The sequence below is a fragment of the Lepisma saccharinum genome, chromosome 16, assembly GCF_977018435.1.
Source record: "Lepisma saccharinum chromosome 16, izLepSacc3.1, whole genome shotgun sequence".
NCBI lineage: Eukaryota > Metazoa > Arthropoda > Insecta > Zygentoma > Lepismatidae > Lepisma > Lepisma saccharinum.
The window spans coordinates 6,675,470-6,819,648 of NC_139244.1; the positions used below are offsets into that span (position 1 = coordinate 6,675,470).

The 144,179-nt window shown below is 38.8% G+C and overlaps 2 protein-coding genes and 3 non-coding genes across 5 annotated transcripts in view; all 5 read right to left on the bottom strand.

Annotated features, from left to right (window-relative positions):
• Positions 1-11,148: 11,148 nt before the first annotated feature.
• LOC146000227 (ATP-binding cassette sub-family G member 4) lies at positions 11,149-112,350 on the bottom strand. Its single transcript, XM_083137632.1, has 11 exons — positions 112,033-112,350; positions 67,769-67,886; positions 29,705-29,894; positions 27,887-28,032; positions 23,067-23,305; positions 22,046-22,393; positions 20,366-20,565; positions 19,411-19,579; positions 18,270-18,370; positions 15,603-15,758; positions 11,149-14,571 (listed from the first exon to the last, which is right to left on the bottom strand). Exons 1-11 carry the CDS (start codon positions 112,229-112,231, stop codon positions 14,227-14,229), a joined length of 2,211 nt encoding a protein of 736 aa, XP_082993758.1. The 5' UTR covers positions 112,232-112,350; the 3' UTR covers positions 11,149-14,226.
• A 19,197-nt stretch (positions 112,351-131,547) lies between these two features.
• RpL40 (ribosomal protein L40) overlaps positions 131,548-144,179 on the bottom strand; it is a 17,615-nt gene continuing 4,983 nt past the window's right edge. Inside the window, exons 2-3 of the mRNA XM_083137136.1 lie at positions 141,686-141,894; positions 131,548-131,829 (exon numbers count right to left, since the gene is read on the bottom strand). Of these exons, the coding sequence (XP_082993262.1) occupies positions 131,633-131,829; positions 141,686-141,875 (387 nt within the window). The 5' untranslated portion in view covers positions 141,876-141,894 and the 3' untranslated portion in view covers positions 131,548-131,632. The remainder of the gene's footprint in view (positions 131,830-141,685; positions 141,895-144,179) is intronic.
• LOC146000636 (small nucleolar RNA SNORA79) lies at positions 132,387-132,536 on the bottom strand. Its single transcript, XR_014443510.1, has one exon. It is a non-coding gene; the product is annotated as a small nucleolar RNA SNORA79 (small nucleolar RNA).
• Positions 133,276-133,425, bottom strand: LOC146000637 (small nucleolar RNA SNORA79). Its single transcript, XR_014443511.1, has one exon. It is a non-coding gene; the product is annotated as a small nucleolar RNA SNORA79 (small nucleolar RNA).
• LOC146000635 (small nucleolar RNA SNORA79) lies at positions 135,065-135,202 on the bottom strand. Its single transcript, XR_014443509.1, has one exon. It is a non-coding gene; the product is annotated as a small nucleolar RNA SNORA79 (small nucleolar RNA).

Sequence of the window (144,179 nt, forward strand, 5' to 3'; positions counted from 1 at the left end):
TCTAAAACACACCAACTACGTTCTTAAATCTTCTGTAATAACAACACAATTTTAAAGGAAAACATTCACATGTAACCTGCCTGCCTGCTAAATATCCAACAATGAACCCGCATCGTCCATTGTTGTCAGGAGTGAATTTATTTCAGTTTCTATGTTTGATCTAGTTCATTGTTGTCCATTGCGCTGATATTGGTGTCCATTGTTGACATGCACAAAAATATTTGAGTTTTTTCTTTCAAATGTCACCAATTTCATTTAAATACGATTATCCAAAGCGACGTAATACCACTTTAAAGTATGACAGTATATTTATGGAGATGGTGTATTTTTAAAGGTTTCACAGGATTTTTATGTCACACAGAGGCATTTGTTTTGTTTTATCACAAAAAAAAAATTAATGACCGAACGTGTTTGAAACGTACTTTCTGTCGATTTCCCTTCCTCCAAGTTCATGATGATTTTTCAATGCTAGGGCCTCCCCGATGGCGTAATGATAACGTCTTCACCTTGTAAACACGGGGTCCCGGGTTCTATACCCGGTGCAGGCACATTGTGGTTCAGATCCCACTTTAAACTGTAGGTCCAATCCCTATTAGCTTTTCTCTGCATGAAGTGGACTTAAAACAACAATTCAAATCAAATTTTTCAAAGCTCTAAACAAAGCAACATGTCTGGTGCCACTGTTATCTGAACAATACAAAGTGGTCTGATCTGTGTGGTCTTGCTCACTTTCGCGTCACTTTGGTGCTTTGTGGCATTCACGCCTTGCAAACTAACATTTCAGCATTGAAGTTTGCACCAGTGACTATGTTTTTGTCGAAATATTATTTTCAGCATACAAGATGATCCTCACGGACAAAATTGCGGAGTTTGACTGTGAATAAGATGAAAATCGATTGTTGTCTAACCAGGGGTGCCCACAGGGGTGGTTCAATTCTTTTGTGGGGGGGGGACAAAATTGTATACCAATTCTATATATATTCACACAAAAATGGGGGGGATCGTTTCGTTTGATTTACTTGTTATTGATTTTTAGTTTTGGTTATTATGTATAGTTTTTCTGCCTACCTGTGGGTGATCGCGACGATATGGTTGAAATGAAACACCACCTCTTATGCCTTTAGAATCGTTTTGGATGGAGTGGGGGGAGGGGGGATGTGCTATTCGCACAAGGTTAGTCGAACAGACAAACTGTGAAGAATAAGGTTCAGTACACTAGCAATGACAGACAGTGAGCCTGAGCAGTTTTGTACGTTTTATGTTAGCAAACAGGAAAGTGAGCCTACAGTATCTAAAGTAAACATATATTTCTTAAATATGTCTATTATACAGTGGTGCAACCACAAGGTGCAGAGGTACAGTGGGATCCATGAGTGTTACCGTGCAAATTGTCCATGACTTATTTTAATTAATTTCTCTCTTACATCCTATGTATTTTTAAGCGATAGATTTTTATTTATGTTGGTGCAGAAGTTCTCAACAACTTGTTTCGAGTTTTCTTTTAATTCTTGAAGCTCTTATTGGGTCAAATAAAGTGCAAGAACATGGTGATGGACAATTTGCACGATAATACTCATGGATCCCACTGTACATTGCCTCTCCCCCAACCTTCAACGGAAGTCAATTCTAGGGGGCAAACATTGACGGTCAAGGGCACCTGCAGGGGGGAGCACAGAGGAGCAATTACCCCTTCGATTTCAAGTTTTATGCAAATAAAAATACATTTGTAAAAGTTACTTGCTCGCTACGCTCGTAATATGTGCATTCCTCATTTTCGTCAAGTTCAGAGCTGTAGCTAAGAGGGGTGGGAGTAGGCCATGGGCGCCGGATGATCTAAATGAAAAAAAGTTGTAAAAGAGATAATGCCATGGCGTCCAGTGAAAATATTTCCGCTCTGTTAAATCAATAATGTTTTCAATTGCAAAAATTGGATCTAAAAATTTTCTTGCTCGCTTCGCTCGCAGTATGGTTGTTTTCTGTAATGTATATTTAAATAATATGTGTTGTATATTTGTATTGAATAAGCTTTGAATATGTACACAATTTAGTGTTAACATGTTGCATATGTATTTTCTTATTTTGTGTTGCTCCATGTTGCATATGTGTAAAACATACGTTGTACATCAAAGTTACACATGTAACTTCGAAATGCATTTATCATTCACTTTATGCCTTTCAAAAATACAGTTTGTGTGCTTGTTGTCCATTATTAGCTAATGTGAAATTGACGATGTTGAAAACATATTTCAATCGTTTGTTCGAAACAAATGTTTTAGCACAGAATTCTACACCTTTTAGTAATTTATGAGGATAATAACGTCCTTGACGTAGTAGTAATAAAGTCAATATTGATGTTGTTATTATTACTATTATTGGTACGTTTATCCTGGTACTTCCCCCCACCCACCGACAAAAATTCGTGGTTACACCTCTGGTATTGTTCCGCAAATTTTCTCTGACGAAAATAATTTGAGTAATTAATTTCGGCATAAACGAGGGGTAGTATGTTCTACCTTTTGGGGGGGGGAGTGCGTCATGAGCTTGGGCGGATGGGCATCCCTGTGTCTAACTATACGGCGAAGAGTGGATTTTAATAGCAAATTTCCAATGGTAAGTTCTGCCATCGCCGTAGGGTTAGGCAACACACATAACGTTATGGAAGATAGTGCGTATTTCAGGACATAGGTGTCCCATTTTCATTGCCGGTGACTATACCTAATCAGCATTTTTCAGGAATTTTGAACTATTTTAAGCTTCTTTGAACCTACTTCAGGATTTTTCGAGCCTAACTTAAGATTTTTAGAGTTTTTCGAGCCTATTTTAGGATTTTTAGAGCCTATATTTTAGGAACCTAAATGCACACGTTTTAGAACCTAAAGATCTGAGATCTACTCTTTAGTTCGTTTCAATACGCAGGAATATAAATTCTTGTTGCAGGTTCATATTGAAATTACATGTACGCTGAGAGCCATGCTTATTCACTGCTCAGCGGTAGCGTCGTCGCCTTGTAATCAAGGGGTCCCGGGTTCGATACCCGATAGAGGCACATGATGGTTCGGATCCCATCCCACTTTAAACCGTAGGTCCAGTTCCGATTAGCCTTACCGTGCATAAAGTGGACTTAAAATACCAAATCAAACAATTATTCACTGCTCTACAAATAACGGAATACACACAGAACAATATAATCCACGACGACTTCAACAGTACACTACTGTCTGCTCGAGCCTTCTCGACTACAATGATTGATTGATTTTATTTATATTAGATCGTTTTTTGTGCCACTTTTGGCTAATTTGCGAAGGGGGCCGGCTCGACTACAATGAAATGTCTCAAATTTAGACTTGGTTTTTAACCTAGGCTATAAAACGGGACAAATAGTGGGTTTTTAATAATATCGACGGGGCGACCGGGACAAGCCCCTGGAACGGGATGTACGGCCACCCTGCGATGCAGTCGAAGTGCATTTTCAAAGACTTTCACTTCCAGTCCACGACTTCAAGACCGAACTGCGAGACTGCTTCAAGTACGGTGTTGCATCTTTTGGACATGGACTTTGAATGAGATAGTACAGTTCCTGTAAATTTATTTATTTCAGAGTATGGATAATTATTATAATCGCATATTAAACATGATTATATTCTGAGCAATAACACATAAATTTATGCATTTGTATGTGATACAAAACTCAATTGGCTTCATGTTAGTGCAAACAGTAGCTTAAGCAGTATTTCAAGGAGGGGGGGGGGGGGTATTTCTAAAACTGTTTATCCAAATTCACATTTCCAGTGTTTTATTATAGACTTATTGCTATGAGTATTACTACTAATACCACAACCACCACTACTACTATTAAGTAGTCGAGATCTACATAAATATATTTGTGAAAACAATAGAACGAAATTACTTTCTAGTCATTCGATATTAACGAATTCTAGAAGCATCTCAACTTTTTTATGAAATGATTCTCTAGTCAACTGTCATTTGTATAAGAGAGGAAATGCATTTTTAGTGTGAAGAAAATACAAGAGAACAAGAAAATAAATTGAAATATTCTATGTGTGGAACTCACCCAGGATGATGATAAAGGCACGATGTAGAATTCACACTCTCTCTATGCATGTTGCTCAGTTCCACAGGGTCTATTTTTGCGCGCAAACGTTTTGAGTTTAAATTGATGTTTTAAGTCCACTTTATGCACAGATAGGTTAATCAGGACTGGACCTACAGTTTAAAATGGGAACTACTGTGCAATATGCCTCTACCAGATATCGAGCCTGGAACCCCTTGATTACAAGGGGGACGACGATACCTCTAGGCCATCCAGGAAGCTCTCGTTCAAGCAACATGTTGATCGCTTCTAGGTGATTCACAAAGCACTTCAACATTATTTAGTGATGTGGATGTAGATTCAGCATCACTTCAGAGTTCACAAGGGGATGCAAAATCACTACTGGGAAGAACGTTCGCAATAACATTGCCACACTGCGACGAAGCACTTTCCAATGGCGTGGAATTTTCACAAATCTCGCTGGAGTCACCACGTAAGTTTTTGCAAAAAAAAAAAAAAAAAAATTGGAAAATTGAACTGTAGTCGCTTAGATTGTTTAGATACATCGACGGACCCAAATGACACTACAAAGATTCATATTAAAATCAGAAACACACCAATACCACTCTCAAAATCTACTATGGTCTATGCACATGCATGATAATTCACATATGGATTGTCTCACTGTTCTTACCAACAAAAAAATTCATAATAGTTAAGTTTATTGTTCGAATTCAGAAATTCAAACGTGCCCTGGTAAACAATGGGTGGTGAACTGGTAACTGTGTATTCTTGTCAGCCTAGCCTTTGCCTTCATTAGCTGCTTACAATGAACCAAGAACTGTCTTTACAGCCCATTGTTCACAGAAAAAAAACAACTTTATTTTGAAGGCCATTCTCTCTCAAAGATGCATGTTCGGAATGCTGTGCTTTACTTCGTGCTGCATAAGAATATAATTTAAATATTTATTATTATTGTTTTTGTCACAAATTTTTGACTTTGATAAATTGTCGATTTTTAAAAAATATCCACAGCATTTGCCATATTATTTCAAAAGCTAAAGGAGGACCCGGTACCCCATGCCCCTCCCTTTGCATATACCACTGAGTGTAAAAAAATGTTAGTGTCCAACCAGCTCAAAGTTCGACATTCAAGAATTTGCGAACTAGCTGATTAATGTTTATTATATTGATGTCGAACTTGGAACTACTAATATTACTCATTTAAAATGCAAAAATTATGATTGTGATTTGTATGTTTGTTTGTGCATATGTTGTGGTAAAGTGTGCACTTCAAATTGATACTTCACAAATATATTGTGCATAATTTTATACCTTTGTACTCACGATTGATGTTACAGTCCCTCTTTGTATAACATTTCTGTCAAAAATATCTAGATCTTTAATGATTACTGCGGTGTATGTATAATAAATGATACATGTGAATAAGGTAGTTTTTATAAGTTGTAGCAACTAAGATGCATCTGGAAATGTACATGGAAAATCTGTAGAAAAGGCCTAGAATGGAAGTTACTATTTATTGAATAACGATTCATACTCTTGCAGTCAGACATTGCAATAATATGCGATTTCATGCTAGCGTTTTCATTTATGTTCCGTATAGAATAGGAGAGAGAAAGATATTAGTATCTCAGCCTGTTCTAAATGTGTCATAAGTGCAAATGGAAAAAAGATAGGTGTTAGTGAATTTAAAGTTGTTACCCAACGATCATCAATTACATGGACGAAGTTATTAAACTGTTCCCTGAAGATTTAATTACTACTCTCAAATTTGTAATTTGGCGTATGTTTATGAATAGTTAGAAGTAAATCGCCATTCTTGGGCACTAAATGAAACAAAATTCCTACAACCCACGCCAAATCCTGAAGAACATTTTTGCATCGTGTACTGTCTCTTGATTTTTATCATTACCTTGCTTGTCTACCGAAAAGAAATATAAATTATGGGGATTTTATAGGGAATAATTGCAATAAAAGCAGTATTCTCTTATTCTCTTGACTGTTCGGAAGGCCTATGTGGCATCTTGTTTCTCGCTGTGGTTTTGCTCAATTAAACTAAGTTAAATAAATACAGAGAAACTAGTACTCACTTTTATCCGCAAAGCTGCTTTTTTCTTTTTCGATTAATTTCAGTGGCCACTGCCACCATCCTCGTTGGAACTTGCTGTACTGTTGCTTGGCGTGCGTCTTTTATTTGTAGTTCTCTCACTGCCGCTAGGTGTGCTGTTGTTAACTGTGCGTCTCTGTCTGTGTCGTCTGCTATTTCCGAGTGATAACTGTTGTAGTAGGGGAATCCAAGTGGGGTGCGCTTGACCGCTATCGATGTTTAGCTCGTGTGCGAAGTACGTTTCCTTGATTTTGGTGTCTATGAGCGTGTGGGTAGTATTTTTGACTTGAACCTTTTGAATTTTATGGCTATTGTATTTGATACACGAGCTAAACATCGATAGTGGGCAAGCGCACCACACTTGGATTCCCCTACTACAACAGTTATCACCCGGAAATAGCAGACAACACAGACCCAGACACAGTTAACAACAGCGCACCTACCAGCAGCCAGAGAACTAGAGCATTCCCTGACATTCGCTACAAGACTCGGCGGCAAGCAGCCCGGCATCAGCGATTGTCTTTCCCGGTGAACGGGTCCGCGACACTCGCACGCTTACGGTTCTGTTTATCGCTCTCCCTGCCTTCGCTCTGTTTCCCTTTCTGTTGATGTTGCAGACTGATGCCAGTATAATCCTCCCTCGGAAGTTGTGTTGTGTCGTGTCCGTGTGTTGAAGATTGTGGCTTAATATGGCACCACAAAAGTTTACATTACAACAAAGGATTTATCATGTCGAGTGTTACTTCGGAAATAGGAATTGTGGAGAAATGCAACGACGTTTTGCAACGAAATTTCCTGTGGAAAGAAAAATGAGGAATTCTAAAAAATAAAGTATACAAAGATAATCCGCACACCATCCGTGAGTTAAAAGAGAGTATTGTACGAGAAATCTGGAGAATTACAATAGACGAACTTGCAAATGTAAATGCCAATTTCCTTCAGAGATGCCAGGAATGTGTTGCAGAGGGACATCATTTTGAACATCTTCTGTAGTACACAATATGAAAACTGTAAATTTAATAGCAGACTCTAGTGACTGTCGTGGACCCGTTCACTGGGAAAGACAAGCGCTGATGCTGGGCCGCTTGCCGCCAAGTCTCGTAGCAAATGTTAGGGAATGTTCTGTACAAACAAAAGACGCACACCAAGCAACAGTACAGCAAGTTCGAACGAGGATGGTGGCAGCGGTCACTGAAATTAATTGAAAAAGAAAAAGCAGCTTCGCAGATAAAAGTGAGTACTAGTTTCTCTGCATTTATATACTACCGCATCTCTCTTTTCCCAATTATGAATAAACTAAGTTGTTCTCATTAATACTCTCAATAAAAAAGAAAAGGTAAAGTGTTCCCCTGTGCATAGCACCACGCCATGAAGGCGTATAGGGGGTGTGGGGGTAATGCCCCACACTTTCTTGATCTGGTCGTGAGTGGGGGTGATGTGATCAGCATCACGCCCCTGACCGCCTTTACCCCCCAGGGTTTCCCCCAGGTACCCATGTTATTCGACGCTGGGTGGGTGCTGGAGCCGCTTCCATCGTTAGAAAAGTTCCCGGATTTGAACCGGCCGGGGATCGAACACGGGACCTTTAGCATGGTAGTCAGACGCGTTACCGCCTGAGCCCCCGCGGCCAATACTCTCAATGACTTTCATTTTCCTCTTGATCGTAAATTCCTTCTATTTTCCAGGTTTTAAATTTCTGAAAGCTTAACTTTGAGCAAAACAAAATGACTGAACCAAATTGTGCATGGTGCTGATCACATCCCCTCCAAAATGGTCGAGATTGAGAATGTGCGAGGCCCTACCTCCACTGCCCATAAAATGTGCCTATATCGCACAGTGCTATATGCACAGAGAACTTTAACTTACTATTAATAACAGATTTTGAAAAAGCCCTTCGATTCCCCTCAGAGTATTATGGGATAGATCTTTATAAAATGGGCTATAACATCTCAACCACTGCTTTTTATCTTACATATTTCACTTTTGCATGCAATAATAAAAACAAAAAAAAACACCATAACAGTGTGCAACGATTTGGGCTCCAGGGCAAAATGACCAATATTCAAAATTTCTTGAAAGTTACAACTGTTGAAAATGTGTATTCTTTCTTCTTCCAAAATTGGGAGACAGGCATTACATATCTTCAAAGAGTGGTCTTTTGTCCTGCTTACCTCCAAATTTGGTCCATCCAGCATCCATAGATATATCTCTACAAGAGGTTATCCACATGCATGATGCCTCTTGAGGAAGAATGAGTGACAAACAACTGTAATGGGTAGTGGGGAAACACAATGACATGACATGACCAGGGTTTGTACCTGGGACTGGCACATGACACTGACCACTCTGTCAATCATTATTACTAGGGAAGGGATTTTAAGCTGCAGCACCTTTCCAAAAATATAGCGGTTTTCATACCAATAATTTGAGATATGTATTTTAGGACATGAAGTCAAGTAAAATTAACACACTTTGTTGCACCTTTTTATGAAATTAGCACATTTATCCCCTTTTTACCACTCTTTGATGCTTCAACACATTTTTCCTTCAATGTTTTGTTAAAAAAATTGGACAGAAAAATAAATGATTTTCACTCTTCTTGAGCAGCTACATAAAATCCTAGTTTCATTTTGTAGAGCAAACTAGAGCTTTAAAATGGTATAATATAATCATTGGGTAAAACTGTCATATGCGGGAAATTGCTCTAACTCATTTATTCTCTACTTTTTTACATTTGTACTTACCTATTCTGCATTGCGAAAAATTGTTTAACAAGGGTTTTAGATTTTTTCAACGAAATTAGTATCTATTGTAGACATATCGAGTAATTATTGTTTGTTCTTTTCTCGCTTCCTGAACACGCAAAATGGCGGGCAAATCTTGACTAGCGTTGTGTTTCAACCTTCTTAACAGAAAACTTCCCACATAGCCCCGAAAACCATTCCCTCATAGCCCCAAAAACGATTCTGGATCGTATAACCATCCACGAATAGACCCAAAAACCATTCATGATAGCCCCACGCACCATCATGGTAAGGTTAGGTTAGGTTGCTTTAGGTTGGGCAATATAGTGAAAAACCATGTTTGGAAACACTTACCGGGGATTACGTCATCAGATGCTCGCAACATCCGGTTCAAGTACATGGATGGAAATGCAAGCAACAGCTTTCGTGCATTGGACGGACATTATTATAGAAAAATACATGATTTAGCGGCAAAATAGTTTAAAAAATGCGAGAAAACACTTGTACAAACTTCCGAAATTACACAGAAACTCAATTGCGCAAGTACTTTCTCCTGTAAATTTGAAGAAATCCATTTCCCGCATATGACATTTTTACCAGCCCCAATAGTTCCAAAGATAATGTAGCAAGATAATATCAGTCACCGAGCACAAAGTGTCAGCAACTTACATTCGAAAACAGAAATGTTGAGCGTAATACAGTGTAACAAGTTGATTGAAACCCAGTAAATGCCACATTTACTTCCTAAAAAAAAGACAGGGAGAATAAACTAAATAGAGAAGATGCAAATGTAGATGACATATGGATAGGGATGTTCCAAGAAATGGGAAAAACGAGAATTCAAGAAAACAGGTTTCCAACTCACCCCAAGCGTAATCCGCGAGGCCCAAATAGCATGCGACTTCGAACTTGACTTGACGTAATGGTGAGGGGAAATTGGAGGCGAAGGTTAGTGAGGAGGGAAACCGCACGCACACAACCTGCTGCGACGGTTTTAATCAAACGAGGGAATATGGGGTTAGTAAAGGTTTTAGAAAAATTTTCCAATTTCTGCCTTCACCTTAACTCTACAGTTTCCTTTTTTCCTGACGTTTGAGATGATTTGACATGGCTATGACATATTTCTGGTAGCCGAGATAAAGAACCTGAAGAAGGGAACAGTTGTTCCCGAAACGTCGTTTGAAATAATAGATACTCGCTACACGTAAGTACAAAAGTTTTGTATTTTTGATTAATTTATTGAGAATACGAAATAATTCCTAAATACTGGTTACTTTATGTAAATATTACTAATTACGTATTTACGCGTGTATAGTGCATCTGTGTATATACTGCGCACTCTGGTTTTGGATGGTAAAAGTGACAAAAAATTATATCTCGTATATAATGCACAGTACAATCCAGTTTCAAGAAAGGATTCCTTAGTTGTAGGTTGTAGATCTGTTGCTATGCTGATCAAGAGGTGAATGACGTCATACCTATTCAATTGCTCATTCCTTTTTCAAAATATATAATTTCTCTTTCCGTCACTAATGTAACATTTATACGAGGCACATTCAGGACCTTCCAAATAGCAGTTAGCAGCACAAGATTTCTTCCATTAAGGAATTTACACACTCCATGTATGTCATATTATTTGGCCAGTAATACAGTTTAATTTTTATTATCTTTTTTCTTATGTTTTCTTTCATCCAAAGTACCATAAAAATCAGAACGTTTCTTCATTTTGTGATGAACTTATTTCAACCGCATTTCACATTAGTGTCGTTATCTTGTATGGAATACTGTTTCCATATTCAGAAACTGTAGGATTCAAGCTTTACAACGATATATAACATGATAGGGTTCCGTAAACATGAAAAATCAATGCAAGTGTCCCAAAATCATGGAATGACCCTGTACGGTTTCATGTTGGCTGTCTGAATTATTCCGTGCATAATACGCACCACAGTTTTTGGGGGCAAAAATTTTGGAAAAAAGTGTGCATTATACATGAGTAAATACGGTATGTTATTTGTTATAGTGTTGAATAAAGAATGTTAATGTAACTGGTTTAGCCCGGAATAAAGGCATTTTAACAGCACCTTTTTTGCACCTTTTTGCAAACATTTTCAGAACCTGGTTTTCCCTTTCCCGAACATAAATGCACTTTAAAATCCATTCCCTGGTTATTAGTCATTAATTACATACATACAAATTCACACATCTAAGAAATAATTGCAATGTTCATCACCGGATATTGTTTATTAACCCTTCGAGTATATTTCCAAATGACGTAACAAGTAGAAAACATTTTGTCATGTACAAATCTTATAAAACACGATTACCAACAGTGTTTAAATCTCTTTTTAACATTACACATATAAATTTATATAATAATCTTGTATTTCTATATGCACAGTATCATTAATAAAGTCACATATCAATATAATTAGTATTATTGGTTCTTAGGTTATTTAAAAACATGCAAATGTCAGATATAGTTATGTTGGGTGAAGTTTGTTTAATGCTCCTTATGTAGCTTCCTTAAAAGTGATCCTGGTGCTTTACAACCTGGCCGAAAAAAGTACCACAGATCAACACACATTACTTACTCATAATTCAAGTAAATGCCGCCAGATGGTATTCATGTAGGCCAAACTGTGGCATTTTGAGGTTTCATTAATATTTTTTCAGACAATTCCTTTCGACTTAAAAATACATGTTTGTATTAATTACATATGATCACCTTAAAGTTATTATATGTACCCTATTTGCCGGTGTATAAGACACTTTTTCCCTTTAAAAATAGATCTGAAAAACAGGGTGTGTCTTATACGTCAATAGTCAGTTTGTGATTACCTTCATTTCTGGAAACTTTCTCTGTTCTGAATCAGAGGATTTCCTTCTTGCGGCGTGTGACGACGAAACTTAGCAGTTAGACTAGTTAGATTAAGTGTTATTTGTTGAAAGCAGAGCCACCTATTACATTATATTTGATATATTGTAAATTAATTATAAAATCAGTGATAAAGCTTTTTCCTCAAAATAGTGTATGAAAAATGGGGTGCATCTTAGATGCAGGCAAATACTGTAATTTACAAGAAGAAATTAAGTGACAATTCCATAAAACAAGTTAAAGAAACAATACTCTACCAGTCCTATTCTGATAAATACTTTAGTTTGCCCAATATAAGAATTTATTATTACATAAGGAGCATTAAATGCATTTCGATGTTAATGAGCAATTCACAAAAAAATACTGCTACCTGGTCCTAAGTTTATATTTTGATATATTCAGAAACATAATTGATACATATTTACCTTATCTATTCTGCATTAACACACACTTGTCGTTTTAACTACAGTCCCTTTGGGCAACCAATTACTACAATAATAGTGCGATTACTGTATATTTAAGTCAATATTGTTACTTCATTGTAACTGATTTTATGAGTATTTGTAAAACTGGCTCACGTATTTCCCACAATGCAATAATGATAATAAGCATTAGTATGGAAAGTTGTAAAATTCCGTGATGTTTTGACTGTTTTCAAGCAGAAAATAATGCCTCCTATAAAGTTATTTTTTTTAACGTACGAGAAATGCTACACAGAAATTTGTTACAGGCTTCCGGCACTTGCAACAGATAAGTGGAAGTACATTAGTAGCCGATTCATTTGCTATAAAGTCCCTCAACCAATTTCAATAATTACTACAGTGGAACTTCGATTTTACATTTTCCAAAAGACCAAGCTTAAAAATCTTAATATCCATGCAAAAGATTTACCTTATGCTTTATTGGGTCTGTGAGGATGAATGTATAATGCAGGAAAATAAAATCTGGTAACGTTAAACCGGGGTTCCACTGTATATCTACACAGATAAAATAAGGCCACTTTTAAGTAACATGTCATGTACAGAAGTGAACAAATACACAGTTCTCTTCGACCTGAGCGTAAATGATCTCCATTTTATTGTGGCGAAAGTACCTGCACCAACTTCATTCAAATTCACAATGTAATATCACAGTCAAGAGATAACGATACACATACTGGCATGTACGCTACGTACATATAAATCTTAATAGTAATGGGCAAAATAGGAATGACAACTGTAATATGTTTGAGAGTCTGCCAAGATTACATTTGTAGAAATCCAGAAGAAATTCAAAAAAGAAAGTGAGATGACTTGAAAAGACCACAAGACTGAATTCTTGAAAGTACATGGGACGTGATAAGCTTATTAAATCCTTTCTAAGTAAGTTGATCAATGCATTTCTTATTGATTGGACTTGTGGAAGGTATTATAGAGCCAAAAGCCATAATGGACGGTTCACAACTAGTACTTTTCTCCACTCTGACCAAAGAAAAATGACTAAACGATGATAGGTTTCATTTTCAACATGTTTCATATATTTTTAAGGCTCGGTTAGATCTTTTGGCTGATGCAAGGACAGTTGTTTTTGAATTGTCATCTCCTTTTGAAAAATCGCTACGATAATCCAAAATCCGAAAGAAAAACAAAAAAAAAACATATGCTTAGATTTTGTTCTAAAACATCCACTTCAATCTTCATGTAGTTTGCTTTCCATGTTGCCTACATATTCTGAATAGTCTTGTGGCTATGTAAGTCCATTAAACTATCGATAATATCTAGACGACAGTGAAAGCAAACCATGTGAAGATTCACATGAATATTCTAGAGGGAATTCTAAGCAGTTGTGATTTTTCACGTTTTGGAATATCATAGCGGTTTTTTGACAGGAAAATTTGGCATCGGACAAAGGCTTAGCAGAACCTTAATTCTATTTCATTACATATGAACTGCACCTTCATAATAAAAATAAGTAACATTTTCACATCTCCTCTCCAAAGACTGTCAACTAACAAGATACAAACAAGGAAGATGTTCCAAGGTGAAATCTTCCATCTCTACATCAATAAGTGGCAGTAATACTAACATTATATTTTTTTTCCCACTGAAAATTACACATGATTATTCAGTAATGAAAAATTACAGACATTGAAATGAATACAGTCATCGGTAAGTGCAGTATCAAAAAATACATTGTACAAAATAAAAGTTATTTTAATATTTCCATTGTATTTAAGTGATTTTAGTTTCAATCACTGTTTGAGCGAGACAAAACAAGGCATGGTGGAGCTCTTTCTTTCGCAAAACGAAAATCATTTCTATATTGCCCATATCATCTGAAATCACTGTCTCCTCCAAGGATACAAAAAAAAAACCATCACTACACACCACATCGGGGGAACTGAAGAAAGAAAACTATCTTACATTAACATAGTGTGTGATGCAGCTCATCGCTGAGACAGCAGCTTCCATCTGAGGAAGAGGAAGGCCAGCAGACGCAAGACGAGGAAGATTACGAGCAAGGCAACGATGTCGACCGTGAAGTCTGCATTGGTCATGTCGAGTTCTTCCAGAGTGGTTTCGGGATTCTTGAAATGGCAGTAGATCTGGTAGCACTTGAGATTCTCCCGTCCGTAGCTGTAGGTTGCCAGGGCCGTACCTTCAAAGCCGTATCGGATGTAACTGAGGTACGTGATCCACCGAAGGTATATCGGTATCGCATCGAAGCTCACGAAGAAGCCGGAGAACAGGAGGAAGGGGACGGACATTACAGGAGCAAGGAATACTCCGTTCTGGAAAAACATTTTAATTGCAAGAGATCAAATATATCTACATTTTACCAACATTTTCATCAACATGCAAAATAATAATAATAATAATATCAACAACCAATGGCATAACAGCCCATGAGGACCAGTGCCTACCTACTGACTGTCGCCTTCACTTCAACCACAAGTGGGCGATCATACAACCAGTTACGAGGTGGCGTGGTCAGCATGACGAACCCCGAGTAATGTTGTAGGTTTCGATGACCGGGTTATGCTACTCATTCGTAGCTCCCCACTTTCCTCAGGATGATGGGTGGTCGGTCACATGTCCCATACACTGGCTGAAATCTCAAGGAGAAAAGTTGTTACACCCCGCCCCAACCAGGAGACTCGAACCTGTGCACATCCTGCAACCAGATCCCAAAGCTTGCACCTTAGACTGCATGGTCATGGTGAGGGACATACAAAATATTTTTCAAATTTAAAGTGGACAAAGCAAAAATTTCAGATTTTTTTTTAAAAATGTATCAAACAGTAAATTCGTGATTTCTATGTTCACTTCAGTGTGATAGTGCAGCATTTTGATGTAGAGGATGGTTGATTTATGAATACATGAGCTGCATCTATTGCAGACAAGGTCTGCCTGTTATAACAACCTGCACCGACATCCAGACATTACTGTGGTCATGTCATCATGTTTCAAATAACATCGTAATTCAAAAGATCATTTTTCCAGTACACAATGATAAATTCACAAATATCAACTATTCCTACTGTGACACACAATTATGGGTGAAACAATCCTGTCAACACTGACGTGGTGACTGATCGAACCATCCAAACAACTGATTTTATTGATTAATCTGATCATCAATAAATAGGCACATTTCAACAATATGTTACGATATCTTCGTAGCAAAATAGTTGACTTATTTTGCCATCTCTTATGAAGAGCATGCCTGGCTTGAAAATGAATTGCCTGATCTTGTCAAGACAAAGACAAACATTTTACGGAGATTTCAACATAAAGGAATGGCATATTGAATGATGCATACCTGTACGTTCATGGCTGCACCAACAACCAATCCTATGCTCTGAGCAACAAAGGAGACGAGAAGGCAAGAACTGAGAAACATGGAGAATCTGAACGTCTCGAGAGGCTGTGAGGTGAAGTAGTACACTATGAGCACGTACAGCACGCAGAAGATGGCCTGGAAAGGAACGCACAAATTGTTAACATTTTGCTATATGTTATCATTAATATAGCTCTTACAAGCCAGGAACAGAGTCACTGAAAAGAATTTTAACATGTTCAAAATTTGTGATAATTGTAATCCCAGGTCCTTGACATTCTATGCCAACACTGTATCTAAAGACGCGGAGAAATAGTTAGTTCACTTTAATCAACTTACAGTTCATTTTTCAGTACAGTTTTTGTTCGTGATCGATTTCTCCAAATGTCTGACAGTTTTTTGAAGCAAGTATATGCCATGTAAGTACAGGTAGCAAAATCAATCTTGAACAAAAAGTGTGCTGAAAAATGAACTGTAAGTTGATTAGAGGATTGAACTAATTCTATGCCAATTCTTTACCAAGTTAGAAAGCCAATATCTGGCCTCACTGCAATTTCCACACCTTAGATCTCTTTTTAAGTTTATAAGCATAGGTGCCAACTTTTAAAAACTATTGGGTGGGTTCAAACTCTTGACGTATGTTCACAAAAAATCTAACGAATCCACCTTTTCATATATGATGATATTAATCCACACCAATAATGCATCTTTACTTATTTGTTTGAAATCTGTTATTTATGATTTTAATAAACAATCCACTATGAATTACGATAACAAATATATAATAATAATACGACAAATAATTGGGTGGGCTCTGTCGGTACAAGCCCACATACATTGGCCCCACTGTTTATAAGGTCCTTTGCAAGTATGCTGCAACTTATTACTGCTATTGGAATTCCTTACACATGTGAGGATAAATGTCATTTCTCTGCAACTGGCTATGTAATCTACACATTTTCATGTACATAATTCATGTTTACTTTTTAAAGTCCCGGTTCCAGGTATGGTACCCTGTGGAAGCACACAGTGGTATGAATCCCACTTTAAACTGTAGGTCCAACTAGCCTTTATGTGCATAAATTGGACTCAATATCAACACCAAACTCAATTAATTTGCACCCCTTCATCAGATAAGTAATGATTCTGTTACTGGCATAGATTTGATTTTTAAGATTTTGCCAAGTCTTCACATGTACACGGTATTCTCTGTGCCGATACATAAGGATAAAAATGTAATTATTTTATTTTATGAACCCTAATGCTTGTCACAAAGAAAATATTTATTTTATATATTACAAGAGTCAAATGAAAACCATAAAAGTGCAATAAAAATTGTAACGCAGACTGTATACAGCTCAAATTTACATGAGGTATCAACTGTTAATTTACAAAACAACCTCAAGGCTGCAACACTGATCAAGTGAGCTTCAAACTTTTGTCATTTTAAAGATGGCGCCTCCTATACACACTTGCACCAGTAAAGAGGACTGGTTTCTTGCCCTCTGTCAGCCTAAAGACTTACAGGAATTTCTCTAACTAACTAACTAACTCTCTAGCCTTCTTAAACCCGAAGGTTCATGGCTGCAGCAACACAGGCCTTCCATCTTTCCCTATCTTGAGCAAGATCTATATACTCTTGTCAATCTCTACCGATTTCCTTTAGGTCCATCTCAACGTTGTCCCTCCATCTTCGTCTTGGCCTTCCTACAGGTCTCTTACCATCAGGTTTCCGAACAAGAATCCTGTAAACTCCTCTTTCCTCTCCCATTCGTGCCACGTGGCCTGCCCAACTAAGTCTTCTTGATTTAATAATTCTAATAATATCTGGACATGAATACAAATTATGTAGTTCTAAATTATGTAACCATCTCCACTCACCTGTCTCCTCGTCCCTTTCAGGCCCAAAGATTTTCCTAAGGATCTTATTTTCAAATACTCTCAATTTGTGTTCCTCTTTCAACGTAAGGGACCAAGTTTCACACCCATATAATACCACAGGCAAAATAACTGTTTTGTATATTTTAACTTTTAGTTTCTTAGATATTAAACGAGAAGACAAAAGTTTATGAAGGGAGAAGTAACATGCATTTCCTGAATTAAGCCTGCTTTTTATTTCCTCTTTAATATAATTTTCATTTGTTAATATTACTCCTCAGGAATTTCTCTGAAAATGAAAATTCAATATCTCTGTGCATGCTTACCACACCAGCCAGTTTACTAATGGAGGAGAAAGTTCGAAAATTGCCTCAATTCGCAGGCGGATGGGTGGAAAGGCCTTCGCAGTGGTTCATAAGTGACTGCACGTGGACCCCAAAAACTTATTCTTCTTAATGTAAACAGGCACTAACTCAAAGTTTAAAATATACATAGATCAGCAATAGATCTGTGCTAAAATGCAGCAATCTTGTGCAACCCTACATACAGAAATCTACTAGACAAGAAACAAAAACAAATTAAGGGTTACATTTGAATCTCCCTTGTATATTACAATATTTTACATACATTGTGTTTGTATCTTCAGTGTTTTGTGGAAGGAATCCTTGAAACTGACAACTGTTGCACAGTACAATGATAATTATGAATACCACCTAGGAATGAACAGAAACACATTACGGTAATTATTATGAACGTAATACATCAACCCACCTGGAATGGTAAATCCGAGAGCGTAATGGCTAAGTAGTACGACTTAAGAGAGTACCATCGATTGAAATGCTCCTTCACCAATACAGGCATTTCCAGTGGAACTGAAAGGAAATTCAGAACAATTAATGATGCTGATTTACATAAATAGAAAGCCAATGTTATATGCTTTCGCATATTTACTACATGAATCTAATAGGTTCAGTCTCAAGAGTTATTTTTCCTTCACCTAGCATCTAGACCACAATGCAGTGTAGTTACTGTAGCAGTATACGAAGCCAGGAGTCCTAGGGAAGCCAGTCATCCAAGTAACCTATGGCTGTTTTAAAATTTTCAGGAATTCTCATGTTAATTCGATATTGTAAAAGAGAATATTTGAAATGCTAAGCTTGTTTCAAAAGGGTCTTTTTTTCCATAATTGGAAGTTAAAAATGCTAAATGTAGAATTACTGTAGAAATCCTGTAAATACAAAACGAAACTCCATGGTTCGACAGTAATTTGAGGACAGAGGCCTACCAAGCAGATTTCTATTGGGTAGTGTATAGTCATCTTCACAAGCCCTATCATTGGGCTTGTTCTCTAGCTTATGACTGAGGATTGAACCTAGGACTCATTGCACCAAAGATAAGAGCACTAACCTTACGGCCACGTGGGAGTTTTATATGTATAATCATAGAAAATAACAATCGCAGAATCTTACAAGCTAGGAAACATAAGTGATAAAATTATGTAATTTTTCTAATTAACCAATGAATGAATTAATTAATTAAAATTTTGGGTGCATTGGAACATACAGCCATTTTGCACTCTTCAATATACATGGGGAAATATCCCCTTATCAAAAATCTTTACCCGAGTTAAAAAAGGAGTGCAAAAAGGTCCCTTGAGAAAGGTTAGAAGTGCAAATGTTATAACAGGACCCACACAGGACAAACACAACATATGAAAAAGGTAAGGATGCACTAAGAAATTCCTGAGAGCTAGTGGAAGAGACTCACTCTTCTCAAAATGGTAAAAACCAATGAATTGATACGTGAATATCAACTGATATGACAGAGGACAGATTAAACTGCCCCGTGTCTAATACACGTGCAAACAAATTGAAACAGCAGCTTGTGTTGGTAAAAAACTGATCATACTCACAAGATAAAATGGTGACTGTCATGGACGTGTACATGAGGAACAACATGTTGAAGAAGAGAAACCCGAGGTTGCTGAGGACCTTAGCTCCGTCATTTCCTATGTCGTAGTACAGGGCTCCAATCAGAATCCCCACCAGCACGTGGGCAAACAATCTTAGATACATAAGTGTCTGAAAAACAAGATAAGCAGTTTTAATAAATAAAATAATACATTCAGATATGCACGATTCATTTTTTGACGGACACAAAATTTAAGATTAGCCAATGCAATGTTAATTTTGGGTAATTTCATTCATTGCAACTATACCACACGACTCTACCACTTTGCTTAAAATATTCAAGGAATTACATGTCATTAAAATTACAACCTTTGTGTAATTTCCACAATATTTGGACACTGCAAAAGTGTTGGGTGGCTTTTTCGTTGACCCCCATTAAATAAATACAGAAAAAGTATTGGCTCGTACCAACACATCAGTTCAACCCAAGCTATAAACCTATTTTCAGTACACGATAGATAAGCCAATACACATGAAGAATTTACAGGATGCTCTAGGATGAGAATTATATTATAAATCACCCTAATTTTTCAGAATTTTTAATATCAGTGTGGTTCATCACAAGAGACATTTTTTGAAAAAGTGTCTGTTGAGATCGGTTTTGAAATGGAATAAAAGTACAGGTGTTATAGTATTCTCAATAAAATTTGAGAAGCAGAATGTTTGATTTGTATAATACACTTACAACGAATAACCAGATCTTAGATTTCTCACTGCCACTCAAAACTTATAAAAAAATTGATAGAATCAGAATTATAATTACAAATATATTTTACTCACTTTTAGAACAGTATTTCATCATCTACAATAATACATGTATGCATATGTATTCAATATATGTATTTATGTTTCCAATGTTATCATTACAATTTCATGTTTTGCAAATTAATAACCTACCCAGTCTCTTCGACTGAAAAGCAAGGTTCTCTTCAGCACAATCCAAAACTGAGTCAACCCGGAGGTTGCGTACCGACGCTGCTTTCCAGAAATCCCGCTGTCCAGAAGTGCAGTGGTGCAGCTGTCGGCAGCCTTCTCTGAAGCAGTCAGGTCAACTGGAATCACGACTGGTGCTGAGTGGTCTCCTCCATTCTTTACAGCTGGGAAGTAAAGGATCATTGTTACATTAAAATCCATTCATATGCAGTCCTTGGGTTACAGCAAAAAAAATTGTAAATTTTGCAATTAAAAACTTAGGATAAAACACATCAGTCTTCCTGGCATTGAATCAAGCTGCCATCAGGATATACTTCTATATTTAACCTGCTTTTAATTTTCACTATTTTACAGCTTTTTTGACCTGCACTTGTAATGCTCCTTAAGAAGGTGAGTATGTGAAAGATACAATTGTTAAGTTCACTTTATGCACAGAAAGACTAATCGGGACTGGACCTACAGTTTACAGTGGGATCCAGAGCCCCTTTGCCATGTGCCTCCATTAGGTATCAAACAAGTATGTGAAAGATCAAGAATAGAACAGCATGTAGCAAGTTTTTCTATTATTGAATTTGAATTTAAAATTTTGGGTGCATCAGCACTAAGGCTATTTTGCACCCATCACATTCTACGGGGTCCAGCCCCTTATTGTTACAAATAACAACTCTAACGTTGCAGAACTAAAATCTTAAAATATTACAATCTTCTGACTTTCGTTAAAAGCTGAGGCTGTAAAGGGGCACTCAGCACACACAAGGAAAAAAAAAAAAAGGACAACACAAACAAAATTATACTGGCCATGGGGCCAGTCGCCAGAGCCTCGTTAGTCTTCAGTCCAGGGTGTACTAATGTGGAAGTGAGGTTGACATTTGGGTGTACTACGTGGAAGGTCACCCCTTACACCCCTTTTTCTATTATTATTATTATTATTTTACAACTTATTGTACAGGATTTGCGAGAGGTCACAATCGTAAGGGTACAAATATTATTGTTGTATTTTAAAAATATTTCTCACTAAAACAACTGCTTCTCCATCTGAATATTTATCTTGAATTTGAACCTAATTTTATCACAGTTGATCTCAGTGTTTTGACAGAGAGTGAACCAAAAGTTGCAAACAGGTTTTAAAACCTAACTTTTAGTTTTTAAAATGTAAAACAAAAATTAAATAACATTTCCTTAAAAGTGAATATAATTTCTGCCTTCATAAACTTACCTTCTTTTTTTTTACTGCATTTATCATATTTAATTTTATAGCATATATCTTTATTGGGAACATGAACACAATGTAAAATGCAGAAAAATGTAGTTCGAAAATGTAAAATCAGGGTCTACTGTATTTTCTTTTGATCCATAACTGTGGCAGACTTGTTAATATGTTTTTGCTTGTAAATAATTTCAAAGAAAGTAATCGTGTGATATTAGATGAAAGAAAAACACAAAATACATGGATGGCCTCAGTCTTTGGAGAATCTTAAATTTTCAAAGTAAAATTCCATAATTAAATCTTTTGTATAGCCTGTAAAAATTAATCTAGAGAAATTCATAAAAAGAAAACATGTGACTTATGCCTCACCCTGTACTTTCAGAGAAAAATGTAAAAGGTGAAGAACTAAAGGGTTTAATCTACAACTCTCCACTTACCGACAACATTCTCCTTGGCGATATCATTGGTAGTGTATGGGAGAACGTTGATAGCAGGGAGGTTTCCATTCCCGTTCAGGTATCCCCCATCCTCGTTCCCATTGCATTTGCTGTCCACGTTCAGGTTCCCGTTCTCCTGCCCATCCTTCTGGTCCACAACATGGCCGTTGCCGCTGCCGTTCATGTAGGAGCCGTTCGTGTTCATGAACTTTCCATTGTTCATGTTGCCGTTGATGTGTTTTACGTCCGGAAGAGGCTTCCCAGCTCGTATGTCGTGCTTTCCGTTCTTGATGGCAGTCACCAACTTCTGGATGTTGTCGCCATACTCTCCGCAGGACACTTCAATGACTGTAGAAAAAGAAATGTGAAAATCGTACCAAGAATAGACAGAAAGACATGGCATCTTACACAATCATAAGCACAGCACAACTCTTAGCAAACTATCTAGATTGAATTTCAAATTTAAGTTACTATTAACCCTCTACAACGGAAGGTAGAAGAGTTAGGATTAAGTAAGTACGTAAATTAAGTTACTATTAAATTCTAAATTAATTTTTCCAACAAGTTTTTCTGCAAACTTTCTTTTTGTTAGCAGGATGACTTACTTGTATAGAAATTATTTTCCAAGGATGGATATTTATTCTTGTATTATAAAATGCACTAAAAATTCATTTCTCATTGAGTACAGCTCTTTAAAAACACTGTATATAACTGCTTTGATTCTAAGCAAAACATGCTATTACCGGTATTTTCACATGAAACAATAAACATAATCTTAACACCAAAATCAAGTATTGCATTGTTGCATTATTTAAAACTGAACAATAAGCATAATTTTTAAACAGTATATGATATAATGAAATATCGTAAAAGCCCAAAGTTGTGAACGTAACGTGCACCTTAACTTTACACAGTTGAAATTTGGATTAAAAAGTGCAGCTTATTTTCGGTACCTATAAAAACAACTCTCAAATGTTTCAGTAGTGCTTTAACTTAGGAGTTTTTCTGCAAATACACTTACTAAAGGAAGCAGGGTTATGATAGCTGGGACAATCCAACCCTAGCGTGGACAGGAAAGGCACCAGCTGCTGCGTGCTGCCCTGGTAGACGCACTGGCCCTCTGCAAGGGTGTACAAGTGATCGAACATCTCGAAGAGCCTGGCGCTCGGCTGGTGGATGGTGCAGATGATGGTCCTCCCTCCACGCGAGAGGGACTTCAGCAGGGACACGCACTGGAAGCACGAGGAACTGTCCAAACCACTGGAACGAGGAAAGAGCACGAATTGGAAAATGTTTCCAGGACTGAGCTCCGATAAAAGTATGAGATCAAGTGCTGTCTTTTTCAGACAATGACTTTCTTGCAAATGTTTAATTTTGAAAAAGCTGTTCAACATTCTAATATGTACAACAAAAATGTGTACAAGAAATATTATCTGATGATAATTTTAAAGGTGAAAAAATACCAGGCATGCATAGCTGTGTATACTTATCAATAGAGGCACATATTTTTGGTAAATAAAAGAGCAACAATTTCGGTACAAAAACTGAGTCAATTTCAGGTTCAAAAGCGGTAAATAAAATAAAATATCGGTGTTATAGCGGTGAAAAATTGGATGAAAAGTGATATATAAAAAGACATTTGGTTTTAAAATTGTGAATATAATCCTAAATTTGATTTAAAAACTACACTTATTCCACAGAATTAACATTTCACTTCTAATAGCACATTTATGTAGTTATCAGAGTATTAAGTTTATTTCTGTGTAACAGAGTCCATTCTTGCTTCTCCAATATTAACAGCAGAATTAATTTTCCGGGAATTGCATAACACTCAGGATAATTCAGACCTCAGAAGGTGTCGCGTCTGTGAATAAACCCTAAATTTCGTGTTTAAGAGTTAATTTCGCTTTTTGCAGTTCATTTCGCATTATTTCGTGACAAAACATAGTCACAAAATGCATCTCACACCTTTCAAAAACATGAAAAATTAACACTACAATGTGTTTTTTTCACATTTTGTTTTTCCATCAAAAACGAAATATGCATGCCCCTACTTATCAAGAAAGGGATCTTTCAATTTTCATGGTTAATTTCACTATAAACAAAAGTTTACAGTTAATAATTTTCTAAATGTATTGAAAGTAAATATTTGTTTCATGTTCACAAATTCTGACATCCATAAAAAACTATTTTTACAATACAAACATCTTTAGATTATGGTTTGGCTGTGAAAAAAAAGGAACAATATTCCTATCCAATTTGTCCAAAACAAATTTTCAGGCTACTCTGTTTATTTGCAATATTTTCTTTTAGGGGAAAGAGGAAAGCAATGAAGCCGGTTGCAAATATTTCCTTATATGAGAAATATGTGGAAAATCCATGCTCATAACAGGTACAATCAAAATTAAATATGGCCTGGTTTTTCAGGTTGAGTACTTTTATACAACCTCCTGACTTCTCCATAGGTCTTCAGCCTCAGGTTGATTTCCTTAATTCTTCCAGGTACATAGCAACTGTCATAGGTTAAGTGTTGCAAGGGTTTTTGGTTTGAGTTGATGTTTTAAGTCCACTTTATGCACAGTAAGGCTAATCGGGACTGGAGCTACAGTTTGAAGTGGGATCCAAACCACTATGTGCCTCCACCGGGTATCGAACCTGGGACCCCTTGATTACAAGGCAATGACGCTACCACTACGCCATGGGGGAGGCCCAAGTGTTGCAAGGGAATTTGACACGTAGTTTCCCCTTCAAAATAATTTATATTTTAAAAATATTCACATATTTGGAGAATATTAAATGCTGGCACATACAACATTATGTTGCAATCAAGTAAATGTGCTCAGATTCAGACACAAATATTGCACTAAGACCAGGGCCGGATTAAAACGAAATTGGGCCTGATGCTTGAAATCTTCGGTGAACAATAAACACGACGACGTTATAATTATGTCACAGTGCAAAGAATAATAGTAACTGTATTACAGTGGCGTGCGGTGCTAAATCAGACTGGGGAACAGGTGACCTGCACTTGCCCCCTCCCCTCCCATACCTGTCCTAATATAATGCAGTAGACCAAGTAAAATTCAACCCTTATTGAAATTAACTAAATACATTGGCCCCAAGGCCAATGGCGCATCCGCTCCAAATCATATAATTTATGCCCTTAAACCATATCGTAATCCCCACAACATATTTAATTACGACAGCGTGTCTACTGAAAGTAACTTCTTTCTTAGCTTTACAGAACATTATACTTGATCTGCCCCTCCTCCCTAAACAGGGGTGCCCATCACTCAAGACCACCCCTAAAATCGTTCATCATAATCGAGAATATATCTTGTCTTGTAATGCAGCTATAGTATATAAACTTCACATTCACCTCACTCAAGCGCCAAACACGCATCCTAGTAACATATCATTGAAATCAAAGCGAGCAAGAAAATCTTTAAATCCACTCCCTTGCAGGCTTTCAAGAATATTAATTTAATAGGATGTCAATACTTTCTTAAGATCCCGAGATATTTAGTCTTTTCCAGCTTCCCTTCCAGCTTCCCCTTTGGCACGTTCGGGGTCGAAAACGTGTGGATATCATACCGCTAAATACAGTCTCCAAAATTTAATTTTCGAACTCTCTCCACTAAAGAAATCTCTTGCCAATCTGAGATTTCACCAAAGTTTCCATGCCTATTTTAGACTTACTGTTGATATTGAAGAGTGGATTATGCCTAATCCAAAAAATTAATTCTCAGTCTCCACACCAGAATTTCCGCAATAGTCTGTCTAAGACATTAGTAATACACAATAATTGTATAATTGCCCTCAATTTAAGGCTCAATCCACCTCTAACTAAAATACCCGCAATAATCTAAGACATAGAGTTGGATACTGTTCCCCCCAAAGTTTAATTCACAATCCCCCAAGAACCCCCGTGTCAATTAAGGCCTAATATATAAGAGTTGGATATTTCTCCCCCACCCCCTTCGATAATAACACTTTTTTTTCTTCATCTAATGGATTAAATATGGTGTATTTAAGGTGTAAAATTTTTACATATATTTTGGAAAAAGATATAAATGTTGAATTTTATATTATTTGAAGGGAACCCCCCCCCCCAAATCTCGATAGCGCAACCTGCGCCATAATCCCCCCTGTTGGCACCCCTCCTGACCAAATAAACATACGATACATATGTTACAAAATTGTCAGAAGTAACATGCATGAAGCACGTTAAAATTTGGACAATAACATTGTTAAAGCAAATATGATACTATAATGTAAAAATAACATTAAAAACAAAAATTGTTGATGCGCAACAAAGAAAATAATAATAAAAGCAAATGAGTGATCGGAGAGAGAAAATGTTTTGTCGAAACCTGTTTCATCTCTCTCTTTGTAGATTAAGTTGACTTTTTTGTAGGGTTGAGCATTCTTGTAATTGAAACTTCCTCAATGCAATAATGGCATTCAGATGGCCGAGTTTTTTCATCACGTCCGCTAGATTTGTAGAAATTGTGACAAAACCCGAACTGTTCCAACTCCCTTCTCGTGAACAAACAAGGACAACAATAATTTGCCACTGGAAGAGTATCCAGTTAATCATTCTACAGAGTTGTTGTAACTTTTCATAAAGTGCCTTGTGTACGATTTCGTTTTTGTTTTTATTTCGGTTAGGGTAGGTGTTGGTTTGCTGTCTTTTCTGTAAAGTTCAATGAACTAAAAACTTTCGTCTTCAGCCTCTCGATCATACAACATTCTCAACCCTACGCTCACAACATTGCTTTCTTGTCCTGCCTCTGCGTGCGCCTGGTATTGGGGCTGTTGGAACAGGTGGATGCGAGCTGTTCCCTCGGAAGCTATTTCGCAGCATTTAGCCAAGGCATTTAGCAGACGATTAACTGTAGAAGATTTTTCCAGTTCGTTATGAATGTCAGATGCAATTTTGCAATGAGATTAGGAAACTATAGACTTACTACACTCAAAACTATCACTACGACGCAATTAAACTTTAGCACATAGCAAAAACTCGAAGGAAAATGAATTCGCTGTCTCTCGTAGGGAACAGCCAGAGTTTTCAGCTTCCGTGACGGGGGAGGTGGGAAGTGGGACTTTGAGGATCGTTTACCTTCGCGCGTGGTCGGAAATACTCGGCATCAGGCACTAGAGGATGGATCGAAGAAGGTAGGTGAAGTAAACAAACGTCCAGTCACGGTGAAAGTTTTCTTCGGCGTGTTGATTTCGAGAGAAAGAAGTGTTCTTATTATGTTAATATAGATAATTAAAATAGCTTCAATGGGCGATAAGTAGGAGGGAACAGCCTGTTCCCTCTGTTCCATGCAGGGACTGCCACTGCTGTATAATAAGTAACGCTGTGTCTAGGTGTCTGAAATTGGGGATCCAAATTTCATTCTAAGATTTATTTTCAGGTTAATATAGCAAAAGAAAACTGTTCGCTTTCGGAAAATTCTCGTCTGTTTTCATCTGGGCCTATTTCAGGAATGGGCCTAATGCTGCAGCATCAATAGCACCCACCTTAATCCGGCCCTGACTAAGACACTGAAGTTAAAAAAGACACAAGACCTTTAGATAAAGCATGACAATTATTATTGGAAATTACTACCAACAAAAAGAGCAGCGTTTCTGTGTGAAATTCAGATAAACAAATGACAGCCATATCAAAATAAACAAATGGTCAACAGAAAGTGCAGCCATCTTTGCTGTCAGACAGGCAGCCAGGATTTGCATAATAAATGCAAAATGTTTCTTTGGCTGCTGCAAGGAACTTGAATCAAACATAAAAAAAAACTATCAGTTTTATTACTCATGTCTTGCTAGCTTGCTCACCTGGTAGGTTCATCAAAGAACATAATGGGAGGGTTGTTGACCAGTTCCAAGGCTATCGACAACCTCTTCTTTTGCCCACCAGAGAGATTGCTCGTCATTGTTTCCCTGTGCTCCTGCAGACCCAGAGTTTCCAAGATTTCTTTTATCTGCAATCAAAGATAAAATTATGTAGTGTAAAGCTAAGTGCACCCTTCACCTTACACAGGGACGCAACAAAAACAAAAAGGAATTCATGGTTGGGCATGGTAAACAACAAGCAACAGAAGTAATTTAAATCAACAAGTTTAAATGCTTCGTTGGGTCACAGGAGAGTGTGTTGTGGGTGCAAGCAGGAACATACTTCTCAAATCAACTAACATGGATCAAAGAAAGACAAGATTATAAATTATAATATACCGCTGGTGTACACAAGGGAAAAACTGATGGGGCTACAGCCCATCCCAAAATTTTGAGAAAATTAAAATTTTCAAATGAAAGAAGTAAAGAACTTGGGGAAAAAACCGAAGTATTAACTGAAAATCTTTTTAAAATGAACACTGATTACCATTTTTGCTTTTCAACATCTTTTAAAACGAAGATTAAAAATGAAAATTATGAAATATTTTATTGTATTATCCCCTATACATATATACATAGCGATGTAATATCCACCTTTACAATTTCAGCCCACTCTGAAACAAAATCCTACATATGCCAGTGTAATATATGCCCAAATGAAAAGGAGACCTTTGCTGTAGCGGCGTTGTATCTAATCGAAGAAGGTAAATATGTTTGCCAATTGATGGTGCAGTGCTTGTCCCAGTTTGAGTGTAGTGAACAGCTTTGCCTGCTGTTTCCTCAGTTGGCAAGAGTTGTTTTGCGCGGATGGGTGCATTATGGATTCCTCCAGATCAGCGCAGAGATGTAATCCAATTTCTTCGCTCAGGAGGCGAGCATGCTTCACAAATTTATTGCAGGATGAAGGATGTTTACGGAGAGCAGTGTCTCGCATGTTGCACCATATTCCGTTGGTGTCAGCACTATGAGGCGGGATGCGAAAGCACAAAGGACTTGCCACGACCAAGGCAAGTGCACGTTGCTGCTCCAGGACAATGCTAGGCCACATGTGGCCAAGAAGACCCTCGACCTGCTGAGAACATTTCAATGGGAAGACCTCACACATCCTCCGTACAGCCCAGATATTTCCCCATGTGACTCCCATATCTTCGGCCCCTTAAAACAATCACTGAAAGGTCAACGGTTCACCTGCGATGAGGAAGTGCAGAACACCGTGGAAAACTGGATCTGTAAGCAACCAGGAGTTTCAACACTGAAGCCATCCACTCCCTTCATACCTGCTGGGATCAGTGCATCAATATCAATGGCAATTATGTGTAGGTATCATGTTATACATTAACTGTAATTCACATATTATGTAATGCCAATATTCTTCAGATAAACTGTAGTCTCCTTTTCATTTGGGCATACCTTATACTAACAAGACAAAGGAAGATTAATGCGAAGAAAATGCCCTATGAAAAAACTTTCTACACTGTCTTGGGAATCTGTAGCACAGCCATGCATAATGGTAGAGAACGGGAGAAAGCGAGTGGGTGGAGCAAGGCAGTGCATGCTGATACAAACGGCTGGTAGCTGCAGCCACGTTTTAAACACCATGCACTCACTTCCTCATTGGTTGAGCCCTCTCAAGCCCTGCTCCAGAGATTCCTGCGACAGAGTGGAGTCTTGTTTCAAGTATCAAGATATTGAAAAACTATAAAGTGAAACACGATAATATCTCTTCAACCACCCAAAAAAAAAACTTCCAAGAGGACTCACCACTTCAGCCTTCTCACTACTTGGAACATCACTGCTGAGCTTGAGGTTGGCCGCCACCCTCATGGCCTCCTCCACTGTGAGGTTCCCGTGCAGCTGGTTGTCCTGCATGATGTAGCAGCTCAAGCGACGGAACTGGCTCAGATTGCGCTCATGGCCGTTGATGGTTATCGAGCCATTCATTCCGGTTACTCTGAAAGTACGCAAAACATAAATATCAGAACACTGAAGAGAACAAATATAATACACTGCTAATTCCTTACACAGTTAAGTCCATTATTTTTTAAGCTTTGCACGAATCTCGGTACACAGTTACGTATATACATCTACCAGCAACAGCATCAGGGTGGGCCATAGTCATACACAAGAGAGTAATAATGGAAGGGATTCACCTTTTAGTAGCTCAAGGATAGTGAAATTTTAAGCTATAGACCGAATAATCATAGTAACAACTATTGCTTGATGTAAATTATTATACTTGTAAAAGGATTACTAATTATTATAATCATCAGTTTACAATTAAGCATTTTTCTGTAGTTTACGGTTATTACAAGCATAAGAAAACAGTTTTTCGTTGTGACGTTTCAGGAGAACACACGCTCCCTTCATCAGACATTTATTTTCCAATAATATATTTTAAGTTTCGAGAAGAATTCACACCAAAGTGACACACGACACATGCCACTTGGGAACAAGCCAATCAGCAGTAATGTTTCACACCGTAGTGGCATGACAGGCTGCACAAGCCTGCCTTTCGATAGGTGAAATCCTCAATTCCCACATGTTGCCTGTCGCTGCAGTGAGAAATCTCCCTTTGGGTTCAGGCTAAAGGATGCACACTGGTTCGATTTTCCTGGGGGAAGCGTAACAGCTCTCCTGAGATTTCAGCCTGTGTAATGGACAAATGGCTACCAATAATCATGAGAAAATTGGGAGCTATAAATGAGTAGCGTACCCTGGTCACGGAAACCTACAACGACTGGGGGTTCGCGTGCTCACCACACCTCGCCCTGTAACTCGCCACTTCTGCTGAGGCATGTAAGAGTGAGGCCAGCAGTCCGTAGGTAGGCCCAGGCCCTTAAGGGTTGTTGCACCACAGGTTATTATTATATTTTCTATTAAACAATAAAATTGCACATATCAATGTACACCTATTAACAACACTGTTATTCTTCATTACGTTACTTTTGAAAAATCTGTAAAATATCTGAATTTTCACTTTTGGACACTACATGCAATGACAGCAGACTTTTTCTATAACAAATTCTGCCACATGAATTTGAATTTTATTTTCTTCCGTTGACCCTTGATTAAAAGGGCATGGAAAACGTCAAGATACATAATGAAATAATAATTAGTTAAGTACATCATAACAAAAAAGAAGAAACATTGTGTAGTACATTACATCACTACACCAAAGTAAAAATTTAAAAAATACACTTCATTACACTACAATAAAAATAAAAACACATTATCATTGCATGATTGAAATAAGAATAAAATTAAAACACATATTGTTTAGTACATTGGCCTTGTATTGTCTTGTTCCATGAATTCTCTGATACTGTAGAGAGCTCTCTCTTTCAAATATTTTTTTATTGTTTGTATTTGTTTATCTTTTGGAGATATCAGTTTTATGTCATGAGGCAGCTGATTGTAGAATATTTTTCCGGCATTCATTGGTGATTGTTTTGAGATATTGAGTCTGTGTTGGTTCTGGTAATAATTGTCTTTCCCCCTTGTATTGTGGTTGTGTAATCTTAGGTTATAGAGAAACAAACATTATTGATATTGATATAGACACCCCACTTTCAGTATGTCTCCTGTTCCACAAAACTACTTTCTTGATGCTAATTGTCCCACCTTCGCAAACTTTATTTAAATTTCACTCTTCATCAGATTATTTAGAAGTGCCCAGTGGTCATTGTACGTTATCATTGGTTTTGTTGCCATGAAGAACAGAAATGTCTAGCTTCAATCATCGCCTCATCGGTATTGATTCATGATTTTGACATATTGATTTTAGATGCTGATAATCCAAGCTTGCCATTCCTGGTTCCTTTCCATAGCCATTTCCTGACACATATTCTACCATGGGAAGAGATAGGTGCACCTACAATCCATTGTTTAAAATCTGAGAAATCAGCAAATGATCTACAAAATGCAAAAACAGAACTGTACATTAAACAATGATCTACAAAGCAAGTATCTTTTCTTTAAGAAAACAGTATACGGAACTGGAAGTGATGTTATGTGAACATGTTCCGTAAATCGTGGTTCATACGATGGAAACAAACATTTTTTTTCAGCAGTGTACACTGGCGAACTTTAAAAAAAGGTCTCCCTCCTCTTAGTTAGATTGGAAGGTAGTTGGAAACACTTCATTACTCCTGTATTGGATAAGAAAGTGGGGGAAGGCAGTTGCAGACAAGGCCATCACTACCCTATGCGCACGTAAACTTGTTTCCGGAAAGCTTTCTGTTGGAGTCTTGTCAGGCATGATCTGGGCAGTTTGTGGAAGATTTTTGTGTTCCTACACCCCCCCCCCCCTTTCTCTGTGTATATGTCTGTGCCGTTTCTTTTTAAGTTTGGCGTATTTTTATTGCATCGACTAATTGCTGTTATGGCTGGGAATGAATCAGGTTAGCAATGGGCAAATAAAAAAAGTATAAAAAATACCAAAATTCCTGGCATGAGTAGTTAGTAGCAGTAAAGATTAGTAAAGTTCCTCGTGCGTATAGTTTAGCTCACGTTTCTTGGGGGAGGGGGGAGAATGATATACAAATTTCTTCTACGAATGCTTACGTCATTGTGACAATGGAGGATATTTTGCAGACTAACGAGGATTTGGCGTCTAGACACAAGGCCAGTATAATGCTCTGTGAAGTTTGAGCTGTGTCCTACGTTTGTGATTGCCTTTCACAAATTTCGTCTTAACACACCTTTCATCCTTATCTATGTGATTACTCAAAAGTGGAAGAAAAGCGAAGTAAAATAAATAAATCAATTGGTCATTGTGTCCCTGCGTTTTTTAATATTTCTTCCTGAACGAAAATTAATGTAAGTAAAGCATGAATACAGTCATGTGAATTATTATTTTCCGTCATCATAGTGTGCTTAATCATTCCAGCATAATCTTTAACGCTGTTGTCCTTAGTGTAAACGATCTTAACTGTGTGGAAGTTTTTATGTAGGCAAAAAAATGGTTAAGAATAAATCCCAATTGATTGTTAGAAATTTAAAATATTATAACTCTGACGTGACGCATATTAACTGTTCTTAGTTCGCTGTCAAGGAACGATTTCTCCTAACTAAAAAGGATTCCGGTCTCCGTGGTAGAGTGGTTAACACAGCTTGCTTAAACACCGCCTTGACAGTGTGTTCGTTCGGTGTTCATTGTGACTGTCCCTTCATCAATTTCATCATTTCATCGCTCATCCTCATCGTCGCGTTTACCCAAAAGTGGCAGAAAAGCGAATTAAATAAACCAAACAAACATAAATAAGAATCTGAAGGGAAAAATATTCCATTACCAAAAATAAAATATATAAATATACAGTAATTACTTTGTTGAGACTGCAGTTTTTTTGGCAGTGTGTAGCTATCTTAGGGTCGTATGTCCGAATTAGCTGACCTCAAAATATACGAAGAGTGAACGATTAGTGGAAGTGGGGATGCACATTTCTATTACTTTAGTAAGCGTTCAGTCGTAAATCATGTGGACACAGTGTGATTTTCGTGCAAGGAAGGGTTCCTGGGACATCAACTAGGTCGATGTTTACTTATAACATTACGATGGTATGAATTTCTCTCAACAAGTGCAACAAATGTTTATAGTCATGGAAATTATTTATACAATTTGTTTGAGTAACGTCGTTTTCTACCTATTGAAATTAATGGTGACTGGAGATGAAAAGAAACACGTGGCAGATTGTAACGTGCTTTAAAGACAGAGATCTTAAGTTCGAACCATGATTAAGGCATGTTTGCCCCATCACATCCATGTTATTAATTGGTCAATCATTCTCATCGCCACGGATTAACCAAGAGGCAAAAAGGCAACGTAATGTATCCTAAATAGAAAAAAATACAGAAAAGGGGCAAGGAATGCACATACAGTGCCGAGTCGAGGTTGTGTGTTGCAAGACGAAAATGTGTAACTATTGTCGCAAGAGCACGTTCAATTATATTAGGGCAGAACCATGTAACACACAATACAGGTGAAATTGTTGTAGGTTGACGTGAACTGTTAATCTGCCTAAACTCTTAAAAATACTCTAATATCAGGTTTTTTGTTCCACTTATTATTTCAATTTTGAGAGTCTTCATGACCGAGTGCTTTGCATACTGCTCTATGAAACCGGAGACCCTATGTTCGATTCGTGCCTCCCCCATGGCGCAGTGGTAGCGTCATTGCCTTGTAATCGAGGGGTCCCGGGTTCGATACCCGGTGGAGGCACAAGTGGTTCGGATCCCACTTTAAACTGTAGGTCCAGTCCCGATTAGCCTTACTGTGCATAAAGTGGACTTAAAACATCAACTCAAACCAAACCACACCTATGTTCGATTGATTGATTGACTGATTTGATTTATTTTATTTCGCTTCTTGTGTCACTTTTGGCTAAGTTGTAAATATGGGGGAGGCTTCCCCGATGGCGCAGTGGTAGCATCGTCGCCTTGTGAACAAGGGTTCCCGGGTTCGATACCCGGTGGAGGCACATAGTGGTTCGGATCCCACTTTAAACTGTAGGTCCAGTCCCGATTAGCCTTACTGTGCATAAAGTGGACTTCAAACACAAACTCAATCAAATATGGGGATGAGTGACGATATGATGAAATTGATGAATGGACACTCACAAATCCATGCCCAGGCCAGGATTCGAATGCGGGACGCCTGGCGTCGTAGCGTGATGTGGTAACCACTCTGCCACTGGGGCCGGAATCTATTTTCGAAGCGTGGGTAATATTTAAGAGCTTATTGTGTTCGTTCATTTTTTCTGGTCACTCCAACATTCGTCCTTATCGTTGAAAGTAAACAAGAGGGATATAATATGGTCGTAAAAATAGCAAAGTTATCAGATGCCTGTTACGTGCCGAAAGAAACGACCTTCTTTGCTAGTTTTCTTTTTATATTTGTTTTAGAGCTAATGACAAAAGGGAGAAAAGAAACGAAAAAATGAACAACCTATTTTCATTCATGAAGGAAATAAATCGCCAGCTGAGAACCTGTTTCTTGAAAGCTCAAAATGGACAAGAAATATTTCTTCCGAGGCCGAATGACCACAGAAAGAAACTCCGTGCAAATTCCTTGATGACTCATGGTTAACATTGCTCGTCTGTGTGGTGTTCACGACTGACAACTGTGCAGCTCTTCCTTATCTTGCATAGAGTTTCGGCATTGACGCTGTAGTGTTTCCAATTCAATATCGGTTTTCGTTTGTTGCTTCCAATCTAACTGAGAGGAGGGAGACCTTTTTTTAAAGTTCACCAGTGTACATAAACCAGTGGTGGCTCTAAGAGGAGAGCCGCCGTGCCATGGCTCTACCCTCAGAAAAAGAAATAGCACTTGCTTTGCCAAAATATAGTTAAATTAATACATTTACGAATGAGGAGATTCGAATCTCGTAAGCGTTCGAGCTTACGGCCGCCTCAATTCCTTCGCCGCAACCCCAGCTGTTCTCTCACTTGCTTTGGGCCAGCATAGTCTGGCCGGTGCGCAGAGCCATGCGCGGAGGCATGAAAAAGTCTTCGCAGTTAACGTGCGAGGATGTGGGGTGGTAGCCCAGGGGCAGCCATAACACAACCAGCCGTGCCAGGTCGCGTCGTGGCACGACGCGAGAGCTTTCGCATTGTGTTGACATAGTTGCAAACTTCACAGAGAAGTGACTAATCCTGACCGATTTGTAATACTCGTTGGAGAAGTAATTCGCGAGAAAGATACTTTCCTGCATACTTGGCAAGAACGAACGATATCTTCCCCAAATTTATATAACCATTTAGATAGATGCGTCTAAAGAGCCATCCAGACTTTTTTTGTTATCGATTTCTTCCTTAAGAAAAGATATATCCCTTGCTCTCACGCACACAGACACTCATGTGTTGCAACTGACGTTGACAACATTGAAGACATTTACTGTACAAAAGAATTGCCTAAATATCAAAGGGAATTCGCATCACGGGGATTTTTTACTTTAATATTTGTAAAAAATCACACGGAAAATCTATCAGTATAAAAATTTCACTTGGAGATATAATTCAATTTCTTGCATTGAATTCTAAAAATTGTAGATCTACAGTTCATTTAGCAGATAATCATATTTCAGTTGTTAGTAACGCGGATCCTTGATGTACCGTCTGCCGTGCTGGGGTTGCAAATGATAAACAAAGCAAGACGAGAATACCGTGGTCGACTCGGTGTTTCTAATTGTTCAGTGTTTTTCTTTTTAGTGAAGTGAAAGTGTCCGATGGTGTGTGAAAGGAAGGAAGGGTAGTTAGTAAAGATGAGTCAGATTAGAGCATTATTACATACACAGTTTTCCAAGGTACTATACGATATTCAATTAAAAGTTAAACAACTTGGCTGACCCACGCCAGATTTAAACATCAATTCTATTTAAAAATATCGAAAAAATGGTAAAGGTGACAGGCGTCGAAATTTTAATAGTCGCATTTATTTCCTAGAAACTCTGGCCGACCTCCGCACGACGCCAGGGATTGTGGGTTCGAATCTCGGCCTGGGCATCGGTGTTCTTTGTGAGTGTTCACTCATCCTTATCTTCGCGATTAGCCAAAAGTAGTACAAATGCGAAGTAAAATAAACCAATCTTAGGAACTCTGAATTTTTGTCTGCAATTTTAGTAAACAAAGTTCCATTAAAATTACGTCTTTCATTACATTTCTATGAGATATGCTAGCGAAAAATTTTCGATTTCTTGATCACGTTGGCACTACCCATCATACTAGCTGCCAGCCGCCACTGACATAAACTACATTAATTCCGTGCAAGCTCAAGTAAGACTATCACGGTTTTTTATAAAAGGAGAAAGTACTTTGCACGTGATGTTGCAGTAACTTAAAAAATTAAGCTACACCTGTAGAACCACTTTTCCGATTCAGGAATTAGGAAAAAAAATTGATTTAATTTATTAATTTCAAGTCAGTCGAATATGGCACTGCCTGAAAAGTATAAAATCTCGCGTCAAAATAGAAAAAAATTACGGACGCAACTTGACAATACTTTTAAAAAACTTGTGTGAATATATCTTACGCTTTACATTTTGTTGATGATGAAGCGTACTGTTAGGTGACTTTTGGATTACCCTGTGGTTCTCTCCCTCGTCTCTCTTTACAAAAGGAAAGTAAGTCATTTCTTGAGTCCGAAACAGCACACGAACAATGTAGTTATTGTTTGAAATTCCCACGACCTTGAGACGAATGCGCCTGTGACGTAGGCAACACGCGAATGACGGGAGCTGAATCATTTTCAGACCAGCACCAACCCTGCAGGATTGGTCGTCCAAAAGCCACTTCATAATATCTTCGCAAAGTTTCGTTGCTCGGTCAACGTTCCTTATTTTTACTTTACAAAATCATCAAAACTGCCCGTTTGAAACGTTCAAAATACGAGCCTGTTCTCTTTTAGAAATTGAAACTTGGGGGCGGAGGGGCGGCGTGCCCAAGAGGGAGGTTGGTGGGGGTTATACCCCCCTTTTGACTCAGTACTCCTAAAAAAAGAACATCAAAGGTAGGAAAAGATGGCGAAATGAGGGCCGACTACCAGAAAAAAATGTACATAATCCCTCCCTTACGAAAATCCTGGGCACGCCACTGTCCATGAGCATTACCGTGCAAGTTGTCCATCACCATGACCGTGCACTTTATTTGACTCAATAAGAGCTTCAAGAATTAAAACTCAAAACAAACTGTTGACAACTTCTGCACCAGCATACATAAAAAAATTAAAACTCAATTGGTTAAAAATACACAGGATGTAAGAGAAAAATTAATGAAAAATAGCCATGGACAATTTGCCGAGCAATACTAGTGGATCGCACTGTACATCTATGAACAAGGGGTTATCCAGATTTTTTCATCTGGGGTGGTATTTACGGGTAAGAGTTAATTCAGAGGGGGAAAATCAAATAAACGGGGCCTTTGTGAAAAATTTTAGGGAGCTGTGTGGATAAATCATTGCAGGTAAGTCATACGTTTAAGATATCGAGAAACTTCGCTATTTCTCGCGAGATGGCACCACAAGTACAATTTATACGTCACATTATCGTGGTCTAGGCAATTGGTCCTTACTCGAAGAAAACAACTATTTCTTTGTGTACCGAAAGGTTATTTCGCAACATGCTAAATTAACCTGTACGGTGGAAACGCGCAGACCCGTTACCGAGCATAAAAATCTGTGTACTCGCCGTGTAGAAATCACCCGAAGAACCTTGGGTTCAATTATGCCGAATCACGCTGTCTCCATTGTAGTGCCTAGCATTCCGTTGCGCTTCTAGCATCACATGCTTCCAGTTTCACATCATTACGTTTTACGACTGTTAATTTCCTTTGTGCTGAAATGCAATTGAAACAGGAATTCATTTCAGACCAGTTGTCCCATCAATAGTAGTTAAACGTTAGATCATGTCTAAGCTTTTCAATGGACGCAATTTAGTGGCATCGCACGGAACAGCAGATCAGGGGTGCCCATCCCCTTCAAGTCTAATCAGTGATGGCGCCAGGGAAAAGTGACTTGGGGGGGAGAAAATATTGTAGGGGCAGTCACATTGAAACGCACGAAAACACTATATACATATAATATATAATAATAATATATTCATGTATGTTAATTCTTTTTTTATTCGTAGAAAACGGGTAGAAAATGGTCTAAAATAGTTTCCCCATTTATAATTTTATAATTCATCGTCTTTCTTGAAATGAAACTACTGATATAAATATTCAAGTTATAAGATAATAATATAAATGACGAAAAAAATATTTCGAAGAGTTTAATTTTCTTGCAAAATAAAAATGACGTTGGAAGAAATTAATTTTCTTATGTATTAGAAACAACGAAAGTCACTTGGTGTAGTGCAACTCTCCTGTAGGAGAATTCTGGTGCGTGTGCTTTGGAGAACACATTGCCCACCTTCGATACGTCCAAGACTTGACATTCCTTCTCTCAATATCAAGGACAGCCACACGAGGCAGTTGGCATCCAGCATCCTGTTTCCAGCAAGGCTTTTCAAAATTTTCAAACACGAAAAGGTTCTTTCACACGCTGCATTGGAAACTGGGATTGTTACAGAGAATACGTACAACTAGAGTGTGAATCTTGTGAAATGCCAATTTATATTTTGCTACGATATCGAAGAAATCCATTAGGACTACTTCCGTTCCATCTTCGTAAGGCTGAAGAGTTTTGGGCAAAATCTGCGTTTCACCTTTCAGGGAGTTATCTCATAATTCAAGAAATATTCTGACCCGGTGCACCTCTCACTCTACCACTCCAAAGTACTCGTATGTTTGAGCTACATAATTACAGGCACCTATGGAGATCTTGCAAATAAGTTCTTTGATTTTGATATCTGCAAAGAGCGAACCTGCATCTAATGATTGAGGAACGGCAAATCCTAAAAAACGTTCTTTTACCTGCCGCGATACAAATATCTGTCCCGTTTCTTTCTCGCACTGTCTTTTGTTCCATCTGACATCAGTGCGAATACTTTCGCCTCTTTCACTTTCTGGCTTATCTTGCTGAAAATAAGTGTGGACATTACGCAGATTAATTTATTTTGAATCGAATTTTGACTGTGCACTTTAAGGTACAAGTTCAATACATTTCCGAATAATATCGCCTCATTTTAAAATTAAATTCAAGAGTTCCAAGAAATTCCCTCTGTTAAGGCTTGCGTCAGACTCATCATCTCGAAAAGTAAGTCCCTGAATAATAAGAAACCGCCATGCATCCACAACAACTGACTTGTAGTGTCGGTTTTCTTGAATTACCTTTGAATGTCTTTCACTAATTAGTGTTAGGAACTCTCTTATTAGACGATATTTCATTAACGTCAGGATGAGGAGCGTAGTGTATAACTGGGGGGCGCCCTCCCCCCTCTGGCGTCGTCACCGAGCCCAATTGCACATTCACACCCGGATCACGTCATAATTCCTCTCCAAAATTATTAACTTTCTGCATCTAACGGAATAAATATGATGCAAATTGAAGCAATTTATGGACTTGAACGTGTTGCTGGAAGTGAGGGGGAATAATACTCCCCAGACAGCAAAATGTTCACAAAAGTGTCCCCCCATCCCAGCCCCCACAGCCGTCGGACTGCTACCATGTTAAAACATAAAGGCATCCACCCAGAAAACGGCTCGACTAAACTTCCACCAGTCAGCTAGCAATTTTCACTTCAAGAGTCGAGTATTATTTGTGACAATTGGCCTATTTTTGGGTTCCGTGTGTCCGAACCACTCAGCTCTCGTAAAATCGATCTGTGCCATCACTGGCGTAGGCATTTTTTTTCGGGAGGAGCTGCAATTGTACAGGTGGAGGATAGTACTTTGCTGCTTTTTATGGGGCGGTTACACAATAAGATAAATCGTATATTTACAACTTTCCAGTCCCATAAATTGCAATCGGAGGTCATTTTAATGGAGGTATGATAATTGATTGATTGATTGATATATTGTTTTAAGTCCACTTTATGCACAGTAAGGCTAATCGGGACTGGACCTACAGTTTAAAGTGGGATGAACCACTTGTGCCTCCACCGGGTATCGAACCCGGGACCCCTTGATTACAAGGCGACGACGCTACCACTGCGCCATCGGGGAGGCCCTAAAAAATGGAGGTATGCATTTATCACTCTGCTTTTTCCCGCGTTTCTCACTGCTTTCATTTACAAATGTTGATTTTCTCAAAATTTTGGAGGGGGCTATAGCCCTTACAATCCCTTTCTGTGCACGCCAGTGCATGCTATGTCTGGAAAATTCTAAAAGGGGGTGGGACGAGGAAAGAGCAAATTGTAGATGGTGATTTAGACCAAAATTCTGTGACACTTCAATAACATACAGTGAATGTATGTGTGTGAATATCTACTTCCATGTTCCCTACGTGTAATGTAGAGTGGATAGCTACATTCTAAAGAAAGAAAAAAAAAGTTTACCAATGCAGCACAATATAAGGCGTCGCGTAACTATACGCAAGTCACTTTACATGCTTTTTTGAAACGAGCAATTCCGGTAGAAATCCCCCAAGGTGCTACAAAGTCTCACCCAACACGAAACAATCATTTTGGTTGAATGAACTGAAGGTAGGGAGAAAAAAGCATTCACAGGTTCGTCAAGGACAAACATACCAAATGGTTCAGGTGTCAAAGTCCGATCTTCAACTTTTCTAAAATAAAAAAGGGAGATAAGTTGTTTCATTGTCAGGCAGAGATTGCACAGACCTTTGCTCCCCGCACGCACCCACGAGTCTTTGTTCCTTGTTCTACCACCTGCCCCTTCGATCAAGGATCATCACATGGACTTCGATCTGACAAGGCGCAAACAAGCTCGATATAAAAAATAAAGACTGCCGCAGGGTGACAAAGAACCAGGAGATTGAAAGTCCGCATGTTGGGCAAGGCTGGGCATGATGCATTAAAAACACAAAACGCGTGAAACAAAAATAACTTTCCTTAACGTTTTTGTTTCAGACTGATGCATGCCTGTTTGCTGAGGAAGAGATGTAATTTAAAAGAGAAAACGGTTATTTAATTTTTGGGATATCGTGTAAACAAACAAACTCTGCACGATTTTTTGTAACATTAAGTAACCATCGACCTCACCTGTATATCGAGATATTTCTATCCATGGGTCTATCCGTCCGGTGTTTACAATTGAAACAAGTAATTTATTCTTCCATGCGTGTACCGTATGCGCTATAAAGTATGTACTTAAGCAGCGCCATTGATTTGTGCCTATCACCTTTTTAGAGAAAACGTTATTCTCTTCGGTTGATTTAGTTATCGGCTTTTAAACATGTGAAGTGATACTTTGTTTACACCAAACCGTGACCTAACTAACTAACTCTCTAGCCTTCTTAAAACCCGAAGGTTCATGGCTGCAGCAACACAGGCCTTCCATCTGTCCCTATCTTGAGCAAGATCTATATACTCTTTTCCACCCCTACCGATTTCCTTTAGGTCCATCTCAACGTTGTCCCTCCATCTTCGTCTTGGCCTTCCTACAGGTCTCTTACCATCAGGTTTCCCAACAAGAATCCTGTGAACTCCTCTTTCCTCTCCCATTCGTGCCACATGGCCTGCCCACCTAAGTCTTCTTGATTTAATTATTCTAATAATATCTGGACATGAATACAAATTATGTAGTTCTAAAGAATGTAACCTTCTCCACTCACCTGTCTCCTCATCCCTTTTAGGCCCAAATATTTTCCTAAGGATCTTATTTTCAAATACTCTCAATTTGTGTTCCTCTTTCAATGTAAGGGACCAAGTTTCACACCCATATAATACTACAGGCAAAATTACCTAGAGCTCGCTTCTGATTGGTTATGCTAAGGGAAATTAGGGCCGATTATATCTGTGAAATATGCCATGCAATATGTTATGATGTCAAAATTTCTTAACTTTACACGACAGAATTCGATCGTAGCAGAAATGTTACACATATGCTTTCGTGTAAAGCGGGCCTTAGGCTCATGCATGGACATGACGAAAAGATTCAGTTCCCGAGATCATCGGGGAATCGAACCCGGGTCTTACGCGTGGCAGTCAATGCCATAGCGACTGGACCACCGCGCCCCATATAAGTAAAACCTCTGTCGAAAATCCGAGTCTACTTTCAGAGACAATAAGGTACTCCGGATGCCATTTTAGCACACATATTATTACAAGGAGGCAGCTTGCAAAATTTCCCACCAGATGGTGCGCAAAGCGGACGGCGACCATTTCGCGGCAGGCGCTGGAAGCAAAATGGCCGTGGAAGGAAAGAGAGGCGAGGGGGATGCAAAAAATCTTCGCGATCTTCGCGTAAAAATGCTACTTTCCCATTCGTACGCGCATCACGCAGCAAGAATGGAGTCACGGCTGAATTAACGTCCCTGTGAGACACGCCGCACGTGCTGCGGAGGTGAATAAAAGGTTCTGCATTTAGTCAAGACAGGTTCTTGCTTGATGCATGTTCTGGAGGAAAGCACTGGCCGTATTCAGTAGAAATATTAACTCAAAGCTGCTGGTTACACTTGTTCACGTCGCGTTTTGCACTCTCACGTTTAATCATCAAGATGAGCATGGTTGAAAATAACCAAGTAGCTGAACAATAAGTTATGGAGGAAGCTTCTGTTTGTGAGGTTGCTTTGCTACTTTGTACCAGTAGTATTCAAAGTGTGTGAGTGCGTCTCCCTGGGGAAGCACGAGACTTCAGAAATAAAGTTTAAAAATATGTTAATAAAAAATATAACAATTTATCTTCTTTTGTATTATTGCAACTCTCGTTGGTTGTCCATCTGTAATGTCATCTTCCGGGTCTATGAACTGAGACATAAACTGCACTCGTACTGTACCTTGTAGAAGAAGAAAACCATGTCGACGCTGAAAACCTCATTGATAGTGCATTTGAACATGAATTGATATACCTTTCTAACAGTAACGTGATCAGGATTTTTGTAAGGGAGGGGTTATGTACACTTTTTTTGTTAGTCAGCCCTCATTTTGCCATCTTCTCCTACCTTTGGCGTTCCTTTTTTTCTCATGAATACTGGGAAAGGGGGGGGGGAGTTATGACCCCACCAACACCCTCTTGGGCCCGCCACTGCTTTCTAATATCTTCCACAAGAGGGCTTTTTACTTAAGCACTGGAGAACTGCTGTCTCATATTTTCATTTACTGCACCACCTTCCCGAAAACTAATTATTTGCACTTTGGCAAACTCGAATATTTTTCAGTTTTCTGGACAGGGCAACCCTGCAGCCAGCCAGTGGGATTTCCATGGAATCTAGGGGATTTGTTATTTAACATCGCTTTTCTGACACTTTTGGCTAATCGCGAAGATGACGATGAGTGATGATATGGCGAAATTGATTATCACGAAGAACACCCATGGTCAGTTCGTGGTTCAAACCCAGTCAGCTAATGAGTAAGAAGGAATGCTGAGTAGTTTCGTCCAAGCATGCAACAGGTTTTGAGCATCAACGGAATGCAACGTGCTTTTCGAACTTCAACCTGTGTGTGTCTGAAATTATGGACTGGTAATGCTGGAATGAAACTAGTGATATATTTATACATACAGAATATACGCAAATAAGCTGAAGCAGGGTCGTGAACTTACATTATTGGATTTCCCACGAGATTTTTCTGACTGCTAAACCACCTGTTGGGAGATTACTGAAAGCCAAAACATCTTCCCAGCAAGAGGGAAAGAGCTGGGAAAGAGCAACCGGCTGAGGGAAGAGGTTCTTTCTTGCAACGTTGAACAAGAGCTCTGCAAAGGCAGAAAGCGACATATGATTCTTTCCTCTGCCCCTCAGTTCTTTGACCTTCGTTTTCCCATGCGCTTAGCTTTCCTTTCTTGTTTGTTGACTGTGTTTTCAATACAATACCTAGGTACAATCTGCTGCCGATATCTAGCGGCCACTTGAGACTTTGGGGCATTTTGTGTACCAGGAAGTTTGGATTACAGGTTTGTGACAACACCAGAGGGCGGTAGAGGTGGACACCAGCTACGTCCACCAGTGCGGCACCCAGTAAAGAAAAATAATTGCTCTCTTAGCAGCAAAATGCAATTTTCTCATCCTTGTCCTTGTGATTAAAACAAAATTGAGGACAGGAATAACAAGAAAATAACTACACTGTCATCTGAGGATAAAATCTACATACAATAGTTAAAAGCTGAGGCTGAAAGGGGGTCTCAGCACACATAAGGGCAACCACAGGACAACGCGCAACCCCACAGAGCATAAAACTGGCTGTGGGTACAGGCACCTGGGCCTCGTTAGTCTGCAAAATGCAGTGTACTACGTACAAGTGAGGTTCACATTTGAGTGTCTTGAGATGTCCGATATCGAAGTCAATGGTTCACACTTACTAGACACTTTTTTCTACAAAAAATCAATTGCTCAAATTTGGTTTTTGTTATTTGTAAAGGGCTTGCACCCTGTCGTATCAGGTGAAGAGTGCAAATAACCTCAGGGCTCGGACGTAGCCAAATTTTTAGTAAGCAAATCAGTAAAAGCAGAACGGCTCCTAAAATTAGTGTTAAACGAGGGTTTTATTTTAGTCAAGTTTCACTAGTTTCAAACTTTTCACTCACTCAGTATGAACATCGCCTGAGGCGTTTCTTGTTTGATCGACATTTAATCGATTTCAAAATTGGCGAAAGATCCATCTCAAGCTTCACCATTCCCAAAAACAGTTTCCGGAAAAAAAATATTCGGATATAGGCAGGGTGCGAAATCCTGGGGGGATTTCCCCCACCAACAATTTTGGCTTAAAATATCCCCCACCAAAAATTTCAGGGGGGTTTGTTACAACAAACAAAAGGTAAGCAATTACTTTAATTTCAAATATACTTTACTAAGAATAGTATGGAAAACGCACACAAATTAGTGTAGTTGTGAGTATTGAATGCTTTCTCTGCCAAGAGATCATTAACAAATCTACATCAATACGCACAATAAAAGTAAGACAAGAATGAAAGAAAATAATAACTATGAAATCTGATTTATCATAAAGCACAAAGTAAAGAAAATCTTACACATATTGAAACCACTTGAACTATTTCATAATTTATTAACACCTTTAACTTGTTAGTAAAGGAATTAATTAGCTGCTTTGCAATATCTGCTAGTTATGTATAAAAGTAAGAAATTAATTTATTTTATGTAATTAATAATAATAATAATATACTTTTAATTGAGTACTTTATTTTTACTTTTAATAACATTACAAATATGTATTGTATAATTTACACATATGTTTGTGGGGGAGGGGGTTTGTAGATGAACTTTCTCCCCCCACCAGTTTTCAATGATTTCGCACCCTATTCTGATATCCAGATATTCGTATTATCCGAAATGTTCGAATGTGTGCACTATCCGGACAGTTATATCATTTATCTATTTTAAGGGCTATCCACATGTTCTTTAATTCATTTTCGTATTTCACTGTACGGGATTTTCTACAAATACTTAACCAAATCGGAAACCTGAATTCTCCGGATATTCGGATATTTGTGGTCATCCCTAGTTTCAAGTTCTGCAAGTCGACCGAGACCCGAAAATACTTCCCTGTCAATTTGAAACTCGTACACACCCTGACCGAAGACATGTGTGCATTTCGCGGAACGCTCAGCGAAACTGATAAGTCAACCCTATCAAAACGGGGGGAGAATTGTGTAACGTTTCCTTCGTTGCAAGCATTCAGACGGCAGGAAGTTGTCTTTCTCTTTGATACTTGTGAGGTTTACCAAGGTAAAGGCAGCAGGGTGAACTGTTACGTAAGAACCTCATCCAATTACCAAGAACCCGCCATGTTTTGCACTCGGAATTTTATAGTACACGTTTGACACATTACATAAAATGGTTTTACATGGGTGCAACAATGCTACCAGTCCATACTTGTTCCGGTGTTGACAGTCTTCTTTGGGTGCCTGTCCGTAATGTCTAGAAATTTTCCCGTAGCACTGATTCCGTAGACAAGTCCCTTATTTGAGGTCTGGTGCCAATTTTGCATAGTCTTACCTAAAAATGCCTTTTTGCCATTCTTGTGCTTTATTTCGCTACTTTGATTCTCAACAGTGCACCGTAGAAGGCAGACTCGTCGTTTGTGAGTGACACCTTTCATCAATTCATCATCGTCGTCGCGAGCAGTCAGAAGTAACAAATGTGACAAAAATATATAAGAAAAATACAAGATAAATGATTAAGGAACTTAATTAAACTAAAATTGAGAGTGTGTCAGCTATTTGCACCCACATCCGGGTTAAAAGCTGACGCTGTAAAGGGTCAGTCACAACACTTAAGGACAGACAACACAATCAGAGCGTCGTCGCCTTGTAATCAAGGGGTCCCGGGTTCGAAACCCGGTGGAGGCACATAGTGGTTCGGATCCCACTTTAAACTGTAGGCCCAGTCCCAATTAGCCTTACTGTGCATAAAGTGGACTTAAAACACCAAATCAACGAACACAATCAGAGGACTGTTCTGGCTGTGTCCAGGTTCTATTTTTGATTTTTGTTATTTAGCGTCGCTTTCTGCAACTTTGGGTTAATCGCGACGATGAGGGGGGGGTGATGATACGATGAAGGGACACTCACAAAGAACACCCAGGTCGCAATTCGAACCCAGGACCTCTGGAGTCGTAGTGAGCTGCTAACTGATTGATTTAGTTCATTTTACTTCCTTTACTGCCACTTTCGGCTAATCGGGAAGATGTTGATGAATGGTGATTGGGTGAGATGGTTGAAAGGATGATAAAAATATCACGACACAAAACACATACCCCGCAGAGCATTATGCTGGCTGTGAGTCCAGACGCCACCCTCTCGTTACTGTGCAAAATGCAGTCCAGCAGGGTGCGAAATCATTGAAAACTGGTGGGGGGGGAGAAAGTTCTTCATCTACAAACCCCCTCCCCCACAAACATATGTGTAAATTATACGATACATATTTGTAATGTTTTTAAAAGTAAAAATAAAATACTAAATTAAAAATGTATTATTATTATTACTATTATTAATTACATAAAGGAAATCAATTTGTTACTTTTATACATAACTATCAGATATTAATTCTTACTAACTGGTTAAAGGTGTTAATAAATTATGAAATAGTTCAAATGGTTTCAATATGTGTAAGATTTTGTTTACTTTGTGCTTTATGATAAATCAGATTTCATAGTTATTATTTTCTTTCATTCTTGTCTTACTTTTATTGTGCGTATTGATGTAGATTTGTTAATGATCTCTTGGCAGAGAAAGTATTCAATACTCACAACTACACTAACTAATTTGTGTGCGTTTTCCATATTATTCTTAGTAAAGTATATTTGAAATTTAAGTAATTGCTTATCTTTTGTTTGTTGTAACAAAAACTCCTCCCCCGGAAATTTTTGAGGCCAAGATTGTTGGTGGGGGAAATACCCCACGTCCCCCCAGGATTTTGCACCCTGAGTCCAGGGTGTACTACGTGGAAAGGAGGTTGACACTTGCGTCTTTCGTGAAGGTCACCCACCCCTTAGTGCCTATGTATGACGATAGACATGAGTACGGAATCTTACCAGTTGCTAGTTCAATGTAGAATTTGGAAGCTACCGAACCCCGTTGGAGAGCGTAGAAAGGTTCACTCTATGTGCAGAAAAAAAATCTTTTGTCCATGTAACACGTTGCAAAGACGCAGCGGGGAAACGTGCGACCTACATATCGTTCTTGAGGGAAAACGGAAGACGAAAAAAAATATGCTGTGTACAAAGAAAGTTATCCATTCCGTATGCAAACCGTTGTGCAGTATTTCCTGACCGACGCTGAAGTGCACGGGGCAGAGGCGTGCTGGGATGAGGACGGGGGAAATACACACACACGCTCAATTTACTTCGTTCTTGATGTATTCGTCGTGCGACAAGCAGAGTGACGTAACTTCAATTTATCAAACTTACAGGAGAGAGGAAATAATGTAATCTTAGGAATATGTATTTCGATACAAGATCGAGACCAGGAATAATTTCACGTGATGGAACTCAGGTGAAGAATCATTGATGAAAATTATGAGCCACCTGTTCTTGTCCTTCAAGATGTCTGATAACACAAGTTTAGAAAAGGAAAAAAAAAAAGATCAAAGCATTACAGCACTTCACAAGGAAGCAGATCTGGGTGAACACTGTTGCCATTGTCGACACTTCGAAGAAACTTGCACCGGCCTTCTAAACTGTGTCCTTCTGGACAAACTTTGAAATGTTAACAGACTGAGGAAGAAACCCATAAAAATTGCCAATGTTATGGGTGTAAAAATATCTTAAAGGTTGGAGAGTAAAACAAGCTTTCAACTTTCAGGCAGAGAATTGCTCAGAAACCCTTAAAATAGCAATAAATTGCAAATGTAAGTCACGTACTTCAGTCACCTTTTATGGTTGCTGAGACGGCTGGACACACAGTTTAGAGCGAGATCAGAACCGCTTTGCAACTTGCCTCCACCGGGAATCAAACACGGGATCCATCACAGTCCACCTTATGTTCAGATAGGCCCATCGGGACTGGGCCTACAGTTTCAAGTATGCATGCATTTTACTTTACGTCGCTTTTCTGCTTCTTTTGGCCAAGCGCAGCGACGAGGATGAATGATGATTAGATGAAACTAATGAAGGGACACTGACAAAGAACACCAATGCCCAGGCTGGGATTAGAACGCTGGACCCCTGGCGTCGTAACACGTCATTGTAACCACTTCGCCACGGAGGCCGGCTGAAATATGCTTAGGTTGTGAAGATTGATTGATTTGCTATATTTTACTTCGCCTTTTATGCCACCTTTGGCTAATTTGCGCAGATGGTGATGACTAGGGCACGGAAGTTAAGGAAAAATCCTTTTTTTTGCCCCTTGTGTCCGAAGACGAGGCCCAACATAATACATGTTCGTTGTGGGTCATTGTAGGCCAGAAAAAGGTGGGTTTTATTTGTACTTTTTTTGCCTTTTTCGGCGTTTTTTGGCTTATTGGTCCTTTTCTCGCCTCTTTTTAGGTCTTAACGGCTTTTTTGCAACTTCACCTTCTTTCGACTACGTTTTTACTGCCCATTCTCAATTCGAATCATCATCAGTTCATAACCTCTTAAACATCCTTTATGTAGTAAATAAATAAATAAATATATATGAAATATTCCTGAAAAAACATTTTTGGACTGAAAGAAGATGCATTTCATTCATATAGTTTTTCGCACTGTGTGTTCCATACCACCATAATTTTTTATTTTTTTATTCATTAAATATGTAATTAAAACTGGTTATTAATTAATTTGGGTTACATTTATACGTCTTTTTTTCTGTTTTTAGGTCCTTTTTTATATTTTTAGGTCTATTTATAGGTCTTCAACTTCCGAGCCCTAGTGATGAGTGATGATGTGATGATATTGATGAATGGACACTCACAAATATCCATACCCAGGCCAATTTAAGTTGTGAAGAAAATAACATTATTGCAATTGAAGATTATGTGAGGAACCATTGAATCATATTTTTTTTCAAAATTCCTCCTAGTAATATAATGAAATGATTAATTGTTAATTTGATTATGTAATTAATGTAAAATGTTTACTGAACCAATGGGAAGGGTTTGGACCCGTTAAATCATCCTCGGTCATGTTCACTAGCAAGCAACTCGCCAGACATTTATCAGAGTGTGATCCATGGGATCTAAACGGAACTGAGCACAGATTGCTGTGTGTGCACTTTTATGAATTCTGCTTCAGCAACACTGTTGCTATTAAAATATTTGTCCAATAGTTCTTTGCTAAATTTCCCACTCTAGTACCGATGATTTCGCTCGAGCGCCAAATAGTTTGCACTGACGACGCTAGATATCGTACGGAATTTAGAGCTTCCTCGCTCGAGCGAACAAAGCTCGAACAGGCAAAACGAGCGGTATACGCTCGAAGCCCAGTAATTTGACTAAGTCCTCAAATGTAGATCGTGAGGTGAAAGATTGACCCGTTCTTTCAGTCAAGAGAACAAGATTTAAACCGAATGCAATAAAAATGATCACAAACACTCGTGGCATTCACGTGATGCATCTCAGGGTATGGGTGATAATATCTCTATTCATTCGTTGGTCAATTAATAATCAAAGTCAAGTTTTCACTAAGAGAAAAGAAGTATATTTTACTTCTTAGCAAAATAAATACTTATGCAGGGTGGCTACTCTAGGACCATGATAAAATTCAAGTATGTGTAATTCCCGGTTTTCAAGGCGAACTTTCCAAAAACTCAAGCAGATGTATGCTCTATTTTAACCTTACGTATTACAGACTCTCAACATCCACACACAAATATCTTCATAATATAAATGGTCTATGTGATTCCAACATCCTTACTTACTTACTTCCTCTAGTCCCTTTCTGCCATCATAGCGTAGGGTTGGTTGCCTCGATCCATCTCCTCCATTCCTGTCTGTTTCCCATCATTCTCTTCATCATATTTATTGTCTTATTCCTTTCTCTTCCAATCTTTTCCATTCTGTCTTCAAACATTATCCTTGGTCTTCCTTTACCTCTCCTACCTTGCACCTTTACTTCTAGAATTTGCTTTACCTTTTTGTCTTCATTCATTCTGAATACATGTCCCCACCACTTTAGCTGTCTCTTTTCAATTATTTTCTCTAGCGACTCCTGTTCCACTTCTCTTGGCATGGGGACCCTGACCTCTACCAGGCGCGTCCCTCGGGTGGCGGATGAGGGATCCCACCAGATATGGTGGGGTGGTCCGAATATAGAATAAGGACCCGTGGACCAACAGGGAGCCCAGTGCCTGGGGGCTTAATACTGGGCCACCCTCTCTCTAGGGGTTAAAATATAGAGAGCCGGCCCGGAGGGCGAAGACCAACGGTTCCAGAGGCGGAAGAGGATCATAGAGAAAATCCCAACGGCAATGGAAGCGGAAGAGTTACGACCTTAGTGGCCAATATGAGCCACTAAGAAGCGGATTGGATATCTCCGTCAAATATCCAAAACCAACTGCTGCCTTGCAGGGGTGTGGGAGCACCAAAGGATTCCAACATCCAAAAATTATAATTCAATTGAACGGTATACGTAATATAATTAAAATATTTAATTTAAGGTGCTGAGTTTCAATTTACAGAGGAGGAACCACGAATTTTTGTCTGAGCGGGCGGGGAGGAAGTGTCAGGATAAACGTACTAATAATAATAGTGTTAATAATAATAATATTATTATTATTCATTTGTTCTATTTTACTTCGCATCTTGTGCCACGTTTGGCTAATTTGCGAAGATGGGGATGAGTGATATGATGAAATTGATGAATGGACAGTCACAAACATACATGCCCAAGCCAGGATTCGAACCAGTCGGGACCAACATTGTTGTTATTATTATTAGTAGTAGTAGTAGTAATATAGTAGTAGTATCAAAGACGTTATTACCCTCGTAAATTATGCAAAAAGGGGGTAGAAGTTGGTGCTAAAGCATTTCTGTTCGAACAAACGATTTCAATTATTTTTTCTCCACACGGCACAGTAGTTCAGATCCCACTTCAAACTGTAGGTCCAGTCCCGATTAGCCTTTCTGTGCACAAAGTGGACTTCAAACCACAAATCAATCAATCAATTTTACAACATTTTTCATTTAGATAGTTCGGCACCCAGGGCCGACTCCCACCGTACCCTAGCTATGGTTATAAACTTGATAAGACTAAGAAAAGCAGGAATTGCGAGCGAAGCGAGCAAGAAAATGTTACGAAAATAATTTTTATTTGCATAAAATGTGAATAAGATTTGGATTAGAAAAAGTTGTAATTTTTCACGTCTACGGAGAAAAATTCAAGTAGAATTCACGCATAATTCCCGGAATTCAAGGAATTCCCAGTGAGTAGCCACCCTGTTATGTGTACAAATCCATTGGAATTTCAAAGAAATAACAGCATCTTACAATTCAGCTTGACCAGTATTTAAAACTCAAAGCCCGAACTAAAAGTAAAGACAAAACACAATCGTAATTCCCATGGCAACAGCTCATACAAGATATGTACATAAAGGTCAGTCACTATCCTGACATTATCAGTGATAGGTTTAAATATGAAATACCATAATAATTACAAAATTAATATTAATAACAATAAACAGTTGTACAACGAGAAAGGTAATTAGGAAAGGACAATAAACATTTGTACAAGAGGAAAGGACGTGGCAAGATGCAGTGAAATTGAAACTTAAGTAAATATAGTCATTAGCTCCATGCTAACATATAGTATAGTCTATCTTACCAATACAGTGATATATGAAAATGAAATAGATGATTGTGAGCTAAAACTGAGAGTTGGGTGTTATAAGTCCACTTTATGCACAGTAAGGCTAATCGGGACTGGACCTACAGTTTAAAGTGGGATCCGAACCACTTGTACCTCCACCCGGTATCGAACCCGGGACCCCTTGATTACAAGGCAATGACGCTACCACTGCGCCATGGGGGAGGCCCCCTAAAACTGAGAGGACGGATATTTTGCACATACATGTGTATGCGATTATTGTCACATTAAAATGATATTCCATTGTTTACGTTCGAGGGTGGCAGACTCGAACGAGAACAAGCGAGCGAAAGTGGCCCCATGCAGTACTCCACTCGGTACAATGGTAAGCCATACGAATTACAAGTTCTGCACAAATACACACCTACTGGCAACCCTGCTTTCTAGCACCTATTCCCTATGCCAGAGCAAGGTATACTATACCAACAATTAGGTGTTATTAGCGGCAGAATTTCCACCGCCATTGCTCAAATGATTGTCTCACAAAGAAGCGCTTTTCGCAAGACAAAGAGGAGGTTCCCATACATTGACCTTGGGCGTTGAGAAAGAAGTTGCTAAAAAAAAAGAAAAAGCTGCTATAAAAATGCTCTGGGTCCGGTCAGAAGCTGACCATAAAAAATGGAAACATGTACGAAACTCGTAGTTCCGCACGTCAAAGAAAATGGCTGCCAGAGATGGAATAAAAAAAAAAAAACATTTCTGAAACCACTTACGGAAGGATTCAGTCGCAAGGTTTTTCCAAGTATTTTTAAATAAATTTCCAGACGATTCTGTGGTGTTTTAACGTGTTTGAACTCTGCTTACTGTCAGGGTCAGATTTTTGCCTAGGCCCAATGGCCACAAGCTCACGATTGACATTTATATATTATAGATACATCAACACATAGGCAATTTTTGCCCTTTACACAATAAGCCCCTAACAAAAACAAAATTGAGAACAGGCCCCTTACAAGGAAATAGGTATAGTCCGCGCGTTTACTTCGTTAACGTCCAATCACACTCAACCTTCAGACAATGGGCGCAGATGTCATTCTGCTCGTCTACTCCACGTGGAGTCTCAGTCACATGACTACGGTTACGCTGTTGCCCTAATGTCAATTTGTTGTTTGCAACTTCAATGTGGAGACCTCTCTCCTTTCGCAGCTGGAGAATAGATGTGGCAACCAGAGGCGTCTCCTGAACGCATGCGGTGCATGATGCGCATGCGTCATTTGTGGAAAAAAGGACAGCTTGCTCTGCGACGACATTAATGAGCATTTCTACATTCTATTTTCTTCATATAGGAGAAGTATTTATTTTAGACGAGAGCGCTCAACTACGCTTATAGAAAGTAATAATTATTTTCCCACAATTGACGCATGCATCACTTCATATCCAAGAAATGTAATATAAGCTTAGTTGAGCGCTCTCGTCTAAAATAAATACTTCTTCTATATGAAGAAATTAGAATGTAGAAATGCTCATTAATGTCGTCCCAAAGCAAGCTGTCATCAATTGCCAGACGCCTCTGGTGGCAACACTGTGCGTTGAATGTGATTGTTGTAGCTGGTGAACGAGCTCCCTCGACTCCAAAGCCAGCCGGTCGTTAACGAAGCTAGCGCGTCAACTATATGTTAAAAACTTCCTAATTTTTTAAAAAACCTTTCATTCATTACTTACAAAGAACTAAAACTATAATGTCTCTGACGACTAAAAACTCCTAATCTAGTTAAAAGCTGAGGCTGTAAAGAGGCACTCAGCACACACAAGGACAGACACAGGACAACACAACTCCACAGAGGATTATCCTGGCTGTGGATCGAGGCGCCAGAGCTTCGTAGGCCTGAAAGAAGCCGTTAGTGGGGTGTGGTACGGGGAAGCGAGGTTGACCACTACCCATAGGCCCGCGAGTTTGGGGAGGAAAAATTACCCTACCGGAAACTTTCCTTCCAAACATTTTATTGTAGCTGCAAACTATCTTCGTGAATTTTTGTAGCGGTTGCGGAACTGATTGAATGAACCTCAAAGGTTTGGTGTCCAAACTTTAGTATTAAGTACATAAAACGGTCTTTGAAATCTGAGTTGACTGAAGAAACGACGTCCAAGACCATACAAATTATTTCTTCACTAACACGCAGATTAATATCAAATTTACATTCTGAAGCTATGCTAAATCTTGCCATAAGCATGCTAAGGCATGAAGTTATTATATACATATAAACGCTGATATAAAATTATGGGTGTAAGCGATGACCTTTTCAATAGCCACCATAGTAGCAGCTACGGGGTGTGCCGGGTGTGCCTAGGCTGCTTTATCAAAGAGAATTAAAGACAGATATTTCAATAAGAGAGAAAATAAGCGGCAGTTTGTAAGAAGTTGAAAATGTCATTACTTGTTACAAACGTGTGCATTATCGCTGATGAAAGATATTTACTGCATTCTACTCTGTACTACAGCGCTTTTCTTCTATGCCTGTCACAAGCTGCACGTGTGAGAGAGAGCTTTCTCCAAGCTTACCAAAGTTACAACTAAATTAAGAGCAACTCGGAAGCAGGATAGATTGGAAGCCTGCTCTTGCTATTTGTGGAACAGGAAAAAGCTTAGTCTATTGATGTAAATGAAGTTATTGATGAGTTTAAGAACATTGTACCTTTTGACAGACGTCTCTTGTTATAGATGACGTGTATTTTGATGTATTTGTTTGTAAGATTTATGAACACTTTGTGTGTGTCTGTAATTTCTATGCAATTTGACTTGTGTCTACTACATATATTCAGAAATTTTCAACACTGTCATTTGATGAATTTATATTCCTTTACAAACATCAGTGCAGTTAAAGAGCCAAGTGATTGTGTTGCAAAATATGCTATTAAAAAGGTACAAGACCTCATTCTTTTCTTTGTGCACACCCAAATATAAAAGTCTAGCTACGCCTATGATAGCAACTCTAGTGTTAACTCCACTTCCACATCCTGGACTGCATTCTGACGAGGTTGTGGCGTCTGGGACCCCAGTCAGTATAATCTGTGAGGCTTGACCTGTATGTGTGTGTTTGGAACTGTCCCTTTCATCAATTTCATCTCGTCACTTTTCATACCAATCTACGCGCTTAGCCAAAACTGGAAGAAAAGCAAAGGAAAAATAAATCAATCAGTGGAGGGGTGAAAATCCACTTTCGGACTCCGTTCTCCCACCCTTGGCTGCTTCAATAATTCCAAAATAGTCGTCGCCTTGTAATCAAGGGGTACCGGGTTCGAAACCCGGTGGAGGCACATGGCAAAGTGGTTCGGATCCCACTTTAAACTGTAGGTCCAGTCCCGGTTAGCCTTCATGTGCATGAAGTGGACTTAATACAACAAATCAATCAATAATTCCAAAGGCACGGACTCATTCAGTGGAACACCGCGGCGAATCCACGTTTACAGCTGGCAACAATGGGCCCGGCTATCATCTACAAGACCTTACATCCTCAGGTACACATTGCGCCACCTATAGATTGTTACGCAACGCAACAATGCCTGCGGCCAACGTCCAAGGCCGAGAGGACAAGGAAAAAAACAAAAGACACGCGCCTTGCGTAATCAATTAGCCTTTCCAGTCGATCCACGGCCACCAAATTGCAGAAAAATACATTTTCATTGGCGTCAAGTTAAAAAGTTGCCTCCATGCAAAAATCCTTAATGGGGCTGACGGATGAGTGTAAGCAGTTTCTGGCACGGTGCGACACTGCCGAACAGTGTCAAAGGCTTCTTGGAAGTCCACTTACTCACAGACTGGCTAATCTAAAGGCACAGTGCGATCGAGCTATACAAATCTCACTGGGAATCAAACCCGAAGGGTGGAAGGGGTGATCCTCTCTGTGAAGAATCCAAATGTCACCACAGAGTACATCCTGGACTAGCAGACTAGCGAGGCTCTGGCGTTTGGACTCGCAGCCAGTGTTGCCACAGTATGAGGGCACAATTTCCCTTTCCAAAGGCAAAATTTCCCTTTTGGACCAATTTTTCCCTTCACCTAAGCAAATCAGAAATCATACAATAATAATAATAAGTATTAGTAGTGGTAGTAGCAGTAGCTGTAATTATTATTATTATTAGTGGTGGTGGAAGCAGTAGTAGTAGTATTTCCGTTGGTCCATGTCACTAAAAAATGTTACAATTTTTCACATACATGCCACTTTCATCGCTTCCTGATCAGATGTCCCAGGTTTGGATCCTGGTAAGGAAGCCATTTAATCGTTAATCCTCATCGTTACTATTATCAGAGGGTGCAAAAAAGCGATGTACTTAACAGAAATATAAGTAGATACAGGCTATATTCAAGGTAGCAGAAAAAAGAACAGAAAAATGAAAATGTGAATACGAAACTGGAACTTAACATAAACTGTAATAATGTTATCAGATGTCTTAAAATTTCCCTGAAATTGTAGTATTTTTAATCGAAATTCCTTTTTCCCTTTTGGCTAAAATTTCGGTCCGAATTTCCCTGCAAAAGGGAAATTCCCTTCATGTGGCAACACTGCTCGCAGCCAGTGGGGCTTGTTGTGTGCTGTACATTAGTGCTTGTGATCGTCCCTTCTTCCATTTCATCACTCATCTATTCCTAGATATAGGACCCTCCAAGCTTGGGGACATGTGCGATGACAAGCGTGTTATGTCCGAAATACTTAAATTTACATAAAACATTAAAATGCTGGCCAAGGCCAAATTTATTGTTTAAAAATACAGGGTGTCTCAAAAGTAATAGCGCAAACTGCCACAGGTGAAAGTACAGGATAATAGAAGCAAAAAAAGTCTCAGTAAAGATGGGTCTGCAAACGAGCAGTTTTGGAGATAATCGCGAATGTGTGGTTACAAGCCGCCACTGACTTCATTGTCTGTAAACGTCGTCCTAGTTGGAATGCTAATAATGTGTGTGCGAATGTGTGGTTAGAAGCCGTCACTGATTGCATTTTGTAAACACAGAGTGCTTTACTCCTTGCGCGTTCCGAGGTTTGCTCTTTGTTTACAAACAGAACAATTCCGAGAGGTGGCGTTGTAATCAAACAGGATGGACACAAACAGTACACAATCTAATCGCACTGTGGGAGTCACGTCAGTTGTGCTGTGTAGTAACTTCCATTTTGACATTGACACTTAGCATTTTACCAACTAGGACGACGTTTACAAACAATGAAGTCAGTGGCGGCTTGTAACCACACATTTGCGATTATCTCGAAAACGGCTCGTTTGCAGACCCATGTTTACTGAGACTTTTTTGCTTCTATTATCGTCTACTTTCACCTGTGTCAGTTTGCGCTATTACTTATGAGACACCCTGTATATAGCTACTAAAATCGTAACGTTTCCACCCTCTAACAGGGTGTTCTTCAGACGATTCACAATAAACTCTATCTTTATTATTTATTGTGAATGTTATGTTTTTAGTATATATTTTTTATACAATAAAATTTTGCATTGGTCAGCATTTCAATGTTTTATTAACATGGAAACAAGACGTAACAGTGTTGCCATTAAATTTACAACAGTTATCGTCATTAACAAAATTTGCATAAGAATAGTGCAAATAATGCATATTGGTAATTTAATATTGGCAAAAAAGCATAGCGCTGAAGACCCACATTTACTGGATGTTGCTATACTGAAAGTCATTCACCAGTTTTTCTTTGATTTAAATCTACATTAAATCTGTTTGATTTTCGTTTATCTTACTTAGCATTTCTGTCACTTTTGGCTAACCGCGAACGTGAGTGATGATATGATGAAGGGGACACTCACACAGAACACCCATGTTCAAGCCGGGATTCGAACCCGGGACCACTGGAGTCGTAGCGCGGTATGATAACCACTTCGCCACAGAGGCCGGCTTTCCGTTAGTAAGGGGTCCAAATACCGGGCCAGTACGCATCGGGCATGTGAAGACCAGAGAGTGGTACAAAGAAATACGAACCAGAGTTTACAAGATTCGCCGGGTGTTACTAGGCTGGAAGTTTCCACAAAACTTGTTTCCACAAGGTCAGAAATATCCCACGGGTTATGTAAACGGGAAGGCGACGCCATGTTTTTGTTCACCCGCAGGGACATTCTTAATTAAGAGACTCCCATGAACTTTTACGTGCGAAATAGACTCCCTTGCACGCACGCTACTGTCTCCGAGGACCTTACCTCTGCTATAGCTGGCAAATCGTTGACACTGGTACTCTTACTATATTTAGGGAGCTTTCACGCCTAAGCGACAAGTGTCACTTGATTGATTTGGTATTTTAAGTCCACTTTATGCATAGATACGCTAATCGGGACTGGACCTACAGTCTAAAGTGGGATCCAAATCAGTATGTGCCTCCACCGGGAATCGAACCCGGGACCGCTTGATTACAAGGCGACGAGGCTACCACTGCGCCATCGGACAGGCCCCACGTGTCACTTGAAAACGAACCTCCAAAAACAAATGCAATCTTTCGAACCGAAGTAACAAGCTGCACATGTCTCTTGCGTGTCGTTCAGACAGGGCACTGAATCGTGTCGCCTCCATCTGTTGGTCGCGCATGCGCACTGAATGCTTTTATACATACTGGATAGGGCAAGTTTTTGTCTTTATACTGAAATACGCACATTATATACTGTAAAATTACTTTTCTCGTGGGGGCGCCTCCTGAATCCACGTGTCAGTGTGTCTCAACGCAGGTATACAACAGAAAGTGAGTCGGATGTCGTGAAAAATGTGGATGACTGGGAGAAGTGAAGGGGAGGTGTGGAAATGTATGTTCATTTCAAGCCGCGACTCAAATTTCCAGAGGGGTGTAAGGGGTCTGTTAAGGTTTTAATCATTAATCAGTGTACTTAGTGGGACCTGCAGCGTGTACAGTTGGCAACACTGCCTCAAGACAGTCTCATTCGGCTTCAGTGAACCATTCAAACAACACGTGGGGGTGTGTTCCGGAAACACAATCTAGTTGTATTTGTTAGTGTGCGTATATAATCATGTGTATTCGTCAAATAAAGGGTGGGCCATATTGATGGGACACATTTCAAATGCATATGTGGAGCATGTAGGAAGCAACATTTATTATCAAATATATGGAAAACATTGCCAAAGGACGGGAGTTTCGCACTGTGTTCAGTGTTTGAAGATAACATCCCTGAGATGGACACTAGCTTGACGAGCACCGTCACAGTCACCGCTGAGCGGTACAACACGACGCTATGAACATTCTTCATATCTGAAATGAGACTGCTTGGCCTAAGGGACATGTGGTTGCAGCAGGATGGTGCCACTAGTCATACAGCAGTAGTGTCAATGAAAATCCTTCGACGACACTTCCCGGGTCGGCTCATCTCGAGATTCGGGGATGTCCATTGGCCATCCAGATCCCCGGATCTAACTCCACCGGACTACTTCCTGTGGGTTTACCTAAAGGACAAGGTGTACAACCACAAGGCCCACTACCATCAATGAACTGAAGGACAACATCCGAAGGGAGATAGCGGCCATCCCAGCCGAAACCCTGCGCAAAACTATGCTGAACATGACTGTTAGGAGCCAAAGAATGTTCTCGTCAAGGTGGTGTACATCTCAGGGATGTAATCTTCAAACACTGAACACAGTGCAAAACTCCCGTCCTTTGGCAGTGTTTTCCATATATATGGTAATAAATGTTGCTTCCTACATGCTCCACATATGCATTTGAAATGTGTCCCATCAATATGGCCCACCCTTTATAAGGATTTACTGGTATCCCACTACAATAATAAGCATCCATTTACCAGTATTCCTTTTATAAATTCAAAAAAACGCATCAATATAAAAATACCTCTTAGGTAATCACAAAATATAGTTTTTCACATGGTATTGGTAGAAACAAAAGAAAATTGGAATTTTGCATAACTTCAAGGATAATTAGTCTGCAAAACTGTCATGCAGCATTTTTGCGGACCAAAAGTCTCGGCACATATCGGTAAATAAAATCCAACCGATACATCGGCTCAGCGGTTCAGTAGTGTTTCGCCCGAAAGCGAAATTCGTAGAAAAATGCTACAGTTCGTCCGCGACGGTTTGATGAGTTGCGTTTCGTCCGAGCTTGGATCCAGAAATTTTAGTCATGTAAGATGGCAACGCTTTCTTACTAGCTGACGACTGGGATGGTGAGAGGTTATTAATATTTGCAAGTTGCAGAGGGAAAGAAATATTAAAACAACAAAAAAATATTTTCTTGGATGGAACATTTAAGGAGTGTCGTAGATTTAGGAAACACTAGAGAAGAGACAAATGTTACGCCTGCAGTTTTTGCGTTGCTCCCTGACAAAAAAAGGTTGCCTACATTCGCCTATTTGAAGCTATCTTTAAAGTACACCGTGATTCAAAAAGAATATACGTATTATTACAAACCAGTATGCTGTTGAAAGTACTCATCGGATTACAGTCCAGCGGTTCTGAACGGAAGGTAACATCGCGTAGTTTCGTTCAAGTGCCGCTAGACTCTGCCGAGTGCGGCAATTCCATGGAGCTGTTAAGCATTTTAAACATTCTAAAAATAACTTAAAATATCCATGGATTATCCTTGCGGGCCCATGGGTCACTTATGACCCACTGTCGTGCATGCCGAGTGCGAGGCTATACGGCAGGCCCACCTCTACTTTTATAGAGATGGACCTTCTCGCACTGAAAACCTAAGCAATCAACAATAGGTTTTAAAGCTTCATTCAGTGTTGCCAATCTCCGAATGCAGGATTTCCCTTTTACCAGTGTAAAATTTCCCTTTTTCGACCTAAATTTCCCTCGATTTTCAAAACACATCTGAAACTGTATCTTTGTATTACTTACTATAACTGTTAATCAGGACCGTATATAAGGGGGTTTAGTGGGTTCAAACCCCCCATTGAATAAAATACTAGAAACTGATCATATTTTCATAATATAATTAATTATCAAAACATTTGAATTTTAAAATAAAACACTAATGTATTGAAAATATTCCGAAATAAAAAAAATCGTCTGCGGCGCAATGATTTGGGGGGAAATTTTCGTGAGATAGTTTCTAATTATAGTTTAATTTAGTATAATGTATATTATGTAATAATATGAACCTCTCTCTATAACTTAAACTAGGAGGACTTTGAAACCCACCCATTGTCAAAGCTTAGCTAGGGGCCTGCCGTTAATATTTTTCTTTTGACTCCTGTTTTGCCTGAGGAACAAACTATTATTATTATTATTATTAAATATTTATCAAAATCATAAAAGTGTGAAGTAATGGGCAGCCACTCAATATGAATTTTTTTCACATGTTTCCCAGATATCTTTTCATCCGCAGATATATCACCACGACGTTTTCCAACCTTTTTGGGAGTTGCAGGTAGCTTCCTGTCAGTCACCTCTTCCATTCTCCTTGCAACGACACAGGACACACAAAGTCACACACACAGCCACTAAGACACGTTCTGAAATGATGGATGGAACAAGGAAAGAAGTTGAAAATCGCGTCTCAAATACTTTCCAGGTGCAGCGCGGCTCGTGCCTTGAGGCCTTTCTAGGAAACGCGACAAATACAAGACTGACCGGTCAAGGTCATCTATAACAGGGAGAAAGAAAGCTTACTGAAAAGTGTTACTGTTGCTAACTATTCATTTGGAAAAAGTACACGCTGAAAAAACATATTTTCGAACTATTTAAAAGAATGAAACGAAAATGTGAGTTTAAATTTCCCTGTTTTTTAGCTATTTTTCATTAAATTTCCCTGTTTTTTAGCTATTTTTCATTAAATTTCCCTTTTCCATTTTCACCCTCAAATTTCCCTGTGCCGAGGGAAATTTCCCTGCTTTTGGCATCACTGGCTTCATTAAACGCTATTACGACGGTAGCCCTCGGACGAAACGCTGCTCGGTCAGGTAACCGTTCCTGCCTGTTCCTGGAATTCGGAAGAAACGCTACGCCACGGGCTCAGCGATAGTATGCCGTAACGTGCGAGGAGCTCGTTTCCTGTCAATGTTTGCGATTGTCGTTTCACCAATTCCACTCTCATCTTCGCGAGGGTGGGAGAAAGCTGGAGAGAAAAGAGAAATACGTAAAAATTAACTTTCCAAAATCGACACCTAAAGCAACAGGCAGACAGGTGTACCAGCCGGGGCCGACGACAGGCGGGGATGTGAACCAACCCAACTCGATATCTCTATTAATATTGCTCTTTTTGTGCGTGCGATCCTCAAGAATTGGAAGAAGACTCGGTTCATTCCTCGATTCTTTTTGGAACGCGCAAACCTTTCGCAAGCTGAGTCTCGGCCGCAATCACACTCAAAACGTTAATAGCACTCAAACACGCTAAGAGAGCGGCAATCATCCTTTACGTAATGAGAACGGCGAGCCTTACATAATCCTTTCGACAATCTCCATTCCGACACAAAACCCCTTTTTCTTCTCACCGCTCCATTTGTGAGTTCGTTTAGGCAATTGTTTCGACGAACGCGTTAATCTTGGATACGGGATTCGAAAAGAGATCAGGGTGAAATGCTTAAAACATGTTTCACGATTTTTTGTTTCAAGAATTTCTCGTGTTTAGGAAGAACATCTATATTCTAAATTATGAAACAATTAGACTAGTTACAAACTGTTCTTCCAGCATTCGGGAGTATCTTGATGTGTTGAGGTTTAGTTATTAGATAGATCCGTTTATTTTACTTCGCATTTCTAACACTTTTGGTTTATCGCGATGATGATGAATGATGATGAAATGGATGAGTCGAGTTTCTTAAGTCCACTTTATGCACAGATTTGCTAATCGGGACTGGACCTATAATTTAAAGTGGGATCTGAACCATTATGTGCCTTCGCAGGGTATCGAACTCGGGACCCCTTGATTACAAGGCGGCGACGAGCAAGATGGATGAAGGGACAAACATATGGGCAATCCACAGGGGATTATCCTGGCTGCGAGTCCAAACGCCAGAGCCTCGATAGTCTGCAAATTGCAGTCCACGGTGGAAGAGAGGTTGTCATTTGAGTGTCTTTACAAAAGATCACCCTCGTATCCCCTTTAAACACACACACATACATACATCATGATGATTAAAATTTTTGAGTGCGTCGACATTTGCTGTTGTTGAGTTCGTGTTTGAAGTCCACTTTATGCACATTAAGGCTAATCGGGACTGGACATACAGTTTAAAGTGGGATGCGAACCACTATGTGCCTCCACCGGGTATCGAACCCGGGACCCCTTGATTACAAGGCCATCGGGGAGGCGGGTGTGCGTCGACACGTATGGCCAATTTGCAACCCTTTTAAGTATATGAGGGCAAATTACCTAAAACCCTGAACTTAAAGTTAAAATTGGGGTTCAAAGAAGCCCTGGTTCAACGTGCAGTGTTGTAAAGGGACCTGCAAAATACAACATCATAAAAAGGTAAGGACACACTACAAAAAACCTTCCTCGCTCTTCTCAAAAGGTAAAAACATTTACTGAAACACTGTTGTCATCTCCCAACATGGATAAATAAATCGTTGGAAAGGTTAAGAATTTGAGGAATGTAAAATCGGCACGTTGGAGAATAATATGCCGTGGACTTAAAATGACATTGCAGACACACACTCAGACAAAACAAGACAGACCTCACACTCAAGACTATATCGGCTTTGCTGAATATTGTCCTAATAAGAACGCGTCACGTGCCTTGTGCAAGTGGCCATTGAGAGAGAAAACCAGCCGTGAGCTACGGAGTAAACCATAAACCAGTCGAGAGAAGCCGAACAGCCGTGCACTTTGTGTGAAGGACTCTCTGCAGAGAATGGTGCAATGGCGATTACGTCACGAGGCTAATATCCAATGTCGGTTGTGTGTTTTGGCTGAAAAGCACGATTTCGTATGCAAGGAGCGGAGACGCCCGGGGGGCATGGGAGCACAGGAGAGAACTTGTTGAACTTATCTTGTAAACGGGTTGTGGGACTTCTCGAACGCATCAGGTCTCTCGTTCAGTGATAAGGCGCCTGAACGTGGACGGCCTGGGTTCGATTTTCGATTGGGGATGAACACGTTCTTCCATCGACTTTTTGTCTTGTTAACTTGGTTTCCCAGTTAAGGAGGGGAAGGGTACGGTGACAGAAGCGTGATGCTGATCGCGACAGCTAAAGGGCGGGGATTGTCCCCCAAAGTTACCCCCAGAATAATAATAGCAACTGAAGTTAGTTAGGTCCTGGTGACTGGATCGAGCTTCTGTAGTTCTTGATTCAGGCTATGCCTTTAACAGACATGGAATATTCTAAAAATAAGATTTTAAAATGAAGATTTCACTTTTTCCTTCTTTAGCTGCTTCTAAGTGTTGGTTATCACAGCGCGCTTCGAGGCCAGGTGTCCTGGATTCGAATCCTAGGCTGGGGATGGGTGTTCTTTGCGAGAGTCCCTTCACCAATTCCATCATATCATTATTTATCGTCATCTTTGCAGTTAGCCAGAGTGACAGAAAAGCGAAGTAAAGTAAATCACTTAATCAATAAATGGTTAAATGTAAATTTCTTTACTCATTATGCGATTTTCTTTGTAGTCCGAGAACGTTGATTAGGTAATTCCCGCACCTAACAGACACCAGCGCCCCTACAGGTGAAGTTCGCATGCACCTTACTTTCCCATCAATCCTTTAAGCTAATTTATGACCTTGCATGTCCATCCGCAGATAAAAATAGTTGTGATCACTGCACATCCGAGATCAGACAGAGTCCGCCTCCGAAAGGAGGGGAAACAATGAAATAGGGAAAAGAAAAATTACACTTCTTCACTTTTCCTGGCAGAGACACTTTTCGGCAACGTGCAAGGAAAGTGGGGAGAGGTCGCCAGGCCACTTAACCTCTACTGAGCTAGGTCCGAGGGCAGGCGGCTTCTACAAACGTCCCGGCTGCAACTCAAGGAGGAAAGCGCCTCCAAGGTAGTTTCCGTTTCAGCCAAGGTTGCTCGGGATTATTATTCTTGAAAGGAAAAGAAATTCGATCACTGCCTTGCGGATTTCCACGTCTTTCAACGGCAATGGAGATGTTCCCAGTAGGCTGTTGTTGGAGATAACCGCTACATCAGATGCCACGTTTAGCAAATAGTCCTTATACTCACGGAGTTCCCGGTTCGAATATTGAATAATCAGTTTCTGGACCTTGGGTGGAAAATGTCAAGAATGGCCGAGAGACAACATTCTTTCTGAAAATCGTATCAATATGGGACTATTTTATTTTTGAGCTCTCTCGCTTTCCTAAACCCGATTTCCTTTAGGTCCATCTCAACGTTACATCCATCCATCTTCGTCTTGGCTTTCCTACAGGTCCCTTACCATTTAGTGTCGTTTTTCGGCAACTTTTGGCTAACCGTGACGACGAGGATGAGTGATGAAGGGACACTAATGCCCAGGCCGGGATTCGAACCTGAGATCGGTGGCGTCGTAGAGCGCTGTGCCAACCACCCCGCCACGGAGGCCGGCTATTTACTGGATTTGTTCTTTAAGGTTTTCCAAAATGGTTTAGGACAACAACAAAAAAGCGCTAGTCGTTTGGGTGTCGTGGGACTGGGCCTCGCTGTTCGCGCATGCGCAGTGAATGTTTTGCTTTAGACTGAAGAGGCCAGTGTAGCTTGTTTGCCGCTTAGGTGTGAAATCTCCGTGTCGCTTTGGTCGGAAGGAACACTCAAGCACAGGCAGTGAGCAGGGGCCGAGATCGAAAACACGACCACTTAACGCGCTCGGTCATCGGGGCAGATTCCATCATGCTGAAACGAGTTATACCGCTGGTCTCTTCCACTGTCGGCGAGGAAGCTTTTAGGATTTGGTATAATTGCAGGCACATTGTCTGTAGCTTAATTGTTGTCCATTTCCTATATGAATTTTGCCTCTTCGTTTCAGAACGTGAGACTGACTCGGAATTGATTTAGGTCATGTTTTAGGAAGAAATGAGATTGGAGCAGATATTTGAAATCACTTATGTGGACACCGATGACAAGTCCATCACAGGTATGCAATTACGAGTATATTATTTTGCATTACATCTACCTTGGCACTATTAAATAAAAACTTCAAAATGAAATCATAATTGTTACTATATAGTGTACATGTCTTCTCCGAGAATACTGCATTCCCACAACACACAAAGTCATTATCACAGTATACACCACCATTACTGGTGCTGTTTATTGTAACTAATCAACAATTACGTACCCCACCTCCATACGGCTTTTCCGCAAGCTCGCGAACAGTATTACATAAACAAGAATAGTGCATCAAGACTGTAAAGGGACCTGCACAAGGTAAGAATTTTAGATATACACGAAGGGCGCAAAATCGCCATATGTGTCGAACCACCCACTAATTTTTACTCAAAATATACATCTGCACGAACTTCCTCAGTCCGACTGTGCGGCCTGGGAAACAGCACACGTCTCCTAGCATATATAATGAAGGAAATGCTGCATCCTGAACGTAAGACTCTTACAGGTTAATCCTCGCTCCGTAAAGCAGGACTTTCCTCTCCGCGATCAGGACACGGCAAGGACACAGGAAAGGTCAGAGGAGCCTTCGAGTGATGGGAGTCTTGGATGCGATTGTGTACGGAGGATCGGGTTACCAAACAATGAAGGAAAAAATCTCAGGGTCGACGGAGCTGTTTTACTTAAAGACCGGCAACTTCAGCGCCGGAAGTTGCATTCCTCCCCTATTATACCAATTAAGTCTTCCACTAACTTCAAGAGTAACTAATTAGGGACATTCTCACCGCCACTACTGTAGCAAATAGCGAAGACCGTCTCCTTGATAGGTTAATCGCTTTGCTACTTCGACTGGGATGTTTTGCCAAAATCATTTCCTTGATATTACGTCCAGAAACCAGTTGGGTCTATGGTACGGATATCCGAATGTGTGCATTATCCGGGCAGATCTGTAGTCTTTTGGAATATCCACATATTCGTATTTCACTGCATAAGCTTGAGAAAACGAGGCGAGATTAAAAATTTTGCACACATCCATGCTACACTGAACGCCGTTCAGGACCACACCTTTGGCACGTGTGCAATCTGGTTAATACAACAAGAAAATCTTCTCTTACCTGTATCCTGTGAGGATGTTGAGAAGGGTGGACTTCCCAGCGCCGGAGGGCCCCATGATGGCCGTGAGTTCCCCCGACCTGAACCTCCCGTTCACGCTTTTCAGGATGGTCTTCACATCTGCAATACAGAGAAACGTATTAGTTCTAATTTTATTAGTCTTATTGGTGTGCTGAATTATACTTGGTCTATGATAATGACAACAAATTAATATACTGACCTTGGTTTCAGAAGAAAAGTATTTGTTATCCGATCAGACAAACAAGATTCCTCCAAACCACATGGTGAGCGACACTGCAGCTTAGACATCTTAGACATCTTGTCCTTAAATTACGAGAAACTGTATCGTTAAATTCTAAAACACCTAAGCAAAAAACGACGGATTCTAACCGAAGCAAAACTCGATGATATTGGTGCAGCGTTAGAACGTTCTCCAAACAAACCTCTACGCCGTGTTTCACAAGAGGTGGGCGTGTCAAAATCATCGGTACATACAGTCACTAAGCTACTAAAATTAAAACCATACTCTTATAACACAGGTTAGTGCTCGTTTTGCAATATTTATATAAATGTCTGCATATGTCCATAAAAATAAGCGGGCATTTCAGGCCGCAAATGTCGGCATCTCCGTCAGTGCCGCCCGCCACGCTTCTCCCGATCTCTCGGCTGCAGATCGAAATGGACGCACGGTACTTGGTCTATGATAATGACAACAAATTAATATACTGCCCTTGGTTTCAGAAGAAAAGTATTTGTTATCCGATCAGACAAACAAGATTCCTCCAAACCACATGGTGAGCGACTCTGCAGCTTGAAATAGTGGTGCTATATATATTATTATTCTAAAGAAAAATAATACCACTGCCTTCCAAAACTCTTGACATAGGGCCTAGGGGGAAAAGTTTGTTATCTCCATTGTACTGTATTGGTAATTGGTTTCTCCTATCATGGTATAATGAATTAACATACAGATAACAAAATTTACTTCATAAATAAGAACATGGCAACACGGCACACAGTGGTATCCGCTAAACCGTGGGAACTGCAGGCTGTCATTGCTAGCGGTGTTGCCACCTTCCGTGTACAGCTTTACTCCACTGAATAAAAATCTGTATAAAATCGGTTTCGCAATGTGAATTGACAGTGATAATAGATTTTAGAAACAGATTCGAAGAGCTTCCAAACAAGACTAATATTGTATTTGTAGGACTACCCGATACTAAGAAAAAGTTGTCTCGCAAAATTGATAACGATTTTTTGACAAATTTCAAAAATCTGAAAATTAAGATTTATGCTTAAAACCTTCCTGACTGCACCATATCAAAATTTCATCACGATCGAGCAACCCGTTTTTTTATTTATAGAATTTCAAAATGAGCAATCGTTTGCAAAACTCAAAAAAACCGGACCTTTTTTTTTTTGTTCTCAAGACGACAAAAATAAGGCCAACTCGAAAAAAAATTGTTTGGCATAGATTAACGCAGAACTGAATAAGCTAAATTTTGATGTAACTCGTATTTTTGTAGGTCTACTGGTTAATTTTTAATTGCTAAACTCGAGTATCTATAATTTTTAATCCGATAGTAGGTCAAAAGCTGAAGCATTCTGCACTTGACAGCGCACAACCCCACAATGTCCCTTTTCCCCCCCACACAAATGCCGTTTACAGGGTGTAAGACGTTGAACAGAGGTTGGCATTTGAGTGAGTTTCCGAGAAGGTCACCACCTACATCCCGATGACACAAGGAGACGAATTTATCCAACGATAAATCTTGAATTGGGGGGAGCTTAAGTTGATTAATCCGCCCGTGATGGTACTGAAGTATTAACCATGTTTTGTTGACGGTCTAGCTTGAATACTGTAACCTCACAATGTTTCCGATTGATTCATTTGGTTTATTTTACTTCGCTTTTCTGTCACTTCTGGCTAATCGCGAAGATGAGTGATAAATTGATGAAGAGACACTCACAAAAAACACTCATGCCCACGCCGGGGTTGGAACCTGAGACCCCTGGCGTCGTAACGCGTTGTGCTAACCTCACATCGCAGAAACAAAACAAAACAAAAAAATATTTACGCAGGGTGAACAATTTGTACACACATTTTTCAACTTGACCCTACATTACTCCATACTATTTATATGACAGCAATTCGCAGGTCTCTTGAGGAAAAAATCTTTAAAGGCCCTTCCAGTCAGCCACCCAAGGGAAGACATTACTTCAAGTGGTTCTTCTAGTGCGTACTGATATTTTGCCTCTCATTATTAACATTTCCAATGCACCCTCTCGAGCCCGGTCGCATTTCACCTTGCGATTAAGAAATGGCCAATCCGACCAGTTGGCGACTGCCGCAGGGACCTTCCGTTGGAAGAAAAACTTGCTCTTCGGCAAAAGCAAACTGGTCTCAAGCGAACAGCCTTCGTCAAGAGTTGTTCTCGCTGAAACCTTTTCCAGCTATTAGCCTCTTGTTGACGTCATTTGCAGACAACTGACGTCATGAAGCTGTGAACACGATGGAAGACCCGCATATAAAATTAACTTTCCGATTTTACTATTCTCCGTCCGATGTACGAACGAAGTTAATATGAACAAAGACACGTCGCTTCCGACAAATACGATTGGTGGTTATTACTGGGGAAAGGATTTCTATCCATACCAATTATTTCTGCTGGACACTAGACTGCCATATCTACAGAGCATTCCCTGACATTCGCTACGAGACTCTGCGGCAAGCGTAAATTGGTTCTGAACCATTAAGAAGACCTTCTTTTCGGATCAATTCAAATCCGCTGCAAGTCCGTATTGAAATGAAATGTTGCGGAACCCAATAGAACCCGTTGGAATTGATGTGTTCCTGGAACTTTAACAATCCTACTTTCCACCCTTTCGATAAGAACAATTCCCACCACAAATGTTTGAGATCTTGAAGGAATCCGATGCACACAATCTATTCGAGCGGCAAAAGAAGCAATGCAACAGCAAGGGATGTGAGCGTCTTTGGCCGTCGTCCTCTGTGAAAATTCCCGCCAACTTTCAACGCCAAATTGGATACAGTGGATGACACTGATGATGACGTAGTGTTTACAGGATTCTTGTGGGGAAACCTGAAGGTAAGAGACCTGTGGGGAGGCCAAGACGAAGATGGAAGGATAACATTGAGATGAACCTAAAGGAAATCGGAAAGGGTGGAAAAGATTGTATTGAACTTGTCCAGGATAAGGACCGATGGAAAGCTTGTGTTGCTGTAGCCACAAACCTTCGGATTTAAGACGACTAGAGAGTGAGTTAGTTGTACAGTCACGGACACTTCTGGGTTGTAACGATACCATTATCTTTGAATGGGATTGTTACAACCCAGCAGTGTCCGTGACTGTACAAACACAAAATCCATTTTTTCCCAAAATGCTGTTGCAAATTGCATTACGTTCCATGAAAACTGACCCCGCAAAAGACGAAACTCCGAAAAAGTAACGACAGGTATCGGGACATAAATTCCACCGGACATTTGCTGATGTAGATACCACCGGTATTGGCCGATGCAGATCCCTACTTTATTTGTAATGAACTGACAGTGTCGACGATAACAAGCAGGAGGTAACACCTGTCCTGGTTTCCACACGTCAGGTGACAATTACCACACAAAGCCTTCATCTATTGAACCCTTTGCTCCTCGCATTGAATTCAAATTGAATCAAAACGAGAAAGGAGGTGACGAAATGATGCAGCATACTTATTCTAACAGCACATGACAGTTTTGCGTACAAGGCAGCCACTTGCCTTTGTCAGAACAGTTCATTTGCACCAATTGGTATATACAGCAATCTTGGTGGAGATTCCAGGTTGCTTTCAACTACAACTATATTCAGCACTGACTTATTGGAGATATGATTCCAAATAATAACATTCTGTCTGTATGTCAACTTTTGGATGGTAATAGTGACAGTGCACATTTTTTTTATATCATCGGTTTGAGTTCGCCTGAATGTGAAACTAGAAATAAACAATATTTAGAACCTAGGGGATGTAAAAGAAGTTTACAGACTGTTGAAAGTTTAATAAGGCGTGGACAAATAATAGGTAAATTACTGTATACCGAATACATAAGGATATTTTACCTAAATAACTTGTTTAATCAATCTTATATACCGGGTGGTCCAAAAGTCCCGGAACGGTCACATATCGTGAGAAATACACATCGAATCGGAAAACGAAAAAAGACATGTTTAGTAAGTGAAAGAAAGCTATTCAATGATAACACACTTGATTCCCCACCTCCGCCCCCTGGGGGTGGGGCAACTGTGAAATTTTAAATGGAAACCCCCATTTTGTATTGTAGAATCGGAAAGAGGACTTCATTCCGAGTCACACGAGCTAACAACCATTCTCCTAGCTCAATTAGGAACGGAGATATGGCGATTTTAAATTTTCGCCCCCAAAAAAATCAATAAAAAAAAATCAAAGGGGCGCTCTGCCCCTAATTGAGCTAGAGTGAAAGATATTGCAAATTCAGAATCTGCACGTCAGGACCTTTCAATAGAGTATATGGTAGACTCTGTCCGTTCGATTATTATTATTTTTTGGCGAAAATTTACATACCACCCGGTATGTAAATCCACAACATAATTTAAACACTTGAACATACTTTTTAGTACATGTATCAGAATAGTCCCGGAGCAAGTGTGTTAAGGAGACATTTTGGTTCTTATACTAAAAGTAAGTTGGGATGTTTAATACTGTAGACTTACATACATAAAACCGTTACTCGTATTGGAGTAAAATATCCCAATATCTTCGTTATACAATCAAATTTACCTATTAAGTGTCGCAAAATACCTGTCGATATGATGCTTCTACTTAAAAAAAAAGTAACTCTGCTACAGTGACAGCTACTTAGTTTTAAAAGTAGCTACTTACAGTTAGTATTTATCGAAGAAGTAACTCCTACTTGTAAATACAGCCCCACGCACATCCTTACAGATAATTATCCTGGCCACATCGGATGTGAATCCAGGCGACAAAGCCTGAAGCATGCAGTTCCGGTTGTAGCACTACGTGGGAAAGAGGTTAGCGTTTTGGGTGCCTACGAAGCAAGCAGATCGATGCCCTTTACACCCTAGTCTAAAAACAAAAAAAAACTTAACGAAACAAGAACTCGAAATGTTGAAAACAGCAGGAGCCTTAGTTGGGCAAAGAAAGGTAATGTTACGAGGGATGAGACAAGGAGGTTCTGCATAGAGGGAGCGATTCAAAATTTGGCGTTGGTCCTCAGAGTGGAATCAGGCAGCCACCTCCTTTGGTGTGCCTTAACATAGTGTCAAGCATTCTTAAACGAAATTTCGTGTGTATTACAGGGCCTCCCTTATCGCGTGGTGGTAACGTTGTTGACTTGTAAGCGAAGGGTCTCGGGTTTGATACCTGGTGGAGGAACATACTGGTTCCGATTCCACTTTAAACTGTAGGTCCAGGTCCGATTATCCTATATGTGCATAAAGCGGACTTTAAACCAGGGTTGTTAAAGGTCTATAAATTCTAATGGGTTCTATTGGGTTCTGCTGCAGGACGGGAACCTTATCTCTCGCACAATCTAAATTCGGTACAAGTTGCGTATTGTTTCACTGAAAAAAGGTTACTGGACCGTATTTAAATACAGCAGGAAAATTGAATTGAAACCATTTACAGATTAAAAGGTTATTTACGGTCCAGAACCCATTTACGCGTGCCGATTTTCTCTCCCGGACCGGAATTGAATTTATTTAAAATTCATGTACCTTTAACAACCCTGCTTTAAATTCAAACTCTTATACATTACAGTCCACTTTACGCTAGTGTTGATCTAGTCTACATTCTAACGAGGGTCTGGCGTCTGTACTCGTGTTGTTCCTTCATTCATCTCGTCACCACCGATGCTCACCTTTGCGATTAGCCAAATGTGGAAATTGTCACGTGCCAGTTTCACACGACACAATGAATGTTGCAAGGAGGAATGGTTTCTCGGAATCGACAAGAGATGGCAGCACGCTATGTAAAGAGGAGTGAAGAAAATTATAAAAAACTTAAAGCGGAGAAGAGGGATGATATATATTATAGTAAATTGAGAAATATATAAAAGAAGAGTTCAAATACTATAATAGAAGTAAATAGAATGATGTATGTAGTAATTTAAAAGAATTAAGAATATGGCCGCATACGAAACGTTTAGGAAAGTTATTAGGTGAGCAAATGAATTCAGAAATGTATCTCATCTCAATTTCTTTTTGATTCTCTGACGAGGAGAACATCTTCAGCTTTTGCATTTGTCCGTTCCCCGGTGGCGCTGTGTCAAATTAGACGCCCCCAAGCACTTTTCGGTTGCGCTTTTTATTAGTCGCACTGGGCCATTGGCAGCGCTCGTTATTAGCGATCCTGGTTATTCCCCTTTGGTTGTCAAATAGGAGGTGGCGCTATTGTCAGTTTAGTCGACCCTACTCTTTCTACAAGTATAGCTTGTATTGTTTGACAAAGAAGCGGGGGGAAAGCGAGCACATAAATAAGATTACGCTTTAATAAAAGAAGAAGAAATTCAAAGTAAAAGAAGAAGAAGCCATTTCCATATTAAAAGAAGAAGAAGCCGTTTTCATAATAAAAGAAGAAGAAGCTTTTTCCATATTAAAAGAAGAAGCAGCCTTTTAGAAGAAGAAGAAGCCTTTTAAAAGAAGAAGAAGCCTTTTAAAAGAAGAAGAAGCCTTTTAAAAGAAGAAGAAGCCGTTTCCATAAGAAAAGAAGAAGCTTTTTCCATATTAAAAGAAGAAGCCATTTAAAAGAAGAAGAAGCCTTTTCGATTATACATATACATATATTTTCTCTGTATTTTGTCAAGTTCTCAGAATATAGATCCGCATTTTACTATATCCTCTTGGCTATAAAACGCTTTCTTATTTGGAATTCTCAAACAAAGAACCTATCCCCCTGAGATTAAGATATCTGTAGCCGTGGTAAATAACATTTAAGTACGTACCCACAAGGGGCGTAACATAAGTGTCACACATAACGTGGGGCCTTACCTTACCCACGAATGAGACGTAGCAAAATAAAAGCTTCGTAAAATAAACTCAATTAATCTATCACTCTCAACGCCATGCCATACCTATGCTCGTCAACTGACAAGAAAGAGTGTTCGAGGAGGGGGGTCTCTTGCGAGCCTGAAGACTGCCAAACGAACAGAGGAAACAGTTCTGAACGAGGAATCACCCGTTGGTCATTCAGAAGCTGGTAGACTCGACTTGAGTAGGTCAGACGATGGTGCATTATGGGAAATCGGAAACGCCATTCCGAAGAGTGAAAGTGTGTTATACAACTCCGTTATATAAAAGTTTCCATTTTTCTTCTCTCCCGGCGCCCCCTCCTCTCCCCAAAGGGAGAATGTCCACTACAGAGATTGTTGTTCAAAAAATCTCCTACATTCAAATGTTACCTGTGACTACAAATGGACACTTGAAAAGCAGCAAACGTGTAGTTATAACAGGCATTGCATTTGTGTTGTTTTTTTTTAATTTGACGTCGCATCTCTGTCACCTATGACTAATCGCGACGACTCACAAATGAACATCCATGCCCAGGCCGGTACTCGAAGACGGAACCTTCGATAGCTAGGTACTGTCGGTGCTGGGCAGTTAATTGTGGAATGAATTTGAATTATAGTTGGACCACAACTCTATACCTACACCCTAGAATCTCCTGCCGGTGCAACACCACATGATTCATTCTCCATGACACGGTTTCATGACCCCCCCCCCCCCGAGTCTCCCAGATGGCATAGTGGATCACTGAAGTGCATAAAGTGGACTTAAAAACTCAAAACAAATAAAAATAGGGGGAAAGATGAAGGGAGGGGGGATTTAATGATTTTGATTGCTTTCATTTTCATCATTAAGCTGTTTATCTGCGACTTTTGACTAATCGCGACGTTGAGATGAAATTCATAAAGGGACACTCACAAAGAACACCCATGCCCAGTCCGGGATTCGAACCCAGGACCCCTTGCGATGTAGCGCTCTTCGCTAACCATTCCGCCACGGACGGGAATTTTAGGGCAAGGGGGGCCCGGAACCAGCATTAATTCAAAATTCGTCTAAAATGGCTGCGGAGAAAACAGAGCAAAACTTAGAATTAGTGGTAAGGATACATATATAGTATAGTAGTGTCACCATAGGAACCGGCCTCCACTCACAACGCAGAACGGTTATTTTGAGATAATCCTGTTTTCGTGCAGGCTGCCTAGGGGAAGAGGGAATCTGCCGCTTCTTGCCCAAAAGGGGTAGGTAGGACTAATATGAAGGGATCGGGTGTAAAACATGGTAAGTGACATTTTGGTCTTCATTAAGATCGATCCATTGATTTAGTTTATTTTACTTTGCGTTTTGTGCCTCTTGGGTAATTTGCGAAGATGGGGATGAGTGATGAAATTGATGGACATTCACAAACAAGCCCGAGCGGGATTCGAACCCGGGACCCTTGGCGTCGCAGCGCGATGTGCTAACCACTCGGCCACAGGGTCCGGCAAGTTCATTAAGAAAATAGGTTATTAGAAGCTATACAGGGTGGGGCAAAATAATGTTACCACTTATATGGTGTTTCCTGTTTCTTTTCAGATAAAATATGGCCACACGATTAGGTAGGGAGGAACGAAGGAAGATCGCAGCATGGATGGAAGTGTATCAATCACCCACAGCAGTGAGAAACAAGTTTAGAATGTGGTATAACAAAGACCTCCCCCCTCCACAAAGTAGATTAACCATTCGGCGAGTGTATGAAAAATTTGAACAAACTGGTTCGGTGGCAAATAATTACAAAGGGAACTGTGCACGACCCAGAAGTGTGAGAAGTGAGCACAACGCCGTAAAGGTGCAAGAAGCCCGAAAAAGTCACTTTCTCGGTTAAAATGTGAAACAGGAATTTCTCAACGATCTCTTCGACGAATCATGCACCATGATTTGGGATTAAAACCTTATCACATCCAATTGTGCAAGCACTTACTGACGCCGATAAAATCGCTCGTGTCAAAATGGCAGAACTGTTAGTGGAAATGACAAGGATCGATCCATCTGGGCTGTTTTTCTTCTCCGACGAGGTAACATTTCATGTGAGTGGTCGATTTAACAAACACAACTGTGTGATTTGGGCTACTGAACATCCACATGTAGTGAGGGAACACATACGGGACTCCCCGAAGATAAACGTATGGTGTGGTGTTTCAAAGTTGGGAATAGTGGGCCCCTATTTTTTTTAACACTGCAGCGGTCACTGGCGCCTCCTATTTGGCTATGTTAACTCATTACGTGGTAAACAATCTTCATTCTTGTGCGGTGCGCCTGCACACTATCACACGGATGTTCGTCGTTACCTCGACAGGACATTCGGTCAACGATGGATTGGTCGGCGTGGTCCACTACCATGGGCGGCAAGATCGCCAGACCTCAGCCCGTGCGATTTCTGGTTATGGGGGATGGTAAAGGAGCATGTTTACGCAACAAAACCGCGGGACATACAAGACCTTAAACAAAAGAATTTCGACAGTGATACGCTCTATACCGCAAGACATGTGTTCAAGGGGCATGGACTCAATGCTAGACAGAATGCTCAAATGTATTCACATTTCTGGTTCACAGGTTGAAGGGGTATATTAAATGTGTATGTTTCCCTTTCGGTGGTAACATTTTTTTGCCTCACCCTGTACTGTAGATAAATTGTTCTCGTGTTGTGTTTACCAATTTCACAAGGCTTCACTGAGTCCAATGCAAATTGTATGACATGGCAATTTCACTCGAAAACTGAAGGATGGCACTTTTTACTTTGTAACTTAAAAATTACCAAAATGTCACTTACCATGTTTTACACCTAAGCCCTTCAATTGGCTGTATGACCGCATGTTTCTATGTAGTAAACGCCATAAAGACATGCCCCGTGCAAGGTTTTGGCGCTGTCTCGGTGCCCTAGGGGGATTTTATGGTTTAGCTGCTAGTTCCATACATCTTCACACAAAAATGTGTGGGGGTCGTTTCGTTTGATTGACTTATTGATTTTTATGTACAGTTCTTGTACGTACCTGTGGGTAATCGCGGCGATGGGGTTAAAATAAAACACCACTTCACAACGAGTGTCAAAAGAATCGTTAAAAGCACATTACGTTCGTGTATGGCTGATGGGTTGTTATCTGCTTTGGTTCCATCCTGCGAGTCAGATATTTTAAAAGTGGTGCAAAATGAGGAAATGATCAATAAGTTTGCTGCAACAACTTTGCAACATCAGAAATTATTATAATTTGTGTAAAATGTAATTTCAATCGATGTGAAAGTAACATATAATATACATGTAAATGTCTATATTTTAAACAATACCTAAAGTAAACATATATTGCTTAAATATGTCTGCATTATATTATTCTGCAAATTTGTCTGACCAAAATATTTTGAGTACATAATTCGGCATAATAGGGGGCGGAGGGAATGTTCTACCTTTTGAGGGGGAGATGGCCACCCCTGGGTCTCCCTATAACTGAAATTCCATTTGTATTTGCGTCGAAAAGAATGATCAATGTAACAAGAAGCTATCTTTGTGGTGAAAACTACAGGATATAAAGGAACCAACTTAGAAACAATTGCCACGTACGATACCGGAATGGTGCATTTATGCTGACAAATAACACAAGGCAACTAAATTCACCGAGAGATAAAATGGCTCAATGGGAAGAACCGGTCTTCTCCAATCTCGCTCTTGGGCTGCATTATCACTCCCGATACAAAGATTGATCGAAGAGATGCCGTGATAAGATTTTGATTATACTGTATGAGGTGGGAAGGAGATAGCTATGAAAGTGTATTGAACGCTGCAATGGCCATGTCATGAAGAAGGTCTGCAACGTTTTATGGCGCCGAAGTCTAATATCTAAGAGAGCCTACAAACCGAAGCGACGTCTCTCTCTTGGACACGAACCTTCAGAAATAACTGCACCTTTCGTACCCGAGTGACACGACAAGCTGCAAGTGCCGCTCGGAATCAACGAGTTAAAATTACTCCACGGCACACTAATTGTTTAAAGCAGGGTTCTTAAAAGGTCCAGGAATTGTAAATAACTTCAATTCCGGTCCAGGAGAGAAAGTATCATGCAATTTTTTCCAGGAAATTTCCAGGACTTTTCAAGGCTTTTCTACAATTGCTCCAGGACAAGTGTGGAAAGTAATCATGGCAAAATACACATCATTACATATTTTCTTTTATTAAAAAAAAAAAAGTTCTAATTTTTATTTTTAATGCAGGCTCCCTACTCCCCTACACCTGCTCCTTTCCACACCTTTCATTTCTTAGTATAATGAAGGTTATTTAATTTTTACAATACAGAAAAATACAAAGGTAGAAAAAATAAACATAAGTATATATATAAGTTTATAAAAAAATAAAATTTTGTATTACAAATAAACAAGAATAATATCCTTAGAAAACTTGGAATATTTAGGATAGCAAACCCTTCTTTTAAACCATTATTATTATCATCATATTTTCTACCTCCGAGCGATACAAAATAATACAAAAATGCGGGGCATTATACTTCAATCACAAAAATAAAACTTATCACAAAACTATGACTACAGTACACAGCAACGTGACATAAGTAAATAAACCACTGTCATGACACTGGCCTGTTTTAAATGAAAACTTATTGTAATTCATGCAAATAAAACGGGGCAAAGGAATTTCCAGGACAATCTCCAAAATCTCCAGGTTTTCCAGGACGCGTAGGAACCCTGCAATACGCAACTTCTACCGACTTTGAATTGTGCAAGAAAAAAAAGTTCCTGTCTTGCAGCGGAACCCGATAGAACCCATTAGAATTGATGGGTTCCTGACAACACTGGTTAAAAGCACCGGATTTGTAGTAAAATAACAAGTCTGTCGTAAGTTCGATTCCCACCAGCACCGGGAGACGAGAGAAGAGGTACTCTCTCGAAACGTACTATTACAATAAGTATAGTTTAAAGCACTAGACAATGCATACTGACCAAACAACATTGCATGCTAATGTAGACCCACTGTCTCACATTCAGATACCAATTACAAGTGCCAATGATGGATGCACTACAGCCGGGAAGGAATAACTTGGCAGTAACGTCACTCCCTGCTAAGTCAGCGTTGCCAACTACTATGAAAAGAACCATGGCACGAGTAAGAGTACGAGCAGTAAGGATCGCGGTGCAACTACCAATCTTCAATTTAAAGTTAGCACTGCTAGATGTTTATTTTAATTATTTCATATAATTCGGCTTTCAGCAAACCTTCTGCATGCGGAGTATTGTGAGATGATAGCCACGACTTCAGTTCATCCTTCTGCTGTTTGATGTTGGAATTTTTTTCAGTAACTTGTTGTGGTATGGAGGATTGTCTCACACAATAACAAGTTTGGGGGCAGATTGGGAATAAGCTGTTCTTCGAACCACAACATAAAATTGTTAGTGTTCATCTCCCCATGATAGTCACCAGAAGTTGTTTTTGAAAGGTACACTAACTACACCCCTCCACAAATCCACTTTCACCACCGGCATGCACAATAATAGACTTGGGACCCTTTCCTGTTGGCACTTTTAACCCCCCCCCCCCCCCGAATATTTGGAATCCAGCCAAACTTTGGGGACAGTGTGGTGTGTGCTCACGAAACTTTCATCTATGTAAATGAAAGACCGGCGGTTTGCTCTCTGTGCAGTTCTTTAACTTCACGCAAAAATGATCGCCGCCCACAACGCAACGATGCTGTTTCGTTCAAGGAGTAGCTTCCTGCTGCCTACGCTGTGCTTTTTAAAGCTGAATCCTAATTTACTTATGATCATACGCAATGACCAACGCGAAACCTTAAAATTAACATTTTCTTGCAGTTCCTTCATCAGTTTATGTACGGTGACAACAATGCCTTTCGTGTATAAATCATGGATTGTTCGGCGCACGACTGCTTCATCAAAAGAATCCAGATTTGTGACACGTTGCTGGGCGTTCGGTCGGTTTTTACCCGCCGTTGAAAAAGGTTTCCCGCTCGCAATAGCAACACTTTTGTCTTTCTCCTTCAAAATTCTCCACACAGATCTTTCACTGACACCTGTCACCACGGGCGTTCTGTGAACAGCTGTGGTTTTGTTTTCATCGCAATCAAAGTACTTATACACATTGAAAACTATTTCTCTTGTATCGCTGTGCAGGGGCTTACCTTTCTTTACTCCACTGCTCATTGTACAACAATGACAAAAACAGCCGAAATAACCTTTCTAACAAAGAAACAAAATAGCCTGCAATCCCTCGCTCGTAGCTGCGGTTTGTTAGACTAATGTAGCAGTGTGGGGGTTTGCACGCCTGCATCACCCCTCTCGGAATGATTTCGATTGGTTTGCACGTCACCTTGTCGTCCGCTCTAGCGAATGAGCCTTCGCTTTTGGAAGGAGAGGTGAAGGTGGGAGATGACGTCACTGCCAAGCTATTTCTTCTGCGCTGTAGGTTCGCATTCGATGAATTACAGAAATGATTGAATTTTTAATTATACACGTGTGGAACAATTGTAAATATGTACAGAGAAGCACACAAACTGCATATTAATATTCGCCTCCAGATATGTCTTGCATTAACAATATAGCCTACTCCTTAATCAAGGGTCTTGCCATTGGAGTTTTCCCATATATTCGTTTATTTTCTGTATTGTTGTCCTAGGAACGGAAGTAATGTATGTATGACCCCATATTAATCTTAGGAAACCGTGGGAAAAGATGCAGACGGACTGAGTAAAGGTTAAAGTATTAAAAGAAAGGAGTGAAGGGGATACTAATGCAATAGTAAGCATTAGAAACTATTCAGTAAAGGAATTTTAATAAGATGATGAATTCAGTTAAGAGCCATTCCATATGAAAGTGGACAAACATAGTTAATTTTTAAATTTGGTTTCATTACCATAAGAAAATTAATTCTAATTTCATTCCAATTGTCTCAATGATTGTTTCTATATCTTAGGCTCTGAAGTATAATACTTTATTTCTGAAACAAACCTTACTTTGAAGAATCTATTTATGATAATTTTCATAGCCTTTGCATTGTTCCATAATGCTACAAAGTAAATAATGTGCATGGTATCACAAAACGAAGTGTTTGTAAAAAAATATGTAGTAATATTTTTAGAAACTAACTCTCTAGCCTTCTTAAACCCGAAGGTTCGTGGCTGCAGAAACACAGGCCTTCCATCTGTCCCTATCCTGAGCAAGATCTGCATACTCTCTTCCATCCCTACCAATTTCCTTTAGGTCCATTTCAACGTTGTCCCACCATCTTCGTCTTGGCCTTACTACAGATCTCTTACCATCAGGTTTCCCAACAACAATCCTGTAAACTCTTCTATCCTCTTCAATTCGTGCCACATAGCCTGCCCACCTAAGTCTTCTTGATTTAATCATTCTAATGATATCTGGACATGAATACAAATTATGTAGTTCTAAATTATGTAACCTTCTCCACTCAACTGTATCATCATCCCTTTTAGGTCCAAATATTTTCCTAAGGATCTTATTTTCAAATACTCTCAATTTATGTTCCTCTTTCAATGTAAGGGACCAAGTTTCGCATCCATATAATAATACAGGTACAATTACTGCTTTCTATATTTTAACATTTAATTTCTAAGATATTAAACGAGAAGACAAAAGTTTATGAAGAGAAAAGTAACATGCATTTATTGAATGAAACCTGCTTTTTATTTCCTCTCTAATATCATTTTCATTTGTTAGTATTACTCCTAAGTACTTGAATTTGGAAACTGCTTCAAACGAGTTGTTATCAATAATTAGATTTTGATTATTACCTAACACTTGGTATCGGCCTGTAAGCATAGATTTAGTTTTCTCTTAATTAATAGACTGAGAACGGGCCATTTATGTAATAGGCAACATTTATCCAAAATTGGAATAACGAACAGTAAGAAATGTGAATGTGGCTGGGAAAGTGCAGATGCTCAACATATAATACTGGAATGCTCAAAATATAATAAAGAGAGAAATATCTTGTATAAAACTTAAAATAATCTAAAGGTTCAGTTTCCAACAAATTTGTTAAGTTTAGTTGTTAATCCAGATGTGCGGATTGGTTATAGTTTGTTATAATTTTTAAGGAAGTGTAACATACAATTGTAAAAGGCAAAGTGTTCTTTTTTTTAAAAAAAAATCTAGTATCTGTAAAATAGGGGGGAAGGACTGATAATTTTAATGTGAAACGATTGTGTACATTTTATATGTGTATTGTTATGGACAAAAACGGCATAAAAGCTGTTAGGTTCCAAATAAAGGAATGAATGAATGTATGAATTAGTTTCCTCTTTGCTAACTTAGCTGTTTTGAAAAATATCTTAGCATTATTTTTAATTGTATTTATATCATCCCCTAATAAGTCTACATCATCTGCACATGCTAACAACTGAGTCACACCGTTTAATTTTAGTCCTTCGTTAGTCTCTTTTACCTTCCTAACAGCATATTCTAAGGCAAAATTAATGAGCAATGGAGATAAGTAATCTCCTTGTTTTAACCCATCAAAAATTGTAAATTTGTCACACACATTAATACCCACACAAATTTAACTTTCTGTTTCACTGGTGCATACTTTTATCGTATTAACAAGCTTCTTAGGTATTTCAAACTCGACTAATATATTATATAATTTATCTCTTTTGACCGAATCATATGGTTTTTTTAAAATCAATGAATAGCTGATGGACACTTTGATTATATTCCCACTTTTTCTCAAAATAAAAGCATCTAAATGTCGAGTAAAGTTTGCTTTGTGAAAATAAAATAAAATTGTTCCAGTAAACCCATATATTTCACTGAGTTTTCTGAAAGACTGAGGATGGTCATAAAGTCATGTCTCAGAATTGTCACACTCGTCACAATTACAAACACTGTATTTTCTGTAGCTGAGAATTAAGATGGCGGAGGAATATTATGCAATTAAATACCTTTCATCAAGGAAAATGAAATTACATGAATTGATAGAGTTACACATTTGAAGGTGTTAAGAATATAACTAAAAAAATGAATGTAAATTTGTCTGAATGTCACACCCGTTACAATGGAACTGCCCTTAACGAAATCTAAAAATTGATCACGACTCACTACGAACATTCAAACCCCGAATTACTTGAAAATACAACCTTGACTTCCTGTCTTCTCACATGCTTATTACGTCACAATAAATCGACGTCACGAGTGTGCATAACGAGCGTCAATTTCTACCTAACCGCAAAGACGCCGCGGGCGCAGGTTATCATGTCCGTATTGGTGGCTGTTCTCCAGCGAAGCTCACACGTGGCCGTTCGTACACGTGCGATGTCATGGGGCAATATGTGACATGACAGCAAAGGAGACTGTACACAGGGTAACTCCATGACAGGGTGGATAAAAACCACGATTTTTATTTTAAAAATAATTTGTTATTATATTTTTATTTAAATAGGATATTTAATCATTTTATTATTTAAAAAAACACGATTATAATTGCTTGTATGGTTTTTGGCGCCCCATCAGTACATACGTATATTGTTTCCTTTCTTAGAGCCTAATAAACACTATTAAATGATTACGGGATTAATGTACTTTCACCAAAAGTGAGTCTGATATCCTTATGTACATTGTTATATAAATTATTTCTTTAAAGTGATATAAATCAACCTGATTTAATTCAATCAACCTCTGTCCATAACCTCGTGGCAGTTTCTGGATGGATAGTAAATTTGCAGAACCTTTCAAAGGCAATTTACCAAAACGCAACAGACCAGCAGAAGAGGTTGCACTTTCAACATATGGGTTTTCAAATATACAACGTCCATTGATTTATTTCTTTTTACTTCGCTCTTCTGTCACTTTTGGCTAATCGCAAAGATGAGGATAAGTGATTATATGATGAAATTAATGAAGGGACACCCACAAAGAACATCCGTGTCCAGGCTGGGATTCGAACCCGGGACCCTTGTGCTGAACGACGTTTATTCAACGTAATGATAATTCCAAGATATTTTTGAGAGGAAACTTTTTTGATGGGATTGTTTTCAAGAGAATAATCAGAATCCAGTTCCTTTTTATGAAAATGGAGAGGCAGGAGTACTTCTGGGGATTCAAGTTTCCACTGACGACACCACACAATAGTTCTGTAAGAGCTTTCTGTAGGACTGAAGAATCGTGCTTTGATGGAATTTCTTAAAAGTTTCCTGTCATCAGCAAACAGAAGTACATTGATAGGGTTAGAAGACAGTCTGTCAGGAAGATCATCCATGTAAAGAAGGAACAAATGTGGGCCTAAGAAGATCACCTGGGAAACTCCAGACAAAACAGTAAGAAAGCTGGAAGAGGTGCCAGGAAGGATAACACACTGCTCCCGTGCACGCAGATAGTCTTGTAGCAAGGTTAAAAATTTCCCACGGATGTTGAATCTGGATTGTAATTTATGAAGTATGAGATTATGATTAAATTTATCGAAGGCTCTTGAAATGTCCAAATATATAACGTCAAGCTGGAAATTATTTGAAACTGAGTAGCATGAGAAAGTAATACTTAAAGATTGATCAAGTAAGACCTGCCTGGAAGGAAACCATGCTGAGCAGTTATTTATATGAGGGGATGTAAACTTCAGCAACCTGTCCTTGATTATTTTCCCACACACAATAGAGAGAGGTGACAAAAGAGAGATTTTTGGAATCTTTGTCTCCAGCTCTTTTGAAGAGTAACGGAACCTTTCTTCCCCTAAAAAAAACCACTGCTCTAGAGGGAAAGATATCATAGAACGTCAAGATATATTGGTATAACATTACTGCCATACCGCCTGTTCATTTTACAGCAGATCAAACTACAAAAAAATGAGGTCGAAAATTGCATATGTTAATCTCGCAGTTTGGAAGCCAAAACAACAAATACCGCTATTGTTTGAAGCCAAATTTTAGAACGACTGAGCGTCATGTGAAAGAGTGGAGATAGGAGCTGTCTGACACACATCCCACCACAGCTGATAACAGCCACATGTGGATCATCAGGCTGCAAAGATAGGACCCGGAAATGTGCAACATGCGATCAAGCCACGCTTCCAAGTGCGCTAGTGGCGTGAAGAAGAGGATTTGATGGTTTGACTGATTGAAACTAAAATTGTTGTCAGCACTTATGCTATTTGCGCCTGTCACATTATACTGCGCAGGTGCCTTACCATAACTAAAATCAACATGTCTCTCCGAGGACCAAAATCTCCTAACCTTAGCTTAAAAGCTGAGGCTGTAAAGGGACACTCGGGCACACATATGGACAAAACACAGGACCACACCCGATGCTACAGATGATGACATAGGGCCATGATAAAATTCAAGCATAATTCCCGGTTTCCAAAAATTCAAGAGTATGCAAGCAGATGTTTTCTCTTTTTAACGTATTACCGCCTCTCACTACCCACACAAATATATTATTAATATAAGGGTCTGTGTGATTCCAATGTATCGGAAAATTCTAATTCAAACGGTATTTTTATCAAAAATATTTAATTTGATGTGCAGAGTTTACATTTGTCATTTCACATACTCAGGCTCGAAATATATCTACAAACACAAGACGCACACACAATTGTAAATTCTATAAGAATTTCAAACTCAAATTTAGCTAATCAACTTCACGATATTTTGCAATAATTTTCAGTCTGTCACATAGATTGTTCTGCAAAGGACACTAACAAGTTAAATGGATTGAGAGAATTATGTTTTATCCAGGCAGCTTTATTTTCCTTTCTCGATAAAAATAATAGCTGAATTGTGTAAAACTTACCGCAGGGCATTTACAAATGTGGATAAATTCAATGGGATTTGGATTACTAAATGATGCAATTATCACGTCTACAAAGAAAAAATCACGCACAATTCCCGGAGCCAGTAATCCACGCATAATTCCCGGAATTCCCAATGAATAGCCGCCCTGTTATATTGGCCGTGGGTCAAGACGCCAGAGCTTCGTTGGCCTGCAAGACTGCAGTTATACTACGTGGAAGGGAGATTGACCTTTGCGTGCCTTCTGAAAATGACGCACCTTACACCCGGAGGGTTGATGGACCTTACCCCAGTTCATGACATTGAATCTTTCGATCAGATTATGTGACATTTGAGGGGTTCCGGCAGTTTTGAGAAAAAGGCACATCTTGAAAGCTTCGTATTATGTTTAGCTGTTGGAGCACAAACACAGTGGGGCCTTCGTGAGCAAGAATTTGAAACTTTGAGATACTTACTTCTAGCACTAAAATGTTGATACTTCACAGATCTAAAGTTCTCAATTTTCATGAAAAGTGGATTTATTGATTGGTTTCGTTTATCTTACTTTGCTTTTCTGCCACTTTTGGCTAATCACAAAGATGGGAATGGTGACATTGATGAAGGAATGCTCATAAGAAACACAATTTCAGGCTGGAATTTGTCTTTCATCCATTACCTGTAAGTTCAAGTGTAAAAAGACCTGACCAGTTAATTTAATTTCAAATTTCGTTGTTTTAGATGGCTTTTTAACACGCACCCACCCCCCCTCCCAAATTAATCGCGACAAAGATCATGAGACAAATACATATCAATGCCGTAACCAGGATTCGAACCTAGCGCGCTACGCCAACAAAACGAGCTGAGTAAACCTCATCCCAGAATGACAGCACGAGGACTCCGACATTATATTTATCTCGGCACTTTCCATTAACGATTTAGCAACCGTGATTGCGACATTACGAAGAACCAGGTTTTTTACTGCCATTCGTTTATTACACACACAGGGAGACCTTCAAGCCAATTTCCAGTCTCCACTCACGGCACCGTATGAAAGTATGTTACGATCGTCACACGAGCATGCCTTATTTTTACAATATCCCTAGACACACAAGGCTGCAGATGTTTACATTTCAGACTCGTTTGCAGTTGACGACTTATCGTATTTGCCGGCGTTTAAAGCCCGCTTTAGACGAAAGCATTTTCCTTAACATTTGTGCCATGACCAAAATGCTACCGTGTAAAGTGAGAAATTTCATGGCATTTCTCAAGGATAGGCTCGGTTCGAATCATTTTTCGTAGCGTAACCAATCAGAAGCGACCTCTAGGTCACGAGCGCAGCTGTAATGGCGGCCGCGCGAGATGTAAAATGTATCACTTCACATTTTTAAAAGCCGATAACTATTCAACCGAGAGGAATAACGTTTCCTATAAAACAATATTAGGTACAAAGCAATGGCGTTCCATACATACATACTTTACAACATTCACTGTGCACGTATGGAAGAATATTTTAGTTGTTTCAATGTGAACACCATGCACTCAGCATAGATGGTGTAACTCGACGTGTCTTTCATGCTGTATATGTTATACATTGTAATCGCAAAAAGCTAACCGAAATTTTACATGAAATGCTTCCGTGTAAAGTACTATTTGCTATAAGATTTTTGGAAGCATTTACGTAGCATCTATGCTAGCAAAAATGTTAAAGGAAATTCTTTCGTCTAAGCGGTTCTAAGACGCATCCCCATTTTTGTTCACATTTTTGAGGAAAACCCTTTACCACTGAATATTACCTATAATTAATTTAAAATATTTCAAATATACAGTAATGTGTGGGTCTACTTTCAACAAATAATTTACGTAATCCAACTTGAAAGAATACATTATTTTAATATTCTTCGTCAGAACCCAGACATTCATCTCCTGAGCTAAATATGAGGACTCATACAACAAATTGTCCTCTGTACCCTCCAGTGCATTCCCAATGCCACACTTCTTAAACGATTTAACCACTGTCTTAGTTTTCACAGTACCCATTCACAAAGTTGCGTAATTATAGGCTTCTTTAATCTTCCTGAGTATTCAAATTCAAATTTTCTTTATTAAAGGGCCAGGTTCAGCCTGTGGCTGTTCTCCCACCTAACTCAGCGACGTATAAGACGCAACCACACCTACTTTTTAAGGAAAATATGATAGTTTGATTGATTGATTTGGTTTATTTTACTTCGCTCTTCTGTCACTTATCGCTGATCGCGAAGATGAGGATAATATGTTGAAATTGATGAAGGAACACTCACAAAGAATACCCATGCTGTGCTAAGCTGCTAACCACTCCGACTGAGGTCGGCTGGCCAGTAGATAGCTCGACTGCCACACACATTTTACTCGGAATAACTCTTATGTCCATCCTCCTAAAAAAAAATGTGCGCTCTATTCTAAATGGAATAAAAGTATTTTTTTATTTTCTACAATGTCCGCAAGTCTACAAATTAATACAGGCCGGGTGGGGCGAAGACACCCAGTACACCATGGACTGCACTTAGCAGACTAACGAGGCTCTGGCGTCTCCTTCAGCCAGTATAATCTTCTGCGAAACTCTTGAAACTTAAAATAATAATTTCATACTGATTCTTGGGTTTTAAGTAAGTTTATGCTCATCAAGACTAATCGGAACTGGACCTACAGTTTAAAGTGGAAATCCGAACCCCTTGCTTACAAGGCGACGAGGATACCACTACACCAGTTTGATAATGAAAACACCCACTTTTGCAATTAAATATAACGAACGTCGCACCAGTGGCTGATCGGAAATGAAAATAAACATTAATTTAGAAACTTTTACTAGCGTCCAGTAATACTCGGTATTTAACCTTCAACATTCTCTGTGCTTATATCTCTTAATAATACGAAATATATAAATTAATTGTATGTTAACTGTGATGTTTACATGGTGATTATATACGACGCCTGTACTTCAGACTAAGAAACAATGTGATGCTTCAGACCTTGAAAAGAATTTGGTTACAGGGCCCGCGTATAATGTATGCGCCCCGAACCAAACTAGGACCGCCCCTGGGTGTCCTTCCCCAATAAGGAAACTAGAAGCTAACAAACAACCCGACCTTCGAACAAATCTAGCTACCAACGAACCAGCCTGTTTTTCCTAGAGTCGAAAATTCCTGGGAAAAACCCAAACAACCCGCTCGCTTCCATTACAAGTCACGCGCTGTTATTGTTCAGCTGGCGAAAAAACAAACAAGTTCTCTGCAACACTGCTAAACAAAAGAACTTGCCAACACTGCGTCCTGCTGGCCAATGACTCGAGTGCAACGGACGATATTTAACCGTACATAAAGTTCAATTCTAATTACATAAGGCGCTAATCAAAGTAATTAAAACATTGCACTAAAAAGTGCAGGTTTTATAAGTCCCTGCTGAGCTAAGAACGTTTGTAAATGGAGTTCGAAAATTCATAACTAGGACACGGATAGTTACGCATATTGCATATGCAAATGTATTATGAATCATAAAAATGAACTTCTTTCATATTTTAGAGCCAACAAAAACTACTAAAATTGTATTTTACATCTGTGCGTTGGGCGTATTGTCTTCTGACAATAAAATGAAAAAAATATATAAAAGAACTTCGTATTTCCTTCCGTCACTGCTATTTATTTTCCACTATCTTTTACAAAACAAGAAGATAAGACTTCTTTAATCGTCCTCGTACGAACACTGAACTATTCTTTTTGAAGAGAGAAACGACAACAATGTAATGGACAGTCTATAGATGATCTTTAACTTGACGTGTCAGACAATGTTGCCTTAAAACATTCTTCAATTGTATCCTGTAAAGTAGAGCTAGTTTTTATTTCCTAAGTATAAAACAATCTTGCCGAAAACAAGAGTTTCATGGCGTAATCACGTGCAATCATGATCTGTAAGGAATGTAATTGAATTGGTGAAAGAAGGAACACATTCCATATAGTGTAAATTTTGGGAAATCAACGAAATGGTTCTGAGACTCAACATACTTTATTAATTAAAAAAAACAACTTTATATTGTGAAATTGTTATTGAAAGCTCTGACAACAATTCTAAAACAATACTTTGTAAATTGTTCATACGTAAATAGACACAGTCATAAAAATATCGTGGAATGTTTTCCCTTGGGTTCTCACTTGAACGTAGCATGCAATAAATGCAGTTTTTAAATATAACAGTCTAGTTATTATTTGATTTAACATTACTATGAATGCAAGGTAAGTGTTCTGACCAAATAAAATGTTTACATTAACAATTCTCGATAATAAGTTTTAAATAACACAACATTTTCTTCAAATAGTAGTGAACCTGCAACATGAACGTAATGAATTGAAAAGTATTCTCTCTACAGCACTACTACTCACTATCTTATGCAGACTGCATGGATCTAGGTGATGATAAAATGATGTCATACAACCTTTTGCAGTTGTCTGGTACTTAATGCACAATTTTAGCCACGTCCTCATTTTTTTTTTTTAATTATTACCGTTTATTGGAAGTTTCTCACCATAAACATTAGTGGTAGGAAGCACAATCTCACCGTCTTTGTAGAGCTTGAATACTTCACCTAGTGCAGTCTATAAACTTGTGTGCCGTCGCATATCCTTTCTCTTCTTCTTTTTACATGAGATGCCTGTGCTTGCTAATTTGAAACACTTCTTTGCTTTGCAAGTTTTAGTGCTCTTCTTAAACAGCGTAGGTCACCGTTGCTTAAAGATGATTATTTGTTGATTTCCAACACTTTTTACTTTAAATGTTGGCTGCTTCTTGTCGGTGCTGAGAGCTAAAAGACAAACATTCCAGGAATGTTTTCCTTCTTCCCTTCAACGAAGAAGGAGGTTCAATCCTCTGTAGAGTCGTTTGCTTCCTCTGCTTTCCGTTGATGCAGCTTAGCTTAAGCAATAAAATGGCTATCTCAGCTCAAAATGACCAAAATGTGATATCTTTACTTTCTTTCTCTGACCCACTCAATTTTTCGTTCATTTATAAAACAGCAGTGCAAAGTAAACAAGAGGGTGTGTGCAAGAAATCAAAACTTGAGCTTTTACATTAAATTTACATCGTATGAACTGAAAAAAAATATCTGTAGGGTTTTTGCAGCAACTGAAAGAAAACGTCTAAAAAAGGTAAGGATTCTAAAGTGCATATTCATTTCCATATTTTGAACCTTTTTAGTCCATATTTTCATGCATATTTTAAGTACTTTAAGTGCATAACTATCCGGGCCCCATTCATAACATAGTTGAGGTACAGATGGGGGACAAAATAATACGAACACCTGTGAAAAGGTATGCCACATTTCACACCGGCAGTACAGCAGCACCACCTGGCACTGAAGTCGGCCACCTAGTGGCTGTGACCAACCAACTCCCTAGCCTTCTTAAACCCGAAGGTTCATGGCTGCAGCAACACAGGCCTTCCATCTGTCCCTATCTTCAGCAAGTTCTATATACTCTTTTCCATCCCTACCGATTTCCCTTAGGTCCATCTCAACGTTGTCCCTCCATCTTCGTCTTGGCCTTCCTACAGGTCTCTTACCATCAGGTTTCCCAACAAGAATCCTGTAAACTCCTCTTTCCTCTCCCATTCGTGCCACATGGCCTGCCCACCTAAGTCTTCTTGATTTAATTATTCTAATAATATCTGGACGTGAATACAAATTATGTAGTTCTAAATTATGTAACCTTCTCCACTCGCCTGTCTCCTCATCCCTTTTAGGTCCAAAGATTTTCCTAAGGATCTTATTTTCAAATACTCTCAATTTATGTTCCTCTTTCAATGTAAGGGACCAAGTTTCACATCCATATAATACTGCAGGCAAAATTACTGTTTTGTATATTTTAACTTTTAGTTTCTTAGATATTAAACGAGAAGACAAAAGTTTATGAAGAGAGAAGTAACATGCATTTCCTGAATTAAGCCTACTTTTTATTTCCTCTTTAATATAATTTTCATTTGTTAATATTACTCCTAAGTATTTGAATTTGGAAACTGGTTCAAACGAGTTGTTATCAATAATTAGATTTTGATTATTACCTAACACTTGGTTTCGGCCTGTAAGCATATATTTAGTTTTCTCTTTGTTAACTTCCAAACCTATCTCTTTAGCAGTTTTGAAAAATATTTTAGCATTATTCTTAATTGTATTCACATCATCCCCCAGTAAGTCTACATCATCTGCATATGCTAACAACTGAGTCACACCATTTAATTTTAGTCCTTCTTTAGTTTCTCTTACCTTCCTAACAGCATATTCTAAGGCAAAATTAAAGAGCAATGGAGATAATGCATCTCCTTGTTTTAACCCATCATGAATTGTAAATTTGTCAGACATATTAATACCCACACGAATTTTACTTTCTGTTTCACTGGTGCATATTTTTATCATACTAACAAGCTTCTTAGGTATTCCAAACTCTACTAATATATTATATAATTTATCTCTTTTGACCGAATCATATGCTTTTTTGAAATCAATGAATAGCTGATGGACATTTTGATTATATTCCCACTTTTTTTCAAGTATCTGTCTGATGTGAAAAATTTGATCTGTAGTTGATCTGTTACGTTTAAATCCACATTGATAATCACCTATAATTTCATTAGCATATGGGGTTAGTCTTGTTAAAAGAATGTTAGATAATATTTTATATGTTGTTGAGAGTAGAGAAATTCCACGGTAATTATTGCAGTTCATTTTATCACCTTTTTTAAACACAGGAACAATTATGGATTCTTTCCACTGTTGAGGGATTTCTTCTTTATTCCATATTAAACAAATTAATTTATGAATTTGACATATTAATGAATTTCCACCATATTTAATTAACTCAGCTGGTATTAAATCAATGCCAGGTGCTTTGTTATTCTTTAACCTTTTAATAGCATCTTTAACTTCAGTCAAGTTAGGTTCTGGAACTAAAGGTTCTGCTGTGTGGACTTCATTTACTTCTGATTTATCTCCTACATGGACATTTAAAAGGTCATTAAAGTAGTTCTTCCATCTATTTAGAATATCGCTTGGGTCAGCTAGAAAATCACCGTCTTTATCTTTTATCAAGTTTACTTTAGGTTGTCACCCCTTTCTAAACTCATTTACACCTTTATATAAATCTCTGATATTTTTATTTTTGCTGTTTGTTTCAATTTCGTTAATTTTGCTTTTCAAGTATTCTCTTTTTTTACTTCTAAACACGCGGTTAACTTCTCGCTTTATTCTATTATAATTGTTTAGATTTGTATCATCAGAGTTATTTAACCACCTAAGTCTAGCCTGATTTCTTATTTCTATTAAATTATGACATTCATTATCAAACCATGGCTTACTTTTTCTCGGTTTATGGTATCCTATACTTTCTTTAGCTGCTGATTCTATTGCATTACGTATGTGCTCCCAATTCTTATTTACGTCTGTTTCATTTATATTTTCATCATCATTTAAATCCTGCAAAACATCAAATCTATTTGACAGTTTAATTTGGTAATCTTTCTTAATTCTTTCATCAGTAAACTTTCCTGTATCAAATTTTAGAACTTTTAGATTTTGTTGCTTGTGATTTATCACTGAGGGTCTTTCTCTTAATTTAGCAATTACTAAATAATGGTCACTGGCACAGTCAGCACCTCTATGTGTACGAACGTCAATTATACTAGTATGCCTTCTCTTATCAATGAGAACATGATCTATCTGATTATGAGTTTTACCATCTGGAGAAGACCAGGTATATTTATGGATATCTTTATGTTTAAAAGTGGTACTTTTCACAATTAAATTCTTTGAGGTTGCAAAAGTAATCAATCTTATACCATTATCATTACTTAATTCATGAAGACTTTCTTTACCAATCGTGGGTTTAAATGTCTCTTCTTTGCCAATCTGTGCATTACAGTCACCTAACAGAATTTTCATATCATACTGAGAAAATTTATCAAAGACCTGTTCTAACTCTGTATAAAAATCATCTTTATCTTCCTAGTGGCTGTGAAGGGGAAGGTATTAGTTTGCCAACAGCAGTCATTGGTGGTGCATTCGTCTATCATACGCTCTCAAGAGACACTGCAATGTCAGACCTGACAGAGTTCCAAAGAGGCATGATTGTTGGAGCACGTTCAGCTGGAGCCACGGTGACTGAAACCTCAAAGCTTGTTGGGTGTGCAAGGAGCACAGTATCAGCCGTTATGACAGCGTACACAACACAAGGTAAGATGGCGTCTTCAAAGCACAACAGTGGACGAAAGACAAAGCTTGCTGCTCGGGATAGGAGGGTGTTGAAGCGCATAGTGGCCCGAAAGCACAAGCAATCGTAATCAAGATAACATCTGAAATGAACAGGCATCTCCAGGACCCCATTTCAACCAAAACTGTCGAAAGGGAACTCCATGCTGCAAACATTCATGGCCGAGTGGCAATTCGTAAGCCATTGGTGAGATCACGTAATGCTGTCAAGCGACGCCAATGGTGCAGAGCTCACAGAAGTTGGTCCCCACAGCAGTGGCAACAAGTCATCTGGTCTGATGAATCAACATTCACGTTATTTCATACCACGGGGCGCGTTTATGTGTGGAGAACGCCTCGAGATGCATTTCATCCTGACTGCCGACTGTGAAGCATGGAGGTGGGTCCATTATGGTATGGGGCGCGATATCTTGGCATGGTGTGGGACCACTTGTTTTTCTGCATGCGAAGATCAATGCCAGTCACTATCGCAGCATTCTGGGGGATCATCTCCATCCTTTTGTCCAGACTTTATTTCCTGGGGACCGACCGATTTTTCAAGACGACAACGCTCCTATCCACACTGCTGGGTCTGTCCAAACATGGTTTGAAGAACATGACGATGAAGTAGGACATCTTGAATGGCCCCCACAGTCTCCTGACCTGAACATTATAGAACATTTGTGGAGATATTTGGAGTCCAAACTTCGTGCTCGAAGTCCGCCTCCAGCTACACTTTCGGAATTGGAGACTGCTCTGGAGGAAGAATGGCTCCATATTCCCTTAAACATTGTGCATGACCTCTATGCGTCCATCCCACGTCGCATACAAAGTGTACTTCAGTCACAGGGTGGTCCAACCCCCTATTAATAAAGATTTTATCTACATTCACAGGTGTTCGTATTATTTTGTCCCCCATCTGTAGGTATTAAAGATCCATCATTGTATTTGAAATCCTGGCCTGTAAGCAATTGCGTTAGTGTCTCAATAATTCACAGGGAAGCCTGTAGTTCGCATATTTCCCGAAGTTTCGGAAACCTTGGCGCCAGAGTAAAAGAAATTCCTTTGTCATGGTGCAGGTTAATCATTGAAATGACTGTTTTATGTCTGCCTTCATGAATTATGAATGTTAATGATCGATAACGTTCACAAAACTTTGCGTTTTCTCATCCCACAGCAAATCTGTTGCTTATGGAATCGATTCAAATCAAATTAACATTTGATGGATGTTTACAAATGAAATTCCAAACACAGTGCATAAACTCAAGGTTATCTTTCAACAAATTCATTGCGAGAATAACCAAACTAGAAACTCTGAAATATACAAGATGTAATTTCTTTTACTAATGTAGTATTCCTTTTAGACAACAGTAACACATACTTAAATTGTTGTTTGGTACATATAGTTATTAGATCGGTATGTATTGTAAATTCCACACGAATGATTTATTTTACTTCGCTTTTCTGCGACTTTTGTCTAATTGCGAAGATGATAATGAATAATGCGGTACCAATGCGGACGGCGAGGACGACTATGGCAGCTATGGAAATTGACCTTTGTTTTCCAAGGATACTTGGATCTCATTGGGGATTCCCTGGCATTCTTGCAAATGATGCCAGTCTAAGGTCATCGTGTCGGTGCCCGGAATTCTCTCGGCGATCCGCAGGGTCCCTGACTTGTGACGTCACCGGGGACGGATTACCATCTCAGGGGGCAGGTAACTTCTTTCTAGGTTCATCGACTAGTTTCTAGGGGAGATCAGCAGGGTGGCTACAAACAAGCAGAAATGAAATTCCCTGACTTTTCCAGGTTTTCCAGGACAAAATTTACATTTTTTCCCTGACAATTACAAAGTTAACTAAATCGATCTTTTTGCAAATAGAAATAATAAACTCACACAGATCCACGTACGGTTTTGTTAAGTACCAATATTATCTTCTATGAAATTGACTTAATTTCTCTATTCTATATGATTTGAATTCAAACTGCAAAATAGTGAATTTGGAAAATTATTTCAATTCACAAGCTAGGGAACGATTACGGAATTTTTCATATGCAGTAAGTTTAAAATAAAATACTTGATTATTTTTAAAGTTACGACTAAATGAGATAAGAGTGAAGAGTGATTGATTAAGAAATACAATTTGTAATTTATCAGTCTCCTTAGCTATACATTCTCCGTATTATATGTTGATATTTCCACTGAGGTTTGGAACCCTCTGCTTGCAAGAACAATGAGTGCGGACTCATTTTTCAATGCATAAAGCTACTTCTCTCTTCTCTGTAAAGCAAACAACTTAACTCTTGCATATAACTGAAACAATTGAATCGAACAAAATAAAGTGTCATATTTCCTTACATTATCAATGGGATTTCTGCTTCAGTACAGTATATCCAAGTGAAGTACTGTGAAACTGACAATATGCAGTTATACCATTAATACTGACGAAAAGGGTATGTAGGTATTAGAAATTTAACGCAAGGAATTTATAGAATTGCATTGTATAGGTACCTGATTTAGCTAACCACACATTAAAACAGGAACACTCTAATAATAAAAGCTTCTGAAAGTTCATATACGAGGGGCATCCTGAAAAAAGCTCCTCCAAAGGTGCCTATACGCAGCACTAGTGGTCGGAGAGCTACACACACACACACACACACAGGCAGGAAGAAGTGGCATGTAGCTGTAATCTGGTACAGTTGCAATGCAGCCGTTTTAGAAAGTTCTAGGTTAAAGATTGCAGCTCTCATACAGTCTCCCACCGACTGCGATGTAGCCTACATTGCACGCTCAGAATTTGGCACAGAGCAATCGACTGAGTTGTGCAGACCGGACGTCGTGAGTGATAGTAAGGTCAGACGATGGTGCAGACAATTCACGGAAGGCCAATCGAATGTGCACAACCCCATACAGCTGAGTACACACGGGTACTTTGCATCACTTCGGGCGAGAGATCTTGGACAACTCCCTGTACAGCCCTGGCCTTGAATGTACCGACTTTCATCTCTTTGTTTAACTGAAGAGGTTTCTGGCAGGGCAAGGATTTGACAGCTACACTGCGGTAGAGATAGTTCCAGTCTTTGCTGTTAGACACATATAACATGGGCATACAAAATTTAGTGCCATGCTACGATAAATGCCAGAACAACGGTGGTGATTATGCCGAAAATTAGGTTAGGACTCACTGTTACTAATGTAATAAAGTACAACTGATATTCTTGTTTTATTTATGCCTAATCGGTAGGGACCTTGACATTTTGTTATTTTTTTTTAAATTGCTGTATTTTCTTATTTTTTTATTTTTTTACTACACGGTGTTATTTTCCCCAAAATTCACATTTTCATTTTAGCGCATTTTGTGGCAAATATCTGAAATTATACCTTCATGGTGTTTTTAAACTACTGTTTCAAAGTAAGTCAAATGGCTTAAGCCTCTTCGTGAGAGTTTGATATCTTGAAAGTTATTTCGGGAAAGTTATTTTCCATACCCCTTTTTTAATTTTAAGGTAAGGATTTTAGATAATGGAATTTTCCCCGTATATACTGAAGGGTGCATAATGACCATAAGTGGCGACGCACCCAAAAAATTAAAATCAATCAATCTCACGTGACAGATACCGATATATTATGGCACCAAAAATTGGCATTATCTTTTTTTCACTTGTTAAGTTGAAAAAATCGTGGGAAATACATGATTTAATGTGGCTGTCGGAATTATTCCATGTACGTATAACTCTATAGTTTACTCTTGAGTAAAATGTTGGAAACCTTGCATGTTTTATGTACACAAACATGGCCTACATAAGACAAGAATGTTGGATTTCATGGAATTTTTCGTTGTTTTAGGACGTTTCTTTAAAAAAATCGCTAAAAAAGCCAACAATTCGCATTTTATGCCAAATTCACATTATTTCGAACGGGCGAAAAATGTGTCCAGACATCATCACTGCACATTCCTAAACATAACTTCGCAGCAATTACCATTTTTCACAGTTTTCGCGTTTGCGAAAAATCAATGTCCCTACTAATTGGAAATTACTTTCTGGCCACCCCTCGTATAAATCAGTAGATGGAAAGTGAAAATTTAGCAGGGCTGGCAGAGAAAAGTCAATTCTTGAATAAAGTGATTTGCAGTAGACTTGATAACCCTTAAGAGCTAACAATAGACCCTTTAATTGACATTAATGGCTTTTTAATTCAGTTTCGAGGGGTGACGCTATTGTTAATTAATCAAGTGCCACGTGTCGTGGGTGGAGGAGGAGATGAGTCATCGATGACTCATGCACACGTGTGAGTTTGAAATTAATGGTTTTCCATTAGTGCAGAAAAGACACTATTATGTATTCCGTTTTTGACCTAAGCTAACCCTATGGTTGTATTTTGTATATGCGTTTCTGCCGGATATGAGTCACAGATGATTTATACAGACGTTGGAAACTTGGAATTAATGGTTTTTCCATTAATGTACAAAACACATTTTCGGCCTATTCTAAGGCGTCACGTCCGGCCATTTTGGCGTCGGTGGTGAGTCATATTTGGTATAATTAAGGATCCGGATTTACCCGTATTCAACCGGTGCCGACGCGTTCGATCGGAGGTAGAAGATATTATAACACATGTTCGCTTTAAAGGCGAAGAAATTGAACGATGTATTCTATATGAAAACGAAGTATGCGAGCGGAATCCATGTTATTAATATTAACCTGTTACGGAAGAACCTGTTATGTGGTTGCATTCATCGGCACCCCCAAAACCGCGCGCGTTCATGGATACGCGGGGGAAAGAAAGGGTCGCCATTGTTACGGCCCCCTTCGCTTGGTCTTCTTCCGAAGTTGAATGGAAGTCAAGTGTCGCCAAATTTTTACACACGAGTATTGATTTTTTTTGAGGTTCCAATTTTATTTGGTGGAAGTAATCTACGCGGTATTTCTGCCGCCTTTCGTAACATTGCAAAGACTATTTGACCAAAACCGTAAGGAATTTGGCTGAACTAGGAACATTCAGTTCCAGTATCTACAAGTTAAAGTGGATGGCATCCACTATTTGCCCTTATTTCGGGGTTGCGAATCACGGACCATTTGATTATTGCCTTATAAACATCAGGATTCACGTAAAATTGACCAGATGTTTTTACTGTTAGGGACAATATTTCGCATTTTTTGTGTATTTTTACTCAGAAAACGCTATTTGAACGATTCAAGCAAGAGTTCGCATGACAATTTAGACACACAAACTGTGTTTCTTCAACTTTAGCTGAAATTTAGGTTTATTTTTTTACTCTATTATCACAATTTCTTCTATTCAGGCAACATTTTTTATTAAATTTTGGACTCACAAAGACATTTTTCAACTTTTAACTTGCTATTTTAAAAGTTTATTTCCATTTTTACTCTAATATCACAATTTCATCTATTCTGGCAGGAGTGTTTATTCCAGTTTAGACTTGCAAAGATAATTTTTTCAACTTCTTTTATTAATTTTTCTATTTATTGCCTTTTGTATCTTATATTTATTAATTCTTAAGTTTGAGTTTTGTTCTTTATTTAAAGAATTTCTCTAATCACTAAGGAAGAAGTACTTTTAAGTAAAACTGTACCCACAAACTTTATTATTACTATTATTATTAGTATTATTATTATTATTGTTGTTGTTTTTTGTTTTGATGAAGTTGTTGAATCTTGTTGTTGTTGTTAGGGTTTATTGACTTCCACTACGGTATTTTTGGTTTGCTTCGTAGGAAAGTTTGTTTATTTTAGAGTTTCCTCGGTATTTTCTTACTGTTAGGGTAGGTAAAGTTTCCTAAATATATGAGTAGGGTTCCATATATTCTTGTTCTTGCATGTTTTTCATATGATGTGATCACCACAACTCTCCAAGTGCTTTTACTGCATGTTTCCATTTTTATTGAGGCTTAGTGATTCCTAGAGCCACTTTATGCATGAGAGAAAGCTTGAAAATTTTGATCTCAGATAGCCGTCAACCTTATGTCAGAGTATTTTCGAGTATATTTTAGTCTTATTATGGCCCACTAGAATATCACGGCTTGCTTATTTTTTAAGTATGTTGCGCAGTTATTGTATTTTTGCTTTTGCTTTCTAGATAAACTGTATGAAATGTTTAATATTTGTACTTTTTGCACTTATAAGAGGCCAAACTTTTACTGTAACTAAAATTATTATGTCTCTAGGCACTGAAACCCCTTTACCAAGAGTACTATAACTGCATGTTTATTAATATTGTTTCTTTCATCCTTCAAATATAACAATTTAACAATGTAATGACTAATCACAGGACAAGTCGATGTTAGCAGATGACTACGTGGCTCTTAAGCCCACCGGCCAAACTTTTCTTACCATGCTATTTACCCTTATAGTCTTTTATTCGGGGTACGTTTCAAGTATTACGGACTTTTTTGAGTGTTTGATTAACACCAGGGGTTATTTGTATCTGTTATGCTGTATTATTTGAGGCTTCTAATTTTTATTCTACAATCACTATATGTCCCTGAGAACTAAATTCCACTGACTGAAGCTTAAAGCTTAGGCTCTGCAGCATGTTGAATGGTTAAGCACTGGTCAATATGAATTTTACAGAGGCTAGTAGGAGGCATAGGAACACACGCCAGAGCCTTATTAGCGTGCAAGAAACACTTTCAGGGAGTACTACGAGGAAACGAAGTTGATTTTTTTGAGGGCTTTACCAGTTACACAGCCAATATTTGCTATTTCAAGTAACTACAGGTACCAGAACATTTTACAGTCCAACACTAACTAGACTTCAATTTATACTTTATTAGGTGCTAAATGTAGCAAGAACACTGATTGTACATACTTTTGAGAATCCAACTATTTCAGGATTTTTTCTATGTAAGCATATTTTTATTGATTACTAACTTTAACAGACCAATCAGGAAGACGCCAAAATTCACTAAACTTAGTACTATAGTGTAGGTGATTGCATGAAAAGTAGAAATTATAACATCCACAAGATTTCGCTTTTTTTTTTGCTTTTGTGACTAATCGTGACGCTGAGGATGAATGGATGTCCAAAAATCTTAAGGACTGGATGTATTTTACCACTACAGACGCCTATGTAGAAACACTAGAGTACTGTTAGCTTTCAAAATTGAGGATATACTGTACTGTTTCTTAAATATTTTGTACTTGGCACGTTACAGTTATATCCATTTCAGGACAAATATTGCTAAAACTCTCAAATTAATGTGTACAAGTTGATATTTCTGCTATCAGAGGAATTAACAACCCTATTTTACAAACAAATGGTATTGTTTACACTTTATTTACTTCAATCTGAGACTAATATTTTACAGTAATTGAATCATTCAGCTCTAGTCAATACTTTACTGCATCAGAAAGTTTGTTATTAATCTAATAAGTATGCTATTTTGTGCTATTCTAATGCAAACGTTGTTTAATTCACTGGTTATAATGCAAACTTTTGCACAAATTCGATATATTCACTACCTTCAAACCAAACAATTGTACTTATTTAGCGCATTTCATTTATATTTCTTGTAATTAACTTATGTTTCTTATAATTAACAAACTAAACTAATTACTTTGGCATGTTAAAAACCTTATTTTTTACTATTTCCTATTCTATCAGGTTCTATATTGCTGTTTTTATCAATTATGTAAGACCACACTCTGGTAAATGCACATAGAGTATTAGTAATCCCAAAGTGGTGTTTTTGGTGTCCAAGTTCAGATGAGAGTCTGCTATGTCCCTTTTGCAGGGGATTGCATGTGAAGTGTATGCATATTGAGCATTATTGAGTGTGTAGGCTTCCAAGTTTTGCTGTTATTTTCCTATAATTCTGCGAGACTGTAGAGAGTTCTCCCTTTTCAACCAGTTTTCTTTCATTGATTGGATACTTTTTGGGAACTTAGCAGTTTTTTATGTTATGAAGCAGATTGTTGTAGAATATTTTGCATGGTCTTTTGTGATATTGAGTGCCTGCTGTAACGGAAGTAAGTATCTTTCCTTCTTGTGTTGATGTTCTCGTGTAGGTTTCCTATTTTCGGTCAAGTTGCAGTAGGGAACTTAACAGTTTTTTATGTTATGAAGCAGATTGTTGTAGAATATTTTGCATGGTCTTTTGTGATATTGAGTGGGTGCTGTAATGGTAGTAAGTATCTTTCCTTTTTGTGTTGATGTTCTTGTGTAGGTTTCCTATTTTCTGTCAAGTTGCAGTACTTAGAATAATCGCTATTGTCTTATTGATCTACGAAGCTCCTTTGAATAATCATTTGCATGTGACCCTATACTCCACGCTGTACTTTGTTCTGGGAGCTATCTTTTGAAGCCTTGGCATTCTGCTAGTACAGTATTATTATCGTAGAGGTAAATTAGTTCGTGAAAATGTGTATTTTTCTGATTAACTATAGTCGCTTAGTTGTTCTAGCAGGTATAAGTAGTTACTGCTGATGTTGTTAATTTTCTATTCGCAGGGGCTATGTATGATGTAGCGTATTTGTGTTGGCTGTCCCTTTTATTCCTATGTTGTTGAGTTTCTCCATAAGCATGTCCTGTTTTACTCTATTCTATGCCTTGTTGCTGCTAGATATCTGAGGTATGTTGCTGGTTCATATCTGAGCTAGCTTGTTTGACTATCTATTATTTTTGCTATGGCTGTGGCTATTGATGTCCCTTTCTGAATTCCATGTTGGTTTCTGTTTATCCTTGTTGCTGCTTGTTATCTGAGTTAGGTTGTTTGACTTCAGGACTATCCTTTTTTAACTTTATTGTTGATTGCTGTTTTGTTTATTTCCTTATTTGTTTTTATTTGTTTACTGAATCTATTTGTTTTGTGTCTTGTAATATTATTTACTATAGTAACAAAATTATTTTTAAAAATTGATATTTATCAACATACTTGTATATTTCTTGTTCAGTATTTGTCAAAGTTTAATTTATTTTGTCCGCTATCTTTAGCAAGTAACACTATTTTGAAATTTAATATATAAATTCATGAAAATTTACTGTAATTTTATATCAACTAACATATTTATTTTAACAACAATAACAAAATTGTACAAAAGTTCAAATAGCAGAAGAATTGTACTCTTAAATTATTAACTTTGAAAGAATAGTATTTTTAAAACATTAACTTTGTAAAAATTGTACTTTTAAAACATTCACTTTGAAAAAATTGTACTTTTAAATTATTAACTTTGAAAAAATTGTACTTTTAAAACATTAACTTTGAAAAAATTGTACTTTTAAACATTAACTTTGAAAAAATTGTACTTTTAAAACATTAACTTTGAAAAAATTGTACTTTTAAACATTAACTTTGTAAAAATTGTACTTTTACACCAGAAATAATCAAATATATGGGAAAGAAGGAGAAGTTCTGTTGCTCAGAATAATAAATGTTGGATGGAAGAAAAATAATTTTGTTACTATAGTAAATAAGAAGAGGGGGCACACTCGAGATTCTTGTTTTTTTTTTCATGGAAATTCGGTGGTCGCGCCCCCAACCCCCTTTCCTCGGTTCGGCATTCTGATATACGGTTGCATGCTATGATGATTTAGCTGCAAAACAAAACTTATCCGAAATAGATTGCTCCTATAGTGCCCGAGTTATAACAATTTTCCTCCAAAAATGCAAATTACCTATTTTTGGTAAAAAAAAAAAAAAACATTTTGGCTTATTATTCAACTTGTATGGCACCCAAGAACATGAAACATGTTACGTTCTCTTCAGAAATGTTCATTCTTTGAAAAGAACACTAAAGTTCGCGCCTTCTTCCCAAATAGCGGGGAAGAGGGGGCAAACTCCAGATTCTTATGGTTTCTTCATTGAAATTCGGGGGCTGCGCCGCCAAACCCCCTTTCCTCGGTTCAGCGTTCTAAATTGTACACGGTTGCATGCTCTGATGTTTTAGCTGAAAATTAAAACTTATCCGAAGTAGATTGCTCGCATAGTGCCCGAGTTACAACAATTTTCTGAGCAATATGCAAATTACCTATTTTTAGTAAAAAACAGTGTTTCACATTTTGGCTTATGGCACCCAAGAACATGAAACATATTTCATTCTCTTTGGAAACGTCCGTTCTTTGAAGAGAATACTAATGTTTGCGCCTTATCCCCTAAATAGCGGGAGAAGAGGGGGCAAACGTCAGATTTTTGTTGGTTTTTTTTTCATTGAAATTCGGAGGTCGGGCTCCCCCAAACCCCCTTCCTCAGTCAGGCGTTATGAATTGTACACGGTTGTATGCTATGATGTTTTTTCTGAAAAACAAAACTTATCTGAAGTAGACTGCTCCCATAGTGCCCGAGTTATAACAATTTTCCTCCAAAAATGCAAGTTACATATTTTTCGTAAAAATAAAAAATCACATTTTGACTTATTATTCTACTTGTATGGCACCCAAGAACATGAAACATGTTTCATTCTCTTGAGAAATGTCCATTCTTTGAAAAGAATACTAAAGTTCGCGCCTTCTTCCCAAAATAGTGGGAGAAGAGGGGGCAAACTTCAGATTTTTGTTCTTTTTTCTATTGAAATTCGGGGGTCGCGCCCGCCAAACCCCCTTCCTCGGTCCGGCGTTCTGAATTGTACACGGTTGCATGCTATGATGTTTTAGCTGCAAAACAAAACTTATCCGAAGTAGATTACTTCCATAGTGCCCAAGTTATAGCAATTTTCTGTTCCCGTGCAGAGTTCCATAACGATATCTTTAAATTAAATAAAAAAAAAGTCAATGAAGACGAAATTCCCTGACATTTCCCTGACTATTTTTGACACCTCAAATTCCCTGACTTTTCCCGGTTTTCCAGGTTTTCCAGGTCTGTCGCCACCCTGATCAGTTCTCATTTATTTATTTGCCCATCACAGGACCGAAGTCCCATTTATGCTGAACATAATGTACACAAAGCTAATGTTAATAATATACACAAATGTTAACAATAATGTTAATGTTAATACATAAAATAATGTTAAAACTTTTGATAGTGTGACAACATATAAATACAGTTAAAGCTACTTTACAGACAAAACCGATAAAATGTTTACAGAATTTGCGCCTAACAACATTACATGAATCGAAAAATATGTCCGAATCGTGCACTAAGAATAACTCATTAAACAATTCCTGAACTCTTACTATTGGCAAGTTTTTGTCTATGTTTAACCTCGAGAATGGCGTGTAGATAGGTGTTCTGTTCCTCACTGTAAAAGGTGTTACATGGAAGTTAATTCTCTCTAACAGCTCAGAACATAGCCAATCTTGTCTTACTAATTTACGTAGAAACATTAGATCGCTTGATTTTAGACGTCAACGTGGTTGAGTTTTGTTTTTAATTCCACTCTTGTGCACAGATAGGCTAATCGGGACTGGACCTACTGTTTAAAGTGTGATCCTAATCAGCATGTGCCTCCACCGAGTATCGAACTCGGGGACCCGTTGATTACATCAGGGGGGTGTTCGCCTTTCTAAGTGTCTGAAGTGAGCGACCACTATTTTACTCCCATGTTAGCTGGCGATTTAGAGTTGATCATGGGTGATCACTTCATTTTAGACGTCAAGGGAAAGACGATTGTAATTTCATGGTTAGTTATTTTACGGTCTATTTAGCCGCCCACCGTTGTGGAGTGGTTGCGATGGCAGAGGTCCCACATTCGAATCCTGACTAGCACGGACGCCATCATTGCGATTGTCCTATAGCTATTTTATCAGTCATCATCGCGATTAACCCAGCTGGTAGAAAAGCGACGTAATAAAACAATGCAGAACGATGTATACTAACTAAATATATGCTTATTTCTTTGTACAGTAAAACCTCGTTCATCCGGGCCCCGATAAGCCGGATTTCGCTTCATCCGGACAGGCAAAAAAACAGAATGCAGTGTTTTAAATATGGCTAGAAACACTGCATTGTCGTATTGCTTTACATTTTACTGTACTGAGTGTATTTAGGCCTATATCCTTTAAATACACCATAATAAATGTGTCTTGTTGCTATAAATGGAGTTTTAATGCACTTTCTACTGTTCTTTTGGGTTATTTCAGTTAATCCGGACTTTCGTTAAACCGGTCAACTTATCTCCCCCACTAGTCCGGATTAACGAGGGTTTACTGTAGTCACTAAACTTTCTATTACTCAACGTTTCGACACACGTTCAGGAAAGGGATGACACGTCGTACATCCCGGTAAACTATATTCCTGCAGGACTGCGAGGCTCTAGCGTCTGCGCCTGCAGTCAGTGTAATCTTCTATAGAGCTGTGTGTTGTCCTGCGTTGATTGTCCTTACACGTACTGAGTGACCCTTTACGATGTATAGTTTTACATGTCCCCAGGGTGTTTGACTAAAGTTAGATATAGAGAGGCGGGATGATGGCTATTTACTCCTCGTTGATTGGGGCGTACTGTCGGTTCTGGAAGTTCCCTCCCTTTTTTATCCATCACTTGACGCCATTGGTATCATCTTTCCTTGCAGAGAACAGTATGACTCTGCAATTTCCAAAGCTCTAGCGGAAGATTAAAGTGCCGAGGAAGAGAAATGAATAATTGACAAGGAAACACTGAGAAGTCAGTGCCACAAGAGTGATGTCAGAACAGGATCCGACTACCTTCAGCAACAGGTCGTACACCCATGGTCAGTGGCGTAGGAACGTCCTTTGGGGGAGGGTACAAGTTTCGCAGACACAGAGAGGTAAAGGTCCATTGTAAGAAGTGACCTTTGAAGGGTGCGTCAGCACAAATGGCCATTCTGCACCCTTCAATGTATGACATAATCCCTTACCTTAGTGAAAATCCGTACCTCAAAGTTAAAAAGGGGGTGTAAAATCGTTAAAAGTGCAAGGTTATAAAGGGACCCGAACAAGACAAACACAACACATTAAAAAGGTGAGGATACACTAACCCGCCACTAGCAAAAATTAAAACATATTAGTTAAAACATTGTATCCGTCGCGAGTTCTGTTGTGTCGACCATATAGGTTTGTCATTGTCCCTTCATCCATTCTATCTTATCCCCATTGGCCGATTGGACAACATTTCGAGGAAGCTGACGTCAAATACACTACTTCAAAATACGAAATCAATCCTTTGCTTTGCAAATGTGCTCCGAACAAGATCTCTGCCTCCTCTCGTTTAGAAAATTTGAACAAAAATCTCGAAAATGACTGCTCCAGGTATCTGTGGAGAAACAGAATGAAAATGACTCGAACAATGAACGAGAGAGGAGGAGGCAACGCGGCTGCAGCTATCAGGCGTTTAAAGCAGCGCGCGCTGCTTTCCTCCGTCCACTAGCATTTTCTCCTCCTCTACCTACGTTGCCCCACACACTCCCGACACGTAGGAGAGAATATGAGCGAAAAAAGTGTTACATTTTACTAGACTAGTTCCACCGACTGTAGTTTCCTGCAGATTGACTGAGTCCAAGTACTAACATAGAACTCATTAGCCGTGTAATTAGTTGCATAAGAATGAGCATCGTCGAGTTTTCTTCTCTCCTCGCAAAAAGAAAGAAAAGAAAGAGGCTCTCCTCCTTTCAACGATGTGGGGATGGGTGGTTAAAGGGGAAGGACCTTCCTCTCTCTCTTGAGGGAGCGAGAGAAAGAAATAAATCCTTCTTTCCTATCGCTCTCTCTTTCTTTCTTTCTTCCTCCAGGCGAAGAGAGGCAATGATAAAGAAGAAGAGAGAGAACAAAAAAGGAAGAAAGAGAAGGCTTCTCTCTTCATCTTTCTCTCTTTCCTTTCTTTAGAGAGAAAAGAGAGAGAGAAAAGGAATTTCTTTTTTCCTTTTTCTCTTTTCAAAGAAAAAGAAAAGAAAGAAAAAAGTCGAAAGAGAGAATACTTTTTTGGAAAAAAATATCCTCCCTCTCTCTCTCTCTCCCTTTTCCGAGAAAGAGAGAACGTAGAGAGGTAGAAAATTGATTGGTTGTTTTGGTTTCTTTTACTGAGCTAATCACCATGATGAGGATGAGTGATGATTAGGGCCCGGGACCTTATGTTATAACATACATCAGTCGAAATAGACAAACTTGATAAGGCATATTTTGACATATTTTACCAATTTCGTGTTTTTACAACATATTTCTTCAATTTTCTCGTAATAAGACATATTTCTGTATAATTTTGTAATTGTCTTCCATATAATCGGTTATTTTATAATTTATTTATTTTAATTTTATAATATGTACCTTGAGCACAACGGATAGTTTATATTATCGATGGCAGGATAAGGAAATTACGAAGGAAGAAATTAAAGCAGATGTCATCTTCTTACCAACTAGTACAGAACAAAAATTCCCCCTTTTTTATAGCAAGCTGCTAATTATGCTTTACTTTTCACAAAGGTGTAAATCTGACAAAATAGCAAATAACATTTTGGATAATTGCAGTGAACATCACAATATAGTCAGTATTTTCCCACTACATTATGTGGTTAAAGGGATTCTGACTTCATTTAATACCCTACCCCCATCGTAGTTGATCTTCCCTGGAAGATACTAACATCACGTATAATGAGACATTCGAAAATACTGTTGTGCATATTTTTGTCTTTACTGGGGATACTTCTGAATTTTTCTGACATTTTTAATTTTTCATGACACCTTTTTCCATTTTTATAACATAATTACATACATATTTTAAAGTTTTATAGGACATAAAGTCCCTGGCCCTATTGATGATGATGAAGAAGCACTCACAAAGAGCACCTATGCCGGAATTCGAACCCGGGACCCTTGTAGCGCGCTGTGATAACCTAAACGGCAAAGATGCATGAAAAGCTAGGTATATAAACCAAAATAGAAAATGAGCGTAGACTCTTAATTCCACCACGAGCCTCCACAGACTACAACAACACCCAAACCGCTGCAGGTCGCTTCCAAAACACAGCCTGCAGGTCACCATTCGCACCCAACCAACTCCGCCGGCTACTTTCACTCTCCTTCGGGATGCTGGAACCAGTCGCCCATCCCAGCCCAGTCCTTTGGGAAACTAACATTTCCCACTTTCCTAGACGGTGCACGAATCGGCAGGGACGAAATCTTTGCATGCATGTTTGATTAATATGCTTCGTGCGAGGCACGTGCTAGAAACACAGTGCGTACATTTTAAAACCGGCCCCGAGCACAAATATGAGAAATGTTACAATATAGTAATCTGCGCATTTAGTACCTTACAACAAATGTTTGTTTGCGTACCTTGTTGTACAATTCTTGCATACTTACAGCCCCTCCCTCCCTCCCCTTCCCTGCCGCATTGCGTGCTTGTCTGAGGGAATTTTTTGGCGACAGGGTTATTTCACAAAGACTATGGCCCGCCAGATATCTTCAGTCCGGACTACTTCCTATGTTGTTTTTTTAAACAAACTGTTTACAGACACAATCCACACACCTTAGAAGAGCTGAAGCATCACATCACTGTTGCCATTCAGAATATCACCGCAGAAGTACTCCATAAGGTAGCTAGGAATATGTGTGATTCTGCAAGAAGGACATCATTTCCAACATTTGTTGTAAGGTACTAACTGCGCAGATCACTATATTGTAACTGTATTTCTGGGGGGGACCAAGTGTATCATATAAATGCTTAAATTAATACGTTTATAGGCATATTCATAATATAGAAATTAAACTTTCATTGTTATTAGAACATGAATATAAAAACACTAAAACTGCCGACTAAGGCGGTCTTTATTTACGTAAAAAACACTACACTATACACGTGACGTTTCCACCCTATATCAGGGTCTTCTTCAGACTAAGAAACAAATCCATTTAGAATTGGTTTGTTTGGGCACTTTGTTTCTTTATACAGCGTATTCGCAGATGATACAATTCAACTTACATGACTGGATTACTATAGAGGCGCAATTTCCGTACCTCCATGTATATAATTTTCATTGTTACTGAAGAAGAAAAAGATCCTAACCATGTGCACATAGAGTGAAAACCAAGTGTATCAATATATACTGTATAAAACACGCCGTATTACTAAATGTATTAACACTGTACACGCTGCAAATTGGCAGGCTAGCGGGGCTCTGGCGCCTATAGGTTCACAGCCTCATCATCTCTGGGGCTTGTGCTGTTCGTATAGGTGTGTGCCACTGTCCCCTCAACCACTTCATCTTATCATCATTCATCCTCATCGTCGCGATTAGCCAAAATTAGAAGAAATGCGAACGTTAAATAAACTAAATTAATCAACGAATTGTTTGCTTACCTAAGGGCAAACTTTAGGAGTTCGAAACCTACTAAAAACTTACGTCGATTTCAAAGTAGATACGTCGTCGCCTTGTAATCAAGGAGTCCCGATGGAGGCACATAGTGGTTCGGATCCCAATTTAAACTGTAGGTCCAGTCACGATTAGCCTTACTGTGCATAAAGACGACTTAAAACACCATATCAATCCAATCCAATTCTAAGTAGATATTATTATTCGAGGCTTCATTTTGTAAATTCCTATTTCCCTCTTAACCGAATTTCTAAGCGGTCTATGCTTCCCTCATTCAGCACGACGGGTGTCGTACTAACTGTTCTACCGAGCCAGCCCGATACCTGTTATACCCGTGTGGAGTTGTCTGTCAGCAATACGATCTATTGCCATAGTACCACGGACGTCCTCCCTCTGGCAATATTTATTTGCTTTATTTTACTTCGCTTTTGTGCCATTTTTGGCTAATTTGCTAAGATTGGGATGAGTGATGACATCATGAAATTGATGGACACTCACAAACATCCATGCCCAGGCCGGGATTCGAACCCGGGTCCCCCCTGGCGTCGTAGCGCGATGTGCCCTTGGCAAATTAATGTTACCACACAATTATATATTACGCACAAATAATTCATTTCGGTCACGGTAATTTGTTAATTATTGGAAGGGTATTGCAGGAGCATGATAATTTCAAACTGAAGGAATGTTTTTTTGAGGGAACGATACCATTATTTCGGTGTTGCCTTGTAATCAATCCTGTGGACGTCCATGCATAGTGCTAACCTGTGTGCGAGTAATCTTAAAGTATCTCACATCTATTCTAATTGAATACTGATTAACTGAACTTATTTCTGTTATCGTTCATCAAATTGATAAACATTTGGGGGGGGGTTTCTTCATCGCGACTCCGTGTTAGAGGTACGTATTAGTAATTATGATTAATGTTAATTAGAGCAAAAAGAAGTATAGTTCACTTACTTTTCTTTCGCCCCTCGGTGACTGAGTAGGTGAGATCGCTGAAGGCCACGTCCACTGGCGGCCGCTTCGGAAGGTGCGTCAGGGTCTTTGGCTGGCTCGGGGTGATGGTCACCTTCACGGAGTCCTTCCTGGAAGACGGCAAAAGACAGGAATCACTCTCCCCGTTGGGACTCGAACTCACGCCCTTCTCGAGCTTCATCGCTGCTTACGACTTAAATCACTTTCGCTTTTTTAACCGCGCGCTCTGGGGCATTCGCTACTCGGACGTCGCACGTGTTCACTCACAGCTGACGACTGACTGTGACTGGCTTTCGTATCTGCTTCTACGTTCTTGACCTCTCGCTGCTCGGGTGTTGCGCGCGCAGTGGAAACCAGTATCGCAAGTTGCCAACTTAATCTACCTCACCGTTTGATTTCATTTGCACTTGATTCTTGTTATTTACAGTCGCTTTTCTTCCACTTTTGGTTAATCGTGACAATGAGGATGCATGGTGATATAATGAAATTGATGAAGGGGATCCGAACTACTTGTACCTCCACCGAGTATCAAACCCTGGACCCCTTGATTGCAAGGCGACGACGTTACCACTACGCAATCGGGGAGGCCAGTATAAAGTGGGATCCGAACCACCGTGCCTCCAATGTGAGATTCGAACCCGGGACCCCAACGAACTACTCTAACTGCACCTCCACGGAATTCGGTAGTCTACCTTACTGCATAAAAGTGCTCCCCTGTGCATAGCACCACGCCATGAAGGCGTATAGGGGGTGTAGGGGTAACGCCCCACACTTTCTTGATCCGGTCGTGAGTGGGGGTGATGTGATCAGCATCACGCCCCTGACCGCCTTTACCCCCCAGGGTTTCCCCCAGGTACCCATGTTATTCGACGCTGGGTGGGCGCCGGGGCCGCTTCCATGCATTGCTTCTATTATTATTTTACGACGACGCAGGGGCGGATAAAGGCCGAGAGTATTAGAGATAAGGTGGGGGAGATATTGTTATTCTGTTTAACCAATTTCATTACCACAGTCAATAACAAAGTTCAAATCATCTTTTTCGGACGCGATAAGCCAGAAGTAGCAGAAAAGCGACGCTCAAAAATCAAACCAGATTGTAGGCACAGTTTGAGTGGCCTTCATCGTATTCATTTGTTTGAAATGGAGAGCGCCAAATAGTTCGCACGGACGACGCTAGATGGCGTACGGAATTGAGAGCTTCTTCGCTCGAAGACCAGTACACGTATAACCGTAATTTATGTATGAGCCTTCAAATATGGATCGTGAGGTGAAAGATGCAGTGAAATTGAAACTTAAGTAAACATAGTCATTATCCCCATGTTAAAATGCAATTTAGTATATCTTACCAATACAGTGATGCATGAAAAACTGATGATTGTGGGCTGAAACTGCCAGAACTGATATTTTACGTACGATTACGTATATTGTCACATTAAAATGACATTCCATTGTAAACGCTCGAGCGTGGGATTCTCGAACAAGTCTCTGGATTGAACAAAATAATACTATTTTCCTACGCAGTCTTCTTCAAGGGTTGTTTTTGCAGAGAAATTTCGCTACCGATGAAATCAGCTGCTTGCAATGCAATCCCACACCTGTAACATGATGAATACGTCACTGATTGAACTGTAGGTTTGAATTCCGTGAGACATGGTGTTATTATGTGCTTCCTTTCTCGACTTCATCATCATCTTCGTAACAAACCTCAAGAGGTAGAAACCTGAGCTATAATGGCAGAAATGTATGGGGAAAAAAATGAAAAAAAAACTTTCATCGTACCCAACGACCTGTAGGCACCATCAGACATGGACAATTATTGCTTCCACTTTCCAGCCAAAGGGACGGGATCCTTCTCTTGGAAGGAGGGGGGGATACGTGTGGAAGACCTTTGAACCGCCAAAGTGTGATTCGTGACTCCCTCCACCTGTACCTGCGCTCGTCCTTACCCTCAATGTCAAATAACGACGCACATGATGAGATGTGAAACCAGAGTTGCCAACCCGTGTACTTAAAATTACCTCCACAACAACGATATACCTGATGTCGCCGCGTAATATCGTTAAGTTTTTGCATTCGAAGAGGACCTTCCCCAATAGAACAGTGGTAACGTCGTCGCCTTCTCGTTAAAAATGCGAACTATACAAGCTTCCCCGTGACTTAAACAAGCGACACTGTTTCCATGCTAGGGTTTCAAATACAGTTGGTGGATCTATAACAGTGGCGTCTCCTGACCCTGAACTTCAGGCGTTGGCAAAGAAGGAATGTTAACCCCTCCCCCTCTCATTTCTGTGAACCAATATTACAAATTTTCTCCGTACCTTTTTGGTGTAAATTTATAAATATTTAGAAAAACATTAAATTACATAAATTATTTTAAATGAAGTAAATACTTCATTTAAAATTTAATATATTTGAAGAGTAAGGAGACATTTAATATGTTCAATACTTTGCCATACAATTAATTTTTAAAGCACGAGTTTGCAACCAGAGGGGTTGGTGGAACTCCTACCTATCACCCATAAAAAAACACCGTGGACATAAGAATGACCAGTTCATTGAAAAATCGCTAAAATGAACATTCCCGGTTTTTCCCCTTACCCTTCATTTATCCTTCCAAAAAGTAAAATTTGAAAAATCAACTGCTCATTGCTTAGTTACTTGAATTCCAGTCTATTCTTCTTTCTTTAGAGAGAAATGCGCTGATCACCGCCTCATAAAATTTGGATTTATACCCTTCTCGCAGCTTAGAAAGTAATTCTTTCTGGATGGAGATAAGACTTAAATTCGTCATCCGGTTCTGAGTTTGAGTAGATCGGCAGAATGTGTGGATCCTCTTCCAGTAGCGTACGCAGGATTTCGTCAAGGGGGGGGGTTATTTCTAAAACTTTCTCCAAATTCACATTACCTTTGATTTATTATATTTTAATTAAATAATAATAATCACAATTAATTAATAATACTTATAATTAATTAATTAGCTGAATTACTACTAATAATACTACTAATACCACTACTACTATTATGTAGTAGAGATCTACATAAATATACCATTTATGAAAACAATAGAAAGAAATTACTTTCTAATCATTCAATTTTTATCAAATCCTGGGAGCATTTCTTTGTTTTTGTTTTTGGTTTTTGTCTGGTCAACGAGGTGAGACATTTTAAGGGTGAAGAAAATCCATAAAACAAGAAAATATATTAAAATAAATTCAAATAATTAAAGTATGGAACTCATCCAAGAAGCTGCGGTGGTCTGGTCGGTAGAGCATCTGACAATCACGCGGGAGATCCAGATTCGATTCCCGAAATTGGTTGGAATATTTCCGGCTTCTTCCCCGCATAAATGTCTCCGATAATTCACATCTGGATTGTCTCACTGTTCTTACCAACAAAACATTTTCCAATAAGCTTATTTTCGTTTGAATAATTGTCTAGTCAACAAGGTGAGACATTTTAAAGAGAGACATTCAAACGTGCTGCGGTAAATAATACAATTGGAAGGCAGACTGGTGACTGTATTCTTGTCCGCCTAGCCTTTGTCTATACATTAGCCTCTAACAACGAACCAAGAACTTTCTTTAGTTAATTCTCATTGTTCACACAAAAAAAAATACATGTTCGTTGAACACTGGCGTACGTAGAGGCATGGCCGATGGTTAGAGGCACATACTTTTGGTAAATAAAAAAGCAAAATTTCAGTATAAAAACAGAGTCAATTTCGGGTTCAAAAGCTGTAAATAAAATGAAATTTCGCTGTTATAGCGGTGAAAAAGCGGTATATAAAATTACATTTTGGTTTTAAAAATGTGAATGATTTAAAAACTGCACTATGACACAAAATAAACATATCCCTTCTAATAGCACATTAAATCATTACCAAAATATTAAGTTTATTCCTGTATAGAGGAGTCCATTTTTGCTTTTCAAATATTTACAGCAAAATTAATCAATTTTCCGTGAATTGCATAACACACAGGATACTTCAGACTTCAGAAAGTGTTGCGTCGGTATATAAACGGTAAATTTCGTGTTTAAGAGTCTATTTCGCATTTTGCAGTTCTTTTCGCATCATTTCGTGACAAGACAGGGTAGAAAAATGCACCTCGCACCTTTCAGAAACCTTAAAATTTAACATTGCAATGTGTTATTTCAAATTTCGTTTTCTTTTTGTCAAAAACGAAATATGCATGCCTCTACCGATGATGCTACAGCCCCTACCAAAATTTTGAGAAAATCAGAATTTTCAAATAAAAATCCGTTAAGAACTTTAAAAAATCAAAATGTGTAAATACGAAACCTCTTTTAAAGTGAGTCCCGATTACCATTTTTGTCTTTGAATACAATTTTAATAGACTGAAAAGCTCCAAAAATACGAAATATTTTATTATGCATCCTGCCCTCCAAAACGAAGCCATGTGTTATCCACATTTACTATTCCGGCCCCTCCCCCCAAAAAAAACTGCGTACGCCAGAGTATTGAACATTGTTGCAACTGAAATACAAAACATTTTATTTCTATTTTAAATCATAGTTACCCTCATATTTCACTTTCAAGAACTTGTGCTTATTTTCAAGGCATCACTCTGAAAGACGCGTGTGCTTGGAATGCTGTGCTTTTCTCCATGCTACATGGAAATAATTATTCAAATTATTATTATTATTATTAGTGGTAGTAGTAGTAGTGGATGTAGTAATAGTATTGTCCCAGATCTTTGACTGTGGTAAATTGGCCACTTAAATTTTTTTCCACAGCATTTTTCATTATATTTCACAAGCTCAAGGGGGGGGGTTTAAACCCCGTAACCCCCCCCCTTGCGTACGCCACTGTCCTCTTCAGTGATGAGAACGATCTCTCGACAGATGACGTCGTGGAAGGAATTGTTGAGATCAACACTGCTAATTTATATATTTATGTAAACTCACCCACTAGATTCGTGATAATTTACAATCTCAATTGGTGTTTTCCCTGATCCTTCAGTGGAAGCATACCAAACATAAAGTTCATTCTTCTGCAGTTTGGTAAAATTAAACACACTGCCATAAATTTCCTACAATTTATGTACGAGATGGTGAGGAAAGTTTTCTCTTTTATTCAAGTTTTGTGGGATTTAGTAAATCAAAATATTGCAATTTTTCAAATGATGCGAATCTAATTGTTATCTGGTTGCTGATATTATCAATGATTTCAAAGTAAAGCCTCCGGCAGTGGTCTTTCTGTGATTCGTTGTTCAGTCGCCTCCTTTTCATTTCAACAATCTCTTCCTCTTCTACTGCACCAGTTATAGAATTCCATAGTGTTTCGAAATTCTCACTAAAAATTTTCTGATGTTGTTGAAATTCAGTTATTTTATTACTGCAATACAAAATATCAACATTTTTAGACTGCAATATACTGAATAACACGTCTGAAAAGGCAAGCAATCTTTGGAGAATGAGGTTTAAGTGATTTAAGACCACAAAAGAACACCTTAAGCTCTTTGTTACATTCTAACGATTGTTGCAGCACCAAGTTCATTACATGAACATAACAATGCGTATAAAAAGCTTTCGGATAATTTTCCAAAACTTTACTTTAAAGGCCATTCAAATGACCACTCGTTACAGAATACCCATCGTATGTCTGGGCAATTAATTTATCCCACACTTATATTTATCCATTATTTCAGTCACATGACTAAAAAGAGCTCCTGCAGTTTTATCGACGCTCATGTCATGAAATTCAAGAAATCTTTCAATGACTTTTTTTCTGTGAGGCCGAGAAAAAACTTAACACTGTTGACACCTGAGATTTTTTGCTAATGTCTGATGTTTCATCGACCATGATAGCCACAAAGTCTGTGTTTTGAATTTCATTGTAGATTTCATCTCTCAGAACATCCGAAACTGAATTTATTAAATCATTTTGAATGCCTGCCGAAGTACCGCGAAAAACTAGAATTTAATAAATGTTCTTTTAATGAGGGATCAAACTCTGCACTTGCAATAAGGAATTCCATGTAATTGCCCTTATTTAGAGATGCTGCATTTTCCTCATGGCCTCGGAATGGCAGTTCTTGCTTTGCTAAATAGCAGACGGCGTTAATCAGCCTCTTTAATATTTCCCTGTTCTCTTTTACTTTTTCATTGTGTAGCTCTATTTCAGCTTTTCGTTGAGTATCCAAAAGAACGTCAATTCTAGTAGGGGTGGCAACAAAACTACTAAATTTAAAGAAACTTTATTATAAAGATGCAATTCAGGCTCGCTGTGTTTTCTCACTGCAGTATTGAGATGATTCAAATCCGCATACCCTTGATAATTCCCAACACCTTTTTTAGTCTAGAATAATAAACAACATGTCCAACAGTAAAATTTATTCACCACATCACACCCGCAAAGCCAGTCTGAAATTTCAGAGTTCTTTTCGAAAATGTCTCTCAAAACCTTTTCCAGCACAACTTTTTCCTTTAACACATGTTGACATGAGATTCGAACATGGTCGACTATTGTCAATCACTTGTTTCTTCTCTGAATACGAAAGCGAAGAAAATAAATTATTTAAATACTTTTGCACAACACTTTCTCCATCTTAAAATAATCACATCACTTCACACCACACGTTTAAAAAATAATGCACAACAATCACGATCAAAACAACGCGGGGCGAATGAAAGCCAAATTGTTGGGAACTAATACAACGCCTTGAGAAGGTAACCATGCTGGTGGGTGGCAGGGTGCGCATGCGCGGTCATGCTATGTTTTGGCAGTGGTTGGATTTCCTCGCAACGCCTTGCCCGTCACCGACCGATCTGCCTGCCTGACAACCACTGCGTGCTGCGCCGCGTTCGAAACTACCGGGCGCTCGTGACTAACAATTGAAGAAAAACGCTCAAAATCGTAATTTATAAAAGTACAGATACTTTCTTCTTTATTTCATTTTCCTTTGGCCGTTGACACACAACTTACACACCCAGAGAAATCGCCACTGATCTATAACCAATATCCCAGGCCACATAGTGGTGCTGATCCCATATTAAACTATAGATTCAGTCCCTATTACCCCATCTGTGTATACACTGGATTAGAAACAGAAATATCTTACAGTGTACTAATATTATTACGTAAATGACATCAATCACAATCATGCCTAATCATTGTGTATCCTTTGAATTTTTCCCCCTTGTTGTGCGTATTTAAGAGAGCTATTGTTCTCAATTTTGTGTTTCTTCTTATTTTTGTGTGTCTCATTCTTTCTCTTTTAATGTGTAGTATGTATCCATTGAAACAGGCTGAACCTCGTACTTAAATAAAGAATAAGTGAATTCAATTGACATGAAGACAAGCAATTTTACTTCATGACAACTTGATCGTTCTTGCATCTCTACAAAGCTACGAGCCCTCAAATAACAGCACTTTCTATCCTGTATGTGTAAAGCCATGTCTGACAAATTCATCCTTGCCACTGTCATTTATGTTTTCATGGTTACCACTAACTAACTCTCTGGCCTTATTAAACCCGAAGGTCTGTGGCTGCAGCAGCACAAGCTTCCCATCTGTCCCTATCCTGGGCAAGATCAGTCCAATCATTTCCATCCTTACCATGATCATCTAGACCCATCTCAACGTCATCCCTCCATCTTCGTCTTGGGCTTCCTACTGGTCCCTTACCATGAGGTTCCCCAACAAGAATCCTGTAAACTCCTCTTTCCTTTCTCATTTGTGTCACATAGCCTGCCCACCTAAGTTTTCTACTTTTTATGTTGGAAAACGTACTAAAAGCTATAGTACGGTGAGGAAATATAATCCAATAATATAGCTATCAAGCCTACCAACAGTGCAAAGTGTAAGCTACTGAGTTACTGATAGGTGGTGCATTAAGATGATGTCAGCAGTTCACTTGCTGATTTGAGGCTACAGAAATTCTGACTAGCTCCCAAGTCACAAATGCATATCAGCTAGAGATGTACAGGGACAACAAATTTAGTAGTACTTTATCATTTATACAATGTAATATTCATACACTTATTTTCACCCTTAGGCCATGTCCGAAAGGTGCAAGACCGTACTTGAATGCCTGTCTAGAAGTCTTGGACTAGAAGCGAAAATCTTTCGAATTACGCTTTGAATGCAGCACCTGATATGATCAGTAGATAAAACTACGAACACATTGTTTTTCCCACATTATATACACTTGTTTTTTCACCATAGAAATCACATAGCATTCTATATTTACATTTCCACATAATAGAAGAAACACGACAAGCAACTGGCCGACTTTCAACTTCCATGATTTCAAACAGGTGAATAACAAGCACATGAATGAAGCAGGGATAATGTTCGGTAGTCCCAAGTGAAGTACAGAAGACTGCATTGTCGAGTCCTGTGCGCTGTTGACTGTAATGTTCGTTTAATTGGTGCTTTTGAACTGCACTAGGTGACATCAGTTCCGACAAGACCATACTTCAAGCCTACTTTATGGACCTTTCAGATACAGCCTTAGTAAAGTCATTAGCAAATTGTTCACAAAGAAAGAAAGAAAGACACATCGAATGCAGTGAAAGAGAACTATAAGAATAATGAGGCATCTCAAGTGCCGAATATTATTATTTTTGTGTAAGTAACCAAATACACCTTTGCTGATTCATAGTTTCTGTTTCACCAAAGGTGTATTTGTGAATACAACACTCACTAAATGCATCACTTCATGATGAAAAAATTTGCTTAAATTTCCATGGAAGCAAGTAACAGAGAAACAGACTGGAGAATTGTTTCAACAATATCCGTGGAAACCAAAACTGTGTCGTGCTAGTGTTGAATGTGCAACCATTGGTGGTGAGGGAAGCTTCAAAACATGAGGGTTCTGGAAATAAAAATGAGGATGTGTAATTTTTATGCACATCAAATGTAGTCACATTGGAATGGATGCTGTCTAAGAGAGTAGGTGCTCATTATGCAGTTGATTCTCTGTCTTCTTATTCATACGAATTGGGGCATGTGCTCCAAAGAGTCTAGAAATGAGTCGGTCTCAAAAATTTAAACCTATTATATTGAAATTACTAATATATATTGTTTTAACAATTTAAATTCAACTCGTTTTTTACATAATCTCAACTCTACCTTTGTTATTCATGCTCTACTATTGCTTCTTACCAGCATTTCTCTGATGTTTAACTCAAGGGAATCGGATATCTGCCGCTTTCGTTTTGGTCGCAACAATGAGTTCTTAATTATCTGTACGTCCATGCATGTCAACTTAAGGTGTTGCTTGATATTTCCGACTGCCTGTGTGTGTGTGTGTGTGTGTGTGTGTGTGGTGTTGCTGAGAGGTGTCAACTGTCATCATTTCACATTGTGCTATCGAGACTGCTTAGATTACAAAGGAACAAATGGATTGTAGCAGTTTCAAGAGTTCTGTTTTCCTTTTTTTCTTTAGAATTAGAATGAAGTATGTGTAATTTGTTTAAGCAAGCATAAAAGAGGGCTTCTTAAAGTACTTGATGTTAAAAAATATGATTATAACTTTGTGCACACTCTTACAAGTAATTCTGCCGGCACCCATGCTTATGGGTCGCCATGAAGTGCAATATCCTTCAACGTGGGTACCGGACTGAGAAAGGTTGAGAACCACTGATCTTAAGGCAATATATGTTGGGCACTATATAGGTGTCAGACAATAATCATGTTATTCTGTTGTTATGGAACCATTAACGCATCCTACAATCCTACATACTCTCTCTTGGTTTATTTTGCAGGCAAAATAATGATAAAAATCAAGAGCCAATGCATAAAGCAAGGTTACCTTGCAAGGTTATATAAGGTAATAGCCCCCGTCTAGTTCGCTGCACTTTTTGGTACTCCGTGCAGTGCAGGTGTATCCAGCATCAGGGTGGTGCAAGGAAATGACTTTCAACCAACTAGACGGACAAATGCCTGGCTGCTGCTTTAAACGGTCATTTGATTAGTTAGTACTCACCACATGATCATACACCTCACATACACCAGTTCGGGGTACTAATTTACTATTCCACAAACAGATTTCTTCATTTTTACACAAGAAACTACTTACGGTAATAAGTTCCTGTAGCATTGTCTAACATCTGGAAGGTGTTCTCTGTCATGTGGGAATGTATCATACCGGAAATTCATTATTTTTGTTGAAATTTAATTCTCCGAAGCACAATAGCCTTTGGCGCGTACACTTCCATAGATTACCACGCCATTGTTTTCTGAAAAGATGACGTGTCGTGGATGCGTGGTGAAATTCATACCAGGTGTGGAAAACCCACTGGATTTTGTAATTTGGTACTTGAAGAACGGGTAGCCCCACAGACCATTGATGGATAGCCCCAAAAACCATTTCCGGCAAGGTTAGGTTAGGCAAGCATAGTTAAAATTTTGTTTGTAAAATAATGTGAAGCAGCATAAGAAAAAATTCACTATAGTATTTTTTGGGTTACGAAGGTTGGAAACACTGCATCGACAAAACACAAGTACGACGTGCGATGATTTGCGAAGGTGCACGCACCATACTGTTTCTTACGCAAACGAAACAACGCAAATAAAGAAGTACTCGTAATGTGAAAAATTGACATTACTTAATACGAATGTTAAAAGTGACAAAACAAAGAAGTTACATGTGTTTGTGGAATAGTAAATTTTTACCCCAGTTCAGGAGGTGGTGCAGACACCAAATACACTACTTCACTCCAAATCAACAAACTAGAAGACTCGGTGTTGCACCGTGTAACCAACTAGATGCTTTAGCGTAAAGAGAGTCAAAAAATGCAGCAACCTAGATGGGGCTAATATAGCGATATTTAATGAGAAGTGTGTACTTACCAAAACCCACATGACCAAAACAATGGTTGGAGAGAAGACAAACTACAGAAAATTTGACAAAACGAGGGCAGTTTGAGAAGGAATTTATGACCATGTTTGGTGAAATTTCAAGCAAATTGTCGACTTCAAAATGGTGCCAAACACTTGCATGATAGAAATGTCCACTGGGCAATAAGGGAAGATTTCACACCAAACAAATATGCATCACAGGTTACTTAAGGGAAGTCCCTCACCTAAAGGTCGGTGTAGGTAGGGTGTGAAACGTTGATAGGACTGATTTGTTTCCAAGTGACATGTGTCACACAGTTGTCACTTTGGTGTTAAAACTCGCTTATATTATCAGCTGTTGCTCCCTTATAACAACCTGATGAAAAGGTTTGACTTCCGTATGCTGTATATTTTTTTCTCCAATTGTGAAAGAACGAGGAAAGCGCATGTAACATAGGCATTAAATGGTGAATAATCTTTGAAAGTTTCCACAATGGCATTCCAGCATTTGTAAGTCGCAACAAAAATCACATTTATATAAACTTGGTTCCACAAAGAAATTTCTAATTAGGAGCTTTATTACTAATATATGAATGTAGTCTGGAGGTGGAATGAACTGAAAAGAATCATGTCCGACCACAGGAGGTGGAGGGCAGCCAGGTAAGCCATTTTTACTTCCGCCTTCTAAAAGATGAAAGCATAACAACGGCAATCCGATATCAGCTAGACCTATTGAAATACTTGTGAAACATTCTACATGTATTAACTTTATTTTGGTTGCTTAAATAATTATTAAAAACTATTTTCTACAAGGACACTCACCTTAGATTATTGTATAGAAGTGTCTCCATTTTTATTCTAGCTCACGGTCACACTCCTTAGAAAGTCACAATATCCACACGACACATACGCCTGATTCATAAAAATCCAATTAATGTTATGTCGAAGTAAAATCTTAAAATTACTACTTTGTTTCGATTGAAAATGTTTACAAACGCAAGGTGTTGAATACGATTACAAGAACAGCTGTACGACAAGTCACAGACTACAAGAACAAAATAAAAACCTTACGTCACGTGTTAATTCAATCTTCCCGTGGCGCACGCAGATTTGTGTTATCCAAGGTAATTATTTTCTATGCCTCTACGAACAACACAGAAAATAAAATAGTAACACGGTGTAAACATTAATATATTTTAAAAAATCGATATTACGTAAGTAGTTGACAGCACTGGCGTATTTATAAGGGGAGTTGTGGGGCTCAAGCCCGAAACACTACTCTTTTACAGTTGACGCTTGTTCAATACGAATTCGTATTTGATTGATTGAATGTTTATTATACTACGCTATTCTGCCAATTTTGGCCAATCGCGAAGATGAGGATGAATGGTGGTAAGATGAGAGATGAATAGACAATTACAAAGAACATATTAAAAACCATACAGAAGTACACTGGTCATACGTCCAGACGCCAAAGCATGTTAACAATGTGTTAAAGAATGAATCCATGGTCGCAGGTGGTATTTATCCCATTTATCAAGGAAAAATTTCACACATACTGAGGGCAGCAAAGGGCGAAATTACTGGCTTTACTGACAAAAGTACACTTTTTTTTTTAATCAAAGTGGGATTTTTTTGAAAAAAGGATAGTCACTGCACTGTTGGTAATATTGCAGTCATAGCACATTTTTTCGATAAGTACATGTTTTGGTAATCATGTACAATTGGGTTGTATTACTGCGATTCGTACACACAGATTTTCAAAGAAAATACTTTAATATCTGAAAGGAAATACACTCTTTTGAAATTGTTTCTTTACAATTCAATAACTAATATCATTAGGAACATAAAATCTTACCCAAATTCTGTATAACCAATGACAATAATAAATTAAATGAAACTGAAAGAGAAACATTCCATTTTTTTGTACAACTTTTCTATTCCTACACTTAATAATATAAGAGAAAAAAGTATGTTCAGAGCAACTTGACTGACAGTTCTAATACTTTGATGTGTATCCTTTGGCTTTAATTACTGCTTGACACCTGTTCTTCATAGAACATGAAGAATACCTGTTCTTCTGCCATGATATTCATGCTTCGACAAGGCACGTGACAGTTTGATCAGACATCATCTTGCCAGCAACATTTTCTACCAACGGTCGTAACTGAGAAACACTTAGTCAAGGGTCTACTCGCAGTCTTTTCAAAATACAGCGTTCATCATGTTTATTCAAGTCTCTTTTTTGGTTTTCTCGGCACATTCTGTGTTGAACCATCCTCTCTAAATTTGTTTACTATGTATTGACCTGTGGAGTGTGATTTATTGACTGTTTGTCCATTTTTTCTTTACGAATAATCTCTAAGGGCAAAATTTATAACAACATCCTTCAGATCAGAACTAAGTTCCTTCAACTTGCCCATTTCAAACACGCTGATAGATTGAAGATAGGCCTACAACAATACCTACACCAGCATTCCGCTTGACAGGGAGCGCGCCTGCATGTTCAAACTTGTTACAAAGTTGCAAACTGCACGAAATCGCCCCAAAAGCATTGCTGCTGCATGCGAGGAAGATTGAAACTTGCCTGTACAAATAACAATGTTGCATGAAACAGCGTGTTTTTCTCTTTTCACACAAATTATATGCTCTGTTTATGCACTTTGAACATATTATTGACATTTGTTGGTGAAACCTTCATTAACTAATTTCCAGGTACATATGAAAATGGTTATATTTACTAGTAGATATGACATTTTTCCTCGGAAATTCTGTGTGTACGAATAACAATGTTACATACTGTATATGGGAAGCAAAGAGTATAACCTGGCCCTCAAGTTGGAGAATATACATTGCAAAAAGCTGTTACTTTAGAAACGCTTTAGTCATTGGGCTATTTTGCAGGTACACACTAGGGTGGCCCTTAGTTACATGTGAATTTTTGTACTTCAACATTTTTCATTTCACAACCCTAAAAATTGTTCCAGTCTGTGTAAATATAGTGCATAATCAGATAAAAGTGACAACCAAAGTCCCAGATTTTGACAGTCAATATTCTTTATATCAAACTATTTTTATCTTCTTGACCATGCTCATTTTCCAAAAGATTATTAAAGGAGAATTGAATTTGCAATAAAATGGTTGTGGAAGGATATGGAACCTTCCCAACATTCTAGTAGAACTATCTAGAAAGTTCTGTGACCTTTATTTACAATCAACGGCAAAGATAATGGTAGGCAAATTGTCCACCACCATTTACATTACTTTTTTTATTCTACATCCTGTGTTGTTTAAAGGAATGAAACTATGCTGGTTCGAAGCAGACATTGTTCTCTGCTTATTGACGTCATTATTTCAATTCATTGTCATCACAATTTGAAAGAGAGACCGAATTAAAATGGTGGTGGCAAATTCGCCTATTGTTTCTTTCGTCGTTGGGTGTACATTGATTGTGCCAGTGTCACTCAACAACTCTCAGTCAGTCAATTTAAGGCAGTTTTCTAAGTTCACAGATTACAAGTTACAACAGGTATATTAGTTAAAATTTTAGTGATCTCAAACAAAACACTGTAAATATGTCGATGGATAGAATTCAGGGAGCAGAGACAAACAAATTAAAATAAAATTTACTGTAGCAGATTGCAACACTTTGGTGTTACACTGAGATAGCTAGTAGGTAGCTGTTTCCAGCTTTATCTGGCGTAGAAAAAGTTAGCCATAATTGTTACGCTTCACGGCAGAGAATATTAGGTATACTTGAAATTCCAACATCTACAGGAGAAGATCAACCTGTAGCCATTTACCAAGCAGTGGAAAAATGGGTCATTGAAGATACAGTACAAGCATTTTTTATATATATACAGGGTGTTTCCGTGACCATGTTATACAAATTTTCAGGGATGATAGAGGGGAACAAAGGCATCAATATGAGATAAGGAACCCCTGTCCGAAAAAGCACCAATTATGAATTATAAATCACAACCATTGTTGGAAAGTACAATGTTCTACGCAATCCCTTCTTCTCGTAATGCGAATTTAGCACAGTGGCTCTGGTTCCACTTTACCTGTAGGTCCAGTCCCTATTAGTCCATAAGTCTCAACATAACCATAATTTAACCAAAATTTCGGATTATGAAAGTTGATCTATAATTCTTGGGTGGGGTGTTTTCGGACTGAGGTTCCTTATCACATTTGTCCATGAACAAACACCTTATCTTCTCTACTTTTTCAAAGTCAGGTCCTTTATCCTTTCTTACAAGTTTGTGGTTTGCATATCATGGTCATGGAAACACACTATATCTATCTATCTATATAAAAGGTAAAAAGGTAAAGTGTTCCCCTGTGCATAGCACCACGCCATGAAGGCGTATAGGGGGTGTGGGGGTAACGCCCCACACTTTCTTGATCTCGGTCGTGAGTGGGGGTGATGTGATCAGCATCACGCCCCTGACTGCCTTTACCCCCCAGGGTTTCCCCCAGGTACCCATGTGCAGACAATAATGTTTCTTTATTTTTTTCTTCTTTCAAATATGGAATATATAATGATTAAATTACAAATATTTGCTCAGGCTCCCTCTCGCTCTCGTTTTAATAGTGTTTTATTTAAATATACTAATCTCTTGGCCTCAAATAAAAAAAAAATGGGTAAACTAAACAGTCGTAAATACAGATGTATTTATTTGGGCAAGAGAATGCACGTTCTAATTGTTGTTGGTTTGGTTTATTTTACTTCGCTTTTCTGCCACATTTGGTTATCGCGAAAATGAGGATGAGTGATGATGTGATGAAATTGATGAAGGGACCTCGAACAATCCAGGCCGGGATTCGAACCCATGATGAGCGCGCATTCTTTTTCCTGTGTTGTAGTCTGCAGTGAATAATGAAATAATTTGAAATGAAAAATGTATCTCAGAACTCAGAAGCCAAATGAATATTACTGAAGAAACTACAAAAAAGTGTGTTTTGTTATCAGTTTTCTTTCTATGCATAAAGTGTACTTAAAACACCAAATCAACCAACCGTGAGGGAGTGGCTATCACAGCGCGCAACGACACCAGGAGTTCCGGGTTTGAACCCCGACCTGGGCAAGAGTGTTCTTTGTGTTTGTCCATTCATTAATTTTATCGCATCATCTTCGCAATTAACCAAATGTGACAAAAAAGCAACGCTAAGTAACAAAAATTAAATCAAATCATTGATTGATTGCTTGATTTGGTTTATTTTACTTCGCTTTTCTCCCACTTCTGGCTAATCGCGAAGATGATACAATATAATTGATGAAGGGACACACTCAAAGAATAACCATGGCCAAGTCGAGATTCGAACCCAGGATCTCTGGCTTAGTAGTCAAATCAAATCTTTATTTTCTGCTACCCCAAGTGTCGACGTCACCGGTATACACAATGGCAAAAGCAATACAGTAGTAGGTGAATTGTCCACCATTTTCACATATTCTGTTTTCCACAAATTGATCATGAATTGAAATACAAACGTCAATAAGCAGAGGATAACGTGTGCTTAACCTTAAAATACAAAATTTCGAATAAAAGAGAATTAAAATAATGAACAATTTGCTTGCTATTATCTTTGCCGTCGGCTCTACAATAATAATAATTACTAGTTTAGAGAAAATTATGTGTATAATTTACCTGAAAAAATAACCTTACTATTGAATCGAGAAAATTCAAGAACAAAATCAAAGAAAAACACAAATTACAACAAAAAAAACTTGAGGAAACTGACAAATTGAAAACTAAAAGAAATCATGCCTCACCTTGTAGAAATCCAGAGTGTGTGTTATATTTTCCAAATCTCACTTCATCAAAGGGAATACAACAAAAACAATCACCATTTTTCAGGCAAACGGAGAAGATGTGTTGAAAACATGCTGGGTAAGCATTGTGTGTGTGGTCTTTGCTGAACTGATTCAAATATAGCAATTTTTTTCGCTTTAAGAAGGCTTCTCACACACGTGAATTTGTTTGCCAGATTTCTTCCCAGAGTAAACTGCGTGATGACGTCAAGTTGAATATCATCAATTTCCATTCTGGGCTACCTCAATTTTCCTCAAGGCATTATAATTCAATATAAATTTTGCATATACACATGTATAGTATATTGCAGATTATAATCAGGACTAGTTTTAAATTCTAGCTCTTCCTATGACCAGAGTAAAATTGCTACTCTCAAAACCAGGGTGCGAATCCACAGCAGATTAGTGTGTGTGAGGGGGGTGGAGGAGCACACAGAAACACTCACACTTGAACAGGTCCATTAAATATTTGTCAATTATTAAATAATTAATTAATCAACTGGACATTCAAAATTTGATTGCAAATTGTAGATTTTAATATACTGCTAATGCTATGAACAACGATTTGCATGGCTAGGAGGAGCCCTAAAAATGAAGACACATATCAAGATAATAAATTCCTACGCAAGATTCACATCTGAATGTTATTACATGTCTTATTTACATATTTATATACTTTGCGGTAGCTGACGAAAGGCTATGAGAAATGGAGAAGAAATAACAAGTCTTAATAATTTCAGTGTTCTGGGGATTGCTAAGTTCAGTGTCTTTAGAGATGAGGCTCTTTGTAAGTGTTCGATATTATTCAAAACTAATTGTTAATGTTTGTTAGAACAACCCCCTCCCCAGAATAGTTTGGTGGGGGAATTCCCCCTGGAATTTCGCACCCTGCTCAAGACTATTCAATTACATTAGTACAAAGACGAAATTTTCCCGGTGAATACAGTTGCTGTATGGCCTACACAAAATGTGATTTACATGTATTAATAAGTTTTGTAATACTTAGAATCATTGAATGTCTGTCTGTGCAGGTATGAGTCTCGCAACTCAAAAGATGATGAGAAAGGAGTTTAGCAGGTAAATGTCCGGTCACTGCCGGGTGAATGTGGTGAAATACGCATAGCACAAAAAAGGCTGGCAGTGATCGGAAAAGGGTCAGATGGCTTTTAGAGGAGAGCTGGAGGTCTTGAGAGGGGGAGAGAGAGGTGTTCGAGGCTCTGCGTGCCCGAGCAGGGTAAGTTCTATCTTCCCTTGTGTCTGCCATTCTCAATCACGGCTGTTATGGGTCTAGAAAACATATTTCGTTGTCATTTAATCTGGTTAAGTTTGTACCTCAAATGCAGTCTTTTATAATAACAGAGTGCTGAGCCATTAGGGCTGCTCTGATTCGTGATATGCGTTCTGTAGGCAATAGTACAGAATGTCATGCCGATTTTGTTGCACGGAGAGCGAATAAACTAGATGCAGGCATAAACTGTCGACATTTTAAATACTACTGCTCCTTTACTTGCACAAAGTGAAATAAAGTATGAAGATGCATTAAAACATGCATTCATCTTCTGCTGCAACATGCAGGAAAGCATCCATTTGCCATATTCAATATTTTTACAAAAGAATACCACTTATATTTGTAGTGCACATGCAAAATAAGATGTCGTTAAGGGAACATATATGATATTCATGAAATATCTTATGTGATTTAGTCACTGATGGTGAATTTTTCCTCATAAATGCAGGTATGAGTGCGCATTCAGAATCTTTCATTTTTTTCAGTATGAAACTTTCAGAATTTCACAGAATTTGACGTCATTTTTGGTGTACCAGTGCGATGCACACTGCTGAATTCTGGAAAGTGCGGAAGTGTTCAGTAATGCTAAAGAAAGTGATTTTCAATATTAGGATAGTAGCATACAGACTTCCGTAATTAAATACTTTATGGAGAATGACAATCTTGACAAATTTTCAAACCCTGAACAGAGCATCTACTTGCTTCCTACCTCTCCGCATCTTCATCCAAGATGATATTTTCTTTATAATGCCACATGCTGGATAGAGCAAGGTCTTGCCTGACAGTAGCCAGAAATAAAAATAAAAAAAAACACCAATGAACAGGCATGATTTTGAATCTGGGACCCCTGGGTTTATAGCATGATGCTGTGCTAGACTCCACCACTGAGATTGGTGAACATACGATTTTGGTTTTGTTCCTTGTCACCGACAGGTTCATAAGGTATGTGTCCCATTCATCTGGCCTATGAGTAGGGGCATGCATATTTCGTTTTTGACGAAAAAACGAAATTTGAAAAAACACATTGTAGTGTTAATTTTTCATGTTCTTGAAAGGTGTGAGATGCATTTTGTGACCATGTTTTGTCACGAAATAATGCGAAATTAACTCTTAAACACGAAATTTAGGGTTTATTCACCGACGCGACACCTTCAGAGGTCTGAATTATCCTGAGAGTTATGCAATTCCCGGAAAATTGATTAATTCTGCTGTTAATATTGGAGAAACAAAAATTGACTCCTTTACACAGAAATAAACTTAATACTGGACAGATCACTTGAGGGATTTGGAGCACAAGTTGCGTAACTCCACTTTTCGTGGAAATGGAGTTACATTTATAACTTACAAATCTGAAGTATCAACATTTCAGTGCTAGAAGTAAATCTCACCTAAGTTTCAAATTCTTGTTCATAGAGGCACCACTGTTTATGCTCCAACAGCTAAACATAATACTTAAGTTATTTAAAATGTGCCTCTGTCTCAAATGAAGTTACGCCACTTGTGTACTGGACCCCTTTCACACACACAAACTAAATTCAACGACACATATAATCATTACTCTTATTTTGCAAGCGAAATGAAATGCAGCTATTCAATAACCAGGTTTTATTTCACCCCATATGATTAAACAATGAAAGCATTTTGGTGACCACACATAGGGAACTCTGCAATAAGTCTACTTCAGCTTCTTCTTTGGTCGGAGGTTGTTGCTGTGTCCACACTTCTTCTTGCGGCAGTTGGTGGCACGGGGATGGAGGCGAGCGTAGCACTTGCGGCAAATCATCTTGTCGCAGTTGTACTTCTGCGCAAGAATACGAAGAGTTGGCTCGATGACACCACCTCTCAATCGGAGCACCAAGTGAAGGGTCGACTCTAGAACAAGCAAGAGAAAAAAGAGGAATTTGCTTTAGAAACTGTACAACATGTGTGTTCATGATCGTAATTTTAGAACAAAGATATTCGGTGCTCATAACTAGTTCCCCTAAACGCGAGTCCTATGCAACATTTTCGAAGCAACAAATTGCAGTGAAACCTTGTATAGAGGCTATAGTCCATGTGCAGGTGAATGCAGATGAAAAAAAATAGTTCAAATATTCACCAGCAGGTGGAAATGTGGTGCTGTAATATCAACAACCAAAAGTCAGATATGCAAACTTTATTTTGAGCATATGTCAGGTACAGCAGTTTTCAATATGTGCACCATCAACGTAAATGACCCTTTCGAACTGCAAGACAATGATCAATGGCCGCATGAAGTGTTTCCCAAGACGATGCGCACCAGATTTCACACATTTCCCGGTGAAAATTTGTACTATTTTTTTTATCAGCATTCACTTCCCCATGCCCTCTATTCCAAACTTCACTGCAATCCAATGCTTTGAACGGACTCTGAATGGGGAACTTCAATTATGAACATGTATTATTTATAAAACTGTTTGGGTCCGCAAAGCCAGACAGAGCTTTTGCCTTGGCCTTAGTCAAAGCAGCAATTCTGGGTGAAGCAACCCATTTTTTATTCTGCGATGGCCTAAAAACGTCCCAGCAAATACAATTAAGCAGGCACACGGAACAGGCCATCAGGTTTTACAATGCTATCAAAGTAAAAGCGTTTAGTGCCACTTTATGTGCAGGTCTATAGTTTCTGGGATCCTTGATTGTTTTAAAAATTAGCATGTCAGCATGTTGGTTATTTGCATTCATCACTTAATACAGGAGAAAGCTCCTTCACTTCATATTAAAGCTCATTTTCTGAAACTAGCACCGAGGCAAATACCATAACACACTGTTGTCAGAAGACTAAAACTCTCCATACCCTAATTAAAAGCTGGATGCTTAGCATGCATAACAAATGTGGAAAATGAACAACTAAACTTCTGTCAGACCAGGCACAAGAGCCTAAATAGTTTGCAAAATGCAGCCCAGGGTGTACTATGTGCAAGAGAGGCTGACTTTTGGGTGAATTTAAAAAAAGGTCACCCTTTACATTCCCAAAACCAATCCAAATCACTGTGCCTCAACCAGGACCTCTTGGTTACAAGGTTTAATTGATTTACTTTGTTTTACTTTGTCTTTCTGACACTTTTCAGCTAACCGCAAAGATGAAGATGAGTGATATCATAACATTGATTAAGAAACACCCAAAAACAACATCCACGTTCAGGTCGGGACCCAAATCTGGAACCCCTACAAAATAACAGTACTGTTACATTTCATATTCATAAAATTTACAGAATGGCAGAATTTTACACTTAGAACAGTAGAACTAACGATAACTAATCTGCCATGTTTTCCAAATTATCCTTTTCATTGTTCTAATAAAACTGTTTGGGTCCGCAAAGCCAGACAGAGCTCTTGCCTTGGCCTGAGCCAAAGCAGCAATTCTGGGTGAAGCAACCCATTTTTCATTCTGTGATGGCCTAAAAACGTCCCAGCAAATACAATTAAGCAGGCACACGGAACAGGCCATCAGGTTTTACAATGCTATCATGTCGAATCTTGTATTAATTAATAAATTAAAAGTTTTAAGATCATACTTCAATATCTGTAACTTCATCTTAGATGGATTCATGGCTTTCTTAATATCATATTTTAAGAAAAAAAAGAAAAAAAGCACAGGAGAAAAAGTTTCAGGTGCTTGAATTACTTTTAGGTTCTCTCTACCCCAGCTGCTGATATTTTTTTAATTATAAAATTGTAAATGTTCCTCGAAAGGGGGTTGTTCCTGGGTAAACAAAAAAATCTGACAATTTGATTGTCAAAGGCAGGGATGGAACTTCTGGTTTGGCCAAGTTTCCTATGTAAACAAGTAGAATAAAGATTGTCTTAGAGTTTATTTTGTTATAAAAGATTGAATACAAATTGGATCACTTAAAATTTTAAAGTGATATAGATGGATTGATTGAGTTGGTGTTATAAGTCTGCTTCATGAACAGTAAGGCTAATCGGGACTGGATCTACAGTTTAAACCACCATGTGCCTCCACCAAGTATTGAACCTGGAACCCCTTGATTACAAGGCGACGATGCTACCACTGCGCCATCCAAGAGGCTAGTGATATAGAGAAAAAGGTACCTTCAAAAAATTGGGAACTTCCTGGATCTTTACGATTCGGATATACGGGACAATACAGTACTAATATTTTCTAAGGCAATGTTGATCTACCAACAGTTTCGATTTTTGATAAGACTCCTGCAGGTCGAAATGAAGCGTACATTAATTTTAAACATTGAAATACTTAATTACAACAGTAAAAGAAATAATAATGATTACCAGTTATAATTGTTATTATACAATAACATAACCTAATTAAATAAATTTTATTTGAAATTTATTATTAACGTTCTTGTTTACTATCATCATGCTATTCCGGCCACAAACCCAGTGAATATCCAGAACAACTATTTTTCATTAATTCTTTTACATTTTAGTTTCTACAGTGGAACATCGATTTTAAGTTTTTCATGCAGGTAAATGTAAAACTGAGGAAAATTCTACAGCATTATGGTGTGTTGGGACCATGAAGATTGAATGTATAATGCGTGAAAATGTAAAACCGGGAACATAAAATCTTTTTTTTTTTTTTTATTACATTGATATGACTGAAGACTAACCAATGTGAACTTATTTCTGTTATTAACAATAAAAATAATATTTCTGCTTTGAAAAGAATGATGCCAATTTCTAGGGGGAAAGTCGATGGACCCATTCGACTCCCATGCCCATGGAGAGAGCGATTAACTATAACCAAAGGGCAAATGCATTATATGATTGTAAACTGGTTCTACTTTCAAATTTAATCAACACATGTGCATTAGACAATTGAAATTTTCGAAACATGTAAAATACATATCTTAATTTGATTTGATGAACTGCCGACTGCAGAAAACAGAAGCCACACAAAGACTGTCACATTTCTTAAGACGCCGGCTTTATACCTTTGGTGATTCATAACATTTACAAAATCGCAAAATTTTGCACTAAATTACATGCCAGTTATATCCGATCAGTAAAACTAACAATAACTAATCTGTCATATTCCTAATATACATGTTTTTCCTATACTCTTTTCCAGCTCTGGCAGAGAGAGCAGCCATTTTCATTGTACTTAAACTGTTTGGGTCCGCAAAGCCAGACAGAGCTCTTGCCGAAGCAGCAATTCTGGGTGAAGCAACCCATTTTTTATTCTGTGATGGCCTAAAAACGTGCCTGTAGATACAAGCAAGCAGGCACACGGAACAGGCCATCAGGATTTCAGATATCAGTTCTGGAAATGCAACTAAGTTTTTGATCATCTAAACTAGCCAGATGCTAGTCTTTGATTTTGCTCCATAAAAGAACTTGAGGAGTTAAGCTTGACAGTCACTGAGACACTGACAAAAGTGGAGAAACAGATGTGTTTCCAGCATCACAGTAGGTGATAAACTTTAAGATAATCTTTAGACTTCTGGCCCGGAAATTCCACAGTTCGGTTCTGTGGGGTGGGCCATATGTAAATAACATGAAATTTAGTTCTGAACCTGTAAAGATTTTTATTGATCGTAAGAAAATATATACATATATTAACCTGGCATAGCTCATACAATACAAACATAAGTTATATGTAACCTTTACATAACTTATGGGCATAAGTAAATGTTGTGGAGTGGTTCAAATCTATCTCCCACTCACCATCGCGACGTGCACACCAGTCGCACTTCACTAACTCCTTCTCCAAAGTGTCTCCTGCATCCATGTATGTGAATATGCAAAGTTTAACCACAGCTTGTCACATACACCCTCACTCCTGTCAGCACTATCTCGTTGTCCTGCCCTTCCCCAAAGATGCTAAAACTTCCCCTTCTTGCAATGTTGCCGGTTTTTTTGTAACCTTATCCACTGACTTTAACACACACCAATACACACAAAAAACAAGGAAAAACTAACAAAAAGGACACCCTGGCCAGTGTAAGTTAAAAAATAAATTAGGGTGGCACTACAGTTCCGTGCATTCCCCTGTAAAGGGCGTTACACAATTTGATTTCATTAGAAACAGACAACAGGTCCTCCTCAGTGGATATGCAGTCTAAGGTGTTGTGTTTTGCACTCTTGACTGTGGGACGGCATGGGTTCAGTCTGTGGGTTTTCAGCCTGTGTTTAGGACAGGTGGCAACCCACCATCGTGAGGAAATTGGGGAGCTACAAGTGAGTAGCTTAACCCTGTCATGGATATCTCCTATAACGGCTGGGGGTTTGACGTGATGACCCCATGTCACACCTATATTTTTATGACCTTTCCAAGAATCTAAGAAATTGAGAATTGTATGTATCTAAAAAAATGAGTTCCATCTCTATTTTGGAAAACTTACTTTAGGAATATACTTTTATTAATTTATTTCTTCTCCAACTGTTTTCGCTAGCATTACAGACCCTATATAAAGGCAAAAATTTGGCTGGCAAGTGAGTTAGACTCCGCCTGCAGGCAAGAGAAGGTGTGCTCCGCTACTGTGAGAGACCAAACACCAGAAAGGGAGAAGGACTCCACTTTCGGGCGAGATGAGGTGCGCTCAGCTACGGCGAGAGACCAAGCATCGCAAAGGAGACTCGCTCCACCCTAACCAGCGAGAGGCCATGAGTAGTAAGGGCTCCATTTTCGGATGAGAGAAGTGACTAATCAGCTTTCCTTTTACTTCCCCCAGCCTCCCACCGCAAGGGAAGAAATTATGCTCTAATAGGATTATTATTTTAGGACAGATTAGTAACTGGTTTAATATGTAAACGTAGGGCCTTATGTATCAAGGTAAACTGAGTACGGACTAAGTTTATCCATTGTATCTCTGTGTCTAAAGTCCTGTTACCTTAATGTAAACTCATAACCTCTCTGTATTAGTCTAAGTTTTCTTTCTGAACTTTGTAGTTCAATAAAATTTTATATGTTAAAGTCAATCCTGTGTATCGCTCTGGTCAAGCCATTGGCTACCCTTTTAACTGGCAACATACACCCGAACCCTGAGAGTAATTTAGAGTCTCGTGACACTGCTGGAGGAAAAGGTTAGCATTATGGGTAAAACTGGAACTAGTCCTATCTATGTGGAGGGCGACGACGACTCTTGCATACTGCTATACAGATTGGACTGAATTATAGTAAACATTATGGAGTCTGTTCCAGAGAGGCCCGTGCTAAGTCAACCTTGGTCCACGAGTACGAATGTTACAACCAGTTGAAGATCTCCACACCTGTAGGATTGTGGGAGGGAGACTGGCAGTCAGGAGATAGACCAAGGCCCTTACAGGCTGTAGAGCCAAGGGTTATTATGTTATTAAAATCAGACAACAGAAGCTCCGTTCCAGAGTTTCCCTGCATCTCAGTGGGTGTTAGGCTTTAGAATGCAAAGGCATGTCCATTACTTTCCGAAATACTACAGGCAGTTCAAGCCAATGAATTGTAAATGTTTTGTTTCACTCACATTGTAACGTTCATTGGCAAATTGTTACATAACAGAAGTGTGTGCAAGAAAAGATCCACAGAAAATTTTCCTTTGTTATTATGTATTTGTTACAAAGAATAAACTATGCAAATACTTTTCTACAGATAAACGTCCAACAGAAAGTTGGGTACCAAATAAAAAAAAAAATGCTTCCTCCTTCTTCAGGTCTAACTAGATATCTAGACACTGGACATGGTGTCACATGAAATAGTGTTAAATAGGGATAAGGTTTAAGGAATCTATAAAAAACACTTTCCCATTTGTCTTACATGTTCCCTCCCGCATTTGCATACAATTTTGTACACACCTTTCTGTTCTTCAGGGTCTTCTTCGTTCCTCTCCACCTTTATTATATTCCGTAAAACATTTTTCAATCATTCCACATTTCACACCATATCCTTTCATTGTTTTTCTATTTTTTCAGAAATTCCTTTATACTTGATGAGATCTTTGAACAGAAAGAAGGATTGGTCATGAGCAATTTTGTATTTTATAGTGAGTAATACGCACTTCCTCATCATGTGGCCACCAAATTTATTATTTCATTGAATTATATCTGGTCTTCTAGATACCACCCACAACTAGGGCCACATATTTATGAATACAAGATCAACATATTGGTGTTAAAATGGTGAATAAAACCATAAATTTGATTATGCACTACACTTAAGACAAAATAAACATTTCCCTTGCAACAGCACTTTTATGTAGTTATCAGACAATTAAGTTTATTCCTGTGTAAAGGAGGATATTTTTTCTTCTCAAATACTTAACAGAATTTATCAATATTCAATGAATTGCATAACTCTCAGGATAATTAAGACTTCAGAAAGTGTCACATTGGTAAATAAACTCTAAATTTCATGGTTAATTATGGTAATCCACATTTTGTAGTTCACTTTGCGTATTTTCAGTGTAGGAAAATACATCTACCACATATCAGAAACAAGAAAAATGAACATTAAAGCTTGTTATTACACATTTCGTGTTTCCATCAAAATATGAATGCCCCTATCCATAATAATATGACAAGCGAGTGATTCCTTAGGTGGGGTTGCAAAGCATAAATTCAAGATGAATGCACAGGTGAACTCTCTGAGAACAAATATTCCGACACAAGAGCCCATATTAACAGACAAAAATGATGCAGTATCATTTCTTTCACATGAGGGATGCAGCTGGCCTTAGAAAGCTTCATATCAGGGACTGTGACTGACTGACACACACACACTCACTCACTCTGAACACATTATCTGAGAATGTAAATGTGTGTCCAATGTGTCAGCCTTTGAAGTCTACATTATTTACAGCTGCCCAAATTTGGGCCACATCCGAATCGGCAGCACATGTCACATAAAGCACCGTTCCATCCGGGACTCAGCCAACCTCCATTGTCCGGATTGGCGGCAGACAGAGGCCAGCATAGTCTGCCTTTTACCTAACCGCTGCCCGCTTGCACGCAAGGACAGGTATACCTGCTCGCCTGCCCACGGCAACGAGTCGACTTGCGTCTTTACCCAGGTTCTTGGTCTTCAAGGCACTCTGAGCTTACAAGGTAACTGGGCATTTAACAAGACCCGGGCACCTGCAAAACCTGCTGGAAGGAAACAGCAGCATGTCGCTCCAGGTGTTTCATCACCACGTGGACGGCTGCAGCCAGTGTTGCCTACTTACGAAGCTACTAAATCCTACGAAGTCCTAGGAGGAGCTTCTCCTCCAAGGAGAATTTATATACTTAGCGATTTCAGTTCAGCGTAAGCAGTTTTTATCTTATTGCCAGGAAATGCACGCAATATTACAGCTTCATTTATCTAAATGAATGATCGAGCAAACAAAAATCTCCTCACTGAAAACAAATTGTTTTTCATTGCATGGTGCCTTAACCAGGCACGCAGTGGCACAACCAGAGGGGGGCAGGGGGCATTGCTCACAACCTTAGTCTAGCCGAGGGGCCAGGGTGTGGATCCAACATTAAAGTACAAGAAAAAACAGGCTAGCAGAATTTAAGAGTAGCAGGGCTAAAGGGTACTCAAGATGGAATTAATTTTCATATTTTTCTTGCATTTTCCTTCCAGACGGCCAAGCGCACCTGCAGAAGGGGAATGGAGGGGTAATTGCAACCCCTTGATTTCAAATTTTATGAAAGTAGAAATATATTATAAAATATTATACAGTCTCGTCAAGTTCAATGCCGTAGCAAGGGGGTAGCGGGAGTCGGTTTTAGTGAGAAAAGTTTTAAAACAGATAATGCTATGGGGGCTCTTGATATTATTTGCTATTAATGTTGGTTTGTTACGAGTTGGATGAACTGATTATGTAATGTATTTATATAATATATATGCTTTAATGAAATTTTGAATATGTACACAATTTAGTGTTAGCATATGTATTTCTTATTTTACGTCGCTCCATGTGAAAAGAAAATATTGTAGATGGAAATTTTACATGCTATATGTATGTAAAATTTGGAATGCATTTATCATGCACTTTCTTTCTTTCAAAAACAGTTTGTGAGCTTGTTTTCCATTATTAGCTAATGTGAAATTGACGTGCTGAAAAAAATATTTCTAATCCTCTGTTTCAACACAAATGCGTGAGAACCGACTTCCACCCCCTGTTTGCATGATTTATGAGGATAATAATGCCTTTCATGCTACTTTTATTACTATTATTGTGATTGTTGTTGTTGGCATGTTTATCCAAGTACTTGCCCCCCCCCCCCAAACGAGGGTAACGGCAATGCCCCTGGCTGGCTACGGCCCTGGTGTTCGCTGTAGAACAGTGTGTTGTTCGACTCGCGACCTCAAAGTCAAACGTGACATGTTTCAGTCCTGCCCTATATCACTATATATCTATACGTATATTGGTTGTTTACGACATGTACTTATGGATCCTGTGCCACGGAAAACCTATTTCAATCTGTGTGTGTAGGGGGGGGCGGAGTAGCAACATTCGTAAATCTCATTTCATTGGTGATGTGGCTTACGAAGCTTTGAGTTCCCTTTTCTAAGTAGTGAAAATATATTGCAGTTGGCAACACTGCAGACAGGTGTGCGCCCGGTGCAGTTTCTAGTCGAAGCAACTACGTCATGCAGAGGGAGGGGCGTGCAGTTGATTGAATGAACGCACTGAGACCTACTAGGTATCTCACGACTGCGGGTACCCAGCGGGTTTTCGATACCTGCCAAGAACGATCTGGGCAGATGGTCAGTCAAGGTGCTCAAGCGAGGGTGTTGCGCAGGTTGCATGGCATTTCAGGAGCGATGTCTCGCGAACGGGTCTGCTCCAGGTCTTGTGCAGGCCTCTAGCGGCAGACGTGGAGTCTGAGGTGAGAGCTGTGAGGAGCGACAGATGCACCCCTGAACTCGCTATGGTCCTGCGATTGGCAGCCATATTCCAACTTTCACTTTGTACGGGCAACATTTACTGAATAGACTATGTATACTTGGACATTTTATCAATAATATTGAATGTAGAAAAATTGTAAATGAAGAAATGGCATGTTACATTTTTAATATGAGTACTAAATAGGTGGAAATCATTGTGATGTTTGTTTGGTGTCTGCCTTCTGCTTCCGTATGGTACGGCTGCACCCCAGAGCATGGTGGGTAACATTTGGGCTGATACCTGATGGGAAAAGTACAACCGTACTACAAGGGGACATGTAGATTCGGACGACTTGGACGTGACTTCGACGGAATGAGAAAGCAATGGGAGAGAACGGGACTGAGTGCCTGTCAATCTGGACATGGCCTTGGACAGCCAAAATTACTCAAAATACTAATGTTTCTTGTATGTATGCATTAAAAAATATAGTGCAACATAGCTCTTCAGGACCAGCCTAGAGTATCAACTTTACTACAGGTGTTTTTACTAGACAAAAAAAAAGAAGCATTTACATTCTTACGTAAAACATGCCGACAGCAACTACAATATAACATCATATTAATGAACAAAACATTTACCACTTAAAATTGAGGAATAATACTAGAGAATATTTGACAGTCTGCATGTTGAAATTGGAAGAAGAGAAACTTTGGTGAGGTTGGAAACACTGCACTCTTTAGTACCTCACCTGGAGAATATCAGTATCAGATTTGAGCTTTCTTTCTTTTCTCACTGAATTAAACAGTTTCAAATACAAATTTCTTCGGTTTCTTTTAATTTTTACACATTCCTCCTTATACCAATTGGTGGTCATGTTGCGACACTATAACTGAATACAAAAAAAAGAGAAAAACATAAAATTGTTTGTAAATGCTAACCTTTCTGAATGTTATAGTCTGAGAGGGTCCTTCCATCCTCCAACTGTTTCCCTGCGAAGATCAACCTCTGCTGGTCGGGGGGAATTCCCTCCTTGTCCTGGATCTTTGCTTTCACATTTTCAATCGTGTCCGAAGGTTCCACCTCAAGGGTGATAGTCTTGCCCGTGAGGGTCTTCACGAAAATCTGCATTTTTCTTTTTATGTAACTCCTGAAATATATACAAAATGGATATAAAACCATTCCAAACAAGATGTATGCCTGTAATATGCAAAAAGCACTGGGCTGCCAAGTACTTTGTTTCGGCTGGAGCCCCTCAAAGTTACTATGTAAAACTAGTCCTAAATACAGGGTTATTCAAAAAATTTAGTACGTAAAACTTTTCCTAAATACAGGGTGATTCAAAAAGTTACTATGTAAAACTTGTCCTAAATACAGGTCAATTCAAAAAGTTACTACATAAAACTTGTCCTAAATACAGGGTGATTCAAAAAAGTCACTATGTATAACTTATAACATATTGGTAATGTGCGAATTACTCACAATTGAATATAAACTTTAAGCTAAAAGATTAAAAATCGACAACTTACGTGTGTGAGTATGAGATTCTTTCGTACTACGTTTCGGAGGTTACACTACCTCCTTCTTCAGGTTGAAACGATGTTATTCAGACACCTGACATGGTGCCTCGTCGTGAAAGTGAAGGTTAAGGATTTAGGTTAAAAAGTTGCTTGAAGGACACTTTCTAAAAAAGAATGTAAATTACACATCTAAAACCCAAACCAGTTTTACCTTGGGAAGCGCGGAAAAAAAGAAATTACTTAAGGGGGTTAAGGAAGGGAATATCCCTACGGCCTTTGGGATACCTAAGACCCATAAAGAGGGGATTCCCCTCAGACCCATCATCCCCATGTATGCACATCCAGGATATGGTTTAGCTAAAGAAATGATTAAGAGGATGGGAAAAATGAATATGGACACTCCGTATAGTGTCAAAAACTCTCTTATGGTTAAAGAAACTATTGAGAAACTCACCATAGGGGAACGGGACGTAATTTGTAGTTTCGACGTTATTAATCTGTACCCCAGTGTCCCCCGGGACAAAGCTGGGGACTGTTTGTATAGATGGTTGATTGACCAAAACGTTGAAATCTTGGTCGCCTGGGAGTACGTCCGGTGGTTTTTTCTCATTACGGGGTACAATTACTTCCACGTTAACGATAAAATCTTCCGACAAAAAGAAGGGTTGGCCATGGGCAATCCCATCTCCGGTCTTGTGGCCAACATCTTCATGCACTACGTCGAAAAAGCCGCTATGGAGCATGTAGGGGGGAGGGGGGAGGTAAAATATTATGGGAGATATGTAGATGACATCCTCATCATAGGGAATGAAATCAAACTTGATAGCATTTTCGACCAATTGGGGAAGCAGGACCCCAGGATTGGGTTTACTAGGGAAGATATGGCCAACGGAAAGATCCACTTTCTTGACTTGTGCCTTACTAAAACCGGACAACGGATCGTAACCGGGGTCTTCCATAAACCGTTAGCTGGAGAGATGTACCTCCATAAGAGATCCCAACATTCAAATAGGACTAAGTTAAATGTTTTTCTTAACTTTTTCATTCGCGCCGAAAGACTGTGTAATGACGAGAAAGAGAAAGAGAAAGAAGGGGAATGGATAAGGAAGGTGGGGGTAAAGAATGGGTACACTATCCGCGACCTGGAAAAAGTAGCTAGGAAAGCCAAAAGGATCGTTAGACAAGAAACATCGCAAAATGACAAAGAGGATAAAAAAACGGAGATAGGTAAGGGGGAAAAAAACACATATTTTGTCGGGATCCCGTATTTTAAGGGGGTCTCTGAGAAAATTGAAAAGTCCGTGAGGGGTTACGGAATAAAATGTGGGGTAAGAGCGCCCCGGAGTATCGAAAAGCACTTTACATCCTATAAGAAAGGGAGGGGGGATAGGCGCAACAACCCTGAAGAGCGGAAGGGAGTATACAGGATAGTGTGTGAATGCGGAAAGGAATATGTGGGACAAACCGGGAGAAGTATGCAAGTTAGGTGGGGAGAGCATGATAAAGACGTAAAGGAGGGCATACCCAAAACTGGATTATCTGAACACATATTGGTTAACCGACATAAGATTGCTAAAAGGGAAGTTATTAGGGAGGTTAACAATAAATTGGACAGAAACGTATATGAAGCTGCCTATATATGCGCGAAAAATTGGAATAAACTTAATAGGGACGATGGGAATTTAGAAGACGGCTGGGTTAATTTCTTTAAAAAATGGGATAAAGCCGCAGTGTTTAGGGACGAGATGGGCTTCCATGTTACTCCTGAGGTTAGGAAAGCCGCCGAGGTGGAGGTCGACTTCTCCTTGGATTGGTGATTCCCGAGCCCCAGTTTGGAAGAATTGAGGAGGGGAAGTCTCTTTCCCCAGGTATGGGCCGACACCGTGCATTCGCCTACCCTGAGCATTGGTCAGCA

Excerpts from the sequence above, each read along its gene's own strand:
- LOC146000227 (XM_083137632.1), bottom strand. The coding sequence starts at position 112,231 with ATGAAGCTCGAGAAGGGCGTGAGTTCGAGTCCCAACGGGGAGAGTGAT. Across the intron at positions 29,895-67,768 it reads AACATCCTCACAGGATACAG|AGTAACCGGAATGAATGGCT; the intron begins GTAAGAGAAGAT and ends GCGTACTTTCAG. Across the intron at positions 18,371-19,410 it reads GACAGTCACCATTTTATCTT|TTCCACTGGAAATGCCTGTA; the intron begins GTGAGTATGATC and ends ATTTCCTTTCAG.